Source organism: Mustela nivalis (genome assembly GCF_964662115.1).
Source record: "Mustela nivalis genome assembly, chromosome: 7".
In the NCBI taxonomy this organism is placed as follows: Eukaryota; Metazoa; Chordata; class Mammalia; order Carnivora; family Mustelidae; genus Mustela; species Mustela nivalis.
The window spans coordinates 119,554,810-119,698,988 of record NC_139026.1 but is presented as its reverse complement, the minus strand read 5'-3'; the positions used below and the strand labels follow the sequence as shown (position 1 = coordinate 119,698,988).

General features: G+C 37.8%; 1 protein-coding gene across 6 annotated transcripts; it reads right to left on the bottom strand.

The window, feature by feature from the left end:
* Positions 1 to 32,419: 32,419 nt before the first annotated feature.
* ARHGAP12 (Rho GTPase activating protein 12) lies at positions 32,420 to 142,433 on the bottom strand. 6 transcript variants are annotated; one of them, XM_082740785.1, is made up of 19 exons: positions 142,227 to 142,421; positions 125,426 to 125,461; positions 122,957 to 123,711; positions 94,357 to 94,620; positions 86,048 to 86,188; positions 84,821 to 84,901; positions 73,221 to 73,346; positions 69,875 to 69,949; positions 61,222 to 61,283; positions 55,242 to 55,323; positions 48,517 to 48,618; positions 45,456 to 45,554; positions 41,976 to 42,075; positions 40,050 to 40,166; positions 37,657 to 37,755; positions 36,286 to 36,363; positions 36,045 to 36,179; positions 35,668 to 35,770; positions 32,420 to 34,814 (listed from the first exon to the last, which is right to left on the bottom strand). In XM_082740785.1, exons 3-19 carry the CDS (start codon positions 123,632 to 123,634, stop codon positions 34,640 to 34,642), a joined length of 2,517 nt encoding a protein of 838 aa, XP_082596911.1. In that variant the 5' UTR covers positions 123,635 to 123,711; positions 125,426 to 125,461; positions 142,227 to 142,421; the 3' UTR covers positions 32,420 to 34,639. The 6 variants fall into 6 exon arrangements, with proteins under 6 accessions (XP_082596911.1, XP_082596913.1, XP_082596912.1 ...); XM_082740787.1 differs by lacking the exon at positions 86,048 to 86,188 and having other exon boundaries at positions 142,227 to 142,433; XM_082740786.1 differs by lacking the exon at positions 69,875 to 69,949 and having other exon boundaries at positions 142,227 to 142,411.
* Between the last annotated feature and the right edge of the window lie 1,746 nt (positions 142,434 to 144,179).

The following is a 144,179-nucleotide window of genomic DNA, read 5'->3' as shown; positions in this document are numbered from 1 at the left end:
CCCAGATCCTAGACGCGGCCCAAAGGGCCCCGGGCTCAGCCACCTCTCAGTCGCCTCCGGCCACCTTCCAATCCGGGCTCTTCCAGGCGTGGGGCTGACTCACTTCCCGCTGCCCCGCCTGTTGTCCCAAAGGCAAGTCCTGTGCTACCACTGGGGAGCTGTGTAGCCTTGGGTAGGATACTTAACCCTCCCAGCCTCCCGTTTTTCTTCCCTTACAGGGCGAAGAATGCCCACTGGAGCAGTTGAGGGGATAAAATGAAAATGAAATAAAATATAAAATAAATTAATAAAATAAAATGAAATGAAATGAAAATGAAACTCTGCCTACAAAGCACTCCAGCCAGAGTCTGTCTCTGGTAAAAGCTCAAATGATGGATGGCTTTGTTAGAATGAGTATAAAATGTAGGCTAGCAGGACTTACCACCCATATTCTATAAACAAAATCAGTATGAAAATGAAAAAAAAATCCTATCCTCTTTATCGCCAAATAAATGTTGACTAAGTTTGTGTCCTGTAACTTCAGCTCCGAGTTTCCAGCCTTCTCACAGACAGCAGGCACTTTGTCGGTAATGAATACCTGCGGATGAGAAAGAGACAAACTCTCAAGGACACCATTTTAAACTCCCCCCTCATTTGGGGGTCTGCAGCGGACTCTGCCCAGATGCATTCAGGGGAGATCTTCCTCTTCTCTGCTGAGGACCTGCCCCCACCAGCCTCCCTGAATCTCCCTTCACCACAGGCAGCGCAGTCCTTCCAGAAGCAGGTGAGGACGGGTGACGGCTCCCCCTTATTCCCGGCTGGGTATTCACAAGTCTTCGAGCCAAGGGGCTGTCTTGGGGCTGTCTGGGTGGGCGCCAGAGGATGGGTGAGACAATAGAGAACAAGCGCTGGGGCCATTTTCTTTTCTGAAAAGATCTTCATTTCCACGCTAATTGCAATTTCTGGCCTGCCTCAGTTTCAGACTCGGCCTTATTTGCCGAGTTGTCTGGCAAATGGCTCCTGGCGTGCTTCCTCCACCTCCTTTTTCTTGGCCAGACAGGACCAGTCATAAATTGACAGGGAAAAACACAGCTCTCCAAATTATTTTAGTGTCTTGTCTAGGGTTATTATGGAGCTTGGGACAAATCCCAAACAGGTCTCAGCTGCCACGGATACTGACCTCAACTTTCCTAGCTCACCTGCATTCCTCTTTGCTGACCACAGATGAATTCCTTCTTCCTGAAACCTTCCCACGCTGTTCCACAAACCAAGGACCACATGAAAGCTAGAACTAGATCCTGTGGAAACCAGCGGCCTCTTACCCAAGACCAGACTAACCCTCCCATTTGAAAGACCCTTGTTCTGATACTTAACCAGGAGGCAAAAGCACTGAAGGCCTGAACTGTGGGACGAAATAGAGATGGGGAATTTGCAGGTGAATTTAGAGGGATGAAAGGAAGGTGTTCTGGAAAGGGCAAAGCTTGGAAGTAGGAACAACTTCTGCAGTCAGGCTGGTTTCATGAGACCTTGTAGCTCCAGGCCTCAGACTATAGAGGGCAGAGGTTGTTTTTAGTACAACTAGGTCAAAATCAGGAGTCATCTTGGGTTTTCCAGCATGGAAATAAGGATAAAGCACGTTTTTTCACAGGTAGGAATGAGAGTAGGTTCAGTGTACTGAAAGGCTCACTTTATCTGAAACAAAGGGACCCCACAGGTGTACCTTCCTGTTTGTTCCTCCAGCCCCTTCATCCTCGAACCTACTCTAAACCTCTCACAAAATGTAAGATTACAAATTGATGTATTTCAAATGGATCTTTTTTTTTTTTTTGAAGATTTTATTTATTTGACAGAGAGAGAGAGAGTACAAGCAGGGGGATTGGCAGGCAGAGGGAGAGGGAGAAGCAAGCTCCCAGCTGAGCAGAGAGCATGGCGTGGGTTTCCACCCCAGGACCCTGAGATCATGACCTGAGCCCAACACAGACACTTAACAGTCTGAGCTAACCAGGTGCCCCAAATGGGTCCATTATCTACGTGGTGCAATTCATTATGTGGTCTGTGTCTTGGTAACTAACAGAGAAAAAAGGGAAATTATTTAAAATGATGAGGGAGACAAGCCTGGAATGCAAGGGATGTAGACAACTCATTTCATGAAGCATTGTGCTCACTTAAGACTGACCTCTACATTCTAATAAAAAGATTTCATTTTTATCGTCAGCTTTTTATTCTTTCAGCTGAGGGAAAGACACATTTAGTGCTGACTGCCACGTTCTGTCCTGAGAACAAGGATTGTGAAATCTGTGAATGATCTTGGGAAATGGAAATGATCATTACCTTGACCTTTAGAGATGACAGTATCCTGACCGGCTAGCCTCGCTGCCCTCGCCCCGCGGGTCAGCAGGGTCATAAAAGCAGAAGAAATAGGGAAGCAGGTGATCAAACAAGCTCACCGCAGCGCAGCTCGGGGCGCTGGAGCCCGGCGGGGGTGGGGGGGAAGTACGGTGGGGGAGGTGCAGGGGAAGGAGGGAGCTTGGGTTTGGGTTCCATGGGTCAGTCGGCCCGCCTACCAGGGGGAACGTCGTCCCCGCTAGGGGGTGCTATGGGGGTGCGAGGCCGCAGGAGCAGGACAGTGCGCGCAGGCCCGCGTGCGTGAGACGGGGCGTGACCGTGGCGTGGCCCGGGCCTTCCCTGTGCACGCGTTTGTGTCCCCACCGCTCGTGGGCAGGACAGTGGGGACGGGGGACGGCTTGCTGGGGCAGAAGAGTCTGGGTATCCCGATGGGGCTCTACGTGCGTCCCCGGAAGGAAGTGACTCCCCAGCACCCCTGGCCTGGGGCAGATTTCTGGGGGAGCTGGCGCGTGTGTCTCCGTGGCCGTTCACCTGGGCCATGACGGGCCGTCACACAAGAAACGATGCTTCTGTTCCATGAAGGACCACCCAAGCGCTTGCGTCAGGTCCAGGCGGGCACAGTGGGGCTCGTCCATCGAGGCCTCCGGGGGAAGCCCCTCTCTGCCCGGGAGAGCAGCTTCTCTCCGGGCAACATCCATCAAAGTCCAGTCGGGAAACCTTGCACGTAATGCTAACGCGCTCGGACAGATTCGAGGACAGGAGCCGTACAGTTAAAAACCGTACCAAAGTCCCAGAGTGGGACTGAGGTGTCTTTCAGTCTCCGACCCGCCGCCCTGGCACCTGGGTGGCGGGCATAATTAGTGTTTACTGATCAGCCGCAGCGGGGGTGCCGTAACCACGGCGACCGCGCGGGCCCTCGCGCCGCCCCCAGCCCCTCTACCCGCCGTTCCGCGGCTCCGCCCCACCCCGGACTCCCCGCCTCCTCGCGCTTCCTATTGGTGGCCGGCTGCGGCGCTCCCCGAACCCACCAATCACCGCACGCGTCTCCTTACAAAGGGTGGAGAGACACTTCCTTCCCTAATCCACGCTCTGTTCGGGAAAGCTAGGCTGATGGCTTAATTGAGATAAACGGAAAGTCCAATCGGAGAGGCAAAACGCCGGCAGGATTATCTAATCGTATTTACATAAAGGACCAATACGAGAGCCCGAACTGGCCGCAACAGCCGGCCTTGGAAGGGGGTCTGGAGCGAAGAGCCATCAGATTGCGCTCATCCTGTATGCACACCTGTGTAGGTTCGAGTTTGGGTTCCATCCCCAACTACTTCTGTGTCATTCCCCATCTGGGTATCTCTGTCTCTTCAATTTAGAGAGCACTGGATAGTCTGTCGGGACCCTTCCAATTCCAAATTTCCAGGAGCTGCGGAAGCTGAGTCACCCTCTCGGAGCCAATGCTGTTTAGTATTCAGGCCTGAACAGAAAATCATCGAATGGGAGTCTGGTTTGACTTTGTTTTTCTCTTTCCTTCTGTCTGCAGAGGAAGAAATAGCTGTCTCATTCCCCTTTGCCGGGGGGGATCAATAGGTGTTTAATCTGCAAGGGAGATGAATTTCCCATCCAACCCAAGGAGATGCGGACTGGCTCTGGGATGAGGATTGATTGAAGTGTCAGGTATCAGAGCCGGAAGGGGCAATAAACAATCTCCTTCAGCAACCCCTTGCTTTACAGATAACAAGTCTGAGGCCCAGACAGTCTAGGGTACTTGTCCAAGGCAGCCCGGCTTTCAGAGCAGAAATACTATGTCTTTTCTGCCCCACCATGCTGGACAGTTCAGATCATTTGCTTTCCCCCTGGGGACTCTGGTTATCTGTGCCTTCCTCCTCTTTTTCATCCTCTTATACTGTCCAGTAATAACTGGCAACGTACAAATCCAGCCCTGAAAAACTGGAGTCAAGGACCAAGCTGAGTTCTCTGATACTAGCCAAGGTTGATGCCTTGAAAAAATCAGCTGCCTTTAACTTGGGCACAATCTAAACTCTGAAGCATTCCAGTGATTCTGCAACACATAGGCTTTGACTCTGCAAGACTTGCAGATGATTTGACAAGCTTTCCAAATCTTTAAAGGCAGAGTGATGAAGCATTAGGTCAGCAGTATAGTGGCTAATGGCTGGATTCTCCGAATCCATTGGATTTGGGACCTGTGAAGTCTTGCAGTCATCCAAGGATAGACTTCTTCATTTTACCAAACCCACCTCACCTCATTCCCTGTACCTACATCTTCGATCACCTGCTGTAACCTCAGCAGCAGGCATTTACTGAGCTCCCCTACAAACTCATCAAACAATAAAGCTTTTGTGAGGCATGGGAAGAATCTCAGGAGCATTCCTCTGGCCTATCCTTGCCCGGCTGTCTCTGCCCACCGTCTGCCCCAGGATGCAGCCACCTGCCTCCCCCACCATGTGTACCCATTCAAAACAGCTTTCAGGTTCCCCGTAGTTTTTCTTCTAGTTTAACTCCTAAAACCCAACTTTTCCTAATTTCTCCCACACTGTTCTGAAAGAGACAAATAGCCAAACTGGTTAACCATCTGCACAGAAACTGGAAGTTCGTGGTGATGTCTAACCAAAGGAGGAAGGAAAAGGAGGAGGGGGAGGAAGAGGAGGGAGAGAGGGAGGAGGGGGAGGAGGAGAAAAGAAGAGAAGATAAAGGGCTAAAATGCATCTTTTCCCACCCTACAGAGCAAGGTTCAAAAATCTTTTCCACCATATTCAAAGCAGAGCCTACCCAGTCGGTAGTTGGTACGACTCATTCATTTAACAAACACTTTAAGACCTACTCTATGCGGGCACTGGGGGTATACTGGCGAACAAGACAGACAAGGAAAGCCCTTGCCCCTAGAGCAAATCGGCTCCAAGCTACAGTGGGAGCTGCTGGCAGAGGTTCCCAGGGCAGGGATAATGTGAGACATTCAGCAGGATCCCAAGGGAACAGAAAGGAGGGCGGATGGCAGGGGCCAAGTGCTCAGAGGTAGGGTGGCAGGAGGTGGAGTTGGAAGGGGAGGCAGGGCCAGAGCTTGCAGAACTTTGTGCTCCTATGTAAGAAGCTGGAATTTTATTTTAAGCCCAATGAAAAACAATTGCAGGGTTTTAAGCAGGGGAGAAGCATGATCTGGTTTACATTTGTAAACACCACTCTGGCTTGCTCTGTGGCTAATGGAGCGTAGCATTATCTAGAGAGGAATCTTTCTGGTGTGAAGAAAAGCAATGCATTCACTTATCTTGAGTCCACATTCCCATTCTGGACTTGAATTTGCCCCAGGAGGGAACACTGGTACTGGCTACCCACCCAGTCTAGCCTGGGGTACAACTGGGTTTTGGCCATTAGGTTTACAAATCCAACTCTTATGGCTTCTTTGGAACGAACTTCTGGCCAAGTGATTAAAAATTGGTTTCTAGGCATGCACAACTCTGAACTAGATTCTGTCCAAAGTCCTGCGGACCTGCAAGGTTGTATGAACAGTGGGTCAGAGCCTGCAAACCCCTCTCAGCGGCAGCCATGTGCTTCAAAACACGCTCGTGTTTATGAACTGAAGGAATGAGTGAATGAATGAACAAGTGAAAAAACAAATAAATGGCTGGCTGATTGGCTGGAATGGGTGAACGAAAGGAACCTCCGTGTGTGTATTCACTTATATGCGTGGAGAGAGAGAGAAAGTTTTGGGCAAATTGGAGACAGATAGGGTAAGGTCTCAGAGGACAAGGAGAAGATGGATCAAGAGGCCCAGTAGAGAAGTTATTCTGGCCTCTAAAGCCACCTCCTATGTATTCTGGAAGATTCCCTCAATAAGCCTTCCAGTGTCTTTGGCCTCCTGGATATCTATACAAATGACATGAAGGAGGAGAACACCGTCTACCCAAGTCCTTTGCTCCTGGAGGGCAAGTTTAATTACCATCTCTTCAGACCCCACAGCTGCATTCACCCCTCCGTGGACCCACAAACTTCCCACCCCACCCCTCCAATCCCCCTCCAGCTCTGGGTAGGGTGAGGAGGACCCAGGAAGAAAGAAGAGGGAATGGGACTACTGAGACCCCAGGTTAGGGTTCCCTGTGGGGCCAGAGAAAGATAGAAGCAGAGCCTTCCCACCCCCAGTGCAAGGCTGGTCCTCTGGCTCCCAAGGACCCCCCTGCACAAAGGTGGGGCTGTTGGGTGCCAGTGTGGTAAGAGGCAGAACCAAAAAGCCTCATCTGACCAAGTCATTGTTCCCCACGCCCAAACTGTGCCTCAAGGACAGAATCTAAGACCAACACACTAATGACATCTGTGAGGTTAACACCTTCAGCTAGAAGGGACTCTGTCTGAGCCTCCGGACAGAGAGAAAAGCCTCATATGGAACAACATGCTGGCTTAGCGGGACCAGGAAACAGAACAAAATGCCACCATTTTGCTGTGAGCCCACCCTGCTGGGGAAATCTGGCTTCTCTGATTCCAGTGGGAAGTCCCACTCTACAAAATGCTGAAAGACCAGTAACAAGAAGACACAGGGCCTTGAAAGCATTCTGCAAGGTTTGCTTTTATTCTCCTGCAAGGCTTCCAGCAGGAGAGAAATGCTTTCCACATGGCCTGAGAGTGGAGGGGGCTTCTTTCCAGCCGCTTTTGATCCTTAGACACCGTAGCACATAAACAATCATCATCCCACAGACACTTTCCAGAAACAGAGCCTCATTCACTGACCTCCTATACCCACCTCTGAGTTGGGACAACCATGTTCCCACACCATTCTGCATCCCACCCAGCTGATGACCCAAGATCCATGCCCCTTCGTCCCCAGGGAGTTCATCATCCAGCAAGAACAGGCTGGAAACAGAAGGTGCCCTTGACAGCCATTGTCTGTGGTCACTTGGGCTCCCTGCCCCAAAACTGTCTTCCCCAGAGCCCCTGGGCTCCATGACTGCCCTGAGACAGACCACAGCCCACCCCTCCTACTAGCATGAAACCAGATTCTAACAAACCCAAGGATGGGGCATAAACATTCTCATCGATGACAGTGGACACATTAATTATTACAGATTTACTTGCTTCTGCTTTTCAATTTGTAATACATAAATATAAAAATATTCCCTTAAAATGAACATCATCTTTGATTCAGCACCTCCAATTCTAGGAATCTATCCCAGAAAATAAGCAGGAATGTGGCAAAAGGAAAACATTAGAAATAATTTAAGTGCCCAGCAATAGAGGGTTGTCTCTTGTACTTTGAGTCAAACTTACGTACTCTTATCAGACAGAATTTTTGAGTTCACATCCTGCTAAGTGAAAACGTATTTGTTTATAATAAGTTATACATAGGTACTACTGAACTGAAAATGGTATGTGCACTACAAAACCTATAACATGGAAATTTTAACCAATATACCACATTTTTTATTTTTCTCATTAATACTACAGAAATATTTTGGCTTGGAGCAACATGGTATTGGACATGGGCCATTATTTCTTATCTTAACTCTTGGTGATATAACAATTGAAAGGTCAATATATTTTTATACTTGGTTACAAGAGTTACCATAATTGGAAACAATCTTTTATAAAGACACAGATACAAATAGAAGAAAGGCATAAATGGCACATTTCTTAATTAAGAAGTTAATTTTTCATCCTCATATGCTAAATATAGAGAGATTTTTATTGAAATTAGGCTAAGCAAATTTTCTGCTGCTATCATATCAATCCATAGGTCTTACATTTCTTACACTTTAAATGAATTGTATCCAAAACACTAAAAATTTCACTGCAAGATCTTTAAACAAGTTAATAAATTTGGTTTCTGCATTTTAAAGTGGGTATAGGAGAATTTTTACATATAACTGCACTTTTTTCCAGCAATAGAGTCATATAAACATTGAAAATCAAAATGCTCCATTTCTTTCAAAAAGCCTTATGTTTTCTTCATTTTTTTAAAATACCACCTTAGGGGTGTCTGGGTGGCTCAGTGAGTTAAAGCCTTTGCCTTTGGCTCAGGTCATGATCCCAGGGTCCTGGGAAAGAGCCCCGCATCATCATCTGGCTTTCTGCTCAGCAGGGAGCCTACTCCCCACCCCCTTTCTCTGCCTGCCTCTCTGCCTACTTGTGATCTCTGTCAAAAAAATGAATAAAATCTTTAAAAAATACAATTAAAAAAATAAAAAATAAAATATCATCTTAATTTTATGAGACAAATTCCATGTAATTATTTATATATTTAAAAGTTAAATAACAGGAATGGGAAGTCGTAAAAATTTCTAACTCATTTTTATATTTATTAACTCTTAAGTGATTTGCTACACAGTATGCATCTAAAGCTTGTGTGCACAAGAGATTTTTTTTGCTCGTCCTGCATCGGGCTCCCCACTCAGTGGAAAGTCTGCTTCTCCCACTGCCCCTCCCCCTTGGCCATGTTCTCTCTCTCACGTTCTCTCTCAAATAAATACATAAAATCTTTTAAAAAAAAGATTTTTTACTCATTCTCTATGTTCTTAATATTGTAACATATGATAAGTATTTGCTATTATATAAACAGTATATATTATCTAAATGATATATATATAAGATCATGAACTACTATACGAAATATTATAAAGATTCTATTATATATTAAAAGTTTCATTTATTAACTGAACCACATCACTAATATTCAGTGTAGAACTTCCAGCTTCAAATTCTTTGCTGCAATAATTTGTAGATAAATTTCAAGTGTGGTATAAATTATTAGCTGATGTTTGTTGAGCACTTCCGACGTGTCCGGCATAGTTTAAGCACCCTACATAGATGACTTCATTTGCTTTTTGAAGCTCCCTGTTATGTAGATACAGTTTTTATCTCCATTTTACAGAGGAGGAAACTGAAACACAGGGAGATTAGGTAACTTGCGCAAGGTCACACAGTTAACAGGCAGCAGCACTGGATTTTGAACTGTGACATCCAGGATCCAAGGACAGTGCTATTCTATTCCCCACCATGCTAGACCATTTTCTGTGCAATGATGCTCAAGAATCTTGTTGGTGGGGCGCCTGGGTGGTTTAGTCAGTTAAGCGGCTGACTCTTGATTTCAGTTCATGTCATGATCTCGAGGTCATGGGATCGAGGTCTGCACCAGGCTCTGTGCCTAGCATGGAGTCTGCTTGAGATTCTCTCTTCCTTTCCTTCTACCCCACCCCCCAACATAGATAAACAAACAAGCAAATAAATAAACAAGTAAACCCTTAATAAAAAAAGAGTCCTGTTGAAGACAAAGCAGGTTCCCTATCTGCATCATTTTTGTTGTTTCAACCGTTACTGAAGACCTCATTTAATATTGAGAATACATGTCTTTCAATTATCCTTCCTACAGTGGCTTACAGAAACATAATTCATGTTTTGTTTTTGAAGCAGAACTTGGCAACCACCACAACTAAATCATGTTGGAAACATATGGACTTTCCTCCAACTCTGGGGGCAACACACCCACATCGCATTTTGTATTCTTACACTAGTTTCTTCAAACATCCAGCAGTTGCTTTCCTTGCACCTTCCAGTATATTTTCTGACAAAATACTACATTTCAGTTCATCCCTACATTTTTGTCCGTGTGTTTTTCTGGCCAGTTTTGCCATGGTATGTGGCTTTTAAGCTTCTAAATTATTAATAGTAGTTTAGAAAAACGCTTCAGTACCAAAATACTGTATGCCTTTATTTTTTAAAGGTTTATTTATTTGTTTGTCAGAGAGAGAGAGAAAGAGAGAGAGAGTACAAGCAGGCAGAGTGCCAGGCAGAGGAGGCAGAGAGAGAAGCAGGCCCCCCACTGAGTAAGGAAGCCAACTTGGGACTCTATCCTAGGACACTGGGATCATGACCCGAGCCGAAGGCACCGACTTAACATACTGAGCCAGCCAGGTGTCCCAAAATATTGTATGGCTTTAAACATTGGGGTAATGTTGGGACTCACCCTTATATTCTCAACGTCTGTGTTTTCACATCTTGCCTGTGGTGATAATCTCATTAGCTACTATCTCTGTATATAAGGTAAGGCCATCGTGAATGAAATCACTATATATCCATTATTCACATAATCTTCTCAAGATCTTAATACACTTTGGGCTGACATTTCAGATCTGGTGATATTGTTTTTTTTTTTTTTCTTTTACATCTAGTAAGAATTATGATGAGCTCATGCTGGAAGTTGAAGAAGAACCACTCTGCTAATTTCTTGTTCTCTTCTCACACTCTACATTTGCTTTGCCAGAAGATTTTTAAGCCACCTGTTTATTTATGAAGGTTATTAGTTCGAAGAGTATAATCTGTAAAAATCACTTTGACCTAGACTCAGTAAACTGCAATTTACTCAAAGCAAACAATGCTGGGGGTGGGGGGGTGTTGTGGCCCACCTCCCAGAACCTGCTGGTGCCCCGGGTGGTTCTTTCTTAGGTTTGGATAAAAGCACCAATAAAAGGAAATTGCAGTATTTTTTTCCCTCAGCGGATTGTCTTGCTTGCATCCCGCCTTGGGGACCACAAGGGACTACTTTGAAGTTATTAAAAATTATGTGTTGGCAGATCATATATAAAGACATGAGAAAATAGTCACCATACACTGAACAGTAAAAGGTTTCAAAAAGAGGATATATAGGATATATATAGGATAATTTAATCTCATAAAAGTGGGTATGCACACATATGACAATTATTCACGTACATGGCTGGAAGCAAATCAACATGTTTTTCTTCTGCACCTGTACCAAGCTGCACCCTTCTGGGTGAAGCGGGTGGGAAAGGCACACATCCCCGAGAAAAAGAGTGAGCGAACATGCCTGACTGTCAGCACGAACTCTCCAGCTGAGATAAGCTCCTGCGGTTGGGGGATGGATGGTGGGGGGCCAGAGTCAGGGCTCAGCTTTATGGGAGCAGCCCAGGTGAGCCATGGGCCACCTGAGAACAAGACGGGCACCAGGTGCTGGGGTGGACGGAGCAGGAGGAGGAAATGTGAGCTGGGGGCCCATTTCCCCCGCTCCCAGCTCGGTCCTGGGGCTTTCTGTCGGCACGGCCTTAAGGAATGACCTGGGTCATTGTAAGATGGCTCTTCCAAGGAACCTCAGGAGACTTCGTGGCTCGTCCTAACACACCAGACAACGTGAGCTGGTATCCTCACATCAAGAGGAGAGACTTGTTCTTGACGTGCTAAACCGGAGTGGAGTATCCAGGATCTGGACAACATGAAGCCTTTGGTCCAAGGCAGGGGGGTCCCAGACTCCGTGTTCCTACAGGTTCTGCTCGGCGCTCCCATCGCCACGTCCCTCATCTCCAGTCTTCGCGCCTCTGAAGGCAGGGGCTTGGTCTGGGGTCTTGCTAAGGCTGACACCAAACGGCTGGAGTGCGCCTGGCCTCTCTAGGCCTATTTCGCAGGTCTTCTAGGCCTGATGGGAGACCAGGGCAGATATCTGAGGTGACCTGGGGCTGAGCGCCCACCCATGGCGTCAGCCAGTTAGACTCCCACCTGTCTTCCTGTGCTCATCACAGCGGAGGGCTGGATCCCAGACCAAGACACACCAGCGCCAACGGGGAGCATGAGGAGCCCCAGAAGAGTTAAGTAAGGTGCCAGAAGCCCAGCCCCAAAGCTTTTCCTGGCCCTGCTGCTGAAATCAGTCCTGGGTCTGTCAGCCTCTGTGGCCCACTGCTGTTTCCTCTTCCCAGGACCAAAGCCTTGGGCCAAAGAGACAATAAAATAATAATAGTACTTATTAGAGCTGCCTTGTATCGAGCCCCAGTAAAACAATGGGCCCTTTACACACACTTTCTTTTAATCCTATTAGCAGCCCCTAGAGGGTAGGGTCTTTCATCTTCATTTTTTATAGATAAGGAAGCTGAGGCTCAGAGGTTAAATCATAATTTATACAAGGTCTCACGGCCAGGACCTGGCGAGCCCAGATGCGTCTGTCTGGGAACCCACCTTCCTTCCTCCTATGTTCAGACCCTGCCTATGTTCAGACCCGTCAGCAGGGGACTTTAGCTCCTGTCTCAAGGCCCACTCCGTGGCCTCCAAGCACAGGACAGACTGGTGTGGCACTTGGTGACCAGCAGCTGGCAGGCCTCAGAGACACCTGCCACTGACCAACTCAGTGGGATTTCACTCCACAAGCCCAGCAGGGTTTCCAACACAAGTGTTCCTGGACGAGGCCTTATCAAGTGATACCAGATGTTCTCCGAGTGGGGGTAGGGGACGAAGGAGATGGCCAGAGGTAGACAGGGAGCCATCCTGGAGGGAAAGGGGAGCTACTTGTGCATGTCTGCAGCCCCCACACCAGCTGCCCAGGCCCTGATGCTCAGCCCACTGCGGTATGGGACTTCGGATGCCAGCCAGGGACTCTGTGTGTGTGTGTGTGTGTTGTGTATGTGCACGTGTGCGCATGCATGCGGGAGAATGCATGAGTGTTCGTGTGTGAGTGAAAATGTATGCATGTGTGTTTGAGGGGCACACAGATTTTCACCTGCCCAAACTGGGGGTCGTCCTCTCATTGGAGGCACTGAAGGCCAAACATGTGCTCTGTGCACTTGCCAACCCCAGGGCCTCTGTCTAAAGTAGCCTATTTTATGGATGAGGAGAAAAGCCCCACATACATTTAAGAGGCCACCAGGAGAGCTGATTATGATTTTTAAGAGCTAATGCTACCACCCACGACTCACTGTTTATGGACGACCTTTGCTCACTGTCACTATCGTAAACTGTGTGCGAGACACTGTATGTTCTCGAGCCGACCGAAGCACTTGGCCAGGCGGAGACAGCCAGGACTAATCAAGGTGCCGGGAGGAGCGAGGGCCCCGTGGCTGCTGGATGAGACGAGCGCGGAGACCAAACAAAGGCAGAGAAGCCTGCAGCCCAGCGCGCAGCTGTGTGGCATGCTATTGGAGGTGACAGATCCCGTTAAGTTATGCAGCCAGGCGCACACGGAGGAGCCCCGTCACCGTAAATCAACAGCAGGCCCGCATCTCTGGGAAGGCTCCTGCAAGCCTGGGGGGTCTGAACAGGCCCACTGCCTGGGTAAAAAGGAAAAAAAAAAAGAGAGAGAGAAAAGAAAGGAAGAAGAGGGAGGTCTGTGGCTATCCTACAACTCTGAAAGCCAGGCTTTGAGCACCAGGGGTGGTGCAAGAACCCCAGGGATCCCCTGATCTCCCAGTCCAGGGCCCCTGGGAGAATCTCGGGCCCTGGGGCTGCTGACTTGAGCCCACGGCTGCCCCACCTGGTGCAAACAGGCCTGCAGTCTGAAGGGGACCCAAGTGTGCCCCCGGGTCTGCCTCGGCTGAAAGGCACTTCTCCCGGCACAGCCACAATCAACACGTCTGCAAAACGGGGACCATACTGACTCCGTCCGCTCCTCCCAGCGTTATCCATTCTGATTTCAAGATTGCGCAGAGCATGGGGGCGACATTCCTCCCAGAATGGTGGAAGAAAGGCGGTCCCACCACGGCAAGGCGCTGAGCCCACCATCTCTGTCACTTTGCAGACGAGGACGCTAGTCCCAGAGAAGTCACGGATAGGCCCAAGGTTGATGATGGAGCTGTGAGCAGAGCCCAGGCCCCTTGCTGGCCAGCCCAGGGCTCAGTGCAACAAGCAGAGCAGGTCGGGTCTCCACTTTGTGGCGGCAACATTACCGAAATGGCACCTGCTCTGAGAGGATGGCCCCGAGATAAAACCTAATAGGGCTAATTGCTTAAAAATGTGTTGTTTTGGTACAATAAATAAATAAATAAGTGCCTACATCAAGCCTTCAGCTCCAGCTCCTCAGTTTGCTTTGGCTCCCTGCCCCCCACCCCCGTCACCTGCTGCAGACAAAGGCAGGAATTAATCACTATTATTCACAGAGCAGCACCGTTCCTGCAGACACCATCCAAGATGCTGGTGCCTTAGGGAGGAGGTGAACCACCTCAGTGGTATTGACTTCCAATACTGTGGAAGCAAAGGGAAGAGGGAAGTGAGGCGAGAAGGGAAAGTAGATGAAGGAGGAAGGCAGGAGAAGGGAGAAGAGCTGTGGCTCCCCCGCTCTCTTCAAAAGCCCAGGGTCTGCCTTGTGGTGTGTACCTATTGTGTACCTTTGTAATGCTGTGCACAGTCATAAAAAATCACGTACACTGGGGAGCATTCCGCTTCCCTAAGGGAAAAGTCTTTTTGGCATTTATAAAGGCAAAATCTCCCTTGCGATCTTTTCAAAACTAATGGGAAAGTTGCACAACGCGGCGAATGTCCTAATGGCACTAACCGTACAATTAAAGATGGCTAAAATGATTAAGTTTGTGTCATTCCACCACAATTCCACCACAATTGTTAAAAAGGAAGAAAAACCTAATGGGAACAAAAGAGAAAAGTGCTCAATTGTTTCCAGATCTAGCCTCTGGAAAGACTGTCCAAGCCCACTGATGCTCATCGGAGTAAGGAAAAGCACTCAGGCCAGTGCGAGCTCCCAGCCTTGGCCAGTGACTGGCACCAACCAGGAACACGCCCTGGCTGTGGGGTTCCTGCTCCAGGTGGACCCCCGCACACTTCGAATCCTCTGCCTTAGAAACCAGGGCAGAGCCGAGGCTCCTGTGTCCACAGGGGGTGGCTGAGCTCCGAGCCCTGGGGCCAGGCCGCCTGGACACTCGTTCCAGATGAAAGGAACTGAATCGCACAGGCTGTGTTCCAAGACCACAACCCTCGGAGGGGCAGAGGGTAAACACACTCATCAAAGGGAATTCATTCAGCATGCCAGGCACGGTGCTGGACACAGACACGGACAACCCCGCGAGATGCACAGAAGTACTGATCTGTGTGGTCACCCGCCCGGCATGGGAGTTTTAGGAGCTTACGGGTAGGACGCTGTCTTCGAGAAGCTCAGGTTTAAGGACCTATGCTGGGAGGGCCGCAGGGCATAAAGTTTATGCCATAAAAAGTGACTTGAAAAAATGCATTATTGGTTCCTCCAAAAGTTAAACACAGCTGTGTCATATGACGCAGCCACTCCTGGGTATGTGCCCCAATGAGCTGAAAGCAGGGGCTCGGACCCCTGTACCTTAGTATACACCGCGGCATCATTCACAAGGGCCTACAGGTGGAAACGAGCCAAGTGTCCATCAACAGAGGGAGGGACAAACAGAACGCGTATATACATGCTTAGTATTATTCAGCCATAAAATGGAAAGTTCCGACCAGCTACAAATGAACATGGTCAGAACCTCGGAAACATCATACTAAGCGAAATAAGCCAGACGCAAAAGGATAGATATTGTATGATTCCACTTCAATGAGGCGCTGAGAAGAGTTACATTCATAGAGACAGTAGATTAGAGGTTAGTAAGGGCTAGGGGTGGGGCCAATGGGAGGCGTGGCTTAATGAGCATAAAATTTCTGTTTGGAATGATGAAAAAGTTCTTGTGATGGCTGCCCAACATGGTACATGTGCTTAATGCCACTGGATTATACAATTAAAATGGTTAAAATGGCAAATTTTATGTTGTATCTATTTTTCCATAATAACAAAAAGTTCTTCGGTTACTTAACTCCTCACGGGGGGGCAAAAACCCATCTCACCCTCAGATTACAAAAAGCTTCCACAGGCCGAGAGAGAAGAGGCCAGTAATAAGTGGACTTTTGATTCCTTCAACAGCAGAGCGGATTTTCAGACCAAGCTGCCCACTGGGGGGAAAAATACTGGATAAAACAGAAGCAAACTCCTTAAAAGCACCTCTAAGCTGACCAGATGGTAACCAGCAGGCTAGCCTCTAAGGGAGAACGGGAAACCAGAGAGGTAGCAGAACATCAGAGGACCTCAGGGCTTTTACCTGGAGGGACTGTTGCTAAAAAGGGCAAACGAAAGGGGTTTTGCTTTAACAGACTTTGGGCGCAAGGAAACGGAAACCAAGGTCTGGGACTCCTCCAAGACAGGGAACCCAACAGGACACCCTTCCCACATGGAAGCCTCCCCAGGGGCCCAAACCCACCCTCCCCACCCCACATGCACACACAGCTCAGGGGTCACAGGCAAGAGGGCTCTGTAGCTAGCAAGCAAGGCAAGGAAGACAATCAAAGGAACAGCTGGTGCCTGGCCACTGGCCCTCGGATGGATTCGCAGCCTGGGAAGTTCTTAGTCCCAGATGCGCTCAGCCTAGCTGGCAGGCACAGAGTCGGTGAGTGTTAGCAGCCACCATTACCGCCTGCCCAGTCTCTGCCTCCTCGTTGCCTTCTGTGTCCTCCAGCTGCACTTTCCTGGAGGCTCCCATGCCCTCCTGCCCCTGGCCCTTCCCCGGGGGCTCTGCATTCTCCTGGTGATCAGCTAACCTCTGCTCATCCTTTCGACCTTGGCTCCATGGACATTTCCTCGGGAAAGCTAGCTTGGCCCCTATGTCTCAGTCAGGCCCCTTTATAAATATATCTTTTTAAAACTTCCTTCCTTGCTTAAATCGGTTTTGAATTAGACATTTATTAGTGGGATTATTGGATTAATATCTCTGTCCCTCACAAGACTATAAACACATTGGTAGCAAGAAATCTATCTGGTAATATTCATCATAAATTCTAGCATTTGGCACATAGAAAATACTCACAATTATTTTTGAACAGCTGAATTGCTGGAGGTCGGAACGCAGAGTTGTCCCGACTTTGCCACTTGTCTTGTGCCCTTGGTCAGGCACTGATCTTTCTAAAATTTAGTTTCTCCTCTTATATAATGAAATAATGAGACCTAGCCACCACTTCCCGGGGAAGGTCCAAAGAAAACAATACATGAACAACGTAAGGAACGTTATTAGAGGACAGCAGCTGGAACAGTATCAGAGTATGCTATGTGACTAGCACTTCTTGGGTCCTTACTATAAACCAGACACTATGCAAAATGCTCCAAATACATCATCTCATTTAATCCTTATTTTAAAAACTGCAAAGATGATACTAAAGTCTTTATTCTACAAATGAAGAACCTGAAGTCCTCAGAGGTCCAAGAAATTTGCTTCAACTCCAACTGAGAAATTTGGTATCTGAACTCAGGTATCTCCGAGCCCAGTGCCTGCACACTCTTAACCCCCATGCCTCCGCGTCCTCCCTCAGCCTCACATGGCCCAGCATGGCTCTGAGGCAGCGCCATCCGCCCTGGAGTTGGCTGGCTGGCTGGCTGGCTAGGAGTCAAGGAGTGGACATCCGGGGTCCTCTCCCATTATTCATGTCCTTCCCAAATTCACTAGAACAAATGTGCCAGAGCATGGCACTCCCCAGTATAAAGAGCCTGGGTCTGCCGGGGACCCCCAGTTCTGCCTCCTGCCACCTCACAGAGGTGTTCCCGTCACTTTGGTGATGGTACCCCTTGCCTCATCTCGCCCAACATCTGCCTGGTTCTCGACGGCTCCTCCACTCACACACACGCAGTTCAAGCAGTCCTTGAGCTCCAAAAGATCATGGGAGGAGAGGCTGATGCTAAAGAAAGTTCTTTCTCATTTAATGAAAGGTTTTTAAACACAATCTTTCAACCTTAAAACAAAAAATAGCTTTAAATTTTTGCCACTTGGATCCAGATCCAAAAGTACCGTCTCCTAAGTCTTTGAAGAGAATTACACTCCAGTCTACTTTGGAATGAGTTTACAGTTTCCATTTTGTTTTTTTGGAAGATCTTCATGTAGTTATGGCAAAGTTGCCTTCAACTTCAGTCACAGAAGGAGCTTGGGAAAACCCACTCTGTCCAGTGCCTCACATGGGGGTGTGTACAGGTATGCCTTTAAAATCCCTCTGGGTAGTAAAGATGAAAAGTGACAACTGGAAGGGTTTCCACTGTTGTTTTCTAAGACCCTGAGATTAATTAATATAAACAAGAAAAATCCAAAACAGTAAGAGCTCAATGATTATATTTTGAACATCTAAACTAGGTTATGAGTAGATAGCTATTTTATTTTAAACATGCACACTAAGTTTACTTTCTGCAAAAAGGCATTTCCAGCTCCTACTCTAAGCTCAAGGAAATTAAAACAACACACACACACACACATGCACACACCATCTCAGACGTATTTTCACCAAAGATAATGAACAGAGCAGACAAATCAGTCTGACAGGTAATTTACCATTAACGCTTTGATTTCATCAGTCTAGCCACAATGCATTATGAACTTGGAAAATTAGACAAGTCAAGGGGATGATAGTATCAGTGTTTAATGTTTATTTTCCATTACCTGGCAGCACAATTATTCTCAATAAAATATAGCCATTCTCTAAAAAAAAAAACTTGAAGCAGTTCGGCTCATAAAATAGTACTATTAAAGTTTCAAGCAGACTCAGCTACTTGGAGAAAGAGACCATGTGCCTTTTATTGATGACCAGTGTGACAAGCAGAAAACTATGCAGATTGATCTCTCTGTTTAGGTGAAATGAAGGGAGACAGGGCAGTCTCTGGACAAATGAGTTTTTCCCCTTCCTTTTTGAATGTCACGCAAAATGTAGTCATTTTCAAAATGAGTTGACAGTTGTGGGTTGTTTATCCCAACCCAAAGCAATGTAGGACAGAGATCTTGAAATCTTATGTCAATACAGACTAGATCAATAAATATCACACATGCTCTGATGCCTTAAGCTTAGGTATAAACTCATCCAAAAGTGACTGAGACGAGGGTCTTAATAGATCTCACTGCCTATCAAACTTTCCAGAAACTGAGTTTTCAAAATAGGTAAGTTGTTTGAAATTTAGCCTCAGATACCAATATCTCTGTCATATGGGGATGTTCTTCTTCCTAAAAATCTGTTTTGAAAAGAAGGGTGAAATACTGTTTGGAAAAAAGAAATTTATATTCCTTACATTTTGAGTGTAATTTTAATGTTCCTGGGACACCTGGGTGGCTCAGTGGGTTAAGCGTCTGCCTTTGGCTCAGCTCATGATCACAGGGTCCTGGGATCAAGTTCTGCAGTGGGTTCCTTGCTCAGCGGGTGCTCTCCCTCTGCCTGCCGCTCCCCCAACTTGTGCTCTCTGACAAATAAATTTTTAAAAATCTTAAAAATAAATAAATAAATATTCTTAATTTTACTCTTGTGTCCTTTAACCAGTTACCAAAGCAGTTGAGAATCCAAGAAGACTTTGAAGATAGCATCTTCTTGGGAGTGGAAGGAATTACAAGAACACCAAAGCAGAGTGTGGGTAAAACAGTTACTAAGGTTTGGTAAGGTCAGTCTGGCTCCTTCTACCAGAAGCAGAGTAAATTGAGGGCTGATATGTAAGAAAAGCAGCACAGTAGTAATAATAATAGAGCTGTAGCAAGGACTCCCGTCTGCAGAAACCGAAGCATTTACGGTGGGAATGACTGAGGGAAGAGGTGGTGTGTATCCCATTTCTTGTGTCTCTCTCACTCCCTAGTGCAGCACCCACTAATAATTAATCACTTATTACCTTCACGATTGCTCTTCCCTTCCTTCATTTATGCTTCTACTGGCTTGCTGGGCTTCCACTTATGAATTTCTAAGTGCTCTTCAAATATTGGGGAGATTAGCCCTTTGTCTCTGAGAGTCTCTCCTTTCTATTTCTTTTGTGTCAGTCTTGGGAAGTTTCTTTTTCCCCTGGAATTTGTCCATGTTTTATAAATTTTCAATCTTATTGGCATATTTCCATAAAATCCTTTTTTTGAGATTTTAAAAATTTTGTTTGTACTTATTTTTGAAAGAGAGAGCGCACATGTGCACACAAGTGGGGGTGGGGCAGAAGGAGAGGGAGGACCTCCAGCAGCTCCCCACCCAACTTGGAGCTTGATAATGGGCTCCAACTCACCACCCTCAGATCATGACCTGAGCTGAAACCAAGAATCAGATGCTTAACCGACTAAGCCACTTAGGTGCCCCTTCATAAAACCCCTATTATTTTTTAGACATCTCTAGAATTGTGATGGTACCCACCTCCATTTTTGTGCTTGATACGGGCTATTTACTTTCTCACTCATCAGTTTTATTAGTTTTTTTTAATGACTATTTTTTTACTTTTTTAATCCTTACTCTTATACACTATTTTTTTCTTTTAATGTTATGACTTCTGTCCTCCTACTTCTGTGGGTTTAATTTGCTATCTTTTGCTTATTTATAGGAGGTGAGCCATCGTATTTTCAGTATCATTCAGTTATAATATTTTTAAATTTCTGTTGTGATTTCTTCTTGGACCTCTGGGTTATTTAAAAGTGTATGACTTAAACCCTGGAAAACAGCATTGGGGTTGCTCAAAAAGTTGAAAATAGAGCTACGTTATGGCCCAGCAATCGCACTACTGGGTATTTAGCCTAAAGATACAAATGCAGTGATCTGAAGGGGCATGTGCACCTGAATGTTTTTAGTAACAATGTCCACAATAGCCAGACTATGCAAAGAACCTAGATGTCCATCAACAGATGAATGGATAAAGAAGATGTGGTATGTATGTACAATGGAATACTGTGCAGCCATCCAAAGAAATGAAATCTTGCCATTTGCCATGACGCAAATGGAACTAGGGTATTATGCTGAGTGAAATAAGTCAATCAGAGAAAGACAATTACCATATGATCCCTCTGATATGAGGAATTTGAGAGCCAGGGAGGGAGGTTGTGGGGAGGTAGGGAAGGAAAAAAATGAAACAAGATGGGATCGGGAGGGAGACAAACCATAAAAGACTTTTAATCTCAAAAACCAAACTGAGGGTTGCTGCGGGGAGAGGGGTGTGGAGAGGGTGGTTGGGTGATGGACATTGGGAAGGGTATGTGCTATGGTGAGTGCTGCAAAATGTGTTAAGTCTGACGATTCACAGACCTGTACCCCCTGGGGCAAATAATACGCTATATGTTAATAAAAATAATTTTTTAAATGTCAAAAAATACGTGTATGGCTTAATTTCCAAGCACACGTGACTTTTGTTGTTCCCTTTGACGCCGATCTCTTGTGCAACTCCACACTAGTCAGAGAGCACTCTCTATATATGAGTCCACTGAAAGTTGAATTTGTCTTTACTGCCCAGCATATAGTCAATATTGGTAAATGTTCCATGTGCACGTCAAATGAACATGCACGTTAACGTTGTGGGTGCAGTGTTCTACACAGGTCAGTCAGGGCAAATGTATGGTGGTGTTTACTTTCCTAATATGCTTGCTGTTACATCAGTTATTAAGGGAGGTGTATTAAAGTTTCTATTTCTTTCAGTTCTAGCTTTCCATCGTTTGAAGCTTTGTAAGTAACTGGATGAAATTTAGCCTTTTTAGATCTTTCTGGTACACTGGCTCTTTTATCAATATGAGTATCTTTAACTCTGGTAATGCTTTTTTGCCTGAGTTCTAATTATAACGCCAACAACTTCATTTTGTTAATGTTTACATGGTATATCTTTGCCATGTTAATGTTTACATGGTATATCTTTGCCATTATTTTAAACTTTTTTGTATATTTGCACAACTCCTATAAATAGTATATTTGTAAGTTTTGGTTTTGTTTGGTCTAGTATAATAAACTTTTAATTAAAGCATTTAATCTGTTTACATTTTCTGTATTATTGTTTCAATTTATCATGTTTAGTTTTCCATTTTTCCCACCTACCCTACATTACCATTTCTCTTGCCCCCTTTTTTTGAATCTTGTGGTTTCCAGTATTTCAATTCCTTTACTATAGCTTATTAACTGTATATTCTTTTACTACTCTTTTGATTACAAGAGAGATCAGAGATTATAGCAAGTCTCTTGATTTATTAAATCTGATATAAATTAGTACTTTCACCACTTCCTAAACAATGTCAATACCTCAGAACATCTTGGATCTATTTGACTCTCATCATTTGTATTATTATTTTAATATATTTTAGCCATGTGAGTACACACACATATACACATGCATGCATGCAAGCCCTGCAAATCATACCTACATACTTAACTTTTTACACATTTTATTTCTTCCTTAGTCTCCATGGTTTCATTTGGATTTTGGGGGGGGGGGTTCTGCTATTGTAATAGTTATCTTATTTATCAAGAAAATACTAGTGACAAATTCTCTCCATTTTCATTCTTCTGAAATTTGTCTTTATTTTTCCTCCTCCGTGAACAATATTATTATTATTATTAAGGGGGTTCTGGACACAAGTCCAATATATGGGACCGGGGGGGTTCCCTCACAGCAACAAACAATTCTTGGACACCAATAGGGTGTCCTACAGTTCAATTCAATTCTGACACTATGTATCAGGAGATAGTGTCAGATCCCATATATTAAGGATTCAATCCTCCAAGACTCCCCACATTCCCAACTTTAAATGACAGTTGGCAAGTCGAGGATATCACCTGGGCTTCTGACAGACTGGCTATCAACTGGAGGTTCCAATGACCACCCTCTTCCTTCGGTTTAATTTGCTAGAGCAGCTCACAGGTCTCTTGAGAAGCATTTTACTGGTTTATTATAAAAGGACAGAAGTCAAGAACAGCTGGATGGAGGAGATGCATAGGGCAGGGTGTGTGGGAGGGGACACAAAGCTTCCATGCCCTCTTCCTGGTGTGCCACCGTCCCAGCACCTCCACCTGTTCACCAACCTGGGAACTCCCCACACCTTGCCTGCCCTTTTGGGTGGGTTTTTTTTTTTTTATATTTTATTTATTTATTTGACAGAGAGAGAGAGAGAGATCACAAGTAGGCAGAGAGGCAGGCAGAGAGAGAGGCGGGAAGCAGGCTCCCCGCTGAGCAGAGAGCCCCATGTGGGGCTCGATTCCAGGATCCTGAGATCAAGACCTGAGCCGAAGGCAGAGGCTTAACCCACTGAGCCACCCAGGCGCCCCTGCCCTTTTGGGTTTTCAATGAAGGCTTCATTGCATAGGCATGAATGATCAAATCACTGGCCATTGGTGACTGATTTAACCTCCAACTCCTCTCCCTTCCGTGGAAAGGAGGGTGGTGGGACTGAAAGTTCCAAACTTCTAATCACATGGTTGTTTCCCCTGGTAACCAGCCCCGTCTTTACATGCTCCAAAAGTCAATTCATTAACATAAACCCAGTTGTGGAGAAAGGGGCTTGCCATGAAGACCTCCATTTCACCTTTATGGCTCTAAAGCGACTGCAGGACCTGAGAACAAAAGACCAAATATTATAACAACAAATGTTCCCATTGTTCAAGAAATCCCAAGGATTTTGGGAACCGTGAGCCAGGAATTGTAGGCAAAACCCAAATACACATGAGAAATACACATTTGATCCCTCAAATGACCAAACATGTAGTTCTCCTAAGTCACAAGTATAGAATTCTAGGTTGGCAGTTTACTTCTAGCACTTTATGATTTTTATTGAGAAGTCCACAACCAATTTTACTATTGCTCATTTGGAAGTAATATGTCCTTTTTCTTTTGTTTTTAATTTCTGGCAGTTTCTCCTCAATGCTCTAAGATGCAGTATTGTGTTTATTCAGTTTGTTTGTAGAGCTTCCTCCATCTATGGCTTTCCAATTTTCAATCTCTTTTAGACAATTCCCAGCCACTATCTCTTCAAATAATTCTTCTACTATATCCTCTCTCACCTTGCCTGGAAATCCTACATGTATGCTAAACTTTTTTCACCATGTCCTATATAACCCTTTTGCTCAATTCTTTATCTTCTATCCTTTTCTATCTCTGAGTTTCAGTTTGGATATGTTCTTTTGACATATCTTCTGGTACAATTCTTTCTTTAGCTGTGTCTAATATATAAGCTTGCCTTTGAGCTCTTAATTTGTTTCTATATTTTTCAGTCCCAGAATTTCCATTTGAATCTTAATAATTTCTAGTTCTGGGCGCCTGGGTGGCTCAGTGGGTTAAGCCGCTGCCTTCGGCTCATGATCTCAGGGTCCTGGGATGGAGGCCCGCATCAGGCTCTCTGCTCAGCAGGGAGCCTGCTTCCCTCTCTCTCTCTCTGCCTCTCTGTCTACTTGTGATCTGTCAAATAAATAAATAAAATCTTAAAAAAAATAATTTCTAGTTCTATACTGAAATGCTGTATGTTTTCATTTAATGTCTTGAACTTGCTAATCACGGCTTTTGTAAAGAAGGACAATGGCAGTATTTGGAACTCACATGTAACTGCTTCTATTATCTATTTTTTCTATTGATTTTCATCAATTACTGCTTTATTTTCTATTTTTAAGTTGAATGCCAAACACTGCTTCTGAAAAATTACGAAGTGGATATTCTGGATGATTCTATAGTCCAGCAAAGAGACTAAATTACTTTTAAAATTGTGAACACATTCTTGCCCTCTTTTTAATTTTTTAATAAACATATAATGTATTAGCTCCAGGGGTACAGGTCTGTGAATCGCCAGGTTTACACACTTCACAGCACTCACCATAGCACATACCCTCCCCAATGTCCATAACCCAACTACCCTCTCCTCAACCCCCTTCCCCCAGCAACCCCGTTTGTTTTGTGAGATTAAGAGTCTCTTATGGTTTGTCTCCCTCCCGAACCCATCTTGTTTCATTTATTCTTTTCCTACCCCTTAAACCCCCACCTTGCCTCTCCACTTTCTCATATCAGGGAGATCATATGACTTATTTTGCTAAGCATAATACCCTCTAGTTCCATCCACGTCATTGCAAATATTACCCTCTTTTCTTATTGTGGCTTAATTTGCATACAGGGAAATTCAAAGACCTTAATAGTTTGAGGAACTTTGACAAATACATAACCCATGCCCCTATAAAAATATGGCACATTTTATCACTTCTTATGTCTCCTTCTGAATAATTTCCCATGCCATGGAAAATAAATTCCAAGAGATGAATGTATAAACAAATTGTGGTTTAGACACACAATGGAACACTACTCAGCAATAAAAAGACTGTGGCACACACATCATAGGTTCTGGGTGAATCACAAAACATTCTGCTGAATCAAAGATGATGAATAGAAAAGAGTGAATGTAGTATGGTTACATTTACATAACTCAGGAAAAATCAAATCTCATCTATAGTTATAGAAAGCCCATCGGTGTTTGCTTGGGGGCACATGGAATCGCTGGGAGTGAAGAAAACTGTGGTAGTGGTTTACATCGGCATACGCATTTGCCAAAACTAATCAAACTGTACACTTTAAAATGCGTGTTTTATTGTATGTAAATTATAATCCAGTAATATTCAAAAAGGTTATCCAGCTTTTCTAATTGTTCTCAGCTGGAAGGTTCATCTGATGAAAGTTTATCTGTCACAGCAGCCAAAGCGTAAATGTATTAATATAGTTTTGCATATTATGTCAGCCACATTGCTTAATATTCTCAATTCTGTATTATTTGCAAGTTTTAATGCCTTAAGTCATTAACAGAAAGTTTTTAACAACATGGCATTAAGACAAAGTCTTAGGTCACTCAAAAGCATTCTGGTTGTCTATCACCAAGCTACTTTATTAGTACTCTCACTATGCAATGGTTGGATATTTCCCTAAAAATAATGGAAGATAACTTATTCTTATCTCTTTATCCCCAGGACATAGTGTACAATTTCACCAAAGTCTTTGCTGAATTCAAGATTGTATTTACAGCATTCCTTTCATCAACGATTTTTTAACTTCTGAAAAAATTGTCCATTTTGAGACTTGTATTTTCTCTATTATCTATCAAACAACATGACATATGTTCTTGAACTCCACCTGCAACTTCTTCAAGAACCAGAAGCATACTGGGATATAGCTGGTCTGGTCCTGGGGATAGAGTCATTTAAAACTTTTCATGACTTTTCTTTGTTCTGCAATCATAACTCTATTTATTTAATACTTTCCTATTTAAAGACTATTTTGTTTACTGGAGATGTAGGCCTTGTACGTTGTAATCTGAATATAGCATATAAGGCACTTTTAGCAGACATCAGGACAGTTGAAGGCCTTAATTCAATGGATTATTTCTTGGTGTGTTATACAATCTATGTTAAGCAGACATCAAATTTTCTAAATAGGTAAGTGGCATCATGTAAATTATACTAAAGTGCTGCATATATCCTTTTATTTTCTCTTAAATACTTTTCATCATGCTTCTAATTCTTAGATTCACATATTCCCTTACAAATAAATGCCTTATTCAGGTATCACACAACTTGCCTTTCCTATTCAATCTATTTCACTTGAATTGAATCAATATATTTCTCCATTTTCATCTGGTATGATGTGTTACTTTTGAAAATTCTGATAATCAAATAAAAATCACATGTCCTTTTTAAACAGATACCCAAAAGATTTGCTTTTTGTTATAGTCTAATAATTTCACTAGCCTATGTCTTGGTATTGGCTATTTTATGTCAATATTAATTTTTTTTAAAGATTTTATTTATTTATTTGACAGAGAGAAACCACAAGTAGATGGAGAGGCAGGCAGAGAGAGAGAGAGAGAGAGAGGGAAGCAGGCTCCCTGCTGAGCAGAGAGCCCAATGCGGGACTCGATCCCAGGACCCTGAGATCATGACCTGAGCCGAAGGCAGCGGCTTAACCCACTGAGCCACCCAGGTGCCCCATGTCAATATTATTTGCTGTGCTTTTCCAAAATGGGATTTCAATTCTTTCCTAATTTCAGGTTTCTTGAAATTTGTCTTTTACTTGTCTTGATTTTAGTTAATTCCATGTTTGATCTTCTTTGCCTATCTTCAATGACACTTTTTTAATCTTTAAAAAACCTTTCCTTAAGTCTTTAAGGAAAATTTTTTAAGAAAACATTTTTTTTAAAAACAAAAAAAAATTTTTTTATACCTTCTGTTCCTTTTATTGTTTTCTTTATATGCTCTTATGTTTCTGTTTACAACTCTGAAATACTTCCTTCTATTTCTAATTATTTTCTGAATTGTCAAGCTATTTCTTTTAATTCTGTTTGTTGTTCTTTCATGTCTTATGTCATTTCTTAAAAACTTCGAGTTCTTTTTGCAATAATAGGTTACAGTTTTCTTTTGCGGGCATGTTTTCTGGCATGCTTCTATTTTCCACACAGATGTTATTCTGCTCTTTATTCTTTTTTCTTATAATTTTCTTTGGCCTTGATACTATTATTTTGCTCATTTTTGCATAAAATTAATTTTCTTGAACTTTTGAAATAGGATTCAGAAAAGTTTCATTAACAGATTCATTCTTGTGTTGTTTTGCTTTGTGTTAAAAAACAAAAACATGACAGCTTGATTTCTGGGATTTCCTGGCTCTACTTTCTTTCCACACTTGGAACTAGACAATCTTTTTGGTCTGTTGTCCTAATCCTGCTCAATTTTGAGTCTATTCTCAGCAACTTTTCTTCAATGTGACTTGTCGTACAAGAAAGCTCGGGCAAGTTGGTTTTGAGAATTCCCAAGGCCTAGAATGTTTTAGCCCCTTAAGTCCTGATGGTTATACTGTGGTTTTCCTGTTCTCAGTCCTAACAGATGCTACCCTGTTGCTTATTTCTTGTTCCTCCCTCTGAGACACCGATATTGCAGATCTTGGAGGTGTTGGTGCTTTAATCCCACCCACTAGTATCTGAAGGGTTGTGAAGATACCTCATTACTTAGTTTTACCATCAATGTGATTATGTTGTTGTTTTAATGTGTGAACTGAAAAACTATGCTGTTGCCTTCACCATCCTCCCTGAGTCCTCTCCATGTATTTAATTTTATACAGAAGCAGGGCGTGGATTTTTTGTGGAACCACTGCTACCATTAAACCCATGCTTTTCCTAACACTTTCATTGAGAATGTTCCACTTCACCTCTTACTGTTTCATACCAAGATAATCCGTTTGTTTAAAACCAGGCCTCATCAATTCAAAAGCCTTCAACATTTCTTGTATTTGACAAACTCACCTTACTTCACCTCAACAAGTACTCAAGAATTATATCACTCTTAACATGCTACCTAATTATGTAGCAATAATCTTAGCTCAATCTCAACAGACTGGCATGACCACAACACAAATAGCCAATTTGGAAGGCACACTAATAAAACTACTTGAGATCGGTCATTTTGAAGGCACCTACTTAAAACAGGTATATGTCAGAATTAAATATATACCAGTTGTCAGATTACCAATCTCAAAACTATAAACATAAAAGCAGGAATTCCATTGGTTTTGTTTACCATTTTATCCCCAAAGGTTAACACTGTGCTTAAACACCTTTAAAAAATACACTGAATCTGTTGAATGAATAAATGGGCTCTGAGCAGATTGTTGTATTAACTCCCTTCCCAACTTCAGTTGTTTCCGTTTAAAACAGCAATTGCATATTGTCTGCTGCTGGCTTTGTAGAACCATTCATGCGAACTGAATACACTACAGTCCTTTAGAGTCAGAAGATGGGTAAAGAAGGTTGTCACTGTTTTGGCAATGCTCAGACAATCAATTTGGCTAATATAACAAGTCAGGAAACAAGGACATGATCAGAGAGGGCAGTCATAAGATGCAGCCGGATGTCAGGAATGTTACATCAGATCTGATCATCTAACATAATGGGTTGAATTGCGGGAACCTCGCAGAACTAGGTCATCCAGAGACACTGAGATCGCTCCTTATAAAAGGTTTAGTTTCCTCCTTGACACAGCTGCGTTGGCTTCCCTAGAGGCCTTTGATTCCTCTTTAAGTCTAACTCCCCTCCAGGAAACCTGAACACTCTGGACACAAGAGCCTCAAATAAGTCTCAAAACAGCCTCTGTGAGTAGCCACTCATCTGATCATCTAAAGCAAACAGCAACTACTGAGACAGAGGAGGGCAGGGACGAGAAAAGAAAGGCAGAAAACACAGAAAGAAGCATTTCATATTCCAATGTACTTCTTAATGAACAGATAGGAGGAAGGTTTTTTTTTACTAGAATGGCAAAACTTCTTCACCCTCTGATTTGCTTAAGTCTGAACAAAAGCATTCTGTCAATGGGCTGGTTAATGAGTTAATGAAAATAAGTAACCAACTATTAAACTCACTACCTAGAAATACTAAGATACTTATTAACAGAAACCTTTCACAACAGGTTGAAAATACCAACAGTAGCATCTTCTTCAACCAGGGCGTTATATATGTCAACTACGCATAAAAGTACCATCTTTAAGAGAATCTGGCCTGGGACCCTTAAAACATTCTGATAAAGACAAAAATGAAGAATGCTAATTACCATCTCGTCTACGGATTCTATGTACCATGTCACTGTCCATGCATGAGTAAGCATCTGGCGAAATCATGTGCAGGTCGACATACTTTCAGACTATCAAAAATTTCCCTATATCCACGGCTAGATGTCATTCTCTACAAAAGAGAAATTTTGTAAATAGGCTCTTCAAGATCTCCATATCCCATAAAGGGCACTATTAAAGATCAAAAGTAGGGATACCTGAGTGGCTCAGTTGGCTAAGCACCTGCCTTTGGCTCATTTCATGGTCCCAGGGTTCTGGGATGAAGTCCTGTATCAGGCTGGCTTCTTGCTCAGCTGGGAGCCTGCTTCTCTCTCAGCCTGCCACTACCCCCCCACCTCCCGCCACTTCTGCTGTCTCAAATAAATGTTTAAAAAAAAAAAAGGTAAATACAAGGTGAAGGAACTTGGATCTCTAGGGAATGCTCTAATTAGAACCATTTCTTTCATCAGTTATTCAGTTTCTAAAATATGATTTCAGAAAATCTTTCCCAAGGTGAAAATTCCTAAAATCTCAATAAGAATACTGTGACATAACCTCAGAAATAATATCTCAGTATAGCATTCCTACACTTCCTAGAGAACATGGTCACCTCAGGCTTTTCTTAAACTGCAGTTTCAAACAGATTTTTACCAAATTGCAAGCATTTTAATGGAGCTGTAATAGAAGTCAAATCACATTTACCACCTTTTCAGAGAGCATATTAGGGGACAAATATTCAAAGTTTGGCAGACCTTTATAAAAATGTTCTTTGATTTTAAACTCTTCTGGTGTCATGTACTTGAGATAAGCATGAGGGAGGATTATGAAATATTATATAATGTTTTAGAGTACATATTTTTTGAAAGAACTTTGTATTTTTAAGTTTCAATATGCCATACAAATAAAAATTAACTTAGCTTGAAAACAGATGCTCCCAATATGTAGAGTAGTTACTAGTTTCTTCCTCAAATGGTATTATTTGGACATGCCAGGATATGCTTTACTTAAATCGATCACAAACTTTAAAGAGACATAATGTAACTAATCAAGGTATTTCTTCCCTTCAGTTTTAGGCTTAACATTTTCTGCTTCCATTAACTAAGGCTGTGAATGTGCGGGTCCCTATTGGTTCTGTCCTGCTTTATCAATCAATGAGACTCAGTTTTACTGTCTAAGAGTCCAATTTCTCTTCCCTAAATATAAACAATCTCTCAAAATGCCCAGGAGGAGAAAGGAGGCGTTGAATGTTATGCCGAATGTTCACTGGTCACTCCACCGTGAGCTTTCGGAGTTTGAGGTCTACCTCTGCAAAGGCTCTATTGATAAGAGCTTCCACAGCCTCTTTTGTTGCTCCGATGTCACCAGGAATTTTATCAACATTACAAGATTCATGACGTTGCAAGTTTCAATGCTACTTGCAGCGTGAGCCACTACTAATGGAACTACATGATGTAGCAACCAGCATTAATAATTTTAAAATCTTTACCAGAAACGGTTTTTCTGAAAACATAGAGAGGAAGTAAAACAAAGCCGGGGGCGGGGAGGGGTGGATTTATGAGGGGGGGGGGGAAGAAATCAAACTTTAGATTCTAAATACATTTTGTAGTGGTTTGTTAAACAGTTACCTTGTTCCACAAGTGCTCTGTTTATGAGAGTACCATGAAAGTGCTTTTTTTTTCTTTCCTTTTTTTCCTGTGGGAGAAGGGAAGCAATGAAGGAAATGAAAGAGTTCATTTAAGTGCCATATTCACATAAGGCTAATTTGTAAAAACTCAATCCAGCTGAATATATTTACAGCCACCACTGGCCCACAAAACTGCAGTTGAGAAGACTAATTGAGATTCTTCAGGAGACGTCCCTTGTCTTTAGTAGTTACAGAATGTCTCATTAGGCATTCTGTGCCTCCCCCTTCTCTAGAACACGGAGTCTGACTCTGCCTGGCCTGGGTCTGCGGCTTGTGAATTTCCAGTAGATTCTAATTCACCATTATTATAAGGCTGTTGATTTTGTTTTGCGGCCCCCTTCGCTTTCTGGTTTTGGTTTTTTTTTTTTTTTTTTTTTTTGGTGTTGGTTTTTAGCTTTTTTTTTTTTTTTTCTAGTTTAAAATTGAAGTTTCATTTAAAAGAACTGTATTACTTATATTCAAATACTATTAAAAAAACGAAAACAGAACTGTGCCCCGCATCCAGGAATGTAACATACGGGCTACAGTCCCTATTAAACACCGTCTCTAGTCTTGTACTGGAAACGTGCTTCCTATAAAAGAGGATCATTAGAGCTGATGGCTAGAGTTCAGAGAGACTAGCAAACTCCATAAAATCTTATTTTCTACCCATTTTCAGTTCTCTATATAGATGCGATCTTTGAGCATTTGGCTTTTATTAGGTCAGCGAGAACATGACGCCCATTTGACTATTTTTATTTTCCTCGTTACTAAAATGACATGTTGTAGACTCCTCTGTGTTGCTTAAAGATGTTGGAGAAATTAGTGTCATGGGAAACCACGTGTTTACTTTAAAATATTTAATTAGAGGGTCTCTCCCATGAGCTGGAAAAGAATCTCTTAGCAAAATTATGGTATAACTCTTTTTCCTCTCACTGCTATCTTAACATCTAGTGTCACAGGCTGAAAGCCTGGATGGAGCTGAACTAGCCCGAAGGTCTCCAGGTATCTGCCATCATGACTGTTCTTCAGTTTTCATCCGTACGTTAAGCAGTGACTCACACACACACATTTACATACACATCCACATGTACACGTACATACCCATCTGCCTAAGCCCAGTTTAGCTGAATTATTCCATTTGTGCTTTTCCCATAAGAAAAAAAACCTGCAGACTTGCTTCTAACTAAAAAGTAATGTCATTTTTCCAGAGTAAAGGTAAAATTCCCTACAGTCGTAAAATTTAAATAAGTATTTTTCTTCTAATTAATGTAATTACGTATTTGAATATACTATTTCTTTTCACTTCTAACTACTTTTCTAAAATGACATTCTGAAGAAAGGTCTATTAGTAAATGAAACTCCACTGCCAATTTATTTCAGCCTTTAATATACTGTCTACTAAAAATCAAGTTGTCAAGACAGGAAAATATTACTGGTTTTGTTATTACAAAAAAAAAACAAGTGAGAATTTTTAATTCACAAAGGATGAAAACACAAGACATTGATCTCACTGTACATACAATATTACAATAAACTAATTAGCTGCAGACTAATAAAACATTTAAGACTCCACATACATACATATGTACTTTGAAACAAGAAACACAGGACAATTTTAATCTTTGTTATGTCCACAGCTATCAAGAGAAAGAGCATCACTGGTTTGAGTCTAATGGTTATGCTGGCATACAATCACTATATAGGCCAGTTCTAAAGCATATTGTATTGTTCAGGACAAATATTTGTTAGGCAAATATAAACGCTCTCATTTTGGGGCTTTTTCTACCTGCCCAAAACAATCCGCTTTCCATAGCTATCAAGTAGCTTGGTTTGTTAGCAATTCAACAAGACCACAATAACAAACAATATTTTTACCACAAAACTCAACGAGAGATTTTTAGGCAGATTGCACAAAAACTACTTGTTCCCAAGGAAGGCAACCTGTTAATTACAAATGCAATTCTAAGAAAAGGAGTCTTGGTCACAAATCATTCACTTTCAAATGTTGATGAAGAAATAAAAATTGGAGGGGGGAGAGTGGAGGAGGTATTGGCATGGCAGGGAGTAGAAAAAGTATGAAAAAATGAAGAAAATATATTTACCACAAGAAATCTTGGATTCAGTTGATTTTTTAAAAATGAGGTATAAGAGTATGCCAGTAAATGCAAAAACAAGAAAAATATTAAAAACCAAAATGCACATTTCCAATGGAAAATCTCTAAACCTCTTATAGTTTTCTTTATTCAGATTAGACATTTCATATACATCAGTTAATCTAGAAAAATACATCTTAAAATATCTTCAACAGACCATGCTCTCGGTAACAAAACCTTCCAAACCCTGTTTTATTATACAAATCAATCTACATTAGTAATGTAAAAAGAAATTCTCAAATTTAGCAATGTCATTTTCCATTTGACATCCATCTAATTTACATATGGGTTTCCACTATTCATACTGCAGTTAGAATTTTGTAATAAATTTTTTTCTAATGTATTCTGTACATATTAAATTATCTAAAAGGTTCCTCTTGTAGTGCATTTACCATTTAGCAAGTCTATTCAGTATTTTTCCAGTACCATTTGCATTACAGTGATTTGCCTGTAAATGTAATTAAAATCTAAAAGTGCACACAGTTAAGTTTCTCAAATAACAGCCTATTTCTGGAGGAACCTAATATTCACGGAAAAGATTACCAATATCATGATTAGAAATGTCAGGTTAGGATGTACTCTGAGACTATACAACAAAATTATATACATAAGCTAAAGGACATTAGTCTTTAGCTTATATTTACATCAAATAATGTTTCCACAGGGTCATACCAAGAACTCAGTATGGCACTAGATATAATTAGGATTGTTAGCTACAAATCAGGGTAGCACAGACAGCCCCAAAATACCCTGAACTGACTTATGCTAAATTAAACTCCAGTATATCACAGTGTGTTAAGTAATATTAGTGTGCTGCCCAAACAAGCGACTAAGACTCCCATCCAATACAGACAGTGTGCAACACAGTGAAGGTGGCAAGCCTTCGCCAAAGAATTACATCTGGGTTATGATGAACTGTAGTACTTAAGACTGCCACTGTATGCAGAACCTCTGAAAAAGAAATACACAGGTTTCAAAAAAGATATACTTCATTTTGTTTAGAATGCCCAAGAGCGTCTTCAAAATAACGGATAGTGAGTACTATTCTATCAAGTGATGAATCTAACGAATGATGAGAAGAAATTCTACATTATCCAGTTTGAGAAAAAAAAAACATGTTTTTCTTACCAAATTATCCAGTGTATATGACTGGTTAGAATTGCAAGTTTCAATTTTTACTGAAATTCAGAGTATGAAATGCAAACATTCAGGATAAAATTAATTCAAAATTACACACAGTTATATCAACTTGCAACAAAGCAGCAAATATGAGGGCCTAATACACATCTTGACTCCCATTCCCTTCTGATCCCTCAAAAAAGTGCAAAATCAAAGAGTCACTGCTTGGTCCAAAAATAAAATACATCATGTTTAAGGGCTTGAAATCTGATGGAATCCAGCTTCTATTCCACAGGTTGTCTTCTGTAAGAATCAACGCCCGAAGATGGAATTTATTTCCAGCAGAATTAATTCTACAATCTGATTTTGGTAGACAGTATGAACTGCTATATTACCAGTCTCTTTCTCTGGCTTTAACAGAGTGGGACCAAAAACAATTGCTATACTCTGATAAGTCATTCGGTTTTTTTCTCCATTTTCTATAACTCTAAGGGGGGAAAAATAAATCGTTAAAGAGAATATAAAACATACAACAGGAAAAATTCTTCAAATTGCATTATAAACATAAACAGTTTACACTTAGAAATGAGAAATAGTGCTCATCTTCCTAAGATATATTCAAGCTACTTAAAACAAGTAGAATTCAGTCCAAATGTCATATGAAGACTTCTTTTGGATAAACACAGCTGAAAGGTATAATTATATCCACTCTAACAAACTTTGTACGTGTGATATTTCAGCTTAGTGCTTAAAGTAAGACACACACTTAAGTATGAACTACAATTCAGGTAACCATAATTACTCTACTAAGGTGATGGGGAAAAATTTCATTAGTATACAGATTAAATTTTCATTTTACTAATTCTGTATTTGTTTGTTTGATTTTTAATCTCCTTCACTGGCATAATTTGCTATCTAGTGTTCTGTCAGAAAGCAAAAATCAGTTATTAAAATGGTTACATAGTCACCCGAAAGCCATGATGGCTTTTTCTCCAAAGTAATTTAATAGTCCTCATTTCATAACCAAAATCTTATTTTCAGGTTAAGTCAAACAACAATTTCTGAATCCTTACACACTAGGCATTATGTAAATGCCTCGCATATAATACTTACTTTAAGTATTTTTCGTACCAGACCATTTTACCTATGAAGAACAAGGCCCAAAGGAGTTCTCTTTCTCAAGCTACAAAGACAGCAAGTAGCACAGCTGGAATGTGAACCAGTGTATGAGGGACCCTGGCCTCATGGCTACTATACCACACCTCATAACTATGCACTTCTCTTACCTTTTTCTTTTTTTCTGCCTAATTACTATTTCTTTTCTGTGGTGAACCTCTTACCTTTTGAGATGTCTAAAAAGAATCTGCATTGTATCTTGATTTGGCTTTGGCAACTGTCTGATGAGGTCCTTAACAGCAGTGACTCGCTGTCTTGGTTCTTGTTCTTTAAAAAAAAAAAAAAGAGAGAGAGAGAGAGAGAGAGAGTGAGAGAGACGGAGAGATAATGAGAGATTATGCATGAAATTGAAAACAGTGACATATTTTAGAACCTAACATTTGGTAATACACAGTGACATCTGGTGGCCACATTTAAAACTTCTGAAGTAAAACAATCCTTTGAAATAATTTAAAAGAAAGGATCAAACAATGTAGTGGCTTCATCAGTACAGAGGACTTTCAGTACGTAGAAAAAACACTGAGTGTAACAACATACTTACTAATTGCATTAACAAAATCATTAAAATGGTTAAATGTAAAAAGAGGTTCTGGTAATTCTCGAAAAAACATTTTGAGTGCTCCAGTAATAACATGAATATCTTCCCATTTACTATCATTCAAGTCCAATTTCTCATCTGAAAAACAGAACAGGAAATGTTTTTAAATAACTTTAAACCAATTCTAAAAGTTAAGAGTGCCTTTTTTTTTTTTTGCACATAGCAACAGGGACTATGATCTTACCATGATTGACAGCAAATCTCAGTTTCTGGATCACAGCAAGGTTACCACTTACTCTGTATATCCCATCAATATCCAAACCTAAGAGAAAATTACAGTATTTTTGTGTTTAAAGTCGGTCTTTGCCTTTTCTAAAGATGCTTGCATGTTTCAGAATCCTTATTCATTAACATAAGCCTAAAATCAAATGGGCAAATACTCTTTTCCTCTAACTGGCTTTTTTATAGAGCTTGGCAGAGGGAGAGGGGGTGGAGATACACTCTGAATTCTACTTAATAAACAGGAACAATTCTACTTTGTTTATTATGTAGACTGTGGATCATCTCAAAAAAAAATCATCTCATTAAACTTGAAATACTAACAATTTAAGATAAACTTCTAAACCTGGGGATAGTTCAGAAAGTAAAAGAAACAAAGATAAAACCATTCTGTCCATTTTTTGGCACATTTCATAATGTAAATGTACATATTCAAGCACTCTTTTAAAAATGGTTGTTCTATTAAGTGTTTGTAATAAATAAACTTAATAATGAATTAAAATAAAAACTGATAATTTGATGTAGTTTACTCGTTTTTTTTAATATGTGGAATAGAATCATTGGAATTCACCCAAGTAAGCCTAAAAAATCCAAATATTCATTAAATGATAATGCTGTACACATTTAAGAAAGCACATTATCTGATTTGCTATTCACAGAAATTCAAATAAAGGCACAGTATCTCCATTGTCACGTTGACAAGAAAGTCAAAGACAAGGTCTGAAATTGACAGAAATTACAAGTTATGCAAATGTTTTAATTTTACAAGATGTTTTTGATGATGTACAAGTTAATGTGATTACCATCATGATAGTTATTTTCTAGTATAAATATTAGGTTAAGATCAACCAAAATATAAATTGATTTGTCCTACTTAATAGGAAATGACATAAGAAGGTTTGTCTCTTGTCTCTTTAGACATTTTATAGTTGACGTAACAAGTTTTAAAATGTCATCTCATTTTTATTATAAAGAGAAGCAACTTGCTCTTGGTAAGTAAACACAATCACCTATTTTCTACACTGTCAAATCACTTTCTAATAAACTCAGTTTCATAATCACCACCTTCTTCATTTTAAGCAAAGGCCAACTCCAAATGGCTTCAAAGAATACCATACACTTAATCAGATGGAAGTGCTGAGTTTCAACAGGTGCCTGAAAAGGTCTTAATTTAAAACAGATAGACGTAATCATTAAAGCATGCAATTTTGCCAACGATGCCTTTCTTAACATCTACGACTGTTCCATCACTCAAAATCGTAAAAAATCCTAAGGATTTTAATGCCAAAACAATGGGTTAGTGTGCTTAACATAAAAAAAAAATTCATTTCCTTACCATACGCTTCAACATGTTCAATGCATAACTTCACAAATTTTGGCACTGTGCCATTTTCTCTCTGACAAAGATTAGCAAGATTGGCTCCAAATACCTGATCTGAAAAGAGATTTTATTTTTTTCAATCAACCACCCTGCTAAAATTGAGTTTGCAAAATGGCAATCACTATTCACGATGCTACAGAAAACATACAATGCACCCTGCCGTGGTCTGCTGTGACTCGTGCCTTCTGTAAGCTGTCTACCCACCCGTTCCCATTCCACTTCCAACAATTTTCCTGCTTTACTCAACTCCACGCACACCCCCTTTTCACCTGAAAGCCTTTTAGTCTTCTATACCTTTTGCAGAGATCCATCCTCTCCCCCAAACTGAGCTCCTTTTATCACTCCCACCCTCAGCCAAACTGTCATCTCCTTAGAAAAACCTTATGACCAGCCTAAGGTGACCCAGTTACAGTCACTCCCTATTTCATTACCATGGTAGACTGTTCAGAGTAGTCATAATTATCTGGTCTGTCTCTTGTTTTTATGGAAGTTTCATGAGGGCAGGGACCTCTTAATTCTCAAACCAATAGGTATTCATGGCACGCAGGCTCACACCCAGTACTTAGTAAACAACTCAATATTTTTTAAACTATTAAAACAAGCATGGTGCACATCCGTCATTGCTAACCCTTGAATTCACAAAGTATATTTCAAAGGCTGTTCTATTAGTCTTTCAATCCAACACTTCTGAAATGCCACATTAGTACTAACTATTCAGGAAAACAAAGTATTTGAAGTCCTGAACAAATAAAAAATAAATAAATAAAGCAGCAACAGTTCATATTTCTCAAAAAAGGCCTGGTAAAAACTTAATAGCAATTTCTATTCACTGATTTGTCAGGTTTTGTTTTGTTTTTTTAAGTTCTAAACATAATATGCTAAATTCTTATGTGTTATCTGGACGTCCCTATTTACCTCTCTTAAGGTTAATCTGAATCACTTAATTAGCCAAACTCTACCGAGAAGTTTTAAATATCTTTTTAATGAAACCAATTTGCGTATATTAATTTAGATGCTTTGCAAACAGATGTTCCAGCGATGGTCTTTTTTAGAAACTTTGAGGACATATATATATATATGTTATATATTATTACCCTTATCTATGTCTTCATTTACTAATTAATGTCACTGAGTCCTTTATTAGAAAATTTCATCATCGAAATTAAAAGTGCTTGTAAGAACTAAAGGTATACAGGAAATGACAGATGCTGGCGAGGATGCAGAGAAAGGGGAACTTTCCTATACTGTTGGTGGCAATGCAAGCTGGTACAACCACTCTGGAAAACAGCATGGAGGTTCCTCAAAAAGTTGAAAATAGAGCTACCCTATGACCCAGCAATTGCACTACTGGGTATTTACCCTAAAGATACAAACGTAGTGATCCGAAGAGGCACGTGCACTTGAATGTTTATAGCAGCAATGTCCACAATAGCCAAACTATGGAAAGAACCTAGATGTCCATCAACAGATGAATGGATAAAGAAGATGTGGTACATATACACAATGGAATACTATGTAGCCATCAAAAGAAATGAAATCTTGCCATTTGTGACGACGTGGATGGAACTAGAGGGTATCATGCTTAGCGAAATAAGTCAATTGGAGAAAGACAACTATCATATGATCTCCCTGATATGAGGAAGTGGAGATGCAATGTGGGGGGTTTGGGGGGTAGAAAAAAAAATAAATGAAACAAGATGGGATCGGGAGGGAGACAAACCATAAGAGACTCTTAATCTCAAACAAACTGCGGGTTGCTGGGGGGAGGGGGGCCAGGAGAGGGGGGTGGGGTTATGGACATTGGGGAGGGTATGTGCTTTGGTGAGTGCTGTGAAGCGTGTAAACCTGGCGATTCACAGACATGTACCCCTGGGATAAAAATATATTATATGTTTATTAAAACATTTAAAAATTTAATTAAAAAAATAGACTATCTGCTCTGAAAAGCTGGGGGGGGGAAATAAAGGAACTAAAGGTATATACAAGTATATGTGATTTTATAGAAGACTCTGCTATGAAGATCTTGTTAGTGCATTATTGCTATTGTTGCTCATAAATGAAATAATAAATATAAAAAATAATTAGGAAAAAACACCTTATACTAATTTTAGAATCATCTGGAATGAGAACTGAAGGCAAACAATCAAGATAAAATTGTTCATAGTTAAACTTTCTGTGTGCACTGAAAAATCAATTTTAATCATTCAAATGTATTTTAAACCAATGAACCTGGTAACTTCAAAGAATGAAAACATTTTTACTGTTAGAAATTTGTCAGTTTTTAATTTAAAATGTCTAACTTCTTATTTTGGCCAAAGTTCATTATTATAAACATCACTTCTACCTACCTTTAATATAACCCTTTTCACGAACAGCTTGCAAAGTGGGGCGTCGTGTAAGAAACTTCTTCAAGTTTTTCTTGGTTTTCTTCTGTTCTGAAGAATCTATGCTAGACACTTTCGTGGCTTAAGACAAACGGATATTAAGCATTTCATAAAATAAAAACTTAACTGATGAAAATTGTTCCACCTAGCACTCAAAAATATTAATTTCATATGTAAAAATCAGTTATAAACTTATTCTAACTTTAATATAGTTTAAGAGTAGTATGTCAAGAATCAAGTTAACAAAGACCTAATTTCAAAGGGCTAAACCATTATCACCAAATACTGAACACGAACTGTACCTTCTTTGGTTTATGTGCTAAGACACTGGTTATTCTAATTTATAATCATTATTTCATAAATGATACTACTTATCTCCTTTGACTCTCCATCAGTTTTAGAAGGTAAAATGATGAGGGAAAAAAAATGTCCATAAAACATAAAAAAGTCTATCCTGAAGTATCCTTACAGGACTAGGATTCTAGAAATATATATATCTATCCATCACTACTATTTGTACTTTAAGTCATCATAATTACCTCCAAACTAAAAATGGGACCATCTGAAAAATTTCCCACATTGCCATAACTCTGATTTCTTTTTTGGTCCAAAAAAAAAAAAAAATACCCAAAAAGTAAATTTCTTGAAAAGAACCATATTTGAGGAAAGTTGAGAGCATAAAGAACATATTAGTAAAGCATTAAAATAATCAAGTTTTCATGTGTTTACACTGTTACATGTCAATGACAACGTCTGTTAATAGGCCTAACCTTCATTAGAATGTGGAAGAACAAAAGTAGAAATGGTTTTCTAATCATTCAGTTAATCCAGAAGTCAATCCAAGGTCAAAAATTCTCAGTTAAATGTGGACTTGTTAAAATATTTTTAACAAGTTCAGAGCCACAGCTAATTTCCTATTTAAACAATGTAATTCACAAGGGGCCTGCATCAGAAAATGCTATTCTCAGATATGCTGGCTTTAGCATACACACACACATACACACACACACACACACACACACACATATATATATATATGAATGATCTGGGGATATGAATGCAGGCAGCTGCTCCTGCACACTCCTATCCTAGCAGAGATGGTTGCCCAGTGTCCTGTGTGCACTATGGTACATGTCCCATGACTTTTGACGTCTTAAAGTATAAGATTCTATCTAGATCTTAAAGAGTAATTATATATATTTTTTAATTAATTTATTTATTTTCAGAAAAACAGTATTCATTATTTTTTCACCACACCCAGTGCTCCATGCAATCCGTGCCCTCTATAATACCCACCACCTGGTTACCCCAACCTCCCACCCCCCCGGCCACTTCAAACCCCTCAGATTGTTTTTCAGAGTCCATAGTCTCTCATGATTCACCTCCCCTTCCAATTTCCCCCAACTCCCTTCTCCTCTCTAACACCCCTTGTCCTCCACGATATTTGTTATGCTCCACAAATAAGTGAAACCATATGATAACTGACTCTCTCTGCTTGACTTATTTCACTCAGCATAATCTCTTCCAGTCCTGTCCATGTTGCTACAAAAGTTGGGTATTTGTCCTTTCTGATTATATATTTTTAAATCAATATAGTTCAACTTCCTGGATACCTCAATAGAAGTGCATTCTAATACACTTTTTTTTCTTTTAAAGAACCACAACATCTTAAGATTAGTAAGATGCTGTATGGGTGCACACGATGAGGCTGAAAAGTAACAAGGAGTTAACAAGGAAGAGAGTACTCCTAAAATACTGAGATTGCAAATACCTGACCTTGGGATTTCCTGGTAACACTGGAGATTCCACTCAGCCTTTATATATTTAAAATACTCGAAAAGTAAGAGAAGATGCTCAAACAACTAACAAAACAGGTAAAGAATAACTTACAACGAAGTTTCTTAGGATCCTTATGGTCCTTCTCTTTATCATGCTTTTCTATTCCTGGGGAATCTGGTATCTCCTCTTCGATTGCTTCATCGGTTTCTGTCTGTTATTAGAGATTTCCCAAACACGTATTACTTTTGAGATTATTTTAGATGTAATAGCACAATTCTCAAAACTGATCCTCCCAACTGACTTTAGGGACCCAATCAGTACACAGAATATCTGATATGATTTAGATACTTGGTAAATCTTTAAAAGTATTCTTTTTCCCCCTAAACAGGGGGAATTAATTCTGAATTCCAAAAAAGAAAAAAAAAAGACGTTGATTATTCACAGGATAATGAGTTTATATACTGATGATGAGGCTATCTTCCCTCATGTAGATCAAATGCTTAAGAATGACAGTAACAAGAGTCAAAAGGTTCTGACCTACAGGCTATGGTGAGAGAACATGATGAAGCTACATTCTGTGCTAACAGTACAAGGCTAACTAGCCAATGGCACATTAATTTTTCACACCAACAATCTTTTGAAATTATATTTTGTATCAATAGCTAGTAATCGCACTCAGACTCATGGATGTCAGGCACTGAAAGAAATCCTAGAGCTCGTGTACAGCCTAACCAAAGTCTCTTCTGCCGGTTAAAAAATTGAAGTGAGTTCTCAAAGCTAAAATTACTGCTTTGCCTTTCACACTGATGTCTTTGCTCCACTCAGAATTCATTTTTGTGTATAGTGTTAAGAAAGGTTCTGATTTCTTCCTGGATATCCAGCTGACCCAGCACCACTTAAAGTTTATTCTTCCTTACTTTTCTACAGTGCTACATCTGGCTTGAAGTGTCCAAAGAACGCTGGTTTCTAGGCTCTTTACTGTGCTCCACAGGTCTGTAGATCTACCCTGATATGGAGAGCATGTTGTATTAATTAATACAACTAGAGAAGTCTTGACATTGGACAGAGCAAGTCCTTACAGTTTCTTCTTCAACAGTGTCCTGCATATTTTTACCCTTTATATTCTGGTATGAATTTTAGAATAAGCTTGTCAAGCTCCACCAGAAAACCTACTAGGATTTTGAAAGAGATTCAAAAATCTCAAGTCTATAAATTTATAAATCATTTGGAAGAATATTTTATCTTTATACTATTGAATCGTTTAAACCATGATATACTTCTCATCTAATTAGACTTTCTTTAGCGTTTAAAGTTTTGCAATCTTCCCTGTGGAAGTCTCATGCATCTTTCTACATTTATTGTGCATATTTCTACAGTATCTTTTGCTACCCTGTAAACAGTAAATGTTTTAAATTTCATAGTAATATGCTACTCTCTTTTCACGTGGGCTTATTCTCTGATCCTATGGGCTTCAACTAAAAACAAAACAAAACATGGGGGCATCTGGGTGGCTCAGTGGGTTAAGCCTCTGCCTTCGGCTCAGGTCATGATCTCAGGGTCCTGGGATAGAGTCCTGCATCAGGCTCTCTGCTCAGCAGGGAGCCTGCTTCCCTTCCTCTCTCTGCCTACCTCTCTGCCTACTTGTGATCTCTCTCCCTCTGTCAAATAAATATATAAAATCTTTAAAACAAAACAAAACATATTTTCTCTGCAAAGCCTTCCTGGACTCCTAACACTAGGTTAGCCCCTCACCATCATTAACCTCATCACATTTCATTGTATTAACTGCTCAGTTGTCTGCCTCCAGTCATCTTCTGCCTTTGGCTGTAAACTCCACGCAGAAAGGTGTAGCACCTGGTTGCATGCTGCTCTATCTCCAGGGCAAAGCACTCCCACATGTGTTAAATGAATGCAGCCATACTTGCTTTCAAGGGATTGGAAACAGATTATAGTGACTAGAGTGGAAAGCCCATATTAGGTAGAACAGAAGGTACATTTGAAAAGATAGATCAGGCTCAGGTTGTTGAATTTTAATGAGAGTCACAGAAGCTTTTCTGAGCAGGAGAAGATTATAAAGTTAACATTAGGAAGTTTTATATAGCAATGCTATTAAGAATGGACTGGTGGGGGATGAAATAAGAAAAACCATTTAGGAAGTGACTCTTGTTTAATATATAAAGTCCTGATGATGGTTTCAAGAATAAACAGAAAGGAAGAGACAAGATTCAGAAATACACAATATTACAAATTGCAAAAGAAGAATATTTACATAGATGGGTAAATAATGGGCTAGAAGAGTTAAAAGAGAAGAAAAGTTGATACTCAAGATTCCAAATCTGGTTGTTCTGAACTGAGTACACCATAAGTATTTTAGAGTTTAAAAGGATACTTGGAAAAAAATCAAACCCAACGTTTCTATTTTGTAAGTGAAAACACGAAACCCACAGACGTAGAATACAGTAAGATCACAAACCTCATCCTAAGATTTCACCTATAGTCTCTGAAAGACTTCTCACTCTCCAATAAAGCCTATGATTCCCAAATTTTCTTCAATCTGTTTAGTTTAAAATGATAACACACTCCCGTAAGTATTCACTTTGCTTTTTGTCACTGACATATGATCCTTAGTCAGGAGTCATGTCCCCCTATAGTGAGGGACAAGAAAATAGTCTCAAAAAGTATAGCCCCTATCTGTTTCTTCCTGCTCTTATTAACAGCAGAATATAACAGCAGAATATAATTGGAGGTTCTTTTTGGTTGTTATACATATACACTACATATAAAACATATTATATTATGTGTCTACTACATATACATATATATACACATTATACACACACATGTAAGAGGTTAATTTACGGGCGCCTGGGTGGCTCAGTGGGTTGGGCCTCTGCCTTCGGCTCAGGTCATGATCCCGGGGACCTGGGATCGAGTCCCGCATCGGGCTCTCTGCTCAGCGGGGAGCCTGCTTCCCTCTCTCTCTGCCTGCCTCTCTGCCTACTTGTGATCTCTGTCTGTCAAATAAATACATAAAATCTTAAAAAAAAAAAAAAAAAAAAAAGAGGTTAATTTACCAGGAACATGAGGGTACTGAACACCCCCTTGGCTGGGGGACAGGGGAGAACTAGAACACCTCCAGGGGTAACTAAAGAGCTGTCACAAGGAAAGAAAATGTGCTCATGAAGAATCTACAGCTTCATTCATTTCATACCTTTACCTAGGACCTGTCACCACCAAACAGTACTATTCCCAACTCATTAGTCATTGAATAAATACTATGTACTAGAAACGGTTTGTCGCTCTTCTTGAAGAGAAGACCATGGATCTCATGGTCTTTTTAGACCAATGCCTCATGGGAAAATTATTTAAAATCCACTACTAGCAAGTATTATATAACTGAGAATATTAAATCATTCACCAGCCCCAAGAAATTGCTAAACCACCATTGCCTTTCCCACCTCTTGTCAAAATACATATTAAAGAAGTGTTTATCACATATAAACTGGAAACCAGATATGCAATAACCAATTAGAATGCAGAAAAGAAAAACAGCTCTGAAGTAAAAAAAATTTACATAACTCAAACACATACCTGATTACTGATAGTACTACTAAGAACTTTAAACCAATCGTTAATAACCGTGTCATTATCAGACTGAATTAGCAGTTCTGTTCCTTGACGGGTCTTCAGCTTTAGAGAGAAAGATGAAAAAAAGAGGATGGTTAGTGCTTTCAACCAAATAAATGAAATTTATGTATTTTTAAGATTTTATTTTTAAGTAATCTCTACACCCAATGTGGGGTTTGAACTCACAATCCCGAGATCAAGAGTTGCATGTTCCACTGACTAAGCCAGCCAGGAGCCCCTAAATAAATGAATATATTCAAGCCAAAGTCCACAAAACCCCCGGCAGAAAACTAGATGCCATATTATATTGAGTAATGAAAGATTAATGCACAGCAATGGAAGACCTTTTAATATAAAATAATCCCAGAGGAATTATTTTATAAAACATGAAGTTTTCCTCACAAAAAATTCTCAGTGAAAATCCAATAATTTAAGGGTCCCAAATTCCAACACATAAATGCCATAAACCTTGCTGAAATCTAGCATCCTGTATCATTAAAAAAGTAGTTCAAGGAACAAAGCTGTGCATTTTCCATTAGAACTGAAAGAAAATTCATTTGTAAAGAAATAAAATCTGTGATATTTTTATGTAAATCTGAGTGTTTTTCTCTCTCCAGTTAAAATTAAATATAGAAAAAATATATGATAGTGTTAAAACTTTCATGATTTCCTACTTAATAGGCAAATAAATATAATAGCCTAATATAAAGAGAAGGCCCAGACAATAAATGTTACATCACTTTTGGGCAGAAAGTACTAAATTGTGTCAAATCATGAGCTAACTCATGTAGAAATACTATGTATTATTCTATATAAGGGCAGAAACTAATTTATGTAGAATTTCTTTGGTTCAAAGTTTCTTACACTGGATTGAGGAAAAATTTTGAGGTATTAAGAGAAAGCATTCCTCCTATTTTCTGGCTGGTAACTGTTTATTTTTCTTCCTTGTGGAACATATGGTAATGTTTCCCAAACAACATTCTGAAACATATGCCTCAAACATAGTTTCTAAAGTAATGTTTAAAAAAGGTATTCCACCAAAAAAAAAGGGAAAAAAACACTTATATGATATTTATTTGGGAAATACTAGATTAAAGAAAGCTAAACAAGATTCTCTCCTTCAAAATGTCTCAGGGCTTTGATACTCCAGGGTGCTCTGATTTTTTAAGGAGAGAAAAACATCTATATCACTACCTACATTTATTTGACCATGGATTTGTTTTCACTCTGAAATCACGTATTAAAACTGCAAGGCTAATTCAGGAAACACTGACTTCCTTTCTTGTACTTCTTTCAAGAGAGTGAGTCAAACCAGTCAACCAATACTAAATATTCAGTGCACATAAGATAATCTCAGTTAGAGGTTCTTCCTTAAAGATAAAGAAAAATACAGTCTCTCTACTTAAAAAAAAATAATCATCTAGTGGGATGAGTAATTTACAGATGATGGTAATGTAAGGTACACTAAATTAAATGCTATTTTAAAAGCATAAGTAAAAAGGCAGCACCGGTGTTGTGGTAGCATTTCTGATGGGTCTTGGAAGATAGGTTAACACTTGACAAGCAGAGACTGCCATGGGTCAGTACTAATAAAGAATAAAAAACACAGCAGGAAAACCTAGGTCTCACTTGAGAACCAGCAACTCAGGAACAAGACAGGAAAGGATGGACACATGAGGTTATAAAGGAAGGCTGGGTTCTGGAAGACTGTTTGCAAAGACAGTCTGAGTAATTCCTCCCATCTCCACATATACACCCTTCCGCCATGTGCCTTTACTGCACCTCCAACAACAGGAGAGCTCTATTTCCCCACAAACCTGAGTACTCAGCTGACCTTCTGACTGCTTTAGCCAAAGGAATACAATGATGTGTGACTTTCTAAATCTAAGCCTCGGGAAGTGTCGTAGCTTCCCCTCTCATCCTCTTGGAAGCCTGGCACTGCCTTGTGAAGAAGCCTGGAGCAGAATCCTTGAGGGCGAAATCTTATAAAGAAGGAGGCCTAGCAAACTGCTGGCACTGATATCAGACACGTGAACAAGACCATCAAGATCCGGGAGAGCCACTGAATAACTAAAGCCTCATGAATGGTCCCACATTGAGATAAGAATCACTCAGCTCAGCACAGGCCAAACAGAACAAACAGAACGGCTCTTTTCCTAAGCGACTTAACCCTGAGGTAGTCTGATATGCTGCAATAAACAACTGATACAGAATCCTGTATTACAGGGAGGAGGAGGGGACTGTATTATTTATTTATTTATTTATTTATTTATTTATTTATTTATTTATTTATTTTTTATTTGAGACAGACAACAGAGAGGGCACGAGGGAGCACAAGCAGAGGGGAGAGCAGAGAGAAGAGCCCACTCCCCGCTCAGCAGGGAGCCAGACACAGGGCTTGATCACAGGACCCCGAAATCATTATCTGAGCCAAAGATAGCCCCTTAACAGACTGAGCCACCCAGGTGCCACTACGGTGGTGGTGGTGGGAAGGTGTTAATGACAAAATGGAAAGGTCTCAATTTATTTTCCATATTAGATTTGGCAGGTAAAGGAAACCACCCCCCCCCATTTTAAGATTTTATTTATCTACTTGTCAGAGAGAGAGTGAGCACAATAAGGGGGGAACAGAGAGAGCGAGAGGCAGGCTCCCCACTGAGTAAGGAGATTGATGTGGGGCTCAATCCCAGGACTCTGGGATCATGACCTGAGATATGGGCAGACACTTAACTGACTGAGCCACCCAGAAGATCCAAATGAAACCATACCCTTGTTATTGTCGGTAGGGAAAGGCGAGATTATGGAACAAAGGCTCTTCATCTATAGTCTGAGATCCAATGACTTGTGCAAATGAAGCCAAGCTCTTCATGCCAGCTTCTTCTTAAATTATGATACCAAACTGGCTTAATGACCACCTTTCCCTTAATCAGTCACATTGAAATACAACTCAAAAGAATTCAAAAAGAAGAACATCCAATTAGTATAGTTAAGAATGTAAGTTATACTTAGAAAACAAACATATTACCTCAAATACATTCTTTTTGCTGGATTTATCCTTTGAAGCCATCTCCACTGTCGCCCCCTTTAGGTCCACTGTGAACTCTGGCTTGGACTGATTACTTCCAAACTTCATTTTAGAAAAAAGGAAAAATCTTTGTGATGTTCATGTACATGTGCATATCAAAAAGATTTAAGACCAATTATTAACAATAAACCAAATAGGCGATTACCCCAAATTTGTCTTTATTATAAAATAACAATTCCTACTTTAAAATTGAAATGTCTGTAAGATATGAATATATTGTTCATAGAAATAGAAATAAAATAGCTCAACTTCCATCTTAATAAGAAAAACATAAAATAAGGCCACACAAATCTTTTTTCACCCATCAGTATAGGAAAAAAAAAAATTCCAGAAGTTAGACGAAAAACTGTTTTCAATGATGTACTATATACTGGTTAACTGAACATAATAATAAAAAAAAATTCTTTGTTTTTTCATACAGTATGGAGCCTTCATATGCTGGAATAAAGCCTAGAGAGGGAAAATGGATAATACTGTATTTGCAAATTTACAAACACATGTATTGTTTGGTTTTAGCAATTTTATTTCTTGGAATTGATCCTAGACTATATATGACTATAGGAAATAGTCATATACCTATAAAATAGGTAAAATGATATGTTCAAAAAGGCAAGGCAATATTCTTACATATGTATAAATAATATCTGGATTTGTCATATTTATGGAGTATGCCACAAAACAAAAATTAATCTGGGTATCTGCAGATATCAAGAGCTTTTCCACCTAATAAACATTCTCTAATCCTGATTCTGTGCTTTCAAGTTATTTCCTTATCGACTATTTATGCTGTCAACAACAGTAACTTGTAAAAACAGAAAGCTCTAAGATCCATATTCTTTTATTCAGCCTTTCTTAGAAATTATAACTAAAGCCAGATGCTAATAAAGCCTCACCAATTTAATAAGGAACTGTGAAAAGAATAGGGTGGTTTGAAAAGAAAAAGCACTTAGCAAGCTATTACACTTTGTTAACCAGATAAGGAAAAGATTAGCAAGTAGCAGAAAATTATGTTAAAAATAGACTTACTCTGTATCTTGCCATCATTAAGTTAAACTTTTGTTTAGTCTCTTAACTAAGAATAGAAAATAGCATTCCTATTTACTGAAAGGTTAAGAGGTTTTAAAATCTTAAAGGGTTAATGAATTGTAACCTTAAGGTCAAAGATTTATTTTAGGAAATTTTCATTTCTTAAAGTATTTTCAAGTAAAATTGTGCTTGTCATTGGAAATGGATCCTACTCATCAACCTGGTAAAATCTTGTGCACTATTTATAATGTCAATAGCTACTCAGTAGCTTCGCATTTAATAAATGGTTCGACTTCATCTGTTTCCTTTTACTTCATCTTTTCGGCTAGCAATGTGGTCTTAAATAATGTACTTGTAACAAAACAGTATTTAGAATATTATATTGAATTTATTAGTGAAATCAAAACAAAGTTTAAGATATTATATTAAATTTTCATTAGTGGAATCATAATAACAATCACAAAAATTTTAACTTTTCTACAAAGTCTTGGCCTTTTTAAGTACTTTTGTCATTCAAAAGACATTAAACATAAAGCTACAATGGGCAAAGGTAAGTTTTTGAGTAAAAATGACATATCTCAAAAGTTATAAACCTCAAATGTGCACATTTAACTGAACTGAACTTGTTGCCATCACACACTCTGTCAATGGTTAGCTATAAACTAAGATACAAACAACTAACCAAGTATGACAGAGCAACCAAATACAAGTACAATGATAGGGCACGGAATGCTGGTAAAAAATGCATTCAAAACGGTTGGCAAAATTTTGTGTTTGTTATTCATCCTTTTTCAAACTTTAGTCCCACTCTACCATACACCCTCCAATGTATTCAAGGCAAAGAAAATGGAATTATTGTGGCAAGGGGCATGCAACAAGAACACATACAGTGACAGCTGAAACAGGAGCAGATTTTACATATGCAGGCCGTCGACTGACAGAATTTTTCCAAGAAGAAAGCAGCGAAAGCAAGAACTCAGAGACTGAGCCCTGTTGGCAGAATGACTTGATGGAAAAAGGGAAGAAAATGATGATGTCATAATAATGCACAATGGTAAAATGACACACAAGAGAAAAGCATATGGAACTAAATGGGACACAAATACAATTCCACAAGCAGACACAACACAAAGCTTAACTTCCAAATATTTTTATAAAGGCCTTCGCATTTATATCTCAGAATATCATCTGACTCTTACTACATAAATTCATATTTGATTTTTAAGGTGAATGCTTTTTAGAAATTACATTAAACAGACTTGCCTTAGCCTATAATCACAACAGAAGACATGAGGGTTAATCGGGAGAATCGCATCGGGCCCACTGCCACCTTGCTCAGCCCACTACTCAGAAAACCCTGAGCTTCCTCCTTGTGACCTGCCGGGCAATGTCCTCTGGTATCCCTTTCTAAGTTCTCTCTGGGGAGTGGCCCTACCATCCAATTTGCCTTCCCCTTCCTCTAGGACAGTGGTTCTCAACCATGGGCAATTTTGTCCTCTAGAGGCCATTTGACGAAGTCTGGAGACGTTTGCAGTTGTCACAACTGGAAGTGGGGCTGCTTCTATCTCCTGCTAAATACCACAGCATTTATAGGAGGGCCTCCAGAAGAAAGAATTATCTGACCCAAAAAGGAGACAAATTTTAGAAATTTTGAAGTACATATAAGCAAACTTGAATAACTAGTGATATTTGTGAGGTGATTTTTCTAATACTCAAGGTACATGATGAATGATATCTGAAAGGGAACACAATATATGTCATGTCCTATTGTCACCATGCACTTGTCAAGTCTTCCCCATTCCAGTGTAAGCCATGAAAACAGAGACCATGTTACTTACTTCTAAACTTTCAAACTTAACACAATGTCTAGAACAAAACAGGGTTTTATGTCTGTTGAACAAACTGGTGAAATGAAGTAAGAAAAAAAGCAAGTATGATTTATGCTATTGATACCACAATCTAGTAGATAATACTACACAGAAAACAACTGGAATGTAACCAGCCTAAAGGAGAAAAACCAGCTCATGGGATGATACAGCATCTATGTAAAGTATATATTACGTGCTCGAGTTGCACGCTGCATATGTACATTTTGTTTACCCAATATTAACTACCCATGGAACCAAACCTAAAATACAAAGCATGAGTTATTTGAAAACAAAAACAAAAACAACTTCAAATAGTGTGGAAGCTTTTGCTCAGTCTTCAGTGAATATATGAATATATGCTCGGGAGTGAGCAAAAGATTTGAACCAGCTCTTTTTTCAAGTGGACCAAGATGTAGGTTTTGTACTACATATGAAAAATAATCTTTAAAGAACCAAACTTCTGCAATATGTCCCCTTAACATATACCAAACTCAAACTAATAATAATGATCATAATAACAACAACATAAACCAAACTCAACTGGAGGAAAAGCAATCTCTTCCAACCTCAAAGGTAAAAAATGGCTCTGCTACAGATCAACTAACACCTTCCTAAGAGATACTCAAGGACAATTTTCACTTATAGGTGATTTCTGGTTTTGGCTTTGATACCAGTCTTTAGAATCTCATCCTCAGGTGTGATTTCACTATACAAACAGGATACATTTTACCTACAATAAATCCACTTGGTGACTGAGCAAAGAAACAAAACTATGATCTTCTTCCAAATCCTTTTTAATAATTGTAATTACAGAGTTAATTAAGAAGTCTCTCACATATTTCATCAATTTTTAATATTTATGAATGTTGTATAATGCCAGAATACATTAGATACATTCATATACTTTTTATTTGAATAATCTTACTTGCTTTTCTTAGACTATTTAGTTTTCATTCCCTTCATAAGTGTTACATATGGAAAGAAAAAGCAAGAAAGTCTGATCTTTAAATATGTCATAAAACAAAAATTAAGAATTGACTGCAATAACCAAGCACTTTGTCTCCTCCCACATTTGTTTAGTTTTTATTGACTGTAAATACAGTATGACTATATTTTATTTATACTAATCTGAAATAATATATTGTATGATTCACAATATATTAATAAAATTTCATTTAAAAGCAAAAATTCAAATACTGAATGAATCTCCAAAATTAAAAACCCATTAAGAATTCTACAATTTCCAAATTGGCTAGCTCAGAGAATTTTAAACTCTGCTTCCCTACTGCCACATGGCAACAAAGTGACACAACTCTGGCTGATGAACAGACATACCTCACACCCTTTGTCAGGATCAGATTTTTTTTTTTTTTAAGATTTTATTTATTTGACAGACAGAGATCACAAGCAGGCAGAGATGCAGGCAGAGAGAGAGAGAGGAGGAAGCAGGCTCTCTGCAGAGCAGACAGCCCGATGTGGGGCTCGACCCCAGGACACTGGGATCATGACCTGAGCCGAAGGTAGAGGCTATAACCCACTGAGCCACCCAGGCGCCCCTGTCAGGATCAGATGTAATTGTGAGTTCTCAATTATGTAAAACCCTCAAGAGTGAAAACCTTAAACAAAATGCAACCAGCCTCTACTAACAATCAACATCTTCACATTTAAAAAGAAGTTTCTATTTTCTTTTAAAAGCATACAAACCTGCCTACCTAAATGATGCCTCTTACCATAATGCTCTACTTTATTTGTATATACCACAACCTCCAATCCTTAAGTATCAGAAATTATCAAATCAATGCCCATTATCTAACTTTCTTTGGGTACTTTTTTAAATTTATTAATCTCTAACTGTTCTCCATTCTTCTTCTTTCATTCATTTCCTGCACTCAATTTCAAACAGAAGTTGAGCCATAAGTAGGAGGAAATAATTACATAACCCTGTAGGAATGCATTAACATAAATGAAAGTACCATATGTTTTACCTCAGGGGGAAAAAAGGAGAGACACATAATTATCAATTTACTTTAAGATAAGTGAAACCAAAATTTCAATCTTTAAATATGGAAAGCATATTACAGGTCAGTTCCACTGTACTGGCTAAACAATGAAGCAAATCAAAGGTAGAGTAAAACAGAAGAATCATTCTAGAATGTTCATTTTAGTGCCCAATCCAGAGAATTTGGGGGCTGCCACATCAAAGTATTTGTGGACTAACATGCTCTGTGGCATTCCTGGTTCAGAAGAATGTTAAATGGTTGCATTATAAATGCAGATGAGTAGAATTTGCTTGAATTTTATAAATAGATTTTTTTCATCAAATGTAAGATCCATAGGTCCTGTTAATTTTAAAGCAACTCAGTAAATGTAAGAAAATATTGGTTAAGGTAGGATATAAAGCAAATTAAAGACATTAGATTGATTTCACTTTAAATTTTACTTAAGCACTGACCTTTCAAACTCAATTACCAAAAAATTTTTTTAAATATCCAGAGCATGGACTCTGGAGACAAAATGCTACCTAGATCTGCCACTTAGTACCAGCTATACAAAATTCAGCAAGCTCCTTAACTGTTTTATACCTCATTCTCTTAACTACAAAAGGGGAACAGGGGATGAGAAACAGTAGCTATATCAGACTTAAGAGAGTAATATATACATAATCTGCCCTTAGAACAGTACCTGATACATGAAGCTTTCAAAAAGTGTTAGGTGTTACATGTCACAAATTATAGTTTTTAGTATTTGTTTTACAAATTAACCAAAGAGTAATAATAGTAAATATTCAGATACACAAAAACCTTCAAAATCCCATGAGTAATGGGACATTTACTTATTCTTCTAAAAGCGGGCTGACATTATCTACAAATACAGACACTGGAATCACCAACGGGTATCCAAAGATCAGATCACAATTCAAGGTGGGGCTTGACTTATTTCTTTGCTTATTTTCTAACTAAATAGCTGAATTAGCCAAGTCACAAGCACAAGAAAGCTTTATAGGTATCCCCTGCTTTTCGAAAGTTCACACCACACCACTTTGCTTCTACAAAACACAAAACACATTGTTGTTTTTGCTAACCAAAACAAATCTGATGAGTATTTTCACTTTCATTAAAAAAGGTGAAAAGTGAAAACAGTGTTCGGCATTTGCTGTGCTGCGAGCAACTACGGAGCCAGCACACACCCTGAACAGCGAAGGTGGTCCACCAAGCTCCTTTTCAGGAAACCACACTCAGCATGTCAGCACCTCAGTTTTAACTGTGTGAGCATCTGTGTTTTAGCTCCTTTGGTGCATTGGTTAGCAAGAAATATCCTAAGGTATCAGAAAAGCCTAAAAGAGGTTTTTTTCTTGGTGGGGGGGTGGTCTGGGAATGCTCAAAAACTTTCCCATATAGATTAATGATAACTGCTTCTTTACTTCGCAAAGGTTTCAGAAGAGCACCCTGCTTTTGGACAGCAGGGGAAACCTGTAATACCCTGGAGCTTATTCAAGAAATCTATTTTGTTCTATAATGTCCAAGTAGTAACACCACCTTTCAGTTCAATGGATAAAATGGACTCTGTTGATTTTAATAATACAACTAATCAAATTTCCAACTAGCCTTCCTCTTTTGTTTCAATTCAAAGTGCATCTTTTAAAAAACTTCATTTACTTTTATTTGCATACTAGTTGTAGCTAGCTAGGACTCTGAAATACTTTGTGAAAATCAGGTACGATACCATCCACGTAATTTAAATGTGTAAAGCCTTCAGAAAGAAGATACTTACCCAGCTTGTGCTGCTTCCTTGAGTTTTGGTGAAGAGTAAAGATGAACCTTGCAACACGGCCCAAGATGACAACCAGTTCTTTCTGTAATTATAAAGAGAACCAACTAGAGCTTTGCTATTCAGTTTTTCCAACCAAATTTAAAATATTACAATCTAGTTATCAATATTGTCCACAATTTACATTCATTATTGAGATTCTAAGTGTTTTTATTGAGGATATACTGCTAATGGAATTACATTCATTTTATGATCCCAAGACGGACCATAAAGGCCCCCAAACAAATGAAGGTAATAGAGACACCTTATCAGAATAACTATATACCTAATTATGTTCACGTGGTAATCCAGCACACTGGATCAAAGGTACCAAACTACTTTGAAGGAACATGAATTGAACTCTGTATTTGGCAAAAATTATTCATTATTAAAAATCAGGCAAATGTGTCCACCTCACCTAATTCTTTATAGATACAGATTATTTTATATTTCTTGGATATCTCCCTTCCCCTAATAAGGCTATACCAGGTAAGTGGGAGATACTAGGCACCTAAGTAGATAGTAGGTATAATAAATTACATACTCATTGATCAGAGGTCACTAAGATGATGTTTCTTTTAAAATTTTGTGGTTTTTGTTTTATATTTTATATTTGTATATGTTTATATATTTGTTTATAATGACATACACAAATTGATTTTTATTTATTTTTATATTTCTTGGTTATCACCCTTCCCCTGATAAGGTTACACTATGTAAATGGGAGATACTAGGTACTATAAATTACATACTCACTGATGATGAGGTTACTAAGCTGAGGGTTTTTTTAATTGTCTAAGTTATAAAAAAAAATATAGATATCTATCTATCTATATATATATATAGATATCTCAAAACTCTAAATATAAAAATGTATAAAAAGGAAGGCCCCATTTCTTCTCCTTCAATCCACATTGTAGAAAAAAACAATATTTACCTTATAAGAGAATTCAATTGATGGAAGGCTAAAATGAATGTCAAATATATATATGCATACCTTACTGCAAAACATACTGACAGTTTTGTGAAAACTCTATGGGCACTCAAAAGGAACACTTTCAGAATGTAGAATTCAGTAACTATCAATTAGACCTACTTTGTTATTTTCTATGTATACTTGAACTTCATGCATTAAAAGTGAAATAAGGTTTACTACTATTGAGTATTTTTCCTTTTACTTCCTGTTGGTTTTGCTTTTGGTTGTTAATGCTACTTATTTGGTGAATGGCTATTCTTAATGATTAGATCTTTACTGTACATTCATGGTTTTGACCTGCCTTTTTTTTTAACTTTTCTGAATCATTTTTCTTTTTTTTTTTAAGATTTTATTTATTTATTTGACAGAGAGAGACACAGCGAGAAAGGGAACACAAGCAGGGGGAGTGGGAGAGGGAGAAGCAGGCTTCCCACTGAGCTATCTCTAGTGGGGCTGGGTCCCAGGACCCTGGGATCATGACCTGAGCCACAGGCAGATACTTAATGACTGAGCCAACTAGGTGCCCCTGAGCCACAGGCAGATACTTAATGACTGAGCCAACTAGGTGCCCCTGAATCAATTTTCTGATGTCATTCATATATATAATATTTAGGTGGGTTTTGTTTTGTGCTTCAATCTGAACATCTTTATCTTTCAATAGAGGAAGAGAGTCCATTTACATTTATTGACACTGATATATGCTTGGGCCTTTCGTTATCATTTTGTAACGTCTTCCTCTTATTATTTTGTTTTGTGTGGATCTTAAGATATTAGAAGGGATTTATTTTTATTTGTAAGTTTATTTTATACTCAATCTTCTATTTCTATAGAGAACATCTACTAACTCCCTCCTCTGGAAAATGCTAAAATAAGTATATTTCCACTTTAAATGAACTTTTTTTTTTTTAATTTTATTTATTTGACAGAGAGAGAGAGATCATAAGCAGGCAGAGAGAGAGGAGGAAGCAGGCTCCCCGCTGAGCAGAGAGCCCGATGTGGGGCTCGATCCCAGGACCCTGGGATCATGACCCGAGCCGAAGACAGAGGCCCAACCCACTGAGCCACCCAGGCGCCCCTTAAATGAACTTTTTAAATTTAATTTTCAAATTAAGAAAACTGCAGAACTAGTCAATGTATCTAAAAATATTGGGTATTTGAATACTGAATTAACAACAGCTGCCTCAAAGACTGAAGTTCTTGTGTACCTGGGTTGCAAGCAGAATTAGTCACATTTTTTTCCTGGAAAAAAATAAAAATGACTGACGGCCACACTATGGTTATTCAGACTTGTGTACCTGGCAGGTAGACATTATCTCAAAAATAAATGAAGTGAGCCTGTCATTTAAATGATAGTATTTGTTGACAAAAAACTGAAGCTTTCAAAGGGAAAACAGAATTTTGGAAAACTTGGCACATCTGCCACTGTGAGGTTGACAATTTTCCAATATCTAATGACTCTTCTGATGATGTTACTGATTTGTGATTCTTTGATATTGTAAAACATGTCAACATTTGAAAAATCAGCAAAAACTTAGTGAACCAGTGTTTTCCAAAGGATCTCCAAGATGCTACAAAATTATGTACAGGTAGAGATAGTAAAATGCACCACAGACCAATGGAGTTTTTTTTTTTTTTTTTAAGATTTTATGTATTTATTTGAGAGAGAGAGAGAGCACGCGAGAGCACAAGAGCAGAGTATGGGGCAGAGGGAGAAGCAGACTCTCCGCTGAGCAGGGAGCCCAATGTGGGGCTCAATCCTGGGATTTCAGGTGCCGAAGGCAGACATTTAACCGACTCAGTCACCCAGGCGCCCCAGACCAATGGATTTTGAGGTAACCAAGTATGAAAAGTTCAATAACGGTTTTACTCAGTCTTAACTTGTGGCATTTTGGTGTAACAGAAAAATATATGCACTTATCTAAGGAGAGTATTAAAACACTCCTCCCTTTTCCAACTTTATATATGAAAGGGGGGATTTCTCTTCATAAACACTTCAGCCAAAATAATGTGTCACAGAAACTGACTGCCAGCAGAGATGAGGCTCCAGCTGTTTTCCATTAAGCCCATTATTAAAGATTAGCAAAAATGTGAAACAATGCCACACCTCTCATGGAAAATTTCTGTATTGGAAATACAGGGGGTTTTCTTCATAAAAATGTTACTTGTATTAACATATAATGGGTTATCAGTTTTAAAAATTAAGAAACTTGAAATTTCTCAAATCTCCAGCTATAAACTATACACACAAAAGTTCTTTGCAAGGGGCTCCTGGGTGGCTCAGTGGGTTAAGCCTCTGCCTTTAGCCCAGGTCATGATCTCAGGGTCCTGGGATTGACCCCGCATCGGGCTCTGCTCAGCAGGGAGCCTGCTTCCCCTTCTCTCTCTGCCTGCCTCTCTGCCTACTTGTGGTATCTCTCTCTGTCCAATAAAAGTAAATAAAATCTTAAAAAAAAAAAGTTCTTTGCAATAATCACAAATGAAACAAGATGGGATCGGAAGGGAGACAAATCATAAGAGACTCTTATTCTCACAAAACAAACTGAGGGTTGCTGGGTGGGGGGTGGTTACGGAGAGGGTGATGGGGTTATGGACACTGGGGAGGGTATGTGCTATGGTGAGTGCTGTGAAGTGTGTAAACCTGGCGATTCACAGACCTGTATCGCTAGGGCTAATAATATATTATATGTTCATAGAAAAATAAAAATTATTTTTTTAATTTTTTAAAAAAGTTCTTCGCATTTTGCAAAAATTAATCAATAATTTTTAAGAGTTTTTTAACGAGGTCCTCAGATCAAAATGTTTAAGAACCACTAATAGGAAACTAAAAAACTGGTTTGCTCAACTCTACATAAATAAATTTAAAGATGATGAAATGGATGATATTCTTAGAAAACATAAATCACCGGAAGTTTTCCAAATGAAGTAGAAAATCTAAAGGGCTAATTACCACAGGGAAAATGACAACAATGAAAACAGAGAAAGCGGCCAAAGAACTATCCGCACTACACATGCCCAAAAGGGAGAAAAAGGAAAAACAGACTCCATTCACAAGTGACTTCACCCACGGAACAATTTAAGGATCAAATAACTGCAGTATTTGTAAAGGTATTCCAGAGCACTTAAAAGAAAAATTTCCAAGTACTAAAATGTGACAAAGACAGGTCAGTTAAAGAAAATCTTAAAAACTTAACTATATGTAAATTTCAAACTCTTCTTTACACAATAGGCTGATTTCTGTTGACTATAAAATCATAGCCTTTTGGCAGTTCTTAAAAACTGGGGAAAATGCAACTTGCTTACAATTTTATTTTATTTATTTATTTGACAGAGAGAGATCACACATAGGCAGAGAGGGAGGAGGGAGCAGGCTCCCTGCTGAGGAGAGACCCAGATATGGGGCTCGATCCCAGGAGCCTGATCAGGAACCTGAGCAGAAAGCAGAGGCTTAACTCACTGAGCCACCCAGGCACCCCACAGAGTTAATTTCCTTAATTCATCAGGAGGTACCACACATTAACTAAAAAAGCCAACATCACAACAAACAGATAAAGGGGATGAACTGACAATTCACCAACAAAAAAAGACACACAAATGTCTTGGGATACTCTACCACACTGCAAAGTAATAAAAATTAAAAATATCATTCTCTAATCTCTATTAGCAAAGATAACAAAAGCAGACAATATATTGAACTGGCAAAGGTGTGGAGAAATCCACTGCTTCTGGAAGTATGAACTGATTCAATGCCTTAGAGCATAATTTAGAACACTATCAAAATGACTGCTGCATATAGCTTAGCAATTCCACTTTTGTAAAATCTATTCAACAGAGATATTTATATACTTGCAAATGAACTATGTAAGATCTAAGTACAATACTGTTTGCAACAGCAAAAGAATGTAAACATTCTAAATGTCTAGCAACAGACAGGCGTATTTACCTACCATATGGCTAAATAACTAGGACACAGCTACACAGTATATAACCATGGAGAAGTTAGAAACAATGTGGCGGCTCCACATGCAACAAAATAGAACCAAAATAGAACTGTTCAAAGACTGTGTTTAAAAAAATTAATCTATGCAGGGGTGCCTGCTTGGCTCAACTATTTGAGCATTGGATCCTTGCTTTCGGCTCAGGTCATGACCTCAAGGTTGTAAGAGCTAGCCCTGTGTTGGGACTGGCACTCAACTAAGAATCCACTCAAGATTCTCTCTCCCTCCCTATCTACTCTTCCCACCAATGTGCACACTCGCACTCTCTCAAATAAATAAAATCTTTAAAATATATATATTTAAAAAATTAACCATGCATATAGATACATATATATCGTCTATCTCAAGGAAAACACTACATCTCATTCACTTAACTAGTTACTTCTGGATAATGGAAACCATGGTTGGGTGACTGATTTTTTGCTAAATATTTTGTATATTTCATTAAGTGTACACTCAATGCTTACCGAAGCAAATTACTTATTTATTTTTTATTTTAAATATTTCACTTATTTGAGAGACAGAGCGTGAGGATAAGCAGGGGGAGGGGCAGAGAGAGAGGGAAAAGCAAAGAAGTTCACTGAGCAAACAGCTTGATGTGGGGTTTAACCCCAGGACACTGGGATCACAACCTGAGCCAGAAGTAGACTCCCAACCAACTGAGCCACACAAGCACCCCTGGAAAAAATTTTTCAAATAAAGCTAATGCTTGCTCAGAATCCTCTGCTTTATCCCCCCTGCATTTAATATTACCTTAAAAAATATGTCAAGACAAAGGAAGACTTTCATACATTTTATGACAATACTACATACATTTTAGAAAATTTGAAATTTGAAAATTATTTGACTTTTTATGAAACTTTCAATCATTTCTACTAGAATATAACATACTCATAATAGATAACATACCCATAGCTTTTATTTATTTCAATCAAATAAAACATGTCAGAACGTTAATGGTTTTCGTACTTACCGAACCTTTTTCCCATTTTCAGTAATTTTTGTTACATTTAATAATCCATATTTTTCTTGGCCCTATGGAACAGAGTAATACCGTTTACATATCATTCATATAGACAATGAGGTCCAAATTCTTATATATGATGGAATCAAAATGATCTGGTACTTTAAAAATTAGCTTGGAAAAAGAGATTAGTCACTATGTAATGTGATTAGTTCTAAAGGATATTAGGAATACAATTTCCTAATACTTCTATATAGTTATTTTCAGTAATTTTGCAATTAGATCTTTCCTCTTCTCAAGTCCTGGCAGCCATAAGGTACTCTGCTATCAACTCAAATTTCCACATGAATACCACCTATCAGCAGTAGAAAAATGATTTATGACTTCCTGCTCAAAGAAAGAAATATAATACCATACTGACAAATATCATAAAAAGCAATTATCTACTTTGCTATTATTTTACAGCAATACAGTCTCAAAATTCTTTAGGATACTAACCTGCTTTGTCAAATGTGGAAATAACTAGATAGAACAAATGCAATAACTATATTAATAAGTTACTCAAAAGTAAATGTTATTATGCATAGAACTGGCCTCAGGGTGGCATTAAAAATTCAATAATGCTTCATTAAATGTATTATCAGATGTACACTGGGGCTCTGCATAAACCAGATATACTAGTTTGCTGATGTCAAACACAGTGACACAGCTATAACATCAAACCCCATGAAGGCATGAGCCACTTTGCTGAGGTTAACGGCCATCTTAAAATTCCTCCAGGTAGAAGAAAGGAAACACTTTCTCATTGCTTTAGCTTCTGACATGGAACTGGATGTAATCAAAATGAGTAGATATCTACAGCAATCACCAATATTAGTAAGCACTGTGTGTACATGACAGAGCAATTATACTTCCACTGAAACACACAAACACACACACACGCAGCACATAGAAAAAATATCCCCAATTAGGATTTATTTTTATTTAATCCATACCTCAGCTATTTTCTCAATGTACTTCCATTAGAAAAAAATAAATCTTTCTTGTATGGGAGATAAACATAATTTGGAGTATTTTCTCAATAAGGTTTAAAAATAATGCTTGAAAATTTTGCCTAGTCTGATAAAAATTCTCATCTATAGACAAAGCTGATAAAGTATTAATATTAATTCATCTATGGGAACTTGGGGAAATCGTCGTAGGAAGTTTTATTGTAATTTCTTCATGAAGCATAGTATAGATCTCCTTAGATATCTAAGTCTGATGCTTCTAAGAACTGTGCCCCTTAACAAAAACATCAATCACACAGTTGTAAATATGTAAAAAATATTTACAAGATACTAAGTAAAAACATTCCTAATTTACTATCAGAAGCAGGAAGGAAAAAAAACCTCAAAGATACAGGAACTAAGTACAACATTAATCTGAGGATGGCACTGCTTATGTGAGCTAAGGAGCATGGGAATTAAAAGAGCAGAGGAGTGGGAATCAAGTCTACAGAAAATGCTGAAGCTACAACTGAAGAGGACAAAAGAACTGAGGCATGAAGGGAATATAGAAGAAAAATGGAAGGGATAGCAGTAGTGACAGATAAGCTTAAGGATGAGAGAGACATTCTAAATCAGGGATTCTTACCTGAGTCAATGGATGGACTGAAACTGGTACAAAATTGTGCGTGGATAGTATATACATTGTTCAAGGGTCCAGAACGCTCATGAAATTCTCACAGGGATCAAGGCCCCAGTACTACTGCTCTAAGTACTAAGCGCTCTAATTTGAACATGAAATAAGGACAAAATTTGCCACGTTCAAAATGTACAAACACAAAAATACTTAGCATACATGTTAAGTGTTATGAGAAAGGTGTATCTAACTTCACCCAAGAAACAGAGGGAGTGAAGAAGATGGCTTCCTGGAGACTCCTGAGCTAAGGAATGGGGGTTAGCTAGATGATGACAGTGAAAACAACAAAGTACAGAGGTACAGAAGTGAAAGTGAGCCGATCATATCTGAGGGTCTTTAAGTTCCCTCAAAGTAACGGGTGAGGTGAAGTAGCAAATGAGACAGTGTAAAGAATGAACTAAGAAAGGGTGGAAACACTGGAAACCAACCAGAATACATTCTAGTAATTACCACAGGAGATGGTGAAGGTCTGGGCTAGAGCAGTACCCAAAAGCAAGTGATGAGGAGCCAAATTTGAGAGATCCAGAAGACAGAATTAACTGGGACTGGGTAGGAGGGTAAGAGGGAAGCTCTGAGGAAAACTCCCAAGCTTGAACAACTAGACAGATGGTGGTATCTCAGTTTTAATGAGACTTTTTTAGAGAAGTTTTCCCAGACCACTCTTAAGTGAGAGCTCCTCTACCCCTCCCATTATTTACCACTGCCCCCAATTTGGTTCCTTCATTGTACTTAATGCAAAGTACAATTAGGTATCTTTTATTTACTATCTATTTCATAGGGCTATACACTGAGACCACATCTACTGTGTTCATCAATGTATGACCAGTATCTACAGCATGTAGTTGATGTTCAATACGATACATAGCTGTTAAAGTAATTAACCAACCTATTAGCAGTGCTATTCCAAGAAAGGAATACAAAAGAATGCCAGTCAGTGATGGAGAAAATAAAGCTTTAACTTTTAAACACTTAAGTTTCTGAATTTGATATAAAAAGTGCTGAACAGGCAGATGAATAATAGAGGTTTGGCTATACAGGCTATACAGGTGAGAAATTTGGGGAAAAATTCGGACAGATTTTGTGTACTTTCACTACTTAATAGGATTCAAAATCAACCAATGTTTTTGTGCTGCTTACTTAAAAAACCCCTTAAAAATATCTTGTTAAATCTTCCGAAAAATGGGGACGCCTGGGTGGCTCAGTTGGTTAAGCAGTTGCCTTCGGCTCAGGTCATGATCCCAGGGTTCTGGGATCGAGTCCCGCATCGGGCTCCTTGCTCGGCAGGGAGTCTGCTTCTCCCTCTGCCTCTGCCTGCCTCTCTGTCTACCTGTGCTCACTCGCTCTTTCTCCCTCTGTCTCTGACAAATAAATAAAGAAAATCTTAAAAAAAAAAAAATCTTACGAAAAATGCCCATATTTACACATTAATATTTCTTAGTCTAAATACATTTGCTACTCCAAAGGAAACTTCATACTGAAAATTAGCAGAAATGTTTTAATAAGGACTAGCAAAATATGGTCAAATTTTAATCAAAATGACTGTACTTAGATTACCCTATCCTAACAGGGTAAGAAAACAATAAGATGTTAGTTCTATTAAGTAATCTGAGAAAACTTCTACAGGCTCATAATAACTTTACAGGCTCCAGAATTTTTTTTTTTTTCCAATGTGAGGCTTGGAATCATGACCCTGAGAAATCAAGACCTGAGCTGAGATCAAGAGTCGGCTGCTTAACCAACTGAGCCACCCAGGTGCCCCTGCAGATTCCAGAATTTCTAATCAATGTTGCATACATTTAGTAAAACAGGAATTTTCCCAATTTGGCTAACAATTATTATATACCAACATCAATGCAACCCATCAAAACTCTTCAGTTAATCATGCAATCAGTATTTGTTTTTGTAATAAAGAGTAAGAAACTTTGCACGTGATATCATTTGAAGAACAACCAGGTGAAGAAACTTCCAGAACAGGTAAGTTGACAGGGAGAGAAAACAAACTAGTGGCTGCCAGGGGAGAAGAAAAGGCGATAGGGAAATGTGGAGTGGATGCTTAATAGGTATGGGTTGCCCTCTCAGGTAATGAAAATGTCCTGAAGCCGGGTAGAAGTAATTGCTGCACACGATGACACATGATGCTGTATGTCATTTGAATGTATACTTTAAAATGGTTAATAACTAATTTTCCATTATATGAATTTCACCTCAATAAAAAACATATATTTTAAGGGCACCTAGGTGGCACAGTTAAGCATGTGACTCCTGAATTAGGATGAGACCATGATCTCAGTCATGAGATTAAGCCCTGTGCTGAGCGTGGAGCCTGCTTAAGACTCTCTGTCTCCCTTTCCCTCTCTCTCTACCCACCTCTTCTTTCTCTTTCTCTCTCCTCTCTAAAAAAAAAAATTAAAAATAATATACTTTAAAGAACTAGCTTTTTAAAAAATTAGATGTCTAAATCACATTTTTTAAAAAGGCTTTAGAATGGTACCATTCAATGAAAAAAATCAGCAAATATGTCCATGATACTTTTGCTAAAGAAAGCGTTAAAACATTCTTTTCTCCAATGCGTTTTTTTTCTCTCCAATGCATTTTAATACCATAATTAGGGAATACAGGGTCAAAAACTCAAGTTTCCAAATTATATATTCTAAAATTTTATTCGGTATGCAAAGAATAGAAACTTCAAAATGCATATTTATCACGAGTATTGCTCAGCCATAAAAAAAGAATGAAATCTTGCCATTTCCAAGGACATGGATGGAGCTAGAGAGTATGATGCTAAGCAAAATAAGTCAGAGGAAGACAAATACCATATGATTTCACTCAGATGTGAAGTTTAACAAAATAAAACAAAGGGGAAAAGAGAAAGGCAAACAAAGAAACAGACTCAACTGTAGAGAACTGATGGTGAGCAGAAGAGAGACAGGTGGGGAGATGGGTGAAACAGGTGACAGAGATGAAGGAGGGCACTTGTAAGGAGCACGAGTGATGTATGGAAGTGCTGAATCACTATACTGCACACCTGAAACTAATATTACACTGTACGTTAACTGCAACTTAAAATAAAAACTTTAAAAAGATAAAATAAAAAAATGCACATCTGCCACAGACACACTGGAACAAACGGAGACCGGGTTCTTAGATCAGTCCACAAAATCCTATTTAACCCACAGTGTGCTCATATTGTACATAAATAGAACAAGGAGCTTTTTAAAATATGCTGGGTATTTCAAAAAAGGATTTGAAGGGGCCATAAAAATAACAATAATGCATCTGAAAACTGCAAATGAAACCAAAAAAGTAAACATGTTTAAAATTTATGTTAAGGGATGAAATTTTAAATCTGGCTTGATTAGAAGAGATTACATGAAAACATCATGCTAAATGAACAAAGTCTGTCAAAAAAGACTACATATTATAGGATTCTATTCTTATGAAATGTGTAGAACAGGCAAATCTAGTGAGACAGAAAGTAGATTCCTGGTTGTTCAGGGCTTGGTGAGACATGGAGGTTAGACAGGTGATACCAAATAGAATGTGGCTTCTTCCTGAGGCGATGAAAGTGTTCTAAAATTGACCGTGATGATGGCTGCACATATCTGAATATACCAACAACCATTTAACTGTATACTTATGTGGGTAAATCATACATTTTAAGAATTACATTTCAATAAAGATTTTCATAAAAACAAAACAGAAAAGACTGAAGAGGCAGATGGGCAATCTGCAGAGATTTTAAGATGGCATCAGATAGCTAACACGGATTACACTATTTTTTTTTTTAAGATTTTATTTATTTATTTGTCAGAGAGAGAGCGAGCGAGAGTGAGCACAGGCAGACAGAGTGGAAGGCAGAGTCAGAGGGAGAAGCAGGCTCCCCGCGGAGCAAGGAGCCCGATGTGGGACTCGATCCCAAGACGCTGGGATCATGACCTGAGCCGAAGGCAGCCGCTCAACCAACTGAGCCACCCAGGCGTCCCAACACTATTTTTTTTTTTAAATGACAGACTTTTTGGATCTTTTTTTTTTTTTTTAAGATTGTATTTATTTATTTGACAGAGAGACCACAAGCAGGCAGAGAGGCAAGAGGAAGCAGGCTCCCCACTGAGCAGAGAGCCGGATGCGGGGCTCAATCCCAGGACCCTGAGATCATGACCTGAGCCAAAGGCAGAGGCTTTAACCCACTGAGCCACCCAGGTGCCCCCAGATTACACTATTTTTATTCCTAAATGTGTAGCTTCCTTTTTCTTACCACGAAGGCTTAGGATCTTAACGCACAAAGAGGGAAAAGATATCTCCTTGTATGAACTGGGTAAGAGTGAGAAAAACAGGTGAGACTCAGGGGAAACACAGTACAGAGGGAGCAGAGGGCCAAGAGAGGGAAAAATCAAAGAGGGAAAAAGCCTCAGCATGGAGGGGCAAGACAGCAGGGAAGAGGTGCCCTCTGCAGTGGAAAAGCAGAGTTGTATGTTTATGTGAAAAGAAGAATGGACTCAGGTAGAATGAACAAAAGCTGTTTCATCTTTCACTCTAAGACAAAAGAATCAAAGATACTGGTTAGGCAGTTCCCTGTGGTGGCCAGCAGGGGGTATTGTGAATCCAGGATGGTCCAGTTACTGTCAAATTTGAGAAAAGGGGTAGATAACCGGTTTGGGAAATAATTTGCAAACTGTCTTTTTAACTCCATGTGGAACAGTTGCAAATTCATGTTTCTAGGCTAACCTAGAGATTCCTTTTTACCTAAATGTAAATAATTTATAAAAGTTGTCCTTAGCAATTACGTATTACCCATATTTAAAATACGTTGGAGAGGGTTTCTTCTTTTTTCTAGATGCACTGATAGAGTATTGCAGTAATACCACCTTAGACGGATACAACAATTGTTGACAGCACCACTAAAATCATGTTCACTTTTATGTTTAATGTTTTTGTACCCAAAACAGTATTAAATAATGCAAAAGACAAAAAAGAGAAAAAGAGTCACTATCTATCCTTTAGTAGGAGTTTAAAGCCTTCGGAGGGAAGAGTCCCTGAGGTAACATTTATAAACACTATCTAATAAGTGACTTAGAAACATAGGAAAAGGGGGCGCCTGGATGGTTCTGTGGGTTAAGCCTCTGCCTTCAGCTCGGGTCATGATCTCAGGGTCCTGGGATGGAGCCCTGGCATTGGGCTCTCTGCTCAGCAGGGAGCCTGCTTCCCCATCCCCCTCTGCCTGCCTCTCTGTCTACTTGTGATCTCTCTGTTAAATAAACAAATAAAATCTTAAAAAAAAAAAAAAAAAGAAATTCAGGAAAATAAGAAGAGATCATTATTATGCTAAGGTTAGTCTGGCAAGGCCTCTTAAAGAATCAGTCTTAAAAACTTTTCTAACTTTGGGGTACCTTGGTGCCTCAGTCAGTTAAATGTCTGCCTTCAGCTCAGGTCCTCATCCCAGGGTCCTGGGATAGGGCCCTTCATTAGGCTCTCTGCTTAATGGGGGGCCTACTTCTCCCTCTTCGTCTCCCTCTCCCTACTGCTCCCTCTTGCTGTGCTCTGTGTCGAATATTAATGAAATCTTTTTTAAAAATTTTTTTCTGAGTTTAAGTGTAAAAAGCCAAGGACAATTGTAGGCAGGGGGAACTCCCTGAGCAATGTCAGAAGGAAATGTGTAAAACATGTGATATGAACCATAAAAGATCTGATTCTGTTAGGGAAAGGCCAGAGAGAAAAATCAAATGACTTTTGTGAAAAACTTTGCCTCTAAAAAAATCAGAAGTATCCCATAAACAACTCTATTACAGTTTTACAAAATAAGGAAGTAACAATAAAAGTTTGTCTTTTAAAAAGCTTTAAAAGTTTCATTTATTCATTCAATATTTACTGAACAGCTAACATATGGTACACAGTAGTTATGGAGCTTATTCCTGCTCTAATGAAACTTCTCTTTTTCTAGTAGGGAAGACTGACACAAATAGAGGGTTTGAGGTTTCCACAAGAAATAAAAAATGAAAAGTGCTATTCTACTTAATAGAATCAAGTAACATATAATTATATGCTACAAAGAGCATTACAGAGAAAACTGACCAAATCTAGAAGATTCGAATAAAATTCTCTGGGAAAGCTAAGTCTGCACCGAACTCTAATGAACGAATAGAAGTTAACAGGCAAAGATGTGGGAGAGAAATGGTTCAGTGGATAGAAGAATGCCATGTGCCAGGACCTTGAGCTGAAAAGTAGGCTCTTTTGAGGAAAGAGATATAGTGTGGCTGGAGGAAAACAAGCAGGGAGGCAAGAAGAGGACACAAGTAGGAAGTGAGGCTGGAGAGGCAGTCAAGAGCCAGCGCTTGCTCAGTCTTACAGTCCTCATTAAAAATTCTGGCCTTCATTCTGAAGGAGAAGGAAAGCCACTGAGGGGGTATAGCAGAATCGGCCAACTATAGGAAAGACGCAAGGGACTACAAAGATACCAATCAAGTAACTTTCACTCAAGTTAAACCAGGTTTCTAAAGTCAACTGGAGATTTTCAGTTTAGGGCAAACTTACAGCTGAGCTACAGAACTCTAATATCCACCTGGCATGGACTGGGTACTGTTATTTTAAAGTACAGAACAAAAGTGGTGCCTGTGGTCATTAAGAAGGAGGGAAACTGCTTACCTTTGGACTGCGGGCCTGAGGAAAAAAGATTAAAGTATAATATGATAGCATTTTCCAGGGATTTTATGTTTATTTTTAAAAACCAAACATGAATGTCACTTACAAATATGGTATATAAATTAATCACAGAGATACCTTATTTTGCATAAAAAGGGGCTTTTAAGTCTCTAAAACTGATTAAATTCTTAATTTAAACCTATCTTAATGGTTATTATCTGGAAAACCAATGAAAGTTAATAGAAGCCCAAGAAATATTTATACGTTACATTTACAGAAAATTAACTTATTGGAACTGATTGAAATAACTGGACTATATTATACTATAGGCTATCATACTAACTGTATCTTGGTGCTTTGGTGAAGAGGGAGAAGACTCATTTTCAGGAAAGCAGGGTTTTGAGGCAGTTGGAGATTCCTACAAGAAATAAGTAATGAAAAATGTTACTCTATTTTATATCATTATAGTTCTCCCTCTATTCACAGTGGGAGAGCTTAATAAGGGAAGCTCCGAAATTTTTTTCCCTAATTATTTCCTTTCAATATTCAGCTCTGAAACTATTATGGTACGGATTTGCAAACTACAGTTGTCTGAAGGTTTATGAAATATGGTGTATTTTACACTCATTATAGTTTAATTTAAATACTGCATACAGAATTACTCAACAAAAATAAGGCATGTTGCCTTAAAACCATGACGTTTTATCCTTGAACTGACATTTAAATGGGTAAAATCTAAACATGCAGGGATAAAAATGTAATATCACCATACGAACTGGGCTCTTAGTGTACCATGAACACCAGGGACTAGGTAAGCCAACAGCCACAGGAATGACAGGCAACCGCCAGAAAGAGAACTTCATTTAAGTCAATGGCTACGTAAGACACTTAATTAAACTGCTATTAATATTTAAAGTAATTTACAGGTAACTTTCCAATTATTAGAAAAAATGAGATTTTTTTCAAATGCAAAGAAGAAAATTTAATAAGTCACCAGAAAAAAAAATCTTTTAACACCTAAGCCTACAAAAATATATAATAGGAGCGAATTAATAATGTGTTTTTTAAAAGCAATTCTACTTTGTCAGTATTAAAACACACTATGTGATTTCTACCTCAGGTGTTTATAAGATTCATTATAGAGGACAAGACTGAAAAAACACATTTTTGGCACCAACAGCCAAATCTTTTCTATTCCCCTAAATGCTTTGCATAATCTCATGAAAAGAGAATTAGAACAATCATAGGCCAACACCTCTTATTTTCTTATAAAACCAAATAATGTCTTTGCATATTCATCTCCACATTTTTATCAATCTACTTTACCATACTTATGAAACTGGACATGGTACTGTTAACAAATCTGGATATTCATATTATATCACGATATACAAGCTATTAACACATCCATTCACTTGGAAAAAAAAAGTCTTCAGGTTTATACCATATAAAATTTGTAAACACAAAAACTAGATAGTAGTGCAAGTTTACTGGGAAATCCTTGAAGGTAAAACCTTACAAATCAAACATCCAAGGCCTATACTACTAGTGAAGAAAACATTAAAATGATATCAAATTATATCTTTGCCAAAAAAATTACACATAATATCCAAATCTAGTATACCCTCATTTTAAGTATTTTTTTTCTGACCACTTCAGATGTTTCACTTTTTAATTTCTTGACTTCTAAAAGTGCCTAATATTAAATGTTTGGAAAAAAGATGATGACCCACAAAGCAGAAAATAAGTGAATGGTAATCACAATTTATTTTTCATGGGATCATCAGTCCTACAGAAATAAAAACCAAAGCAAATAGAGAATAATGTATATACAGTAATTATAATTACTATAAACAATGATTTTACACATATATTTATATATATTTATAAATGTATATGGATATATATCTTAAATGCCTACAACTAGCAGATTTTAGTAAAAACAATACCTAGGCAGAAACAGACGCACCCACACATCTACACACACACACACACACACACACAGATACACACATCTACCTCCTCCAGTGTAGTCTGACAACTGAATTAGGACTTAGATAATCAGTTTGTTACATAGTAATAGGCTTATTACATTTCAAGTCACAAACCCTTTAACCTTTATCATACATTAGTCAGCGAGTTTGTTCAGGTACAGTCCTTCTTTCATACCTCAGATCTTAAAAACATATACAGTAGGTGGTGATAATAAACAGAAAAGCTTGCTTGGTGAATAACCACCTAGGATTCCATTAAGGTTAAGGCGCAGGTTTAAAAAAGAAAAAGAAAAAAAGATATTTCTACCAAAAATAAGTAAATCTCTGTTCTCAAGAAAATCATGCTCCCATAACTCTGACTCAGATTGAAAAAAAAAAAAAAAGTCATGAGAACTTCAGGTAACTTATTCTAATAACACACTGAAAATAAATCTCAAAAAAGATTTTAAGAGAGTAAGAAATTTTAAGCCTACATCAGCAAAATAATCATCCTTTTTGTTCCAAAATGAAGAGGCAGTGGAATTGGAATGGCTTTTGCATTAGAACATTATATAGGACATTTACAAGCCTGCGTGCACGGAATTGTTAATTTTGTTCTTGGAGTTAAATGAATTTTCTGTTAAAATCTCTAGGAATCTTAGCTACTCATGTTATTCTTAATGCTAAAATATTTTCAAGTTTTCTTCAATGTCAGATTCCAGAATTTCTTTTCTTTGATATGCCCTCTACGTTCAAATCACAAAATATCCTTACAAAATATAAATTACAGACTGGTCTACTACTTGCATTGTGGTTCTATTAGTCTATCTCATATGTGTAGACTGTTTCTACAGCTGTGCAAAAAGTCTTCCATTTAATTTCACGAAAACCAACATTAGTCACTAAAAAACAAAACAAACTTGTTTTGACTGATGTGAGATAATTTGCAAAGGAATTTATAACTCAAAGTACCCAAACACAGAGAAATATGCCCTAAGAAAGGTCATTCTGTTTTCACTAACACCTGAAAAATGCAAGAAACCTACTCCTTATGCCAGAAGAGAAGTCTGATGGTAAAACAGAGTCCCCAGTGACAGATATCTTTTTAAAATATACTTTTTACAGTGTTGCAACCACCCTCAAAGTTTTTACATATTAGTATGGCTAATGTTCTACAAATTCATACAAATTTCCTACTCCATCCCCCAAAATGAAGCTACAACGTAAAGAAAAAACTCACAAGGAAGGTAAAAACTTTATGGGTTTTCCATTCTGATCTTTGCATCAAAATCTATCCCTTATTTGAAACAGAGAACATTCCTTCTCAGATTCATAAAAGAAGTCCTTTGTGCAGAGAACAATTAAGGAAACAGAGGATTGGGATTCCAATTCTCCCATGGGATGAAGAAATTAATTAAATATCTTTATTATTAAAACCTCCCAGAGGCCAAACAACTACAGATACAGAACTTTAAAACAGGGTTATCAAAAATATCTATCACCAGCTAGGCTCAAACATATACATTATCAAACCACAGATGAGTCAGTCCACTGTGCAAAACTCAATGAACTACAAAACCAAACCCATTCCAGGACAAACTGATGCTACACACAATAAAAGAATTGTTACCACAGTACGGGATGCAGCTAAGAAAAAAATAAAAGAATAAAAAGAACTTCCGATATTCTTAAAAAATTTTTCTCACAAAGACCTACCTTGTCATTGGTGTCCAACACAATGGTGCTATGTCTCCACTTTGTTAATACAATTGGTTCTTGCAGCCGCCTGTCCAAGCTCCTACTTTTAATTATTTCTCTTTGCTGCTGGGATGAAGCATTATACTTTAAAAAAAAAAAAAAAAATTACACCTTATAAATAATAGAAACGAAAGTGGAATCTAACTATGACATACAATGTTCTGCAAAGTTCATCACAGGAATTTTTCTGGCCTTGGTATTTTCATCTTTGACCACACTGTGGCCCAACTGAGATGATCAAAGATTTTGGTGTTTGAGAGACCAAGTTAACATAACTTTGGCAAAATATTTAGTCTCCCTATACCTCAGTTTCCTCAACTGTAAAACAGACATAACAGAAAAATCCTTTCATTCACAGATGTATTAATAACTGATAATAACATATTAATAACATAATAATTAAGCAGTATAAAAATGCCAATACTGCCCTAATAGTAGGTTCTCAATAGAATATTAATTACCGTAATTTCTAAAATTGGACAAACTTTTTTTAAGGTTCCTTCTACCTTGAAAATCTACATGAGTTCAATTTTTGGTTTAGGTTTTAAAAATGATGATTACATATACAACAGCATCTTCACTTATTTAAAGGGTTGGTTGTTTTTGGTTTTGCTTTCATTTATAGGCCAAACACACCATTACTTGTTTCTCTGAAGTTGTAAAACATAATCATGTCTGAAGGTAGAGATAGTACTAGTTTGAAAAACCAATCCTGAATATATCAGTTGTGTACAAAGAATAGATAATAACTGCCCCCGAAAATAACATATAAAATTAAGAACACATTATCAATAAGGTATTAAATCATACATTTGAAATTCAAGTAGATCACCAAGCACAAACATTTCACAATCTGAGATTTAACAGTTATGCTGTTCTATACAGCCAATTTTAATAAATTATAAATAAAATAATATTAAATGACAAAAGAAAATTAAAGGCTCTATTCTTCTGAAAGCAAAGGATACCTAATATCTATTTACCACTCCCACTCCTAAAACGCCCAGTAAATCTTAAAATTTTAATGATTCATGGGGCACCTGGGTGGCTCAGTGGGTTAAAGCCTCTACCTTCAGCTCCGGTCATGATCCCAGGGTTCTGGGATCAAGCCCCACATCAGGCTCTCTGCTCAGCAGGGAGCCTGGTTTACCCCTCCCCCTCTCTCTCGGCCTGCCTCTCTGCCTACTTGTGATTTCTGTCTGTCAAATATATAAATAAAATCTTTTTTAAAAATTTAATGATTCATTATACTTTCAGTAAAATTATAAGAATGTTTTTAATATTAAAAAATTCTTCCAACATCTTTCTCCACAATATGCCATTTCTTTACTTCCCCAAATGAGCCTACACACAAACTCCAACTATCTCCCAAATCTGTTACTTCATTCTTCACATTAAAATTTGCCAAAGCAAGGCAATCACATATGGCATCTGCTTTTAAATCACTGCTGCTTAACAAATAGCAATCTAAAAATTTGTCACAGAAGTTCACAGAGGGATCATTTCTAGGAAGAACAAAGATGAAACTTAAAGGCTATCCCCCAAAAAATTCACTGTCAGAAATCTCTAAGAAAAGAGACCTAAACAGAGCTATACTTTCAACAGAATCATTAGCAATAATTAAAATGTATAGTTGTGTAAAAGCATGTGCATGAACTTTAACAGATACAACTACCTTAGCTTATGAGCTTTGTAACTAACTACTTCAATTGTTTAGAAATCCTTTCAATAGGGCGCCTGGGTGGCTCAGTGGGTTAAGCCGCTGCCTTCGGCTCAGGTCATGATCTCAGGGTCCTGGGATCGAGTCCCGCATCGGGCGCTCTGCTCAGCAGGGATCCTGCTTCCTCCTCTCTCTCTCTCTGCCTGCCTCTCTGCCTACTTGTGATCTATCTCTGTCAAATGAATAAATAAAATCTTAAAAAAAAAAAAAAAAGAAAAGAAATCCTTTCAATAAGGCAACAAAAATAATGTGAAACTAAACTGGGCAATAATCACAACTAATCACAACTGTAAATGTGCTGGTAGTTTTACCAGGCAACAGTATGTTCACAAAAACAAAACATAAATAAAATGTCAGATATAAAATATAGTCTAGTTAACAAGATGGCTAAGTTTAAAACTTTCTAATCCCCCTGCAAAGAAACCAAACTTTTCTAATCCCTTTACAAATACCTTTTTTAAGAATTTTAGAAGAAAACATATACAAAAGAATAAGGACTATAATGAAAACCCACCAACAAGGTTTAACATATCTAATATAAAACAATAGCTTTAGGTAACTAATATTAATTAATTAATTAATTAATTAATTAAAATAAAAAGAGAGGCACCTGGGTGGCTCAGTGGGTTAAAGCCTCTGCCTTCAGCTCAAGTCATGATCCCAGGGTCCTGGGACTGAGCCATGTATCAGGTTCTCTGCTCAGCTGGGAGCCTGCTTTCCCTCCCCCATCCCTGCCTGTCTCTCTGCCTACTTGTGATCTCTCTCTGTCAAATAAGTAATAAAATCTTAAAAAAAAAAAGAAAACACAGACATACTAGATCCCTTCTGAATACATCTTCCAGATTCCATTCCTCCCCCTCTTTCCCCAGCAGCACCATACAACTCAGTGGTCATCACTGTAATCACACTTTGATACATACTTATTTATCTATAAATACACATACTTGTGGAGTTTTAAAAGTTATATAAATGGAGTCCTACCACATGCATCATTTTTCAACTTGCTTCTTGCATTCAATAAGTATATTAAAAAACATATTCCATGCTGATGAGTATGCAGTTCTAACTCATATTTTCACTGCTATATATATTACATTGTAGATAGATGTAATTTAATAATTTTGCTATAAATGGACATGTATAAGGTGGGAGTACTAATTTACATTTCTACCAGCAGAACAGATTGGTTTGCACAACCCTAGTTGGTACTGTTGAATTTATATGCATTCGGGTATATAAAATCTTAAGTACACACACACATTAAAAAAAAAAAAAATGTGAGAAGTGAAATGTTAGCTCGTTGTTTTAATTTACATTTTCTGATTACCTGTAAATTTGTACATCTTCTCACATACTTATTTCATGTATTTCCTCTTCTGATTATTGCTTAGTCATGTTTTTTACACAATTTCAACTGGGCTTTCTTCTAGTCTTACAGAAAGGACCAGGAAGTTCTTAATGTATTTTAACTTCAAAGCCTTTTTGTAAGCTACATGAGTTAAATATACCTTTTCCTAGTCTATAGCTCAGCTTTTCCCCTTTGTGATGGTAATTTTTATATTAGAAAGTGTTTTTTTTTAATTTGATGTAATCACATCTGTCAATCTTCCCTTTTATAGTTTTTCCTAATTATAGTTTTAAGAAATCCTTCCCACTCTGAAGTCAAAGATATTTTTTATATATCCTTCTGTAAACATTAAAGTTTGCTTATTACATTTGTATCTCTCATCTACCTGGAATTAATCATTAAGGTGAAGTGAGGTCAAGAGCTACACTTCATTTTTTTCACATGAATAATAAATAATCTTAGCAACATTAATTGCAAACTCCAGACTCCATGCTTAACCCACTGATATGTAATGCTACATGTGAGCTTTTTATTCTGGTTTATTTCTCAACTAGTTTCTCTGTATGTCTGCTCTTACTACCCCATCTTAATCACCATAGCAAGAACCTCACCCCACACACACCCCACCTGCCATTTTCAGGAATACTTTATTTCTTCATAGACCTTTGTTTGAAAATAAAATTAGCATCGGTTCTCAAAAACATGGAGAGGGAGAAAGTAAATGGAAAGGCAGTGAATTTATAGATTAATGCGGACACTGTTATAACACTGAGCCTCCCAATCCAAGATCATAATGGTATATCACACCATTATTCAGGTTTTACATACTTCAATTCTGCTCTGAAATTTTCTTAAGATCTTACAAACCGGCGTACCTGGGTGGCTCAGTCGGTTAAGTACTGGCCTTCAGTTCATGATTTCGGGATCCTTGATAGGGGGGAGTCTGCTTCTCTCTCTCCTTCTGCCCCTCACCCCACTCATGCTCGCAAGCATGAGCTCACTCGCTCTTGCTAATAAATAAAATTTTTGGAAAAAAAAAAAAAGATCTTACAAACCTTTAACAGGCATATTCTTAGTTATACCTCTTCCTGTTGCTACTCCTGGTAATGAAAAGGGGATCTTTATTTCTGTCACAGCTCAAATATGACTTTTTACTAGAGAGATGGGTAGTTTTGGTTTTTTAAACATTTTATTTATTTGAGAGAGAGAAAGAGTGAGTGAAAAAGAGAGCACAAGCCAAGCAGAGAGGCAGAGAGAGAAGCAAACTCCCCACTGAGCAGGGAGCCCAACATGTGGCTTGATCCCAGAACCTTGGGATCACGATCTGAGCTGAAAGCAGACACTTAAACGACTAAGCCACCCACGCACCCCAAGAAATGGGTAGTTTTTATGTTGATTTTATATCCAGCAACTCAACAGCTTCAAGTATGTAAATTCTCTTCATTTTTCTAATAATTAAAACAACTGTACCTTTCCTCTTGACTTGACTTTATTGTTGAACAGAAGCAGTGATTTTAAAAAGTTCAAATCTAGTTTCTAATTCTAATGAGAAAGCTCCTATAATCCCACAAGTATGGGATTTAAGTATGAAATTTACTGTAGATCTGACAAATAACCTTTAGCATGATATAATATCACATTACATTTGAAGTGATTTTCTTATGGAAGCAAATTGTTGGGTCATGGTTTTTTATTGTTTCTGAAAAATTTTTAACAGGTGTGTTTAGATCATTTATATTTAATGTAATTATATATGTTAGGATTCAAGTTTGCCATTTTATTTGTTTTCTAACCTATTATTCATTTGAGTTTCTCTTTTCCTGCCTTCTGTGGGCTATTTGAAAAGTTTTTACTATTATAGTTTATCTATGGTTTCTTGAGTCTTTCGTTGGCTTGTTAGTACTTATTGTAGGGATTAAATTCACATGATTAATTTACCACAGTCTACTACTATCAATATTTCACTATTTCAAGTGAAATGCAGAAATCTTACCAACAATTATATTAATCTCCCCTCTTTATGGTATACAGCTGTTGTAAATATCATCTCTACCTACAGTGAGTTATTTCAGAAATGTTTCAATTTTTGTTTTGAATGTCAAACATAATTTTTAAAACTAAGACAAGTGTCCTCAGATATTCACCCTTTCCATTGTACTTTCTTCATTCCTAATGTCTTCTTATCATTTCTCTCCTGTGTGAAGGACTTCCTACAGCAAGTCTTTGAAAATATGATGCTGGTAATAAATCTCTTAGTTTACTTTCATTTGAGAAGGTCTTTATTTACTTTCATTCCTGAAGGACATTTTTGTTGGATGTAAAATTATAGGTTTAGAGTTTTTTCTTTCAGCGTTTGAAAAATGTTATACCACTTCCTTCTGGCTTCATGGTTTCTAGTAAGACATCCACTGCATTCAAATCATTATCACCCTATAGGTACTTTCAAGATAGCTGCTTTCAAGATTATTTAGGAGGGAATGAAAGGGGAAGTGTTTACTTCTCAGAAATCTGACTACTATGTGTCAAGATGTGGATTTCTTTAGGTCTATCCTGTTTTTTAGGTGTTGCTCAACTTCTTGATTTCTGTTGGTCTTTTACCAAATTTGGGATGTTTTCAAACATTGTTTTCTGCAAATATTTTTCAACCTCACACTCTTTCTTCTCTTCCTCTAAGAACTCCAATGAAATGTTAGATCTTCTGTATTTTCCCAAAGATCTCTGAGGCTCTATTCATTTTTAAATTTTTAATTAAATTTTTAATGTTTAATTATAATTTTTGCTGCACATGCCCATTTCAATACTATACTTTGTGATACATTTACTAACAAATCATCAGGGAAAGCAAGTCATTATGACTGAACTCAGGTAACAGAAGAATATACCCCCCCACACAGTGGAAGGCCTCTACAAAGGTAAACATCAAAGAGCACTTCTACTGGAATGGCTAAAGAATGAACCCAATGATGCAATCTACCACTGCAGGAAATCTGGTGATTTACCCTTTGATAGCTGTTATAATTGTCTCCCTATATTGAAGTTCTGCACACCCAGGAAAATCTGTCAACATATATATTTAATTTATCCTGGTCAGTATTTAAATTTTTTTGTTATTTATTTATTTGATAGAGATCACAAGTAGGCAGAGAGGCAGGCAGAGAGAGAGAGAGAGAGAGGAGGAAGCAGGCTCCCTGCTGAGCAAAGAGCCCGACTCAGGGCTCAATCCCAGAACCCTGGGATCATGACCTGAGCCAAAGGCAGAGGCTTTAACCCACTGAGTCACCCAGGTGCCTATCCTGGTCAGTATTTAAGGCATATTTTCAAGTTATACTCTCATGCCTTCTTTTGATTTTAGAAAATTCCTAGAAATTATTAGAAATTAGATATTATTTCCCCATCTTTCCTCCATTCTTCTCTTCTGGAACTCCTAGTTTATGAATACAGGAAACTTCCCACCCATCTTCCATTTCTTTTAACTATGCTTTAGTATTAGTTATCTTTCTGCCCTTCTGTCTATAGTTTACACTACTGACTATACTTGTTAATTCCAATGACTAGCTTTTTCATCTGAAATATTTCTATTTTTTATCATAGTCCCCTATTCAGATATCACTCATTTTTATTTTTCATAATTTCTTGTACTTTTTATTTTTCATTTTATTTTTTTGAGTGCGCAGCAAAGCAAAGTTTACTGAGTGATAGCACAGAGCTCCCAAAGAGGGAGGGGACCAAAAAGAGTTGCCCTTCTTGTTCTTTCTAAATGAAAGCCTTCATTTAACTCCAGACACCTACAACATTATTTAAAGTCTATATTAAGTTATTAACAAAATTAATTTCAACTGGAGTACAATGTTCTGATTCTTAGATTTTTTTCGTGTTTATATTAGCATTGGTTTCTTCATATGTTTTATGTGGAATTTTGAATACCAGACTCATTTTGGGTGGGAGACATTTTGTTTTGTTCTCTTTTCATTCATCCTTATCGCCTCCCCTCCCCCCACCCCAGTGCTTCCTCTAGTCTTGTTTTATGGTTCCCTTCACCTATACCCAATCTACAGCCAGGTATGCATAAATGTATATGTGTACATATTTTGTCTCACTTAGCTGTCATATATGTACATGCTTCTGCTTTCCAGATTTATAGCAAACTCCTTGAGGATAAAGACCAAGCCCTGTGCATCTGCATTCATGATAATATCTATACAATGCTGACCACCAAAGATGTACTCAAAAAACAAATGCTAAGTTTCTAATATCTGCACTGGGAGTTACAAAACCCTCTGAGAGACTTATTTTGGACTTACTAAGTAGAGGTTCTAAAACATTTTGCCTTATTTCCTCATTCCCACTATACCCAAATCCAACCTTCTCCTCACATTCATTTTAATTAGAAATTCAAAAAACTACCCATTCTGCAAATCGTGGCAGAAAATGAGATAATACCACTAAATGACTCAACAATGATCACAATCAACACCCATTTCCACTGTCATGGAACTACCCTGAAAGGTTTTCATATGACTCAGTCCCTTCCCTTTCTTCTTTCTTTCACCCAGGACATCTCCACAAGTAGGTATTTTAATGTTGAACCTATAAGTTTTCTGACCAGGGAAAGTATAGGAGTTAATAAAAAAACAAATAGAATATTAAGCTATACATTAAGTATAGATTTCAAATTACTCCTTGTATTGGGTCATCTGGGAAGCCTCGTCTTTCAGTGGACCCCAACCTGGGACAAATGAAGTCTTATGTTCGATTCCATTACTCCAGGCAATTAGAAACTACTATGAAGGAAGATGCAATACAACAAAAGATTCCTCTATAACTCAAATGGTGAGGAACTGACAGGAGTGACAACTGGAATTTGTCAACTGTTAGAAATATGTAATGTGTTTAAATTATGTAATTATTATATTAATAAAATATTTTTCTATAGTCTAAATCATTTTCAGTGACTTAAGCCTTCAGCAGATATATCTTTTGGTATCTTTTTTTTTTTTTTTTTTTTTTAAGATTTTATTTGTCAGAGAAAGAGAGCGCACAAGCAGGCAGAATGGCAGGCAGAGGTGGAAAGAGAAGCAGGCTCCCTGCCGAGCAAGGAGCCTGATGCGGGGGTCAATCCTTGGACCCCAGGATCATGACCTGAGCTGAAGGCAGTGGCTTAACCGACTGAGCCATCCAGAAGTCCCTCCTTTGGTATCTTTAAGTCGAAATCAGATTTCGTTTTTTTTTAAGCCAAACAGATCCATCAATGTCACACAGTTTTCAATATTGAACAGTTATATACCAAAAACATACTCCTTTCCCAGCACATAGGTATTACGTATATAAGATTTTTCTTTCCAATTTAATCACTAAATAGGATTTTATTTGTAAATGGTACTGGTTTTGAAAAATAAGAGCCGATGTATTCTATTTCTTCCCAGTATATTTACAAATAAAAATATTGTTAATCTTATTACATATATCTTTTCTCCTAAAAGTTGATAATAATCATATTAAACTTGGAATATTATTTCCCACTAAAACATTTAATAAAAAGGACAATTAAATAAGGGAAATTTAGGCCATTTCATATCTAATTCTTTGTAAAACAATCAACCTCCTCCCCAAAAAACCACAATGAAACAAAGCTAAACAAACATCTCACAAACAAAAAAACCCTAAATGTTACTACAGTATCATTCAACTGCTATTCTCTAGTTTATAAAATACTATAGGATTCCAAGGGGTTGGTACAACTTCAAAGTTTAAAAGGTAAATATGGTTTTATCTGAAGAATCAGATTCCAAAAGTACTAATTAGTGACGAAAATGAAAAAAAAACCATGAATGTTTTACTGAACTATATTTCATAATTTTAAAGAGTGATAATAGAAAACTTCTATCCCTGAAATGTGTGAGAAGCGATTTATGGCATTTTAAGTATATTTTTATTTGGATCTTTACTCATTCTCAGTATTATTTTAGATATATATTTTTAGAAATATATATATTTAAATATATGTATATTTAGATAGATATTATCTATGGTTAATTTTAAATAAAAACCATGTGATAGGGCACCTTGGTGGCTCAGTTAAGCATCTGCCTTCAACTAAGGTCATGATCCCAAGGTCCTGGGATCAAGCCCCACATCAGGCCCTCTGCTCAGTGGGAGCCTGCTTCTCCCTTTCCCTCTGCCTGCCACTCGCCCTGCATGTGCTCTCTATCAAATAAATAAATAAAATCTAAAAAAAAAAAAAAAAAAAAAAAACAGAATGTGACATAACCATGAAGACAATAGAAAGATCAGTAATTGCCAGGGGCTGAGGGAGGTAGTGAACAGAGGATTTTTAGGGCATTGAAAATACTTGGTATGATATTATAAGGAAAGACATATCAGTATACTTTTGTCCAAATCCACAGAATATACAACACCAAGAATGAACTCTAAGGTAGACTATGGACTTCAGGTGATTATGATTTGTCAATGCAGGTTCATCCTTAGTAAAGAATATACTACCCTGGGGAGTGATGTTGATAATGAGGGAGGTTGCACATGTGCAGGAACCAAAGATATATGAGAAATCTCTATACCTTCCTCTCACTTTTATTGTAAACCTCTAACTGTTCTAAAAAAATTAAGCCTTAAAAAAAGAAAGCCCACAATGTGATAATATCTTCATAATTCTTTGTATGTTGAGTTCTGAAATTAAAATATAGAAGTTATCATCATTATCATTAATGTTATGTTGCAAACAGCATTCTTTTCAAAAAACAATCCTATTGTCTATATGTAAATTTTAATACAACCTCTCATTTTGAAAGTATTAAAAAATGGTTAAAAATAGTTTCTTCTGGGGGCGCCTGGGTGGCTCAGTGGGTTGAGCCTCTGCCTTCAGCTCAGGTCATGATCCCAGGGTCCTGGGATCGAGCCCCGCATCGGGCTCTCTGCTCAGCGGGGAGCCTGCTTCCTCCTCTCTCTGCGCCTGCCTCTCTGCCCACTTGTGATCTCTGTCAAATAAATAAATAAAATATAAAAAAAAAAAAAATAGTTTCTTCTGCTGAGCTGTATTTTACTTGTGTAAAATACATGCTAAAATACATGTAAAATACATAAATACAAATGCTTATTTGAAGATCTGACAAGGTTGTTGTTTTGTTTTGTTGTTTTTTTGTTTTTTAAAGACTATTTATTTATTTATTTATTTGACAGACAGAGATCACACGTAGGCAGAGAGGCAGGCAGAGAGAGGAAGGGAAGCAGGATCCCTGCCAAGCAGAGAGCCCAATGAAGGGCTCTATCCCAGGACCCTGGGATCATGACCTGAGCCAAAAGCAGAGGCTTTAACCCACTGAGCCACCCAGGTGCCCCCTAACAAGGTTTTTTTAACACAAGAAAATTCTGGGGCTGTACCTGATAGCTAAATTAACTAAAAGAATTATTATTTCCTTTATTCTCCCCCCTCTCCCCCAAACCCTGAGTCAAGTTTGCATTATAGCCCTACATCATTCCTTGATATCTTGGCATTTTAAAAGCTGTCAGATTTATAATGGAGTTCTTATGCTACTAACTCAAGACAGGTCACAAAGGTGTTCTTAATAATCAAGTGCTCACTGTATAGCTTATTACACTAGTATCAAACCTTATAATTTCATAAAATAGAGGTCAGATAAAATTCACAAAAGAAGAAACCACAATTATTACTACTTTACTAAACAGTGTTTTCCAACCTTCAAGTTATTAACATCTAGTGATTTTTTTCTATATCCATGTATCTTTATAATAACAGCACTTTTCTTTAAATTGATTTTCTTTGGCAAAAAGACAAATTTCTTTAAAAATTAAAGTCTATCTAACACTACAGATAGGTCTGCTAACATTATCATTTTCTAAAACATCAAAATTAACTACCAATTAAAATTTAAACTTTTGCTCAGATATCATTTAAAATTATCTCAATACTAATAGTGTGACAAGCACATGACCACTCTGAAGCCCACGGCCTTAAGATCAACTGAGCCCTGATGTACTCATCTGGAAAAAGACCCAGTGAGACCCTAGAAGATTTTATCAGCACATGCTGCTAATGACAGACACAATTACAACCCATATTCACATACGAGAATAAACTGGAATACTGAGTCACTTTTTTCTCTTAAAAAAAAAAAACAAAAACGATTAATAGTTAAGACCAACCTCAAAAATTCAATATATGCAAGATGACTAGATATAAGATGACCTTATTGGCACTGAAGGAAATTCTTATTTCCAAGAATGATGGAAAAACCAATTTCAACCAAAAGAACTTTTGAATAGAAATTATCAGTATTATATAGCAAAGATCATACACAGCTTAGAATATTTTAGCCAAAGGATTCTCAATGAATTCCAAAAAAAAAAGTTCTGCTTTTTAAAAGTTGAATAAAAATTTTAAAGTAAATCTGCTGAGACCATTTTCAGATATTATCTACTATTTTAAAATATAAATTCAATGTTAAGGTTTATTACCTTTGGCAATTCCCATTCTGAACGAGATCCATCTGCACTGTAGTAATACTGTCTACCTTGATCATCAACATGCTTGAGCCACTATAAAAACAAAACAGGTGTAAAACACAAAAAACAAAAAAAGTTTTATTTTTTTAATTTAAGTAAAAGTGAGTTTAAGCTTATGCAACTGGAGATATTAGATCTTTTTCTTATGAACTTTATTCTGCATACTCAAGAACACCGCAAAAAAAATTTACAAGCTTATACAAATAGATTTGAATTTTAAGTTTGGTAAAAGTAAATAAACTGAATATTAAATGTGAATTTATTTCCTCTCTCTTTCAGTATCAAGCTAGTTCTAATGTGAAGCACCACTTAACACAAGAAAATATAAAATAAAGACACACAGATATACATATATACTAGACACAGGGTCACACTACTTGAAAACAGGGTTGGGAAAAAAACGAGAGAGTATTTTTTAAAATCTTCAAATATAAAACTACTAAACATTGTAAGCCAAATTTCATGTAAAACCCTAGGAATTATCTCCTGTAGCCAACACATTCCTCATTCAATATCATTTAAGTAACACTAATAATAAAACTTCATATGATAAAACATAGGGACTATGAGGGGCAAAAGACTGGAAGTACTGCTAATTTAACATATGATCTTAATTGTGAAATACATGAAAACTAATGTGTCATGTTCGAGTGCGAAGTAATTAAAGCAACTGATAACCAATCAGTTATCTTCTCTGATAATACCAGATGTTAATACATAAAATTTCAATATGCATTCCCAAACGAATTAATCATAAGGTACTAGATTCATGGTTTTTGTTTTACATGACTTGATTATAAAAGAAAAAGGAGTATAGAAAGTGAGGTGGTATATCATAGTGACACATGCTGAGAAAACTATTCCTTAAAAACCATTCATTCCTTGAGAAAAATATAAAATAATATGTTTACTGACGAAGTCTTAACAGAATGACACTCAACAGGTCTACTCTTAAAAAGTTGTCTTAGATGGTTTTGACACCACAAAAATCACTGTAATTATAAGCAATTTAAAACCATGAATCAGTAGTTATATAATGAGATTTCATGTTGTCAATTGGCATGATTTCAGAATTAAAGAATATTTTCATGTGTTTTTAAATACTACTAAAACTTCAGAACACGACTATTTTATGTAAGGATTCTGCCCCAAAAAACTAGGTGAGAAAAAAAAATGTACCTTTTCATTAGTATAGTCACTGGTATATAAGGTATGCCCACGTTCATCCAACTCTTCTGACCAACCCCTTGGAGGAGAACCACACTGACTATCTGACTGGCTGTAACAAATGCTGTGGTAGTTTTCTTCTGATGAAAGAAGCTATAAATAGTCAGAAACATAAGGATTTTTCTTCTTTGAATATATATATATATATTTACACACACACATATGCAGCCATTGCAAATCTAAACAATAAACTGTAATAGCTATAAGCACACTAAGATATCTTGACTATATCTGAAAATTTAACTCACAAATTGTTAGTCTTTTAAACGGTACAATGTTACATGGTAAGGGGAAATTTATAATAGTTATTTTATCACAATGATGTAACCCTGGAAAAATTCACCATAATAAAATTGAAAACTATGTTTTCAGAATGAGAGATAAAATGCTACCTTCTATTATTTAATTCTGCTTTTGAACTGAAATCAGATTAAAAACTGACAGGAGTACGTATGGATATATACATCCCTGTGTAAGCAAAATACAGGATGACGGTACTTCCTCAGACCTAATTTCTTGAAAATTCTCATGCCTGGCAAACAAAAGTGCTCAATAAATAGAATTATTATTTTTTTAATGTGTGGAACTGGAGGGGGGGTCACTAGTCTTGTAATACTGTATTTTATGTTCTCATTCATTGCTTTTATTTGGCTAATTTATTTCCTCAATCACATGTTTATTAAAGATAGTTGGAAACTAAACTTCAAAACAGGAAAAATAATATTGAAAAAATTCAAACGATAGAGAGGTGAAAATTCAGTATGAAAATAACTTAGGTATGCTTTACTTTTAAAAGCATGATAAAATCCAGAAATACAAGAGAAGCAAATAAGATTGACAAAAGTTAATTTCTGTTTTTTCAAACAATAGGCACCATAATGTGAGTAAGTAGCAATTTGCTTACTGCACTTAAACTTCATTCATTCACGAATATTTATGTGATTAGAGTTCTTGTAAATGACCCCTCCAGGATCACTTCTAGGTAAAATACTTCCTGCAATTAAATCTGACTCAAACTATATCTTCTATCATCATAATTTGGTCTAAAACACTTAACTGTAAATTCTCAATGTTGTAGAAAAAAGAAACATACTAATAGTAACATGTTCACAAAAACTGACATAGACAACTTTACAGGAACCCTGCATAAAGTGACCTATATACATTTTTTAAGAGTAATGTTAAAAATGGAAAACCTATTTTAAAAATGAAGACTTGTTTTTAAATTGAGACCACTTAAGTACAGTACAATAAAATCTTCTAGAAACAGAGAAAATAAATCTATACAATGGAATATTATTCAGCCATAAAAAAGAACAAAATTTTACCATTTGCAAAGACACAGATGGACATTACGGCCATTATGCTAAGTCAAATATGTCAGAGAAAAACAAATACCATATGATCCCACTTATGTGGAATCTTCAAAACAAAACAGAACAAGCTAACAGATAACAGAGAACAGACTGGTAGTTGCCAGAGGTGAGGGAGAAGGCAGGTTCACCCACTGGGAAAAGGGCTAAAAAGCACAAATTTCCAGTTATAAAATAAATAAGTCATGGGGATATAGATATAAAGTACTGCATGGAAAACACAATAATACTGTATTACATATGTGAAAGTTGCTAAAAGAGTGGATCTTAAAACTTCTCACATGACAAAAAAATTCTTTACTAGACTTAATGTGGTGATCATTTCACAATATACACAAATATAGAATCATCATCATTGTACACCTGAAACTAACAATGCTGTATGTCAATTATGTCTTATAATAATAGTAAAACTAATTTAGGAAACAAAGTCACTAAATCAATATTTTCATAGACATGACTTTCTAGCTAATGAAATGCTCCCATAATTTCCCAATTTTTGTGCAGTAAGATGTTCCTTATTTCTTTTAATTTTAAAATTCCATTTATTTATTTGGCAGAGAGAGAGAGAGATTTCACAAGTAGGCAGAGAGAGAAAGGGAAGCAGGCTCCCCGCTGAGCAGAGAGCCCAACGCGGGGCTCGATCCCAGGACCTGAGATCATGACCTGAGCTGAAGGCAGTGGCTATACCCACTGAGCCACCCAGGCACCCCAAGATGTTCCTTTTTTGCATGAAGAGAAACATGTATCTCAATATGTTTTATTATTTTATTGAACCAGGGGTACTGGGATGCTTGGATGGCTCAGTCATTTGGGCATCTGCCTTTAACTTGGGTCATGACCCCACCGTCCTAGGATCCCACATCAGGCTCCTCATTCTTTTGGATGCTTGCTTCTTCCTCTACCTCTGCCTGCCTATGCTCGCTCGTGCGTGCATGCGCGCTCTCTCTCTCTGACAAATAAATAAATAAATCTTTTTTTTTTTTTTAAAGGCAGAGGTACCTCTAAAATCTTGATATTTACTACTAGAAATTAGTGGTAATTAAATAAAATTGATTATTTTTGGTAAGCATTCTCTAAATGCTTTCTGTGCTATACTCATAACTCCATTCAGCAGGGTACTTGGCTCAGTAATGTTGGGGTATATATTTTGCAGCAAATATAGCCTTATAGAGTGTGCTACAGAGGCATTCCATTTACAGGACAATGACACGTAGGTACTGAAATGACCACATGGATTAAAACAATAAAATATCACATAATTTTTTTTACGACTCATCAAGAAGCAAAAGGCTAAGAAATACTCAGAGGTCAAAAACTAAGTAGAATGTTGGGGCGCCTGGGTGGCTCAGGTGGTTAAGCCGCTGCCTTCAGCTCAGGTCATGATCTCAGGGTCCTGGGATCGAGCCCCACATCGGGCTCTCTGCTCAGCAGGGGGCCTGCTTCCCTTCCTCTCTCTGTGATCTCTTCCCTTCCTCTCTCCTACTGTGATCTCTCTCTGTCAAATAAATAAATAAAATCTTTAAAAAAAAAAAAAAAAAAAAACCTAAGTAGAATGTAATGACCAGCTTTCTCTTTGAAGGCATATGTCAAACCTCACACTAGAAGTTAGTTTTCAAGGCATCAAGTAGTGGGGAACAGGAGTTGAGACTACCAAAAGTACAGAGTATAACCGGATTTCCCCCTGATAAAGACCTGACACCCCAAAGTAGTACACCCTCAGATTACCAGTGAGGCAGAAATAAGTCTTGTCCTTTTATTCCACACAATGGAAATAACAGGAATCTTCCCAGATAAGTGGGGGGAAATGGGAGAATCCCCAACCGCAAACCAGGCTTCACGCAATCTAAATTACTACTACTTGGATGGCCTAAAAAACTAAAGCTGAAAATTCAGTTTCAAATGTTTACAGGATACTACCTTCCTGGCAGAAACAAAAGCAAGTCCTCTCTAACAGAACAAGCTTTCAACCCCAGCATTAAATACTTCCTATATATAAAAATTTCTAAGCACTATATATAGTCACATATTAAAACACACATAGAGGGGACACCTGGGCAGCTCAGTCAGTTAAGTGTATGCCTTCAGCTCAGGTCATGTTCCCACAGTCTTGGGATCAAGTTCCACATTGGGCTCCCTGTCAGCAGGAAATATGCTCTTCCCTCTGCCTGCTGCTCCCCCTGCTTGTGTGCTCTTTCTCTCTCCCCCTCTCTGACAAATAAATAAAATCTTTAAAAATAAATAAATAAAACATATGTGGACACAATGTGAAACAAAACACCTTGATTAAGAGTCATCAGAAAAGCAGAATAATTCAACTCTTAAAGACCTTATATACTAGAATTAATATATATATATATATAATATATATATGTATGCATGTGCACCCAAGTGGCTCAGCTCCTGGGACTGAGTCCCACATCGGGCTTCCTACTCAGCACGAAGTCTGCTTCTCTCCCTCTGCCCAAAACAGCTCACCCTCTACCCCACTCATGAGCTCTCTTGCGAATAAATAAAATCTTTAAAAATAAATTAAATTAAATACAAAATAACACTAAAGAAAGATATGAAATACATTATCCTTCACTGGATCTTTCAGTGCAGGAAAAAAAACTATAAGGAACATCACTTGACAAGTGAGAAACACTGAATATTAACTGTGTATTAAATAACATATCAATATTAAACTTCTTGGGCACAATAATTTTTCACCAAAAACTGACAACAGTTTTGCTGGAAAACATCCTTATACTTAGACAACAAAATATTATGTTGTCTTAATCCAAATGGTTTAGAAAAGAAATTACTAGGAGGTAGAAGGAGGAAGAAAAGAAGCAAAATGTGGCAAAATGTTCAAACAGATAAATCTACATGAAGCGCTACCTAGTATGTGGATGTTCACTATACTGTTTTTTAGGTTTAAAACTTTTCAAAGTAATAAGATGAGACGCTCTCCCAAATAAATAAAAACTAAGATGTTTTTAAAATTTAAGGACTGGGGCGCCTGGGTGGTTCAGTGGGTTAAGCCTCTGCCTTCGGCTCAGGTCATGATCTCAGGGTTCTGGGATGGAGTCCAGCATCGGGCTCTCTGCTCAGCGGAGAGCCTGCTTCTCCCTCTCTCTCTGCCTGCCTTTTCTCCCTACTTGTGATTTCTCTGTGTGTGTGCCAAATAAATAGATAGAATCTTTAAAAAAATTAAATAAATAAAATTTAAGGACTAGTTTAATAATAAAGATGAAAAATAATGAACAAGAACTACATCAAAAATCATTGAGAATGAAGCACAAAGAGAAACAGAGATAAAATTCACAAGTAAAGGGAAATCAAAAGACATGACCAATGCAAGCAGATTAAATATTCATCTAATCAAAGCTCCAGAATGAGAGGAAACAGAAAGTGGGACAGAGGCTATATATAGACAAGTAGGAATTTTCTAGAACTAATCAAAGATAGGACCCCTCAAGTTCAAGAATCCCAACAAAAGGGGCACCTGGTGGCTCAACCGCTTAAGAGTCTGCCTTCAGCTCATATCATGATGGGGGTGGGAGGGTGGTCCTTGGTTGGGCTCCTTGCTCAGTGGGGAGCCTCCTTCTCCCTGTCCTTTTTCCCCTCCCCCTGCTTGTGCTCTCTCTCTCTCTCTCTCTCTCAAATAAATAAAATCTTAAAAAAAAAAAAAAAAAAAAAAAGAACCCCAACAAAACCCTGGGCAGGAAATAAGATACCTTCACCTAATCATATTATAGAAAAATTACAGATACGAGATCTTAAAAGCTGCCAGCCAGAAAGGACAAGCTGTTCTTCAAGGAATGAAAAATCAAACTGACAGCTGAATTTCCAACATCAACAACGGAAGCCTGAAAACAGGAGAATAAAATCTTCAGTGAACCAGGAAGAAAAAAACAAGTAAGCAGTCAAGTTATAACTGTATATCAAGGGGTGCCTAGGTGGCTTAGCTGGTTGACTGACTCCCTTCAGCTCAGGTCATGATCCCAGGGTCCTGGGTTGGGCTCCTTGCTCATCGGGAAATCTGTTTCTCCCTCTCCCTGTTTGTGCTCTGTCAGATAAATAAGTTTTTAAAAATCCTTTAAAAAAGAACTGTGTATCAAGTAAAGATATTCTTCAAAAATGAGGAAAAATAAATTTCTAGACAGAAACTAAGATTCTATCACTAACATCATCACTAAACTTTAAACTAAGATTCTATCACTAACAAATCCTCACTAAAAAAATTTTAAATGTATGTGCTTAAGACAGTAGTTATCCAAGATAAAAGTTATCCAAAATAATCTGATTTGCATAAAGGAGTGTGAGGGGGAAAAAAGTGCCAAACAGGAGGATGAATTTAAGAATCACCATGTACAACAATACACGGGCTAAAAACTGAAATAAAAGACAACAATAGCAAATGGCACATACAGTTCTCACTTGGCTCTAAAGAGCGAGAGGACGCTGACTAGGCTCTGGTGAGTATGCACGTTAACATTTCTAAGGCAGGGTTTGCAACAGCAGCACTACTGACATTTAGGGCCAGAAGAGTCTTTGTTGTGGGAGCTATCTTGTGTATCACAGGATGTTTAACAGCATCTCTGGCTTCTACCCACGAGATGCCAGTACCCCTCCTTGAGTTTAACAAAAAAATGTCCCCATTGTCTAATGTCCCCCAGGAGGCAAAACTGTACCCAATTGAGATCCATTGCTCTAAGATAACCACTAAAATAATAAGCTCTGAATTACATGGAAGAGTTAACACTTATTCCCCTTCTCAAACCCCACTAAAAGTACTGAAATATGTTTTTAAAGACTTATACTACCAAGAATAGGGAGAACACAAGATGTAAACAATCACAAAACTCTGGAAGCTGAGAAGCAAATGAACAAAAGACTAACTCATCTACAAAGAAAGCAGATTCTAAAATGGTGAAGGGAGGCTGTGGAGTTGGAGAGGGAAGTGAAATCCAACCGCTTTACAGAGCAGAATCTTCAAATGGCTCAGGAAGTAACAGTATTAGGTCCTCCTGGAACTAGGGGTGAAGGCAGGGGTACTGCAATGAAGACTAAAATTGCCAGAATCCCTTTCCTTCTGGCCTGCTTGCTAGGTGTGCACCCTTCCCTTTTCCTAGTTGAAGTACAGGAATTCATTACCTCTTACAAGAGAAAAACAGTAAGATTCTGATTTGGAAGACAAGAGGCACAACTGGGACACAAGGTACCAAACAGAAACGAGGAGACTGAGGGACTATAAGCAAAACTAATACTGACTACCAAGACGCTGCAGCCCTGACTTTCTTGGCAGATTTTAAGACTTCTGTGAAGAGTGAAGACTGAGTAGTCTAAAAGAAAGACCTATTGGTCTTGATACTGGAGACTCCTGGCAAGCAGCTGATCTGTATCGCCATACACTGAAGTTCAAAATGCCCTCCAACTGTGAGAAAAAAGTATTTCCAACCTAGAACTCTATACTCAACAAGCTACCAATTAAATGTAAGTGCAGAATATAAACATTTTTCACATACAAAGTCTCAGTATCACCTCCTATATGCAACCTTTCTCAAGAAATTATTAGAAAATGTGCTCTAGCCACTTTGTAATTAACTATTTTTAAACAGTTTGTGCAGAGGCCAAGTAAGCAGAGATACTGATATACAAATCACTCTCATCTATTTATTAATATGGAAAGCTAAAAAGCATGCTTAAAGTTGCTGTGTGTACTTTAAATCTCCTTATTCTATAATTGAGCTCTCCCTAATTCTTCCAAATTATTAGATTTTACTTTATTATTCACATACAGGACAATGTAATTTGATATCTTTCTAAATCTACAATTCAAATAACTTTCTCAACATTTTTCTTATTATAGTAACACAAGAACAAATTTCTCTCACTACTCTTGATCTCAATCTTGAACACTAAAAAGTACAAGTTATCACCAAACCAAAGCTATAAATAACCAACTGAAAAATAGGACAAGAGGAGTCATTAACTACAAAAAGCTTTTCGATTCTGCTAAATACAGGATGCGCCACCTGATTTTTCCAGCTCCTACCTAACGAGTTGTTTTTACTCCACATGCTTTCTGTAAGAGCAGTGTGTCCTATGCAGGCATAGGGGCCTCCCTCTACCAAACAGCAGGATTTAATTCCATTCTGTCAGTTCTACCCAAGCCTCTCCTGCATGTCTAAATGGTCCCAAGGAATCTCTCCAGATCTCTGACATGACTGTCTCTCAAAATATAGCTGGCCAAGTTCACTGCACCACCCTCTAAGAAGTGAAGGTGAAACAAAGGTTGGGGCAGGGCAGGGTGGGAGTAGTAGTATGAACACTAGATACAGAAAATAATGATTTTAGACTGAACAGTCATACTTTACAAGATGGCCCATTTATAGCAAAGGAATTACATTATACTTATTTTCCTTACATATAAATAAAAAGTGATCTTGCACCTCTGAAACACTGAAAAGCATCTCAGTAGTCACAGCAAACCAATACAGAAAGTGTCTATTTTAATTAGTTCATAACTTTGTTTTTATTTATGTGGCTAAGTCACATCATATATTTTCTTTCCTTTTTCTAAAAAAGTCCATGATTTGGCAATAACAGTAACTATATTAGTATCTTCTATAATGTGAGGAAAGCCACTGGTACTAAGCAATTTTAAATTACTTAATTCAGGAACTAGTAAATACATTATAAGGTTAGCTACTGTCTATTAGTTAGATATTAGAATTAGCATTAATATAATGAAAGTGGGAAAGAACATTTAATAGCTTAGAGATTTCAAGTATTCTATCATTGCAATACCAAGAAACAAACCTCTCATTTCCTTGGCCTTGAATAATGAAAAGAGAGAAAGTTTGGTAAGCCACTGGTTGATTCCTTAATTATTCCTACCTCTTGGTCTCCTGGACTCTGGAACTCTCCCTTGCTTATGCTTGTATCCCGAGTCCAACGAGGTGGTTTCCAGGTTCTTTCCTGGGTTCCTCTGTTATAATAATAACAACGCCCTGAACTATCTTTATGAGTTTCCCATTCTCCATTAATCTGAATTGCTGGGCTCCCAGGAAGCGGAGGGAGAGCAGACTGGGATATTTTCAGTTCTTGTAGATTAGCATAGACAGGAGAATCCGGACGTCCTTGATTTGGAGGTGTTGTTGCCTGTGAAAAATGTGAAATATTCACGCTTAAACTGGAATAACATTTACAAATAAAAATTAAATGAAACATGAGACCCAGAAAATACATATAAGCTTATTTTAAAACACATATACAGGTGTGTATATATATATATATTCTCTCTAAAGAAAAAACAATTTCACAGTATTAAAATTCATGATTTGGTTGAAGAAAACATAAAAGCTTCAAACACAATCCAAAATATACTTAGTAACTTTCCCTCACCCTGAAAGAATAGTCCACTAGAAGTCAGGAACTGTGAGTTCCAGTTCAAGATCTGGCACTAACAAGTTGTAGAACATTGGATTAGATCATCTCATCCTTCCTGAAATTGAATTTTTACATCTCTATAAATGAGGGAATCAGATTAAACCACATAGGTCTTCTTTGTCTCTGAAAGTCTATGATTTTAGGCAATTTTTTTAAAATACGAAAAGTCTTACACATGCGTAATTCAACATTTATTCAGAAAACTATCAAAAGAAAGATTTTGATAGAAAACTGTCAAATATTAAATCAGGAATGTAAAAGTGAAAGATAAAGGAGATAAAACATTTCAGCTAAGAATTTACTACATTCCATTCTTTCTCAGCTAGAATTTCTCAATACCAATAAATCATATAATCTCCTCCTAGGTTCCTTATTTGTGAATTTCCTAACAGTGGAAAAATAAGAATCAGCAGTAACTGATTTAAATGCTTAATCTCAATCTACATTTTTACTTATTATTTTTATATGTCTCACTAGATGTCAGTCAAGAGCAGAATATTCTTCATACACTTTGCATTCTCAACCTGCGCACCCATAACATTTTGGGTCAGATAATTCTTTACTGCAGGGGGCTATCTTGTGTGTTTTATAATGTTTACTAGCATCTCTACCCACTAGATGTTAGTGGCATTTCCACTGTGTCTATTAAAAAGTATCCAGATGTTGCCAAACGTCCTCTGGGGAAATAGCTGACCCTGGGCTGCTTTACTATATAAATCCTAGGGTTATACTCAGAAATTTAATTACTTCTATAATGTACCCAAGAGCTTTATGAATGCTTAAAAATACAGAATTTAAAAAAGGAAATGCGGATGGATACACTGAATCAGTCTTAATAAAATTAAAGTACTTTAACTTCTAAAATATTATTTTGTCTGTAAAATAATTATAACGAATATAAGTCACAGAATAAGATTTTAAAGTGAACACATTAAAAATAACTCCACACATGAATACGTATGTAAAACGATTACATTCAGTCTTTTTACACATGGTAATTACCCAACTACTGTATTCAATGATACAAATGAGACTGTTTTCCTTGAAATGTTAGCTTTGAAATTAGACTACCACCAAAGAGCACCTTTCTATGAAGAAAATCTATCTAGGAAGACAGATTTCCATGTAGTATTTCTCTTCCATACTAATTCCATATCCTGGTGAATTAGCCAAGGTAACAATGTTTCTCTTACTACAATGAAGTCTTTTAATATAACAAACAATTCTATATAGCAAATCATTTCCCAGAACCTTATCTAGAGAATATTTATTCAACAAGTGTTAAAAGAAGTTCTTACTTTGTTCCTAATGCTTTACTAGACTGGGAGAAATAAAGACACCAAGAAACGCCATTTTCTAAAAGCTGTTTATGGAAAATTAAATCTTTAAGAAACAACCAATTCCTATTATTTAAACAGTTCCAACAGTTTTTCTAATTTAAAAAACTGAAATGCTTCAACACAGTTTATGAGGCTAGCATAATTCTAAAACAAAACTGGAGAAGAATTAAATGAAAGAGAATTATAACCAACCTCACTTATAAATATAAATGAAAATATATGAAGTAAAACATTAGCATCAAATCCAGCACGGCATTAAGTAATTCAGGAAAGAAGTAGAAATATTAAGAAAGTCTGTCTATCTGTCTAAGCAAATAAAGCCTAAACCTAGCAGGGGAAGAGAAATAAAGATCAGAGCAGAAATTAATGAAATAGAAACCAAAAGAACAGTAGAACAGATCAACGAAACTAGGAGCTGATTCTTCGAAAGAAATTAGTAAACCCCTGACCAGATTATCAAAAAGAAGAGAGAAAGGAGCCAAATTTAATAAAATCATGAATGAAAGAGGAAAGATTACAACCAACACCAAACAAATACAAACAATTATAAGAATATATTATAAGCAGCTATATGACAGCAAATTAGATAATCTGGAAGAAATATATGCATTCCTAGAGACATATAAACTACCAGAATTGAACCAGGAAGATACAGAAAACCTGAACAAACCCATAACCAGTAAGGAAATTGAAGCAGTCATCAAAAATCTCCCAAAAAAACCAAGAGCCCATGACCAACAGACACATGAAAACGTGCTCAGCATCAACCGCATCACGGAAATACAAGTCAAAACCACAATGAGATACTGCCTCACACCAGACAGAATGGCTAAAATTAACACGTCAGGAAACAACAGGTGTTGGCAAGGATGCAGAGAAAGGGGAACCCTTCTACACTGTTGGCGGAATGCAAGCTGGTGCAGCCACTTTGGAAAACAGTATGGAGGTTCCTCAAAAAGTTGAAAATAGAGCTACCCAACAACCCAGCAATTGCACTACTGGATATTTACCCCAAAGATGCAAATGTAGTGATTTGAAGGGGCATGAGCACCCCAATGTTTATAAGCAGTAATGTCCACGATAGCCAAACTATGGAGAGAGTCATGATGTCCACCAACACATGAATGAATGAAGATGTAATACACACACACGAATATTATGCAGCCATTAAAAATGAAACCTTGCCATTTGCAATGATGTAGATGGAACTAGAGGATTAAGTCAATCAGAGAAAGACAGTTACATATGATCTCACTGATATGTGGAATTTGAGGAACAAAACAGAGGATCATCGGGGAAGAGAAAAAAAAAAAAACAAGACGAAACCTGCTAGGGACACAAACCATAAGAAATTCTTAATCATAGGAAACAAACTGAGGGTTGCTGGAAGGGAGAGGGATGAAGGGGCGGGGTAACTAGGGACAGACATCAAGAAGGGCATGTGATGTAATGAGCATTGGGTATTATATTAAAGCTGATGAATCACAGACCTATACCTCTGAAACCAATAATACATGATATGTTAATTTTTTTTAATTAAGTAAAAAAAGAAACCATCTAAACATCCAGAAATATGATGTATGAGGCAATTTATATATATTTTTTGAGTGGCAATAAAAAGGTGGCTCAGTGGGTTAAAGCCTCTGCCTTCGGCTCAGGTCATGATCTCGGGGTGCTGGGATCAAGCCTCGCATAGGGCTCTCTGCTCAGCGGGGAGCCTGCTTCCCCCTCTCTCTCTCTGCCTCCCTCGCTGCCTACTTGTGATCTCTGCCTGTCAAATAAATAAATAAAATCTTTAAAAAAAAATGATGATGATGATTTTTAATAACATTATAAAAAATTATGAGCTTAATGGGAATAACAGAATATAAAACTACTTCTAACTTCCAAATAAACTCCAACTAAGAATTTAGAAGTACAGGGACGCCTGGGTGGCTCAGTTGGTTGGACGACTGCCTTCGGCTCAGGTCATGATCCCGGAGTCCCGGGATCGAGTCCCACATCAGGCTCCCAGCTCCATGGGGAGTCTGCTTCACTCTCTGACCTTCTCCTTGCTCATGCTCTCTCTCACTGTCTCTCTCTCAAATAAAAAAAAAAAAAAAAGAATTTAGAAGTATGGAGAAAAAACCAACTAAAACATTTATCAGTCTTCTTTGGATAATGGGATTATATATAATTTTTTTTTCTATATGCTTTATTTCCCAATTTTATTTTTTCCAATTTTACAGTGAGAATTACTACCTTTAGAGTTTGATGAAGATAAGAATCCAGGGCACTTGCTCAGTCCAGGAGACTCATAAAAGTGACAATAAGAGTATTAACACGTAGTGTTGTTATGACTAGTCTTTCTTAACAGGTGGTCAGTGGATCATCTATATCAGACTCAGGAATGTTTTTCTTTAAACTTAAAATTCTTGAGTCATATCCCAGAGTCACTGGGGGTGGAAAATGGTGAAGAATGATAGTCAAGAATCTGTATTTTTAAGTATTCTATGGGATCCTTATGTACACTATTATTTGGAACACACTGATAAAATTACATCTTGAATGCATTCAGGGTAAACTACTCCCTCTGGTCCAATAAACTTCTATTATAAAAATCAAAGTACTTAAAGACAATTCTGTTCATACAACCAGTTGTTTCTCTGCAGATAACCAAAAGAATTAAATTAATAACAGCCACTTGCAACATATGAATCACATAAAAATTAATTTTGGATAATTTTTAAGACTTAAGTATTGTGCACTTAAACTAAACAAAGCACCTTGTTCATGAACTGTAGACAAGAATAAGTGTTTTTTCAGACCAAAAAAAAAAAAAATTTAAAAGGAGAGCACAGAAACAAAGTTAATTTTATGGGCCATATCTGTCATTAATTAACAACTGAATTGGGACTAGTACCTCTCCATATGACCCAATTTTATATTTAAAAAAAGCCCTGGCCTGTTCCACTTTATCTATACAGAGACTAAAATAGTCCTCCCACTATCCACAGAAAGAAAAAATTGGGGAACCATATATATAAGAAGGTAACTTTATTTATTTATTTTTTCATTTTTGGAGGCTATCAGGAGAAGGAAGGGAAAAATCAAGGTGGGGGGGGATCAGAGGAGGAAGACTGGATTCCAAGAAACAAACTGAGGGTTTTAGAGGGGAGGGGGATGGGGAGATGGGTTGGGTTGGCCTGGTGATGGGAATTAAGGAGGGCACGTATTGCATGGAGCACTGGGTGTTACACGTAAACAATGAATCTTAGAACACTACATTAAAAACTAATGACATACTGTATGGTGACTAACATAATAAAAAATATTAAAAAAAAAAAAGAAAAGAACTCTAAACTTAGACTCTCCCTGAAGCCCTACTTTAATACCAAAAATACTGAGATTTGTCCCCTTTTTTAACATTAGTTCAAGAACTGCTTCTAAAATAAACTTCAGAGAATGGCAGAATACATATTAACTAATACATATTAACAATATTAACTATTGTTTCTTAAATAGCATATGCTACTCAGTATTAATACTCAGGTACCTACCTTTATAATAACCACTAAAAAAACAGTAACAATGATGAATTATATTTACATAAATATATTTATGTTTATGTTACTGAATAATCACTTTAAGTCCCTGCAGCCTATAATCGTATCTTTGATTTAGTTTATGGGTAAACAAACAAAGCAATTACCAAATATCAGACTCCAAAACAAAATTTAAATTATTTTTTAACTCTATTTTAATTCATGTGGAAAGAAGACATTTATGTGCCTTTGGTAATTTACCTGCTTAAACTCTGCCTTACCATAATTGCTAATTATAATACTGGGCCAGTTAACAGAATAGAGGACAAAATAATAACCAACAAGCCAATATTCAGTTAACAACACTAAAATCTGTTTTAGTTTCACAACTGAAAATCATGTATCAATTTTAACTGGAAAATATTAACTTTTCAAAAGAAATCTTTTTGCTTAAGACCAAATTTTAGAGACAAAAACACATTAAAAAACAAACACCTTGTTTGATAATTTTACAATATAAATTCTAATGTTTGCGTCTTAAAGCATGACTGCACTGAGATTTCAGGGTCTGCAGAGCACAAGGACATTTTCTCTGATTTTACTTAGCTAACATAGGAGAACTAATTTCGAGCTGTGTGGGAGATGTAAGACTGTTCCTGTCCTTAAGGGCCAGCAACCCGAAAGAGAGAGATAATAAAATGATTCCAATGGCATGACTTCTGCTGCAGAGAGCTCCATGTACAGGATGCTCTAGGGCACAAAAAAGTGGCAATAAACAAGAAGACAGTGAGATGTGACATGGAGGAAAGGCTCACGCAGAGCTTTAACTGGACTGTAAACAGAAGCAGGAGGAAGCCAAGGAAGTCCAATGGAAGTGGTGAAGGGCACTTCAAGTACATTTAAACCTGTTTTTAGCTGACATAACACAAAGAAATAAAAAGCGGCCTTCCCAAAATGAAACATAACTGGTGGCTAAGGAAAGTCAGCACTGTGAAAAGCTTTAATAAATATTATTTTCACGGCAAAAAAAGAACAACCACACACACAAAAAAACCCTTTTCTGTTGTTTTTCTATTTATTGCACTTGCGGTTGCTCAATTCCTATTGGGTTTGATACCTTATATTAATATATTAAAACTTTTTTAGCCCCTTACCTTTCATCTTGCTTCTGTCCTCTTCCCCTCCTCTTTGATCACCTTGACCAACAACTGAACAACCCCTTTACACCATCAGAGATCTGCCACCATTTCTGCCTCTGACAGACAAGAAGGCAGGCCCCAAGTAGGAAAGCTGTGAGGTAATAAATGCTTATTTCTAGGAAGCCATAAACAAACATACTGATCAAGTCATTTCTGTGCTACCAACCTGCAAAATCAGATGCCAACTGACAATAGTGCAATCATGCCATGCTGTAAACTAAATTTACTGGTAGGTAAAGACAGTCTGTACCTAGAGGGTGTACAGGTAAGAGCTGACAGACACCACAGTGAAAAGACCCAGGTAAAAGGGACCTATCTATACATAGTCACGAGGGTGTGCACAATTAGGAAGTTTATCATAGGTACAAAGACTTGCCAAAGAAAGAACAAAAGACAAACTTTCCCTTAAAGATTAAGCCCACACCCACATCCTCCAGTAATTTTCTGTTGTGCCCTTACAATGCACCTCTTCCTATAGCCTCACGATGCTGCAGCTTACTGTGGTACTTATTACACTGTACTGTAATCTCAGATTTACTTATCTGGCTTTTCTTCTAGAACTTAACTATCTTTAAGGTAGAAATGTTTGCCTCGTTTATCTCTTCATCTATAGTGCCTAGTATAGCACCTGCACATGGTAAACACTCAACACATCCCCGGATGAAAACGACTTTCATATAAACTAAGATGCTATCATGGAATTCATATACTGAAATTAATTCCTTAGTCCTGTTTTATTAAGCCATGAATTTGAGCCCTCCAACATCCAACTCTCTCCCTTAAATGATGGACATGTATTTTCAAAGACCTACTAGAGTGGATCCTTTGCACACTCCTCAAATTCCTTATATCCTCAGCCTGAACAACCATAAACAGCTAGTTCACCTTCTCTTTGAAAGTCACCTTCTCTTTGAGATGCTCCTCTATTCCTCAATGTAGAATTCCCATCTATCTAGGGCAGCACCAACACAAATATAATGTGAGCCAGGTATGACATGTAAAATTTTCTAGTGGGGACACCAGGGTGGCTCCGTCTGTTAAGCATCTGACTCCTGATCTCAGCTCAGGTCTTGATCTCAGGGTTCAAGCCCGACACTGGGCTCCATGCTAGGCATGGGGCCTACTTAAAAAAGAAGTTTCTAGTAGCCACTTTAAAAAGGTATAAAAAAGAAGGTGAATTGAATTCATATATTCGCTTAACCCAATACATCTAAAATATTGGCATTTTACTATATAATCAATATAAAAATTACAAGTCTTTAAAATCCAGTGTATACTTTATAGTGTATTTCAATTCAAATACTAAAATTTCAAGAAGTACTTGATCTGTATTTAGATTTCATAAAATTTACAACTGAAAAAACAAATTCACATACTCAAATTATTCTATATCAGTTTTTAAATTTAACTTAAAACAATTGAAACTAAAATAAGTTCAGTTCTTCAGTCTATCAGCCACGCATTCAAGTGCTCAATAACCACACAGGGCAACCGGCTGCTATACTGGACAGTATCAATCTACAGCATTCTGTGTTCACTTATAGTTCACCTCATACTAAATTATGTTTAGTTGTTATTTTTCAGTCTTTCCAAAGAAACTCAAAGCCCAAGAGTTTAGAGCAAGATCATGTCTTAAACACACTGTATTTTCAAAGTCTAGAAACGAATAAACTGAAGATCTCCTCTCAAGCCCTGACTCAGATTCTGAAAAATTTTCCCAGTAACTACTTTCCCAATCCATACAAAATTTTTGAAAAAAGAAAGATAAATGTAACAGCTGACAGGAACTAATAATTTACTGATGAAACCTCATTGTTAAATGTGTACTGAAAGTATTCAACAAGATATGCTTGTCCTTGGTCAGTTAAGCAAACAAAATTCTCCAATAGGACATTATGCTGAAAGAGCAAGACTTAGCTACAATTTTATACTGATGAAGCAACATGTAATGGCCTGTTCCACTGCCATGCATTATCACAAATCTCTCTCTCTAGGGACTTGAATGCTAACTGTATAATCAGCATTCAGAGGATGACTAAATAATACTCTGGCTTCTGAAAGTTCTAGAGACTAACAAGTTTATGGCACAATCACGAATGAAAAGAATGAATCTGTGTTTATTTGTTGAAAGCACATAGTACACGCAGAAGTCTAAGCTTAGACATTGAGGTTTCTCGTTACAGCCAAAAATAAATTTCAAAAAAAAAAAATAAAAATTAACCAAGTACACAGTACACATTTAATTGGCTGATATACCATCCTTTCTGTTATTTTCTGAAAAAAATCCATTCTTCTCTTTTTTGGGGAAATATGATTCTGAAGTAAAATATTCTGAAAAACTATCTAAAGAAAATATAAATTGTCACTCAAATGAAGAGAACCAAATAAATGGATTTCTAACTTACCATATGTACCAATTTGTTAAGAAGCCCACAAGACAACACTATAATACAGTTGCTTGAATAATCTAATAAATTCCAAATTCAGTGCATAATTTATAGAGTTTAAAGTATGATATCCTTAAAGCTGTACTGAAAACCTTATACCTATACAAAGCAAATAAAAACTAGACAATTTCCATCACTTTAATGGCCACTTTATACTAACGAAGAAATATTTAAGCCCTGAATTCCTTAAAAGATATTCAGAAAAGGTATATTTCTATAGATGAGCCTAATATAAAAATGTGTGTGTACATTCACTCATATGTATGCATGAAAAAAATCAAGCCTGTATATAAGTTCTTATAACTTGTTTCATGAAATTATGGCTGGTTTGTTTACTTGTATTCTCTTATTTATTCTGAAATGAGATTTTTTTTAAAAAATTGTAGAAGAGAAAAAGGCCATTAGTTTTAAACCTATGTAACAATTCTGAAATGAAATTCTACAGCCTAAGCTATAAAGGCAAAAACACACTGATGATACCCATGGAAGTCAGTATCTAAAACTAAGTTTACCTAGAAAATCCAGAGCAGGCAAGGAGGAAGGGCTAGTTCACGGTCATGAATACTCTGGGTTCACTCTAAATCAGCAATGTAGTCACTGTGCTTAGAACTAAAAGCCTCATAAGCCACAATGAGAATATGGCTCCCAGTTAAAGCAAGTTCACCAAGTTGCCAAAGGATAAAACAGGTCGGGGTAGAGAAAAGAAAGGTAAAATGCATGAGGTAGAAGGAGACTGTTTGTAACAACACTGATCAAAAGTCCAAGACCTGTCCAAACGAGCAGTTCATCCTCAAGTTTCACAAACTGAGGCCTGTTTATACACTGGGTAATCTCTCTGCAACCATCAGCACCATCCATTTCCAGAACTTTTTTCATCTCATAAAACTGAAACTCTGTACACATCACACAGTAACTCTCCATTCCCTCACTCCTCAGCTCCCCGCGACCAACATTTCCATTTTCTGTCTATAATGAACCTAACCATGCTAGGTACTTCATGTATGCAAAATCATACAGTATTTGCCTTTTTGTGACTGGTTTATTTCATTTTATGTATTGTTCTCAAGATTTCATCCATGCTGCGGCATGTGTCAGAATTTCCTTTTTAAGGCTGCATAGTATCCCACAGATACTGTGGACAGAAGATTTGGGACTTTTCAGCCTCCATGATTGCATGAGACAAGTCCTATAAGTCTCTTAAAAAGTGTATCTATAGATACCCTATTGGTTCTTTTTCTCTTGAGAAACCTAATAAGAGCCCTTTTCTCTTCAAACACCTCAAATAAAATTTACCATCAACTCTAAAGGTCATCATTCAAAAAAATAACCCTGATACCTTACATATTTTCCACATCTTGACATCTTACATATACATGGAAGACTATTAATCCAAAAAAGGAGGAAAAAATCAGCACCTAAGTTTAAAAGTAATTTTGTTTCTCTAGACCTCCTCATACATCCTTACTGCCAAAGAGAAAAATACAAAACATTCTACTTATATTTCAAAGTACATGAAATAAAATTCATCTATTAAGTACACTCAAAATCTACAGAGTTAATACTATCAAAAACTGTGGTTTATTTCCCAAATCCTCAGTTTCCTCTTAGGGCTCTTCAAAACTAGTTCAACTACAGTTTAGAAATTTTTTAAAAAGACTCTTAAATACAATAAATATGGGGCGCCTGGGTGCCTCAGTCAGTTAAGTGTGTGCCTTCAGCTCAGGTCACAATCTCAGGATTCTGGCATCAAGTACCACATCAAGCTCTCTGCTAAGCAGTGAGTCTGCTTCTCCCTCTCTCTCTCCATCTGTTTCCCCGCCCCCCACTTGTGCTCTCTCTTTCAAATAATATATTTTTTTAATGTTTTAAAATAAATAAATACAAAAGATACGTTCCCCTAAGTCAAATTAACTACTGACCCTCATCTAAAGACTCAGAATTACCCTATCCTGTCCTAATCCTGTTGGTCTCCTCTGATTCCAAATCGGTTATTTATACATGCTTGCAGCTTTTCATTAAGTATCTGAACATTCAAGAAGAAATAAAAAGGTTTTCATCCAGTGTTCAGAAGTCTCTGTGTATAAAAACAAATGAGAAAATCTGTGATAGAGATCTAAATTAAGATTTACTGGTTTCTTGTTTACTGTGTCTGTTTAGGATACTGTTGCTCTTCAGGATGAGACACACTGAACATGGCATAAAGATGCTTTGCTCCTTTTAACAGAACAAAGTGCTAACCATAGGAAGAAACAAGTCTGGTTATCACAGTTTTCAATCTTCATATTCTCTTTCAGTGAATTCACTAACATGAAAACTACTGCGTAACAACAGTGATACAGCACAGGAGGTGACTACTATAAAAGTATCCATATTTTTCTATTTATATTTAGTTACTAGAGGAACATTAAAATTTATTCATTCCCACTTCAATCATTAAATCTGTAGCTGAAAGTTAAAAAGATCACATTCCTTCCCGCTTGATTATACCTAAAGAAAAGCTAGTTACTTAGCTGTTACAACTGATAAACACTATTTTTCCTTAACTCATTTAAATTACAGTAACAGAACTGTCAATGAAGAAAAAAATTACTTGAAATATGAAATAGATGCTCTTTCTGTAAAAACAAATAATCTAATCTTTAGGTATATGTTACATTACTAGACTGTTTAACAATGCCACTGACATGACATGGGTGTTTAATAATTTTTTTTTTTAAGATTTTATTTATTTATTTGAGAAAGAGACAGTACTAGCAGGGGAAGCCATAGAGGGAGATGACCGGGATCATGACCTGAGCTGAAGTCAGACGCTTCACTAACTGAGCCACCCAGGCGCCCCAACGCTTTTCAATAATAAGCATGACAAATCAAGTGAAGGAAAATCTGGCATACCTGAGAGAGAGGTTTTACTAAACATCTTACTTACTAAACATATTACTTACCAATATGTTACTAATATATTACTTACTAAACTAAGTAATAAAACTTTAAGTTTTACCATACTTTGCTGGCTAGAAAAGGGATGTGCTAAGCTGAACAAAGTATTAGACTCTTTTTTAAATTATGAAATATAGTTACAAAAGGCAAAAAGAAAAGTAAACTATCTTCTAACAAAAAAGGAATTTTTCTGAAAACAGAAAATAGGATTAAAAAGAAAAAATACCACAAAACAAAACTTCAGAAATCTACTACTCCAGTAGAACCTGTTGATGTCTTAAATGAAGTTGTGAACACATCACTTAAAATTTTTAACCTTCAAACATCTTGTACTTCTATAATTTCACAATGAAACCCCTAAGCGTCCTTTAATACAAAAATCTGGACAGTCTTAAACCAGCTGATAAAGTTCTTGAGCAATCAAATAAGAGCAAAAGTTCTTTTTCAGATATTATCTGTAGGACAATGTTTCTGTAATTTTTATGAGCATTTTATTGTATTTCACACTTATTAGTGAGTCAAAAAAAATAAAAACAAAAAAATAGTACAGCACTCCCCTATATTTGATATAGAGACAACCAATCTATAGTCCAAATCCAACTTGCAACACATTTTTGTAAATGAAGTTTTACTGAAACATAGCCATACAGTTTCCATATGGTTGATGGCTGCTTTTATGCTACAATGAGAGTTGGATACTTAACAGAAACCACATAAGCTCACAAAACCTAAAATATTTACTATCTGGTTCTTTATAGAAGAAATCGGCAACTCCTATGAAGATGCCCTCCCCATATTCAGCTAGATTTTACTAAAACCAAGTACATAAGAATTAGATGTATTATGTATTTCACTGCATTCTTCCAAAATAATTACCTCAAATAAATTACAAAATTTACATGCATTCAGCATTGACATTCTCCTATAAATTTCAGAAAGGAGTAGCAGAAAATGCAATCCAGCTTTTACGTTAATACTGAGTTTCAATTTTCTTAATTCACACGTAAGTTTTAATACCTATTTAAAAGACAAGAATAGTTCTCTTAACTACAGACTTAGGTATCACAAAGACTTTTAGAGACTGCCTTGAAAAGAATTTTATTTTAAAATAAAACTTCAGGAATACCTGAGTGGTTCAGATGGTTAAGTGTCTGCCTTCAGCTCCAGTCATGAGCCTGGAGGCCCAGGACTGAGCCCCATGTCTGGTTCTCTGCTCACCCGGGAGTTTGCATTTCCCTCTCCCTCTGCCCCTCCCCCCCTTGTGTATATATATATATATATATATATATATATATATACATACATACTTTATTAGTAGCTAGCCAACTTCAAACAGACACACAATTAAATGCAGAATCTCTAGCTTTAAAAATTAACTTACTCGGGCCACCAGGGTTACTCAGTACGTTAAGCTCTGCCTTCGGCTCCGGTCATGATCCCAGGGTCCTGGGATTGAGCCTTGCATCAGGCTCCCTGTTCAGTGGGGAGCCTGCTTCTCCTTCTCCCGCTCCCCCTGCTTATGTGCCCTCTCTAACAAACCTTAAAAAAAAAAAAATTTAACTTATTTAACTTATTCTTCCCCAGATATTTTCCCTCTGACCTCACAGGTCATCCTATTCACTGCCTTATCCTACTTATTACCTGCATTTCAACAAATCACCTAACATGCTCACACTTGGTTCTAGTTAAAAAAAAAAAAAGAAAGAAAAAGTCAATACAGATTAACAGACTGACACTATAGGTTAGCAGGGTTTTTTCCTAGCTTATTTACTAAAATTATATTAAATGATATTGTTTATATTTCTTATGTGAAGTACATTAAAGACTAAATTGGAAAATCAAGAAAAGGACTTGTGCCAGAGAATAAAAGAACATTTCTGTTTGACAATGTATATATTAATTGGGAAATTAAACTGAGAAGTCCTATTCTATAATGTCCAGGTCTTTTGATTTCACTAGTAGCCTTTTATGCTCTCTTTCATTCACTTACTCATTCAACAAATGTTCAACACATCCGTAACTGATAGGATAGAAAAAATTAACAGACAAATTGCTGTCCTTGAGAAGTGTGCCAACCCAGGAATAGGAAGCAAGATTCAGAGCAGTTGAGTGGACTTCCCAGACTTTAGGTTGTAAGTTCCTCAAAAAACTGTATCATATCAGTTTTCTAAAAGAATATTAAAATTGACAAAAGATTATCAAATATAAGTGTAGTAAGCAATATTATGTTAAAAAAAAATAATAAAAACATGCCTAAAGTAGTAACATTGTCCATATAGGTGGAAAAACAAGAATGCATGCCCCGGGCCCACTGATACATTGTAAGAGGCCCAATACAGTATATAAAATACTAAGTACAAATTTAAGAATTTTTGGTTGTCTCAGAAAAGCTCTCTTGAACTTTCTGTTTGAGCTTCTCAAAGAGAAATCCACAAAGTTTCCAGCTGTCTTTTTTTCCCTATAAAATTTTCCTTAAGCAGGAACAAAAACAATACATAGCAATTAATATTTATTAAGCATAAATTCCATTCACAGCACTTGACTTGACTTATCTGTTAATCTTCTCAACACCCAGGAGTTTAATTATTCCTCCTCATGAGGAAGTTGCTGAACTCAGATCAAAACTAGGTCTATTTGATTTCAAAGTCCGGGCTGTTACTCAGTACCTATATTCTTGCTAATGAGAAGAAGTAAAACAAATCATTTCTTGGAGCTATGTTTAATAAACACTTTCACTACCACAGTGTAAAATATTTTAAAATTTAATAACTGAAACACTGTCTCTCCCTGAAACTGCAAACAGAAAAACAACATCAAGAAATACTAAGTGCTTAAAAAAATAATTAAAAAATAATTAAAAATTAAGTGCTAAGTTATTCAATTTTAATTCCAGTTTGCCTTTTAATGAAAGCTCTGAATTTCATTACTGTTCCATACTTTCAAAAACACGCCTAGCATAGCATAAGTAATCAATAAAGATTTTAAATAATTAAATAATACTCTCCGGTCTATGAGCATAGCAACCATACAGTTCAGTTCAGATTTCAGTGCCTCCCACTGTCCCCAGAAGTACATTCTCCACTTCCCATACTTGGTCACAACAAGTATGGGACAGACTTTCGTTCTGATTTTTGATTCATAAAGTATGGTTGCCATATTGACACCATCAAAAATACAAGCTCAAAATTTTTTTTCAACTGTCCAACTAATTTTTCTATGCACAATAAAAGTAGAATAATTAACAATGCAAAGTGTATCCCACTAGTAAACAGATTACTACTTTATTCAATACACAGTCATCCAACTTATTGAGTGCCTTTAAGTATGGTGCATGAGGTAGTTTTAAGCAGGAAAAGACAATTCTGAAGATTTATTTTCATGGCTCTGCAGTACTTTGGAAATTATAAAATAATGGTCATGACATACCCACCAATTTATCAAAATAAGTTTCAAATACATTTCTATTTTTTTAAAGATTTTATTTATGTATTTGACGGAGAGAGACACAGTGAGAGAGGGAACACAAGCAGAAGGAGTGGGAGCGGGAGAAGCAGGCTTCCTGATGAGCAGGGAGCCCAATATGGGACTCAATCCCAGGACCCTGGGATCATAACTTGAGCAGACACTTAACGACTGAGCCACCCAGGTGCCCCTCAAATACATTTCTGACTGCAGCACCATATCTCTGTCTACTCTCCCAAAGTAAGGGACTGGATACCTTCTCCTCCATTAATTTCCAGTCTATGAAGGGAGGCAAAACAATTCCCCATTGTGAACCATTCAGCTAGATTATGTACGCAAATACTTACGAGATTTTAACTAACGTCACCTATGGTCTTCATCTGTGGAAAAGTTACTAGATACAAAAACTAAGGCCAGATGTATACTCTGGGCTCTAACTAAGAGGCAAAAAATGATTAGGTAGAATTGTGAGGACAGTCTCCAAAATAAGACTCAAGTCTACATCTATAGGACTTTAAATGAATGTCAGAAATAATAAACACACAAATTCATGCAGTAGGAGAAATAAGTGCTCCAAACTTAGAGAGTAAGGGAAACAAGGTTTTTGTTTAGATTTTTTTTTTTAATCAGACCGAAAGTTGAATATCTACATTGAAAAAATTATAGTAATCACAGCCTACAGTAAACAAAACTATTACCTAGAATTTTTCAGCATTTTCATTTTAGGTTAATTGGGCAAATTATATCTAATAGCACAATCCCCCCCCCCCCCAAATTACACTGAGTATGTCCTGGAGAGACACTAAAAACTAGCAAACTACTAAAAAGACAACTAATAGTAATAATTATGAAGACTACAAAAGTCTTGGTCTCTTTACAGAAAGGTACAATAATCTTTCAAATACTGTAACTAATGTTGGAGCATGGATTAAAATACACTTTAAAAAAACTCCATATTATGCTTAAGGAAGAACCAATATAGTAGGCAGACTTTTTTTTTTTTTTTTGGTGAGTTTTCCATTTTCTAACTTCAGCACAAAAGATATTTAAGGCAGTCTGATTCCTTCCTCTTTTCCATCCTTACTAGAGACATAAGTCTTTCACTTCTTGCCATTCCTATTTTTGCATATTCAAGGTTTTCAGATCTTGAAACTGAGTATTTTCATATTGTGCTTTCCTTGTGGGAATGTGACTTCATCCACAACAATTTTTGATTCAAGTATAAACTACTCCTAAGGCAAGAAATTTCCAACACTTTGGTATTACTATAATTCATTATAGTTTATATGGGTTTACATCAAAAAAATCAATTTAATTCTATGTATTGTTAAAAGACCACTGAATATATGCTTTCTGATTTAACCAACACAGATTTTAACAAATCATTCACCTAACCAGTTGTCAAACTGAAAAAGAGTTTAACCAAAAAGTATATAGCCAACTTTTAAAATATTTTATCAAAAACTTTTATCATTGTGGGCACCTGGGTGGCTCAGCTGGTTGAGCGACTGCCTTCGGCTCAGGTCATGATCCCAGAGTCCAGGGATCCAGTCCCACATCAGGCTCCCTACTCAGCAGATAGTCTGCTCCTCCCTCTGACCCTCCCCCTTCTCATGCTCTCTCTCTCTCCATCTCTTCTCTCACTCTCTCAAATAACTAAATAAATCTTTTTAAAAAAATTTTTATCATCATCAACCACAAACCACTAACACATACCATTTACCTACTACACAAAGGAGTACATTCCAAGGGGAAGAATCTTGCAATGCCTCAATCAAATGCCATTATCACATAGCCAGATGTACACTTTCACCAAAACAGCAATTCTCAATCTGAACATTACTCGAGAGCACCAAAGAGCTTTTGCTCATGTATGTTCTATCAATTGCTACCTAGTCATTACATATTAAAGAAATTTTTAAAGTTGTTCGACTCATTTAAAAATAAGCCCATTATATGTTAGCATAAATATCTATTAGTGAAAACTAATAATAGTCTCCCCAAAAACATTAATGAGAAAGATGACATTGTTGAACATTTACAAATCTCTTTGTCCAGACTCACAAATCTACTTCTACATTAAGTCTTTTGTAATATTTGTTTTGAACTACATAAAGGGAAAACGATCTTATGAAGATATGCAGACAGAAAAGGGAGAAATATTTTAAAAGCCCTTCCAGATAATTATGGACATTGTTCTGACATTCTACCAAAACTCAGAAAGTGGTAGTTTCTTCTCTTCCAAATATTAAAACATTTCATTAGGCAATATGAAAGACAAAGAACAAAACAAAATACTCAATATTACCAATGTTTCATCAGAAAAGTCATAAGACTAAGAAGTATAAGCTCAAGGTGGTAGCTATAAATTTTTAAAATTCTAATTTGTACTTTAAAGCTTGGATTTTATCATTGCAACAAACACTGTTTTACTTAAAGCGATGGGCTTACTTTGTTCATATCTGAGAAAATATCTAACAAATGCCCTAGTTTCTCAATCACTCCCTCAGGTAAAACTGGTATACTGTGGAAAGCAACTGGTTCAACTCCTAACACAAAAATGTCAAGTTTTTATTTTGTCATATTTAAGTATTTTTTAAAAGATACAAGTACTCCCCCGACTTTGCAAACTGAGAATATAGAATTGTTTCTTCAGTGTAATAAGAAAGTCATCTCTACCTACCTTACATAGCCTGGGTGAAGCAACCGCATATGTGAGCATCTCTTCTGGTGCCTGACGCACTGAAATGCTCAGCAACAGCTAGTTGCCCTTTACCTTCCTCTCCAGTTGTGGTTATTTTCATGAGTCCCCTCTAGTGTATTTTTGTATCTCTCATCGGAAATCAATTTGTTACCCACTTTCCAACTACGTTCAAGTTATCGAATTTTACACTGCTATGAGTCAGAAAAGCAGGCAAAGAGAGCAGTATTCAACCACAGGTTCCAGAAAGAGGGCTTCAGAAGTCAAATATCTTGTAGAAAGGCCCTGAGACAAAAATTCCTCTGATTCAGAAGACTATTCTGCATCTCCTTCCTTAATGTACCAAGTTACATTCATGATTTTCCAGAAATCTGAGCTTATGTGTTACTATACCACACTTCACAGTAATTATGGTGATAAAATTATTTGTTAGTCATTCTGAGTTTAAACCATCTGTCTGGCATTTACTGAAGCAATTGCTAAAGATAGTCTATGCATACAGATGAGATTTTTCTGAAGAAAAATGCAAAAATGTTTCCACATCTGTTGTTTTTGTTGATATGTCACCTAGATTAGCAAATTCTTTCCTAGGCAGGAAACAGGGTGAAAACATAGAATATTTGTAATGTACACATTTTTTAATGACTCTATTATGTCATTTTTTTCAACCATATTTTCTATTACTACTCTACTATGATCCTAATACCATTATATGTGTGTCACACACACACATATATCAAGAGACAGAGAAATTTCCAATATCCCAAGTTAACTGACACAGTGACTTTAAACATAACGTCTGACTTTTTAAAATCAGACTAGAATATTCATGCATTTAAAGTCTATCAGAATTTACCTACAGATGTGAAAAAATTTGTGTGCAACTGACCTTACTGAGTATCCAAAAATTCTGAAACATAAATATATTAACTCCATATTCCAAAGGATAGATATATCCCAAGGTATAGCAATAACTGTGCTATATGAACATTCATTGTTTCTTATTGTCTAGCATTCTCCTTTTCACATACTAGCACTACCCCCCATTCCCTTCTTTGGTTATCTGCCCTCCCCCAAATGATGTGATTCCGATAGAACTGCCAATTACATTACCCTGCTCACCTCACACCTTCTTTGTGAAGAGACTGGAAAAAATTCAGTTCTGACAAATTGGAGTACTCAACCTAACAGAGTAATTGGCCCAGAGATGAGCACAAGACTTAATCAAGCTAGGTTGAGATGTTCCTGCAGAGGATTTTTTTTTTAAGATTTTATTTATTTATTTGACAGAGAGAGAGCACAAGCAGAAGGAGCAGCAGGCAGAGGGAAGGGAGAAGCAGGCTCCTGCTGAGCAGGGAGCTCAATGCAGGGCTTGATTCCAGGACCCTGACATCATGACCTGAGCCGAAGGCAGACACTTAACCAACTGAGCCACCCAGGAACCCCTGACAAAGGATTTTACATATGAACTTCAGGTCTTCCTTTCGGATCTAACTATGATGATAAAGACTGGAATAGACAGTTACACATCCGGTGTAGTCGGGAGGGTTCTCCAGTGAAACAGATCCAACAGGATGTGTGTATATATAGAGAGAGAAAGAGAAAAGTAAATTGGCAAATCCAGAATCTGTGGAGTAGGCTGGAAGGCTGGAGACCAAGGGAAGAGTAGCAGTTTAGGTTCAAAGGCAGTCTGCAGGCAGAATTCCTTCTCGCTGAGGGGAAGGTCTATTCTGTACTATAGTCTTTCTAATGAGACCCATCCACATTATGGAGAGAGTATCTGCTTTACTCAAAGTCCATCGACTTACCTGTTAATCACATCCAAAAGACACCTACACAGAAACATTCAGAATATATTTGACCAAATACCTGGGCACCATGGTCCAGCCAAGTTGACATACAAATTCAGTTCTTCATCACAAGTTCACCTCTCGGCATCTACAGGCATATCTTAAGGTGGTGTTTTCTTTTAAGTGAGTACTGTACTCACAATACAGATTATTTACTAAATTATTTGCTATCAAAAGTTTACTGGCAGAAATAGAACACAATCTTGGGCTTTAAAGACTACATTCTGAAAAGGCCAAGATATGCACAAAGGAGAATATTACTTTGCTGTTCTAATTTTATAGCACAAAGAATTCTCTCTACTTGAAATCTGGATCTTCAAAATTTTCTTTGCTGAACCGGAATCAGTCTGGCAGTTCCAACTTTGCCAGCTCCCTCTCTGGCCTTCAGAGCAGCTGGTGTCAATGAATGACTTGGTACACAGAGAGGTATAATGTGGGAAGACCTCGAGAATCAATCTCAGAAACAGAGGATATGGTTGGTAAGTACCATTTTGTCTCTCTGAGATTTCTCCCTTATTCTTGGGAACAGCATACTTACAACTTCTCTGGAGGAACAGTTTCTCTAAAATAAATTCCAAATATGTAGTTTGGGTACAGCCCAATCATGCTCCTGGCCATAAGTGTAAGCATGTCACAAGCTAAGCCCAATTCCTTCTCTGAGATTTTCTGAATTAGAACTAAGAGAAGAAAATAAAATACCCTAATACAAAAACGAAGGACGTGAGCCTAGTAGTTACTAGCAACTCATCTATAGCCATGTGGAAGAAGTCTGTTGGGAAGTATAACAAAATCATGGAGACATAATCAGAGACAAGAGACAAAAGCAATGAAAGGAATCGTGACAGTAAACCAGACCCTGGCTCCAATGAATAAACCCTTCCTGTAGTCTGGTTACATGAGCCAATAAATTCCCTTTTGCCTCACCATGGCACAGTTGGTTTCTGGCACTTACAGCTAAGTTCTGATTAATCATCAGGCTTAAAGTAGAAAAAAAGTAAGTGAAAGGAAAATAAAATAAGGCAAAATGCATTATGGATTAATAAAGTAAAAGGACAGGTAAACTTTAGAAGAAAGTTAAAAGAGACTCTAGTTGTCTTAGAAAATGCAAAGGCGAGAAAAGGTCAGGTAAGAGGTAAAAGGCAGGCAGACATAAAAGGAGTTTTATTTACATGGATAGTGAGCCCAATGCAACTGTAGGCACTGATGCAATGTAGGTCCCTTCTTAGTTAGACAGTTCATGGCTTTCACTAGATCCTCAAAAAGATCACCACCAAAAACAACTGAAGAGGAAGCGGCCGGATAAACAGGTCAATACTAAAATAAAGCAGGCTCTTAGTTCCAGAAAGAACCTAGTAATACCAGTTATCCTAAAAGATCTCACTCAATTTTGCCTTTGGAATTAACCCAAATATAATTTCAAGCTGATCTAGCTCCTCTACCAAATTTCCATCTATCTAGACATTCATGCCTAAATTTCCCTAAAGATTTATCAATCTTTACTCCTAATTACTCTGCCAAAAACTTTCACTTCAAGAATCTAGGTTTCTGGGGGCACCTGGGTGACTCAGCCAGTTAAGTGTCCAGCTCTTGGTTTTGGCTCAGGTCATGACTGTGACATTTTGAGACTGAGCCCCAGACAGGGCTCCAGGCTGGGTATGGAGCCTGCTTAAGATTCTCTCTCTCCCTCTGCCTCTCCACTCTTGCTCATGCTCTAAAAAACTAAAAACGTGGAGGGGGGCGGGGGGGGAAGAATCTAGGTTTCTGGATACCTTGAAATTTTAACACAATTTGGTGCAAATGTGCATTTCTTGAGAAAAGGGTTGGTATTTTTCATCAAGTAGTCAAATAAAACCAAATTTTAAAACTATTATTCTTTCCTGTTTTGATTAAGAATAAAGATGTAAAGAGAAGATAATCTTGGGAAGCAGAAACAGAAGATGGAGCTTCCCAGATGTTTCAGGGAGGAAAGTACAAAGGAAAGTTAAGGACACTGAATAGTGTTAAAACATCAACATTTTGCCTAAATGTGGCTAAATAATGACTGCACTCGTTCCAGCAGTGTGGCAAGGGGAGGACTTAACAAAAAGATACACTGAGCAAGGATTTGGATGACAGGGGACATTATTAGTTGTTACTACACAAAGCTAATTCATATCTGTTTTTAGATTCAGCACCATCTATGTGGAAACAGATTTAGGTAAATCTCTAACAAACACTGAAACCTTTTATACCTAATCTGTATTAGCCAGAAAATCCAATTAGCCTGAAAAATTACATCCCTCAAGCATTCTTCTTAGTATAACAGATATTGTTTGTATTAAGGCACAATTTTTAAAATGTTCCCTACACTGAAATTGCACATACAGTATGATTTTTACTTTGTAAATATATATGTATGTATGTATAGTTTAATTTGTATTTTTAAATACAATAAACATCTATACTAGCAGTCGACACTATTTCGGATTAAGGAAAGACTAAAAATAAATATTTAAATGCTTTTCAATTAGGAACAAAGTGTAGATCTGTAACAAATTACGGAATTGATTTCATGAAACCAGTATAGAAGAGTAATACCTTGAAATGCTGACGAACTATTTCATATATAAAATTTTCCAGATTAATTTAAGATTAGGTTCCAAATGCCAGAAATGGATCAGTTTATCACTATTAATGAAGATATTCTTTCTATAAGTGTATCTACCACCTAAAAATCTAGAACTTAAACATTTCTAGATTTAAGACCATGATAAATATTCATATTATATTTTAAAATAATGATTCTAGGCATTAAAGTTGTTTGGCCTTCCTAAATTTATGTCAGGTTGTCAGTCCTCTAACTGACCTTTCTCTGTCTGGCATTTTGTCAGGCTTATAGACAAAGATCTACCATACCATTTCTACTCTCCAGCTTTAGACAACACTTTCTAATAATTATATGGAACTGAGAAACTCGATACTCAAGCCTGGTAAAATATATATTAAAGTAGCATTAGTGAGATCATGAGAAGCAAACAGAGCATATTTTTTTTTTAAGATTTTCTATTTATTTTAGAGAGAGATTAAGTGCATGAGCCGGGGTGGGGGGGTACCGAGGGCAGAGGGAGAGAGAAAAGCAGACTCCCTGCTGTGCATAAACTGATATAAGGCTTGATGCCAGGATCCTGAGATCATGACCTGAGCTGAAGTCAATGGCTTAACTGAGCCACCAGGTGCCCCGTTTTAAGGCTGTTTAAAGGTTTAGAGCTCTGAACTAACTTACTGATTTTCAAAGTTTCATATTCTCTGCAACCATTAGTATGAACTTTGAAACGACCTAAAAATCTGTTGCTCATAGGAAGACAATAAAATTATGTATCCATTTTACTGGGAGCAAAGAGCCAAACACAATTTTATAATTTTTTACTCAAATTTTGGAATCTCTGCATTGAATTAGAACTTTTTACCTCTGACTCCATCTCCCTAATATTCTTTGATATGCCTGTAGGCAAGAATCACAGCACTTCTAGGTTACTGTTTTTCAAAAAAGAAATATGCGTCTTTACCAGGACATTAACCTAGCTTTCCTTTTCCCCTTTAACTTGAAGTATTTGTTGCTAAACACTGGTCATCATTCCAGAAGCCTTTAGCCTATCTACTATATGCCAGGTACTATACTAAGAACTCGATAGGCAGAAACAGACAAAGGCATAGTAACTAGCACGGCTTGGAGATTACAGACTGCCTAGCAAGAAGGAAGAAAATCATCCTAAATGTGGTGAGCACAACAATGGAGGAGCACAGGATGTGATGAAAGCTAACGAGAGGATACCCCATGGATGACCAGACTAAGAACACTGTTAAAAGGTCAAGAAAATTAATACTTAAAAAGTACCACTGAAAACTTATCAATCACTTCCAATTCTGGATAAAAGGAATATATGTACATTCCCTATTCCTCAAACTAACTACAAATAAAAACACTGAACATAATACAAAGCAAACAAGAAAACATCTGTCCATCGGTAGATGAAAGGATAAAGAAGATATGTACATACACACACACACACACACACACACACACACACACTGGACTATTACTCAGCCATAAGAAAGAGACTTGCCATTTATGACAATATGGATGAACCTAGAGGTTATAACGATAGGTGAAATAAACCAAGCACAGAAAGACAAAATACCATATAACTTCACTTATATGTGGAATTTGAAAACCAAAACAAATGACTGAACAAATAAACCAGAAACAGACTCATAAATACAGAGCACAAACTGGTTGTTCCAGAGGGGAGAAGGTAGGGGATGGGTCAAATAGGTGAAAGTGATCAAGAATTATTATTAAATAATTCAAACACACACACACACACACACGAAGACTCTGAAAGGTAAAGAGAAGGTAGACCAACTAGTGACCTCAGGACCCAATGAACAACAACATGGTGGTTGAGTTTCCTATATTTAATTTTGGCTTCATACATCCTAGATTTAAAGGGGGAAGTCAGCAAAAACCAGAAACACTAACGGACACAGACCAAAAAGCCCCAACAAATTCCTGCTCTGTCTAGCAAAAGGACCAGAAAAGGGGAAAGAATGAGCAAAGAATGAAAACTTTTTTACATAACCACTCTACAACAGCCAAATGCTACAGGAAAAAAACCAATAGCCCTACCACACATCTCCAGCAATGGCAAACAGGTAACCTAGATTTACACACTTGCCAGGCTGTTACAAGGAACCCCAAAAACCCCCATGAGAGTGGTGTCAGAAAAGGCAAGAGAAAAGGACAGTCATTGCCAGACAGTAACAAAACATGTTCCACCCCCAACACACACACACACAGTCTACTGGGAAAGTCAGAACTTTCACTACTGCCAAGTGGGTAAGGAAGCCATCCTCTAAATGGTATTAGTGGAAGGTATGTGGACCAAGTAATGAGGTACTTCAACCCCTCCCAGACAGGGAGAGAACAAGGAGACCTAGTGGGGAACCACAAATTAATGAGAAACTCATGGATACTTGAGAAATTTAAAGCCTCTGGTACCTAAAAATCACAACAAACAAACACAATTCAATTTCCTTCCAGATTAGTCTAACACCTCACACTAGGGTCGAATCACTTTAGTTCCCGTTACCCAGTAACACATGTCTGACTTCGACAAAAAAATCAGAAGATATGGCAAAAGGCAAGAAAACATTTGAAGAGATAAAGAAAGTAAAGTAAGACATAAAGAGGGGCGCCTGGGTGGCTCAGTGGGTTGGGCCTCTACCTTCGGCTCAGGTCATGATCCCAGGGGCCTGGGATCGAGTCCCGCATGGGGCTCTCTGCTCAGCAGGGAGCCTGCTTCTCATCATCTCTCTCTCTGTCTGTCTCTCTGCCTATTTGTGATCTCTTCTCTTTATCAAATAAATAAATAAAATATTTAAAAAAAAAAAAAAAAAAAAAAAAGAAAAAAAAAGAAAAAAAAAAAAAAAAAAAGTAAGACATAAAGAGATAAAGAAAGCACTGATGTTAGAATTATCAGGGAATTTAAATAATTACATGTTAAGAACTATGAAAGAAAGACAACATTCAAAAACAAAGTAGGCAGGCAGAAGGAAAAGCTAAGACAGAATCAAAAAGAAATTCTAGAAACTAAAACACTATAACAAAAATAGAAAATGTCTTTTGATAAGATGATCACTAAATATGCTGGGAAAGAATCAACAGCACAAAGATATGTCAAAAAAAGGTCCCAAAATGAAAACAAACATTTTCAAAACCTACAGAAAAGCGTATCATACACAAACTGCAAAAAAACAATGATGCGGAGAAAAGCTTGAAGAAGCCACAGGAAAAGACATCTGAACTATTGAAGTCAAGAGTAAGAAAGAAGTACAGCATACTTTTCATAAGGAACCATGCAAACAAGAAGAGGGGGTAAAATACTTAAGTGTTGAAAGAAAAAAAATCACCAACAAAAATAATCAGTCTAAAGCCATAGGAGCACAATATTGCATAATCTTTAACAAAAGGTTTGTGAAAAAGTAGGGGAAAGCAGATCTGAAGAGACTGCCCTTGGATAAGAGAGGCAATGCTTGCGCTGTACGAGTGGGAAAGGGGACTGCTGATCCAGGTGTACTAACAGATTTGATGGCGGAAATAACATTAGAAACGACGACAACAGCTCTCTCTGTAAGTAAGTACTGAATACTTACTATGCTAGCCAGCCCCAAGATGGCCCCCAGTGATCCTCCTCTCCTGACATTCGTATCCCTATGTTGTCTCCTCCCACAAGGAATACAGCTAAAACGTATAACCAAAAGGAAACGATAATGTCGACTTTCAAGACTCTGGCTTTTAAAAGATAATGCCATGTCCCATCTTGGACTGCTCCCTCTGAGGGAAAGCTGGTCTACATCATTCCAGCACCTGTGAGGCAGCACAGCTAGCTCCCTGTGAACCAGATGGAACCAGAAGCAGCTTCTCCAGCCCCAGCCACACCTTCATTAAGACCATACCCTTGAGAGCCCCAAGCCTGTAAAACCACTCAATTAACCTACCTCTGAGTTACTGAGCACAGAAACTGAGATCATGTTTACTGTTTTAAGCCACACCAGACTTAGCAGTAATGTATCAAGGAGAAACAGATATGTAATGTATTTATGCACGAGGCATAGCTCGAAGTATATTAGCTACAGCAGCCCACATAACCCTCAACAACTTTGGGATCCCCATCTTAAGAGAAGGAAACTGAGCCACACGGAGGTTAAGTACTTTGCCGCAGTTATGGCGCAGCTGGTAAGTGGTATGGAAACACATCCAAATCTAAAGCCAGCACTATCAACTGCTGTGCAATACTTCCTCTCCAAAACCAAAGATTTTCCATCCCAAAGCTTTTATTTAGGCTGTCAGTAGAAGGTAAGGTTATCTGAGATAAGAGAGCAGGGAAAAACAGGTGAATGAGAGAGAACTGAAAAAATGAAAAAGTTTTAAAACACTTGAGGTGCAGAGTTAGGAAAAGGACCAGCTAGAGAGATCTAACAGGATTTCCAAATGGTGTTAGGGGTTCAGGAAAAGTTAGGCGCCACGAACTTCCATGCAGTGAATTTACAATGAGCATGATGAAGAGAATCCAGGACTGCTAGCATACCTAAAAATAAAACAACCTGAAGCGCACAGTAACAGTGATGATTATCGGCAACGGAAAACATGTCCTTCCCAGGTCCCACTCATTCAATAAGGAGCATGAACAAGAAAAAATCCAAGAAACATTACATATCCTATGTCCAAGTATCACATAAGACTACAAAAAAATAAAAGCCTGCAAGACACATGATAGTGAACTGGTAGTACGACCTCATGTATCTGCCTTGTTTTTGTTTTTTTTTTTTTTAAGATTTTATTTATTTATTTGACAGAGAGAAATCACAAGTAGATGGAGAGGCAGGCAAAGAGAGAGAGGGAAGCAGGCTCCCTGCTGAGCAGAGAGCCCGATGCGGGACTCGATCCCAGGACCCTGAGATCATGACCTGAGGCGAAGGCAGCGGCTCAACCCACTGAGCCACCCAGGCGCCCAACTGCCTTGATCTTAAACATCATAAGTTTCTCTTAAGAATCTTTCCTTTTCCTTACTTTCATTCAAAATGTCACAAGAAAATTTAAAAGCTACAGGAAAAACAAACTGGTTCTATCACAATTAGACAACACCTAAGAGCAGCCTCACAAATACTGACTCAACTGGATGACTAAATCTTACAACAGAGCTTTGGGCCAGAAATTAATCAATTTTCAATTTCACTTAAAATTAGACTTACCCAAATACATTCAAGTTCAATTTCCTGCATTTGCTTTTAAAATTATTTCACTTGACTTGACAAACTGGTAAAAGCTTAATCTCAAAATAAAATTAGGTAAGGGAGCAAAAAAAATAAAATAAAATCATGGACACAAAATTTTTTTCAGGCTACTGTTCTAGGCAAGAACACTTAGACACTTAGGACACAAAGTGCAAGAATGAAGGTAGAGATTTAAATAAATATTCGGGGCACCTGGGTGGCTCAGGTCATGATCCCAGGATAAAGCCCCACATCGGGCTCTCTGCTCAGCAGGGAGCCTGCTTCCTCCTCTCTGCCTGCCTCTCTGACTGCTTGTGATCTCTGTCAAATAAATAAAATCTTAAAAAAAAAAAAAATATTCAAGGTCAATAAACCAGTTTCAAAAAACTAACATTCCAGGGGTATCTTTCCTCAAATGCCCATTAGTACCTGAAAACTTAATGGAAAAAAATGAATCCAGTTAGAAAACAAATTTTGTCTAGTAAAAGAAATATCATAACTGGGTAAGTTAAGTAAATTCAATAGAAAAGAAAAAAAATCTTCTCCACACATAAAGCCCCATAAAGGTATAAAAAGTATGGAAACCATAAAGTCAACCTTTATGAACTTGACAATTTGTTATACTATTCTCCATCTCATTAAATCAGGACAGAACTCGTGTAGTCTAAAAACAAAGCAAACAAACAATTCCTAACTCCTACAAAGATTTTGATTAAAATCTGTAGTATTTTTGTTATGATGGTGTAAGTGTTGCATAATTCTACTATTCCTCTTACCCTTATTTGTTCAGTGGAGCTGCTGCTAAGTTCATCGCCAGACTCAGAATCCTGATGTACTCTTTCAGAGCCTTCTCCTGCTGAATCACAAGACTGCTCCTGGGAGAAGCTAGTTTTCTCTACATCCAAGAACTCTGGACCGGGAAAGTGACCAAATAAGCGTGTCCTATTCTGGCCAGAAACCTTAGGAGAATGTGAGTCACTGTTAAACTTTCCGTTATTATGGGTCAGGTCCAAGCTTAGGGTCACAGTCTGACCTGGATTATAGTTCGGTCCAAAATTCTGATTTGCATCACGAATAAGACCTGTTCCTTGAACAGACGATGATGGCTTTCCAAAACTTGAAAGCTCAGGCAATTTGTTCACATTTTCTGTTGACCGCTGAAGATGGAGATTCTGTATCATTTTCATAGAATTATTTGGCAGTCCAGCTGCCTGTTTAACAGGCGGCATGAGAGCTTTACGGGTGACCTCCTTAACATACTGGGCTGGCACATAAAACGCCTTGGAATTCTCATCGGGTTTGACTTGCCACCAGTCATCATTGGTCTTCTTCACCAAGATGTATCGTTCCCCTTGTTTTATCACAATCTTTCTGTCCTTAGCTTCATATTCATAATCATATTCCACTTCAATATACACTTGTCCTGGAATAATCTTCCCACTTCTGTCAGCCATTTTTATTCAACAATGTTCACCTCTCAAACAGGATGGTATGCCACATTATGGCTTTAAAGCTTGTTGTATTAATAGAGCTATTTTTATGTAAGTGGAGGAAAAGAATGAAGAAAATGTTAACATAGCCTAGATTTTTTAAGATTTATTCATAAGCACCATATAATATAGGCCCTTAAAGAATATTACCTTCAAATCTCAAACCCCAGAAACTAAACATGTATCTAGTATCATATGTATTGTCCTATATTAAAAACACTAATTCTAACTGTAATCTACATTCTCTAGTCATTTATGAACAAAACCAAATCAATTATTCCAGTAATGGAATAATTGGTATTTACTGGAATAGTAAATACCCTAACCAGCCAGAGAGAAAAAAATTCAAAAATGAGAAGTGAAAACTTTCCTTCTTTTCATGACTGCCTCAAACCTCCTTCTCTTTCTTAGAAAGGCTCAATAAATATGTCTCAGGCACTTACCAAGGGCCGGGCGCTGAGCTAGGTTCATTTACCTGAGAACTTTTTTGAAAGTGGAGCTGAATTTCAATAACCCTTTACCCCTTATTTTCTAAAATGATCAAGAATACTAATGACCTTTTTAAAAGTTAGCCAATTATACAAGTTTCCCTTCCTAACATAAACAGATAGAAAGGACAGTATTGTAATAGTTGGACAAAGTATGCACACAAAGAAAAGAAACTCCTAGCTTACTTTGTTTCCCTCTTACGTCTACCTCAGGAGGGCCACAATTCTTGTCAGATTGAATCCCACAAATGCAAATAACAAGTCTTTATATCTGGATATGTTAAAAATTCTCATCCCCTCTGCCAAAGTCTGAAATAGATATAAGCCCTAAACTGGCTTGAGAAATCCAAGGATTCATTTTTATTTCTGTATCAATTCCAAAACAGTTCAGTACCTCAGAGAGAGTACTCAAGCCTCCAAGTGATCACAGCATCTCGATATTGCTACAACTCAAGTCAAGGCCCAACCATAAATGGGTTGTGCTGAATTGTGTTTCCCAAAAAAGTATGTTCAAGTCCTAACCTCAGGACCTGTGAATATGACCTTATTTGGAAATAGGATCTTTGCAGATGTAATCAATTTAAGTGAAGTCACACATGATTAGGGTGGGGCCAAAACCCAATGACTGGTGTCTTTATAAAGAAAGGGGGATTGGAAACAGGGAGAAGACACACAGAGGAAAGAAGGTTACGTGACAGCAGAGGCAGAAACTAGAGTGAAGCAGCTTTAAGGACTGCCAACTGATAGGTTGGCAAAGCTAGGAAGAGGCAAAGAAAGATTGCTTCCTAAAGCCTTCATAAAGGGAGCAGAGCCCTGCCAATGTCTTTATTTTGGACATCTAGCCTCCGGAACTGGGAGATGATAAGTTTCTACTGTTTTAAGCCACTCAGTGTGTGGCACTTCGTTACAGCAGCCCTAGGAAACTAATATTCAACCCAGAGCTCAAGGCTCCCAAGGGAAACCTAAGCAATTCTGAATACTGAGATATACCAGAACTGTGTAAACCTAAGGTGCCGTGACAACCTACCAATCTTCAGCAGCCAACTGTTGGGCATCATATTGTGGAATGTATATGTGCAGTTAACAATCATTCCCCTCAAAACAATTTTCTTCTCTGTAATAGTTAAAGCCCATAAGCCCAGATGACAAATAAGTTATTGATCCAATTTCAGTAACAGAAATTTACTTTCTAGACAAACTATCTGGATAACAAACTTAATATGGTAATGTTTCAAAAAAAAGAAAGAAAGAAAAAGAAAAAACTTACCTTAAAAGAAATAAATATCCAGTATTACACTTAAACCTATAAAAAAAATAAAGTTCATTAATTTCAAGCAGGATTGCTTTAAAAAGGCTAATAATGTAACGCTGCTCTTGCTTTAGAATAGCTATAATGGATTGCTCACATTTTTATAATAGCTCCAATGTTACAGATCACAATTGTGTTGCGTGCCATCCTCCAAACCGTACCCCATAAAAAGGTATGCTTCAACACGACCCCCTTCTACTTCACTTACACGTAATTTCAACTTCATTTCTGCCCTTTATTTTTTATCCTAACAAATACCTTTTTAAATTTTCTAGTAATATGAGAAACAACTTTTGTAAAATTGTTAAAGTGACGGAATACATTTTCAAGTTTACGGTACTGAGCAGATAGACTGAAAACAAATACTAAAAAGCTACTGGGAGTCCTAACATATTTCCCCACAGACTACTTACTAATTATAAATAGAGGGATATGCCCCAAATAAGAGAAATGCAGCAGTCATGAGCTTAACCAAGTGACAAACTTAATTATACCAACAGTGGGACAACCTGGATGATATATGCTTCCTAATGTGATATACACAGTGTCACCTAAGTTGTACTCTTGTCAAAAACATTTTAAAGCTAAGCTAATTATTAGAAAACAATTCCAAAGTGTAGACATCCTATTAGATAACAGATCTGAACTCTCCAAAAAATTCAATTTCATAAAAAATGAAAAAAGGAGGAAGATTCTTCTACATTAAAAGAGACCAATGGAGGCACCTGGATGGCTCAGTGGGTTAAAGCCTCTGCCTTCGGCTCAGGTCATGATCCCAGGGTCCTGGGATAGAGCCCCGCATCGGGCTCTCTGCCCAATGGGGAGCCCACTTCCCTTTCTCTCTCTGCCTGCCTCCTTGCCTACTTGTGATCTCTGTCAAATAAATAAAATCCTTTAATAAATAAATAAATAAAAATAAAAAATAAAAGAGACAAATGAACCACAGAAACCAAATCCACCTAGTGTTCTACAAGGTACCTAAAACTTACCATATCCAAAAGCTACTTTCTGTCTCTATCCCACCCGGGGCCCCAGCAAGTCTGCATGGTGTCCCATAGCATAGCAGTAATACAGATTCTAACCTTCCAAATGTTCAGCCTTTACTTTCGTTTCCACGAAGTCAATCACAATGTGCTTTTACCTAAATAGAAGTTTTTCACTACAACTTTTCAAAATTCCACACTGAAGGACTTATCCTCAGGTGATTTTTTTTTTCTTTTTCCTTCCAGGAAGTAATAGAATAACTTAAGCAACATCTCTGAGCTCAGATGTACTATAATTAGTCAGATATTTACCCACATGAATGGAGAAAAGGAAAGTATGAAGAATAACAAGAAAACTGTAAGTCACACTAGGAGCAGAGAAGCTAGGCAATGGGGAGCAATGATAGGTTAAAAGCCAGTCCGAGTTCAGCCCCTTTCACTGCCAGGCTTTATGACTACACCTTGCCCAGTGACTAAAAAGCTAAGTATGAAGGAGGAGTTAGGGAGAAAGATAAGTCAATTCAACATGAGACACGTAATCTAAAGCTTTAAAGAAAATGAGACTGGAAGGATAAGGAAAATGGAGACATAGACAAAAACTTTTATACAGAAAAGGCAGCTGGGTATCAAGGCAAGCGATGAGCAAGAGTGGACACAATGGGATAAGAATAGGGGAACTGGAGCCAAGATCGTGTTCTAGTTATAATACTGGGGTGGTGAGATGGGGAATGAAACTGGGAAGCCCCAAGGAGACACTATTAAAATTATAAACTTCTAAAAAGTCAGACAGCAGGAATTATGTATAACAACCCAAGATCTGGCATAAAACAAGAAAAAAGCCTTATTATAAGCTATGGGTTCAAAGAAAATCAAAATTGTGGGGTAGCTCTAGAAACTCAGATCTAAGTGAAAATCATCTTTAAATAACTAAGTTATGTTACCTAATTTTATTTAAAAATATAACCTATATTAAAAAATTTTTTACCTTTTTAACTTTTCATTTGTTTGTTTCTTTCCCTATTTTCCAAACTTGTGGAAACTAGTCTTCTCTTTAGACTAGGTTAACACTGTTTATCCTGTTATCTTAACCTCTCAAGTATTTTGGTTAGATTCCTTACTGATCCAACTATAATGCTCTGAAGGCAACTCTCCTCCAGTTGAAATATGTTCTATACTCATCACCACAATCCTTTATCCGTATTCATCACGAGGTCACTTACAAGTAATTACCCAACCACCAATACATATAAAGTTTTCTCATACCTACTGCCCAGTACCAACCACTTGTTTACTTGGCAGTTTCATAAATAGCCATGAAGGCTTTCCATGCCTCCTACCAGTCTTCTTCTTTCTCATGTTTCAACAAGAACAGATATACACAGAGATAAACACACACACAACTGCTTACATCTTTTACTTCTCTTCCCCCACATCTGATTCAGAACTTCCTACCAGGCTATTTTAAAATCTAATGGCCTCCTCCTTTTTCTGCCATTTTTTCTCCTTTTCTTTCCTACCACAAATTACATAGCTCAGCACATGTTATCTTCCTCCCCCAGGACATCTGTTTTAAGTACATCTCTCAGCATGATATCTTTACTAGGTGTATCCAAAAAGTAAACAAGTAAACACAATCTTAAGAGACATATAGTAAATGCACCCATAATTAATAAGTCTACAATTTTTTTGGAATGAGTCTACACATTAAGCCTAATACACAGATGTACAACCAATTTAACAATTCTAGTGCTATGAGCAACAAAATATTAATATAGCCTCACACATAAATATTAACTAACTTCAAAATACAATTTAAGCCATTATCCTTGACGTGAAGTTCTCCAAGAAGATTTAAAAGTACTTGTTTAAGGGGCACCTGAGTGACTCAGTGGGTTAAAGCCTCTGCCTTCGGCTTAGGTCATGATCCCAGGGTCCTGGGATCGAGCCCCACATCGGGCTCTATGCTCAGTGGGGAGCCGGCTTCCCCCTCTCTCTCTGCCTGCCTCTCTACCTTGTGATCTCTGTCTGTCAAATAAATAAATAAAAAGTGAAATCTTAAAAAAAAAAAAAAAAAAAAAAAAGCACTTGTTTAAAATGAAGAATCCCGGGGCGCCTGGGTGGCTCAGTGGGTTAAGCCGCTGCCTTCGGCTCAGGTCATGATCTCAGGGTCCTGGGATCGAGTCCCGCGTCGGGCTCTCTGCTCACAGGGAGCCTGCTTCCTTCTCTCTCTCTCTCTCTGCCTGCCTCTCAGTGTACTTGTAATTTCTCTCTGTCAAATAAATAAATAAAATCTAAAAAATAAAAAATAAAAATAAATAAAATGAAGAATCCCTAAACAGGCCTCTACTAAAGAAATCAATTAAACTTAATGAGCACAACAAATAGTTAAGGACAATTTCAGTATTAAACTTCAGAATAAGAAATTATAGTAAATAATTTTGTAAACCCTATACTTGTACAACAAGAAATCATAGGCCACTAGTGAGCACTTTGTTTTTCATAATGCATGATCCCTATTTTCTAAGAATAAAAGAGTACAGAATATAAGACATTTATTTAGGTCTAAAGAACAGAAGAAAAATGCAGTAACTGATATTATCAACTATTCTAGACATAAGGAAATAGCAAAAATGGGGACACCAGAGGGATACAGGAAATAATTGGTAACTAGAAAGCAGGACAGAACACAAACATAAACTAGTAAAGGAAATTCAAAACCAAGATTTAAATCTAAAACAAAAATGAGGAAACAACAAAAAAAGCATTTGGGGAAGCAAGCATATTCTACTAAAAATGATATTTGCATGGGGTATTTTAAGGCAATTTGTGCCATTAAGTCTTAGTCAGAAATGAGTGTGGACATGATGACTTTTTTTGAGCTGTTACAAGAATGGAGAAAATATTCTTATTTAAAGGAGAAGAAATATGACCTTGGGTTTGACAATGAGTTTCAAGATAAACCACCAAATACACAATCCATTGGGGGGGAAAAAAAAATAGGAACACCTGGGTGGCTCAAATGGTTAAGCATCTGCCTTCAGCTCAGGTCATGATCCCAGCGTCCTGGGACTGAGTCCTGAATCAGGCTCCTGGCTCAGCAGGGAGTCTGCTTCTCCCTCTACCCCTGCTCAAGCTCTCTCTCTCTCTGTCTGTCTCAAATGAATAAATAAAAAATCCTTTTAAAAAAATTAGAACTTTATTAAAATTAAAAACTACTGCTTTGTGGAAGACACTGCTAAGAGAATGAAAACATCAACCACACGCAAGGAGAAAATACTTTCACTTATCTGGCTAAGGATTTGTATACCAAGTAAACAAAGAACTCTTAAAAGTCAACAAAAAGAATTTTATATGGAATAGGTTCTGAATGGAATAGAAAAAGGATATGAAAAGATACCATGAAATAAAACATAGATGGCAAATAAGCACATGAAAAAGTGTTCAACATTATGTCATTAGGGAATTACAAATTAAAACAAGACACACAGCACACACCTATTATAATGGCTACAATCCAAAAAACTGACAACACCAAGTGCAAGTGAGGATGTAGAACAACAGAACTTCCATTCATAGCCCGTAGGAATGCAAAATGGTTCAGGCACTTTGAAGACAGTTGAGCAACTTCTTACAAAGCTAAACATGGTCTTCCCATCTGATCTAGCGATCACCCTCCAAAGTATTTACCCAAATAAGTTGAAAACTTATGTTCACAAAAGGCCCTGCATGCAGATGTTTACAGTTGTTTTATTTATGACTGCCAAAAACTGGAAGCAACCAAGATGTCCTTCAATAGGAGAAAAGATAAACTGTGAGACATCCATACAATGAAATATTATTCAGTGATAAAAAATAAGGTATCAAACTACGAAAAGATACAAATTAATCTTAGATATATTTTGCAAAGTGAAAAAGGCCAGTCTGAAAATGCTACACACTGAATGACTTCAAGTGTATCACATTCTGGGGAAGTCAAAACCATAGAAAGAGTGATTGCCAGAACGGGAGAGTGGGAAGGAGCATTCTGTAAGTGAAGCACAGGAGATTTTTTAGATCAATAAAACTATCTTGTATGATCCTGTAATGGTGGATATATAACACTGTACACTTGTGAAAACCCATTAATCTTTATAACACAAAGCATGAACGTCCATGTATGCAAATTTTAAAAAATCATTCAGTAGGTTGGGGGAATCACAGGATTTCCCAAGAAAGCAGGTGAGACAATATAGTTTAACAATATGACAAATACATGGAACAACCTCTGGGGAAGGATGCTGGAATTATCTTGGAAATAAGTGAAGTCTATAAGAATATAGGCAAAAGAACTACACAAGTACTCTATTCTAAGCTGATAAAAACATTTCCCATGGGGGTATAAGTCAAAAACTCTGATACCGCCATATATGTACACTAAAATCAAATAATTAATTAAATGGAATTCAGATGATGGGAGCCAGGTTTCTCGATGACTGAGTGGGAATTTATAATCCTGCAGAAAAGTTTAGAATGATCCATGGATTAGATTTGGAGACATCAATATAAACTCATTTTTAGCTTACTACAGATAAAGTTACATAAAGGTGATTTCAAAAAGAAATATTACAAATGGGTTGGGGGGAAGGGGTAACAGGATGGTGAGTATTAAGGAGGTCATGTGTTGTGATGAGCACCGGGTGTTATAAATAACTAATGAATCACTGAACACTACATCAAAAACTGATGATGTATAACTGAACACAATAAACAACAACAAAAAAAACAGGAATATTATGATATATCTCTATATATTGCTTAGTATACATATGCATATTTCCTTTCTGTCAGCAAAAATGACAGCCTAGCAGCAATAAGTATACCCAGCACCCAGATACAGTTTCTAATATCATTCCCCAAGGAACCAAGGCTCTTGGAGAAATGGCCGATCCAAGTACTGTGGCAGAAAATACACAAGATGAGCCCAGAGCATCTTAAGTGTCACACTGACCCTTCCCCTCTGGATTTTAAGGACTCGATTTAAATCCAAATTAAAAGTGATACCATGCATATTTTATATTCATATTAAAATACCTTATATTATGCCGACATATGTTTGAATAATTTAAATAAACTCATGCTTCTTTAGGTACTTTATCATCAAAACATGAATTACAATTATTTAACAGGTAGTGTTCTCTATTATCAATGGTTGTTATATTTTCAAAATCATTCTAAAATAATCTCTATGTGGAGAGTAAATACTGATCTAGCTGATATATGACAGCAGAAAGTTAGGAGACTACTGTATCAAAAATTTCACACACACAGTACTGAATATTGTACCCTGATCAAGCCTTTCAGACCAAAAAGGACTAAAGATTAAACTAGAATTTATTCCCTTCAGATCCATCTGCACACACTAAGAGTTTTTTTTTTTTTAAAGATTTTATTTATTTATTTGACAGAGAGAAATCACAAGTAGATGGAGAGGCAGGCAGAGAGAGAGAGAGGGAAGCAGGCTCTCCGCTGAGCAGAGAGTCCGATGTGGGACTCGATCCCAGGACTCTGAGATCATGACCTGAGCCGAAGGCAGCGGCTTAACCCACTAAGCCACTCAGGCGCCCCACACTAAGAGTTTTAATGTGGTGGTGCAGGATACCGGAAGATTGCCTATAAGGTAAAAATAAACAAACAGAACTAGTAAAAAGTCTAAGGAACAAAAAGGTTTTCTTGAGCCAGTAAGTTAACTTCCTCTCCCTTCAGATTCTCCTACTTCATAAGCACCTATATTGATAATGGCTCCATGCTAACCTTTAAAACCACCCTTCTTTGATGCTCAATTCTGCTTCCATATTTTTCAGTTTTTTTTTTTTTTACTCTCTTCTAAATGCAGTCCAACCAATGGATTCTTCTATACCCTCAACACCTGAGTTCCATTTTTTAAATTTCTTATTAAGTACTTTGAAAAATAATCATTTTTAATCGAAAATAAACAAACAAAGAGGGGCAAATGCGTGGCTCAGTCAGTTAAGCATCTGCGTTCAGCTCAGATCATGACTGGGATCAAGCCCCATGTGGGGCTCTCTGCTCAGGGGGACCCTGATTCTCTCTCTGCCTGCTGCTCCCCCTGATTGTGCTCTCTCTTTCCCTACCAAATAAATAAAATCTTTAGGGGGAAAAAAAAACCCACAAAGCAAAATAAAGAAATTAACTTTTTTTACAGTTCACATAAATTTGATCTTGCCTCTGTGGCATCTCACCTGCCCCCCTTTTTAATAAGAACACCTTGATTTTCCTTTGGGGAAGCACCCACACTCATGATCTCAGACCATACCATTACACAAGTTGTCATACATTAATCAGAAAATCATAACCTTGGTCTTTATAAAGCTTAATAGGATTTCTAGCCCTCTAATAACTTACTCTAGAAAAAAAAGTTCATTTTCTTAAACCATTCAGATTTACCCTCTTAAAGAAAATCTTTGAAATGAGTATTCACATTCAATTACTTTCAAATGTTTACCAAATTCTTTACTTTAAAAAAGGATATAATCTACAAAACAGAGGCAAATACAATTGTAGTGATTTAACATCTGGCCACTGCAAAGTTCTAGTCAGACATCAGTAACTTAAAATTTAAAAAAAAGGAAAAAAAAACTATTCTTTTTAATGCTTAAAAGATGCCAACCTACTCCAAAATTAACAATGTGATAAGAGCCACTATAGGCAAAGGACTTGAATAGATATTTTTCCAAAGATGATACACAAGTGGCCAATAAACACAAGGAAAGATGGTCAATGTCACTATCATTAGGGAAATGCAAATCAAAACTTCAATGACACCACTTCATACCAATCGGAATGGCTATTGTAAAGAACAAACAAAACAAAAAACAACCAAGGGGCACCTGGGTGGCTCAGTGGATTAAAGCCTCTGCCTTCAGCTCAGGTCATGATCCCGGGGTCCTGGGATCGAGACCTGAGTTGAGTTGGGCTCCCTGCTCAGCAGGGACCTGCTTCCCTTCCTCTCCCTCTGCCTGCCTCTCTGCCTACTTGTGATTTTTATCTGTCAAATAAATAAATAAAATCTTAAAAAAAAACAAAAACAAAAAACACCCAAAATAAGTGTTGATGAGGATGTGGAGAAACTGCCCTTTAAAAAAAAAATTATTTTATTTATTAGAGAAAGAGAGAGAGCGCGCAAGCGAGAGCACAGGAGAGGGAGAAGCAGACTCCCTGGTGAGCAAGGAGTCCAATGCGGGCTCAATCCCAGGACCCCGGGATCATGACCGAGCTGAAGGCAGACGCTTAACTGACTGAGCCACCCAGGTGCCCCAGAAATTGCCATTCTTGTGCATTCTGGTAGGAATGTAAAATGGTACAGTCACAGAGGTAAACAGTACAGTGGTTTTTCAAAACACCCAGCAATTCCACTTTGGGTACACATCTGAAAGAAGAGAAAGCAGGGACTTGAAAAGATATACGTACGTCCATGTTAATAGCAGCACTAATCACCACAGCCAAAAGATGGAAGCAAACCAAACGCCCATAGATAAATGCCTAATCAAAATGTGGTATATATATACAATACTATTGTCTATGTATTACCAAAATAGTCACTACAGACTACAAATCACCTTATATCCGTCTACCCAAAAACCACAAAAGTCAATAAATCCTCACATAGGTTTTACAGATCCTCTTTCAAAGTAAATTTTAAAACGCAAACATTCAAACTTTTAGAAAACCGAAAAGTAGCACTTATGTAGCACACAAATGATGACCTACTACTACTATCAATGCCTCAGAGCTTTCTGTCCTCTCCTGGGAAAGAAAACACACCATGATTCTTAATTTGTACTAAAATTTAAGTTCTTTTACAAAACACTGAAAATCCAATAATGCAAGTTAAATCCAAACAAGATATCACATACCTACCACAATACAGTTATTTTTACAAAACAAGACAATACAAAGTGCTGATACCAACAACTGGAACACTCATACAGAGCTAATGGAAGTGCTACAAACGGGACAGCCAGTTCAGTAGTCTCCTACAAACATACATTTTCTGCAGACTGTATTCTGGGCCATGAGACAAATCTCAATAAATTTAAAAGGACTGAAAACATACCAAGGTATATTCTCTAACAAGTGAATTAAGTTATAAATTAACAAAACATAGCTTAAAACCCACAAATTTGTTGGAATCTAAACAACATACTTCTAATTATCTCATAAGGAAAAGAAGAAATCAAACAGGAAATCTGAACTGAAATGTACATGAAAACATGACATCTCAAAACTTACGGGATGCAGCTAAAGTAGTGCTCAGAGAAAATTCATAGCACTAAATACCCATATTAGAAAAGAAGAAAGGTCTCAAATCATTGATGTACACTTCCACTCTAGGAAACTAGATGAGGAGCAAATTAAACCCCAAATAAGCAGAAGAAAAGACATGAAAAGAGCATAGAAGAAATCAATAAAAAAAAGAGAGAGAAAAATGTTAGATGAAATCAGAAGCTGGTTCTTAAAGATCAATAATACTGATAACCCTCTAGTCAAACTGATCCAGAATAGAAGGGAAAAAAACACAAATTACCAATATCAGGAATGAGACAGGGGATAGAACTATAGATGTAAAGACATCAAAAGGAAGATAAGAGAATATTATGAACAACTTTAAGCCAGTAAATCTAACAACTTAGATGACCAGACAAATTTCCTGAAGGACAAATTACCAGAACTTCAGAAGAAACTGATAACCTAAGTAGCCATGTATCTAATAAAAAAATTGATCTGTCTTTAAAAATCTTTAAGATCTTCCCACAGGGCACCTGGGTGGGTCACCTGGTTAGGCGTCAGCCTTCAGCTCAGATCATGGTCCCTAAGTCCTGGGATCAAGCCCGACTTGAAGTCAAGCTCCCTGCTCCTTCTCCCTCTGCTGCTCCCCCTGCTGTGTGCTCTTAAGCATGCACTCTCATGTTCTCTAATAAACAAAATCTTTAAAATTAAATAATAAACAAATAATTTTCCTACAAAGCCCTGACCCAGACGGCTTCCCTAGAGAGTTTTACCAAAAATATAAGGAAGATAATGCCTGTTACACAAAGCTTTTGAAGAAAATTGAAACAGAAGAAAAACATCCCAATTCATTCTATCTGGTCACCATTATCCTCATACTAAAAGCAGACAAAGACATTATAAGAAAAACTAAAAACCGACTTCCCTCATAAATATAGACACAAACTTATCTTCAACAAAGGACTCATTTAAATATACAGAGAACTGTACAAGTCAATAACACAACTCAATAAAAAATGGGCAAAAGATATAAACACTTATCCAAAGATCTACAGATGGTAAGACCATTAGAAGATGCCCAATATCTTTAGTTATTAGAGAAATGCAAACTGAAGTCACAAAGAAATAACACTACATATCCACTAGAAGAACTAATATTTAAGACTGACAATACACCAGTGTTTTCTAGAATGTGGAGCAATCAAAACTCTCAAACACTGCTAGTGGACATTTTATAAAAATGGTAAAACCACTTTGGAAAAAGTTTGGCAGGTTCTTAAAATTTTAAATATATATCTACTATAGGACCCAGGAAATCTACCCCTAGGTATTTATCCAAGAGAAACAAAAGCATGTATCCACGCAAAGACATGTAGGTGAATGTTCACACCAGCTTTATTTCTAATAACCCCAAATTGGAAACAATCCAAATGACCATCAAGAGGTGAATGGATAAACTAATTGTGGTATATCCACACAATGAGATATCACTCAGCAACAAAAAGGAATTAACTATTAATACACACAACAAACTGGAAAAATCTCACAATAATTTTCCTGAGTAGGAAAATTAAAAAAAAAAAAAAATCCAGACAAGAAAGCGCATACTATATGGTTCCATCTACACACAATTCTACAAAATGCAAACAAATCTATAGTGCTGGAAAGCAAATCAATATTGACCAGAAAACAAGTTGATGAATTAACCTTAAGCTCAAGGAAATTTGGAGGGCAAGGTGGGAGTTAGATATGTTCAAATTACACATTTAAAATATATGCAGCTTATTACACAGCAATTATACCTCAATAAAACTGTTTTTAAAAAACCCTAATGAGGGGCACCTGGGTGGCTCAGTGGGTTAAAGCCTCTGCCTTCACCTCAGGTCATGATCCCAGGGTCCTGGGATCAAGCCCCACATCGGGCTCTCTGCTCTGCAGGGAGCCTGCTTCCTCCTCTCTCTCTCTGCCTGCCTCTCTGCCTACTTGTGATCTCTGTCAAATAAATAAATAAAATCTTTAAAAAAATAAAAATAAAAAAATAAAAAACCCTAATGATATAAATTCAAAGTACCACCTATCACTCCCACACACACACACTAGAATGGCTTTAAATACATATAAAGGCTATTTCATGTGGTAAGGATGCCAGCAACTGGAATTCTCGTTCACTGCTTGTGGGAATGCAGAATGTTAAAGCCACTTTGGAAAACATTTTGGCAGTTTCTTATAAAGTTATTAAGCATGCATTTACCTTACGATCTAGCCATTGCTTTTCAATACCTCTAAGTATTTACCCAAGAAAAATGAAAAAATAAGTCCACGCAAAGGCCTTATATGAACATTCACAACAGCTTTATTCATAAGTGCTAGAAACTGGAATCAACTCAAAGGCTTATCAGCTAATGAATGCCTAAGCTAATCGTACATCCATCTGTAAAACACGAAAGAATACAAACCAAAAGAGATCCTGGGAAAGGGTTGGAGGGGGATGGGCAAAATGTAAGGTTAAGGGGACTGGGAGATACAAGCTTCCAGTTATGGAATGAAAAGATCATGGGAATAAAAGGCACAGTATAAGGAATATAATCAATGATATCACAATAGTGTGTATGGTGACAGATGGTAGCTACACTTGTGGTGAGCAAAGCATAAGGAATAGAGAATGCTGATGGGTGCCTGGGTGGCTCAGTTGGTTGAGTGTCTGCCTTCGGCTCAGGTCATGATCCCGGTGTCCTGGGATCGAGTCTCATATTGGGCTCCCTGCTCAGCAGGGAGCCTGCCTCTCCCTCTCCTATTCCCCCTGCTTGTGTACTGTCAAATAAATAAATAAAATCTTTTAAAAAGAGAGAGAGAGAGCCTTCTACATCTGGCTTGTTTCACTTAGAACACTTTTGAGAGTCATCCATGTTGCTGTATGTAGCTGTAGTTCACTCCTTTCTATTACTGAGTATTACTCTATGTTAGTATACACATATTATAACTCAATAAAACTGATTTTTTTAACAAATCAGTAATATGCAGCCAAATATTGGTATTTTAAAGATACCACTCGAACTGCAAAATGTAATCTAAATTACATTACTCAGGGTTAGGGACCTGAAATTTAAATCTAGGATTTGCCGTTTCTTGGCGCTCAGATGCTGAGCCCCTTAACTCACCTGTAAAACAAACAATATAAATCTCCAAAGATTCTTGTGAAAATGGAAAAGAGAAAAAGTATTCTGTAAACATAATATCCACACTAATCACTGCTTAACTCAAAAAAGGGTAAGTTTCAGGGGCACCTGGGATGGCAAAGTCATTTAGCATCCAACTCTTGGTTTCAGCTGGAGTCATGAGTTCAGGGTTGTGAGATCGAGCCCGGTGATGGGCTTCACACTCAGTGCAGAGTCTGCTTCAGACTCTCTCCCTCTGCCCCTCCCCACTGCATGCGTGCTCATTCTTGCTCCCTCTAAAATAAATAAATCTTTAAAAAAAAAAAAGTTGTGAGTAGAAAAATTGTGACAAATTAACTAATGACTTAAAAAAATAATCCCTCCTCAAATGCACATGCCTCTGCCTCTTCCTAGCTATGTGATCTAAGACAAGTTACTAAACCTCTCGGAGTCTTGTTTCCTTCCATTTGTGAAACGGAGCTTATTAACAGCAGATACCACATATTGAGAGAATCAAATGAGTAAATATGTGTAAAGCACCTGGTATAATGCTTTACAGATTTTAGATCTTCTTACAAAATACTATTATTTCTATGCTACCAAACCTTAACTTAGCAGCCATCCTACCCATCCAAGTACAATAGTGTAGGTAATATCAGTGATCTAGATCAGGGCTTCTGAAACTTCCTAGTGAGCAGAATCACCTGGAGAGCTTTTCTTTAAAAAAACAAAACAAAAACCTTTTTTAGATTAGTACTAGACTTAAAGAATTATGCAAAAATAGTACAGAGAGTTCCCATATATCCTATACACAGTTTCTCCTACCATTAACATCTTATGTTAGTATGGTACATTTATCATATCCAGGGGTATATATGAATATATCATTTTCAGTAACATCCATGCTCTATTCAGTCTTCCTTAGTTATCCCCTAATAGACTTCTTCTATTCTAGGATCCCATCCAGAATAGCACATACACATTTTGTAGTCATCTGCAGTTTTTAAAACACAAGTTACTGAAACCCAGACATTCCTAATGAGAGCACTATTAGGTGGGGCCCAAAAATTTGCATTTCTAACAAGTTCCCAAAGGTTGCTGATGTGGCCAATCTAAAAATACATGGAGAATAGCTCTGGTCTAGATTCTAGACTCCAGAAGTGATGCTCAATACAGCAGCCACTAGCCAAATGTGGCTACTGAGCACATTAAGTGTGTCTAATCTAAATTGAAAAGCCCTGTATAGGGGCGCCTGGGTGGCTCAGTGGGTTAAAGCCTCTGCCTTCGGCTCGGGTCATGATCCCGGGGTCCTGGGATCGAGCCCCACATGGGGCTCTCTGCTTGGCGGGGAGCCTGCTTCCTGCTTTCTCTCTCTGCCTGCCTCTCTGCCTACTTGTGATCTCTGTCAAATAAATAAATAAAATCTTAAAAAAAGAAAAGAAAAGCCCCGTATATGTAAAATACACCAAGGATTTAAAGACTTAGTCTGAATAAAAGAATCATGTTGATTACATGATGAGATGATAAAAAAAAAAACTTATTTCACTTGGGATTTTTCCCTCTATTTTTACTTTTTACCATGGGAGTACTAAAAAGCTTGAAAATTACCCAAGTGAGGGGCACTTGGCTGGCTCAGTTGGAGGAACACGCAATTCTTTATCTCTGGCTTGAGTTCAAAACCCATGCTGGGTGTAGAGATTACTTAAATAAAAATAAAAATAAAATAAGGTTACACAGGTGACTGGCGTTATATTTCTATCGGACTGCAGCGTAGTTTGTGGTCTGGGCAGTAGAGCACCAAGGGTATCACCTGGGGACTTGTTAGAAGTTCAGGTGATTCCCATGCACATTAAAGTTTGAGAAGCACTAATTATCAACAGGGGAGGGATACTTAGACACGTCAGTATTTGGCAGTCTGGTTCAAATAAAAAGCTAATCAACTGCAAACTGAAACTGCATGATATTTGTTAAGTCAATAAAAGTAGCAGGGAAATGGCTGAATCACAGCAAAGCCATCAACAACTAAGGATGTGGCATAATTAGACCAGTTAACAATTGAAGAAAAGAAAAACCACAAAGATAGTGACCCAATGGGTTCCTCAAAAGAGGATGATATGAAAAGCATGATTTGATGATGATAGGTGATACCATCATATCATACTTTTTCATGTCTGACTCATTCCACAAAACAGTGCATATTTGCAATTAAAACTAAAAATGTAAATACAAGAAAATAAAAGTTTAATTTCACTTTTCTCTCCCACTACTAGAAAACTGGAATGTCCATTTTGGGCAGATTCACCTTAAGTTACCTTTTCTTAGTACCAATTTTCTCAAGTAAGCAAAATACTGGTAGTGCCACATAAGGATTTTACACATCACTGTATTCAGTTTTATTTCAGTCAACTTCGAATTTTTATTACCCTATTATTCTCAGGAATGTCAACTGCACAACTTCAAGTACATAAATTTGTAAAGCCCACGGTCTACCCACCTATTTTTAAAAAGCACCAAACAAAAACTTTCTAAATGAAATGAAAACCAAATGATTAACTACAAACAATAAGCTGTTCTTCTACAGCATTTATACTACATATTTTCACTTGTGCCTCACAACTGATATAGTAAGTAAAAAATAAATAAACACCAAAAGTTACATATTGACTATATACGGATAACAAATCTTTACCAATGGCACATTAAGAATCAATGAGTTATCGACCTTTTCCAACTTTTATGGCTGATAAAGCATGAACAGAAACCCATCAACAGATACAGGCATACACATACACACACACAATCTGTTTCATTACACTTAATTGTTTTTCCCCAAGAACAAATACCTCCAAAACAGAAAGCTACATGCAACCACGGGTCACACATATGCATCCAGGTTGTCTGGTTCTTCAGGGTGCATGGCTCAAGGTTAACTCTTCAGATCCTGCTTTTAGGCACTCTGCTGGGCTCCCAATCCCTATTCTGAAACGTTTCCAAGGCATTTCAAAACAGAGCAAAAGAGAAAACTACTAGCACCAGCAGCCGAATGTCTACTCAGACAAGAAAAGGTACAGAAAGATGACCCATTCTGTAACACACCTTCCTATAGATCAGGTAAGGAACATTGGATATGGGCAAATAACCGCTCTAGGCCACTGTTTCCCCCAGTTTTCGGATGAAACAGGCGTGACTAGGGGCTAGATACTTTTTAACAACCTTTCACTAACACTGAGTCTTCCGGGTCTCAGCTTCGGAAGTGTGGCAGAATCTCAACCAGAAGCCGAGCTTTCCTCCACATTTCCTTCCCTTTTGGAATATGTGCATAAATATTCGATAAAAGCTGCTCTCGTGTGTCATAACTAACCATAAAGCAATTCCAGTGTTAGCTGACTTTACCCATCATAAACACTTCACTTGGAATGACATCCGAACTTTCCTAAAGGTATGCTCTAAACATTTTGCTTTAACCTTTGCAAATGCATTGAAAACTGCTGCTGCAGTCAGAAGGAAAACATCACAAGCCTCTGAAACTGAAGGCCCTGCATTTTTCCGTAATGATGACCCTGCAGACATTTCTTCTCAGAGGGTCTGCAGTAACTAAAGACACAACACGTAAAGGACAGCCATTCTTGGAAGACAATCAACTACGCTGAAATGGGAGGAGGGCACCACGCTTGTAAAGAGTTTTTTTTGTTTTGTTTTGTTTTTTAATTCAAGGACTTTGAGGAGATTGCTCCCAGAAGAGCCAGAGTAGCAAGTGTCCATTCAATGGGGCAGGGCACTTCTAAAGACTGCAGAGACAAAAGTACCCGTTTAAGGTCAGCAGTCCTCGAGGGGAGGCCTCAGGTAGGCTCCCCGGGGGGGCGGAGGCTTACACACCCAACAGCAGTTTGAGAGCGGGCACACGCAGCTGCAGAAGGCGAGGAAAGAGGGCGGCACCAGCCTGCCTTTTACACACACACACACACACACACACACACACACACACACTCCTTCCTAGGGGCGGGGCGGGCGGGCGCTGCCCTCACACAGGAAGTCAGGAAACCCGGGGGGTAGAGGAGCCACAACTTCGAGCCATTTAAACCCTCTCGCCCACGTCAGTCAATGCGCTGGCAACGGCTCCCCTTCCCCCCGCGCCCACCCTGCGCCCTGCGCCCCACCCCTCCAGAGACGCTCCCGGCCGCACCTCGCGCGCACCTCGGCGGCGACGCGCCTCCCGCACACACCTCCCCCTAACTCCGCCGCCCTCGGCGGGCACAGCCCCGACCGCGGACGCCTTTGTGCAGCACCTCACCAACCTGCCCTCTGTCCACGGGGACCCGCGTCCCGCCACCTTACCGAGAGCACGGCGGCCTCGCAGGAGGCAGCTCCCTCTTGTATTAGCACGGGGTCTGCGGGACGCCGCGGCGAGCCCGAAGGTCGCTCACACCGCGGCGGCTGCGGCCAGCCCGTCCCCGCAGGCTGGTCTCCGAGGGAGGGTAAGTTCCAGGGCACGTCGGAGCGCGCCGGCGCGGGGGCGGGGCGGGGCGGGGGTCACGTGACGGTAGGGGGCGGGGCGGGGCGAGGCTCACGTGACGACCCGGGCGGGCGCCGGGTGAATCGGCGGGGGTGGATGCGGGAGGAGGGGAGGCAGAGGGCGCGGCGGAGGGATTGGATTAGGGACTCGGGCTGGCAAGGTTGCTGCCCGCCAAGTGGGCGTAAGCACTTTGTAAACCTGAAATGGGAAACGTTGAGAGGAAACGCTCGGGAGAAAACAAGTGAAAGGCATAGGGGAAACGGACCCAACAGTAGGATGGCAGGAATGGGCCCAGGGAAAGAGGGGCGGTGGGCATTGTCCGCACCCTTTCTTGGCCCACTGGCCTGCTGGGAGCTGCTGCCAGACGAGGTCAGTCCGTTGTTCACTGACCCGGAAATCCCGCGGGGAGACTCGGAAAAAGTGCCACACCCCTTCAAGGGGACGAAATGGAACTCTGGAGGCACTGAGTCCATGTAGTGGGGCCATGCGGAGCTGTCCTGCGCAGGGGCTACCAGGGCAGATTGCTTCACCAGCTGTACACAGTCAAAGATGACGGAGGCCCTGGGGATCCAGGAGCCGGCCGTTCCATGATCAGGCTGCTCCAAAGCAGCATAAACACTCATTAAGCTGCCTACGGGGCCTGCTGTGTGTCAGCCCCAGGGCCACAGTGTCGTTGGCCAAAGTCATCACAGATCGCAGCGTTTGCAGTTTGGCAGCACAGAATCCAGAAGTCAGAGGCATTAAAGGTTTTTCATGTGGGGGTGAGCCTATGGCGGCAGTAGTACTGGACTGGGAATTTGGAAAAGACACCTAGCTTCTGCCTTTGTCGCTTCTTGACCTCAGCTGTCAACGGAGTATGTTGACTGAGCGAAAAGACTCCTCCTTCTTCTAGCCCTAAATTTCATGACTCTGAGGAAAACTAACTCATAAGTATTAGGTTCTAAGAAACCAGTCATTTAGTAATCAATTGTTGAGTGTGTCTGTTATGGTGCTGGATAAAATTGTAATGATACCGGATTTAAAATAAAAAAAAAAAAAAAGCAAGGTATGGTTGGGGAGGCACTCTCCGGAATTGGCCCTTTTCTGTTCTTATCTCATACTTAAAGATGCCATTTGTGTCTGGTGTCCTCATAAGCTGAACTTCCTGTTGTTTTTTAATGACTGCAAAGAACCCACTGGGCTACTGGTAAGAGTTTAAGAGCTGTAGTTTTCCACCTTCTTATTAAATTAAATTAAATTAAATTAAATCTAAGGGGGGATAGTGCTTAAGTTTAAAATATTTCCCTTTTAGAAAGGAAAGCTACAGAAAAAGAAAAAGAAAAAAAAAGCCAAGACCATACTGTCTCTATCATTGCACTCCCTTTCCTTGGCACTGATTTTTTTTTTTTTTTTCTGTGTTTCTCAGTTTCTACATGTTCTCTTTTCTATGCCCTTGTTCAGTGTATGGAGTAGTGCTCCTGTATGCTTCTGAAACTATTTGCCATAGAATCCCTCGTGATCTCTTTCTAGAACCAAAACAAGGAACGACTGTGAAAAGTAAACTGTGCCCTGATAGGAATGTGCTGATAACTTTATCTTCCCTACTCCTCACCCCTGAACTGGGCACCCTTGGTTTCAGGAATAGATAGAGCTGAACAGTTTGCACATAGTTGCTGATCTGCCTGTGACTCTACTTCCTATTTCACAACATAATCTCAGATGATACCACAATGCCCACAGTATGCTGATCACTACCAACAGCAGATGGAGTCGGATAAAAAGAGCTCTCACCCATG

Bases quoted from the DNA above. Each gene is read 5' to 3' on its own strand.
- ARHGAP12 (XM_082740785.1), bottom strand. From the start codon at position 123,634: ATGGCTGACAGAAGTGGGAAGATTATTCCAGGACAAGTGTATATTGAA. The intron at 45,555-48,516 runs GTAATATGTTTG...TTCTCTCTAAAG, and splicing joins GCAAAAAGAATGTATTTGAG to CTGAAGACCCGTCAAGGAAC. The intron at 40,167-41,975 runs GTAAGTTATTCT...GTTTGTCTTAAG, and splicing joins GGATCCTAAGAAACTTCGTT to CCACGAAAGTGTCTAGCATA.